Source organism: Lynx rufus, unplaced genomic scaffold (assembly GCF_022079265.1).
Source record: "Lynx rufus isolate CCGP_SWC_20201006 ecotype Redwood Valley unplaced genomic scaffold, mLynRuf1.p SCAF_10, whole genome shotgun sequence".
Lineage (NCBI taxonomy): Eukaryota > Metazoa > Chordata > Mammalia > Carnivora > Felidae > Lynx > Lynx rufus.
Window position 1 is genome coordinate 81,390,936 of NW_025814824.1, and position 142,665 is coordinate 81,533,600.

The 142,665-nt window shown below is 46.4% G+C and overlaps 3 protein-coding genes across 5 annotated transcripts; 2 read left to right on the forward strand and 1 right to left on the reverse strand.

Annotated features, from left to right (window-relative positions):
* Positions 1-212: 212 nt before the first annotated feature.
* RBM18 (RNA binding motif protein 18) lies at positions 213-21,600 on the reverse strand. Its single transcript, XM_047069011.1, has 6 exons — positions 21,489-21,600; positions 18,493-18,621; positions 10,904-11,030; positions 7,595-7,681; positions 5,810-5,895; positions 213-2,253 (listed from the first exon to the last, which is right to left on the reverse strand). Exons 2-6 carry the CDS (start codon positions 18,603-18,605, stop codon positions 2,094-2,096), a joined length of 573 nt encoding a protein of 190 aa, XP_046924967.1. The 5' UTR covers positions 18,606-18,621; positions 21,489-21,600; the 3' UTR covers positions 213-2,093.
* Positions 21,601-24,934: 3,334 nt separating this feature from the next.
* On the forward strand, positions 24,935-74,548 carry MRRF (mitochondrial ribosome recycling factor). Of its 2 annotated transcripts, XM_047069025.1 has the most exons (7): positions 24,935-25,216; positions 26,367-26,586; positions 35,245-35,400; positions 38,940-39,058; positions 44,845-44,936; positions 65,776-65,935; positions 73,977-74,548. In XM_047069025.1, the coding sequence occupies exons 2-7, from the start codon at positions 26,379-26,381 to the stop codon at positions 74,052-74,054; spliced, it is 813 nt and encodes a 270-aa protein (XP_046924981.1). In that variant the 5' UTR covers positions 24,935-25,216; positions 26,367-26,378; the 3' UTR covers positions 74,055-74,548. The 2 variants fall into 2 exon arrangements, with proteins under 2 accessions (XP_046924981.1, XP_046924988.1); XM_047069032.1 differs by lacking the exon at positions 35,245-35,400.
* Positions 74,549-115,643: 41,095 nt separating this feature from the next.
* PTGS1 (prostaglandin-endoperoxide synthase 1) lies at positions 115,644-136,932 on the forward strand. 2 transcript variants are annotated; one of them, XM_047069055.1, is made up of 11 exons: positions 115,644-115,720; positions 115,814-115,875; positions 122,466-122,582; positions 122,966-123,106; positions 123,308-123,451; positions 125,780-125,961; positions 126,074-126,157; positions 127,901-128,147; positions 130,305-130,591; positions 134,319-134,466; positions 135,798-136,932. In XM_047069055.1, the coding sequence occupies exons 4-11, from the start codon at positions 123,082-123,084 to the stop codon at positions 136,151-136,153; spliced, it is 1,473 nt and encodes a 490-aa protein (XP_046925011.1). In that variant the 5' UTR covers positions 115,644-115,720; positions 115,814-115,875; positions 122,466-122,582; positions 122,966-123,081; the 3' UTR covers positions 136,154-136,932. The 2 variants fall into 2 exon arrangements, with proteins under 2 accessions (XP_046925011.1, XP_046925001.1); XM_047069045.1 differs by having other exon boundaries at positions 115,654-115,720; positions 115,814-115,909.
* The last annotated feature ends 5,733 nt before the right edge of the window (positions 136,933-142,665 follow it).

Below are 142,665 nucleotides of genomic sequence, written 5' to 3' on the forward strand. Positions count from 1 at the left end.
TCTCCTCATCTCTAACAACAGAAGTAAGGGAGGCATACGGGTGGAGAGAATGGTCTTTGAGGTTCACCTCTAGCCAGAACCTTCTGCTGGAGAGAAGGCACTTAGAAAACACACCCTACCTGGACACCCTGGCCCAAGGCTCGCAGGGAAACGAGCCTACCAGAAAACTGTAGTCTTTATGCTAGAAAATAAACAAGAGACACAGCCACGCAGACACTGTCTTGCATTTATTCACACAGAGGAATTAAGAATCCGTACAAATAATGAACATTGCTTTAAATACAAATAAATAGCTCTGGTTTCTAAAGGAAACAACTCTAGAATAATTCAAAGTTATGTATTTTCTAAGTTCCTATTAAAAATAGACTATTTTGCATTAAGTAAGTCCTACTCCACCATAACCCTTTGAGGACGTTAAGGATAAAATGGTGAATTCTGTAATCTAAGAAGTCACCAGAAAAATGGGAGATGATGGTCCCACCTCTCTGAACTATCCCCCAAATGGAAGGAGAGTTACTTGCATCGCAGACAGAGCTAATAAATGCAGAAAGTATTTAATATCTAAAGATATCTAAAAAGATTGACCTTGGGGAAGGCGATGAGAGTTTTCTCTGAACCAGTTCTATGAACTTTGAAACCTCACTATGCTCAAGATTTGGTTCAAGTGTCATAAACTCACCTATACTCACAGGAAGACTTGAATTCCTAGAATGAAAGCTTCCTCTTGCTAGGGCCGAGGATGGTAATGCATCTGTCATCACTAGGGATTAAGACCATTTACCTGGTAAAGATGCAAAGGTGCCGCCCAATGCAACAGTCCCATCAACCCGGCACCAAGAGGACCAAAACCGCTGACAGAAACACACTCCCAGATCCATTCGTTTATTTTTCTCTCTCCGTTGTTGCATTTAAAATACTCAAACTGGGAAAACCTACCCGAGCCAGAGAGTATGTTTTACAAAGGAAGAATCATTTTAAAGTCATGCGGTCTTTCCAGCCTTTAAGAACGACACAAATCATGAGCTCATTGCAATCTTGGTGCCAGAGCAGGGCCTGCTCTGCGGACTTCCTGCGTCCACCGCGTGTCCCCTCCTCACCCGGCACAAGACAGTTCAATTTCTCCTACTCAGACCCCTACATAATTATTAATAAATAGTATCCTTGACAGAGATCGATATAGCAATGTTTAGATTTTCAGAGAAAGTTTGCTTTCCTATTTAGACTGACCATGATACAATTCCAAATAGAACATACTCATGCTATAAAAAACAATCTCATGCAATATGCGCAATTGTAAAAGTCCCACGTTAATAACAACATTTGGCATGTAGAAGGCAGAATTATTTAGATTTTTAAAAAATGATCACTCAAGAGTCAAAGCTGGGTTTCCGAACAGAACTTCGTTGTGGTATCAAATGCTGGATCTGATTCTACGGTTTTGTTGACGCGAACAACTTAAAGATGCACACCGTGTTTTCCTAACAAGATTTTGAAACAAGAACCATAATTCTTAAACAGATTACCACAACTTTTGTTCAAAGAATCGGCTCCCTTTTGCCAAGAACTTTTTCTTTTTTAGTCTAGTTGGAGGGATGGATTTCCATAATAAATTCTGGAACAACGGTTCTCAACATGATTCAGAGTTTCTCACTTCCCTCCCTCTCTCTTACTTTTTCTTTATCTTGTAAGGACGTTTGAGCATAGAAAAATGCTCCACTTTTTTTTTCTTCAAAAAGATGGATGTTAATAGATTCAGTTTCCGGATTTAAATGGTATTTTTTATGTCTGCCTTTCTCCCTGGCATACTATATAATGTTTCTGGAGTTACAAATCCAAACACACCAGCCAACTAGAGCATCCCAATGTTCCAATCACAATTTTGGATACAATCCTATTTATTCTGGATGACGCTCAATTCCACACATACGTCAGGGAAGAAACATCCATGAGAACATCCAAAAATGTTACGCTACCAAACATTAACAGTGATTGTGCTCTGTTGGGTAGTACCATTCACATCTACAAAGTACAAAGGCAGAGGATTTCAGGTGTGAAGACCAATTGGCTTTTGCTGCTACAATAATTCATAACCATCATCTTCGAGATTTCCAAGCTGTTCTAGAATAAGGAGTAGTCCTTTTTTTATCTGGAGGCTTAAAGTAGGAATAAACAGGTGCTGCTGGATACTCTGCGTCAGGATTTTCTGCCATCATTTTCAGCTTGGCTTCAATGGCTTTTATCTTAGCAGTGACACTGGAAAAAGGACAGCAGAGGATCAGAGCGGGCCTGAGTGCATTCTGAAAATACTCGCGTACTTTATCTTCCTTGTGTCTTTTTTGGCGGATCAGAGAAGCAACAAGATACTCAAATATGAATATGCGAATATTTCACATAAAACACACACACAATAACATTTTAAGAAAAAGATCAGGGCTGCCTCGGTGGCTTAGTCAGTTGAGTGTCCAACGATTTTGGCTCAAGTCACGCGTGATCTCGTGGTTTGTGAGTTCAAGCTGTGCGATGGGGCTCTACGCTGACAGTGTGGAGCCTGCTTGGGATTCTCTCCCCAATCCCCACCCCTCCTTCCCTCACACGCACTGTCTCTCTCAAAATAAAGAAATAAACATTAAAAAACAAAAACAGAAACAGAAACGATCAAACCTGAACCATCTATTAAATTTTTACCAAAAACCTAGACACTGTTAGGAGTACATCACATATGGCTACATTTAATCTTCAGACACACACACTGTTTGACACTGTAGGGCCTGGCAGATAGTAGGCACTCAGATAATTCATAGAGAAATTGAAAGCAGGGTCTTGTATGAATGAATAAACAAAATGTGGTATTAGATCACATTTTGGAATATTATTCAGCTTTTAAAAGGAAGGGAATTCTGACATAATGCCACAACATGGATGAACCACGAGGACATTATGCTAAGTGAAATAAGCTTGTCATAAAAAGACAAATATGGGATGATTACACTTGTATAAGGTACTTAGACTAATCAAAATCAGAGGCAGAAAGTGGCACGGTGGTTTCCAGGAGCTTGGGGGAGGTGGGAATGGGAAGTTATTACTTGATGGATATAGGGTTTCAGTTCTACAAGATGAAAAGAATTATGGGGAATGATGGTGGTAATGGTTGTACAACACTACAAATGTATTTAGAATCACTGAATTGTACACTTCAAATGGTTTAGATGGTGGGGTGCCTGGGTGGTGCAGTCAGTTAAGTGTCTGACCCTTGGTTTCAGCTCAGGTTATGATCTCATGGTTTGTGAGTTCAAGCCCTGCAGCTCCGGCCTGGGATTCTCTTTCTCCCTTTCTCCCTCTCTCTCTGTCCCTCCTCTGCTGTCTCTCAAAATAAATAAACTTAAAAAAAAAAAAAAAAAAAGTAGACCAAGACTAGGTCAAATAGAGTTTAAAAAAAAAAATGGTTAAGATGGTAAATGCTATTTTATATGCCTTTCACCATGGTTAAAAAAAAAAAAAATGGAAAAAAAATTCGTGTAAGATCGAAAACATTATAAGGTGGGTTATACTCATTTTGCAGATGAAAAAACTGAGGCACAGAAAGGTTAACTTGCCCAATATTCTTTAGCTAGTAAGCAGTAGAGATTTGAACACAAGGATTCAAGAGCCCATGCTATTAACTACCACATTGTACCATTTTTTGAATCACTGAGTAATAATGGAAGAAACACCTTGGAACACCTTGGAAATCCTACAAAATCTCTTTTTACTAATAAATGTGTGTTTATAAATTCAATCATTTATGGAGTTACAATGAGCCAGGCACTGTGCCCAGAGTTTTACTGATATTGTTTCTAATCCTTGTGATAACATCCATGTTTTATAGATAAAGAAATGCAGGGAGGTAGTAACTTGCCCAGGGGTCACACAGCTAACAGACTGCACGGCCAGGATTCAAACCCAGTTTGTTATCACCCAAACCCCTGCTCCTTCCTCTCCATCAGGTTGGGAGCTGCACAGCCCTGTATCAGAGAGAAGGCGTTGAGGAGACACTGCCCACGTTGGGAGGAATTCTCTTTGATGGAGGTCATTGCCATCCCTGGACCAGAATGCAAAGCACTCAGGCAGTGGATATTCTATGACCCCTGGTTTCCTTTCCATTTGCAAAGCGGTCAGTGATCTATAGGCAGGGAGACAGAAACCTGGAAGGGGATGTATACAATGGTCTTTCAGAAATCCTCAAAAAGTGTACATCTGCTCCTATATACTCATAACTTTACATGGTCAATGTAAAATTAAAACCCTAGGTTACAATAAAAAAGAACACCAAGGTATTACCAAGATGCATTCCAGCACCTTCTCCTCTCCATTAGTGGGATAGCCAGCTGTTTGTTCAGTAGGAGTCACCAAAAAGCAACCTTCTCTAATTAGGTATAGATGTTAATAGAAAGATGTAAGCTGAGGTCCACTGGATAACAAAATAAATGGAAAACACTAGGCTGTTTAGTATAGACGCAAACACTGAAAATAAAATTAAAGACATGTTCATTGTAACAGAGGACAGCAGACATTAATGCAGTGGTCTCCTCCCAACAGGAGTTAGATTTATAAAAACCTCCATGAAAACTGAGTTGTGATCATGGAGATTCAAACTTTATGGGGAAAATGGCATAGTGGATAGGGTTCCCAGTGAACCTACAAGAGTCATCATACTTTTTCTTTTTTTTTTTTAATTTCTGGGAGCACAAAATAGTAAAAGAGGACAAAATTAAGAAATATCAATTATATTAACTATTATATTTAATATTTGTCATCGACATATTAAATATATTACATTAAATGTTATAATATAAAAAATATAATTTACCAAATATTAAGTATTAAATATCTTAAGTGTAGTAATATTGTAAATATATAAAGCAATGACATTAAATTAGTAACTATAAAATTAATTTACTGAATTTTGAAGTCCAGTAGACCTAGCTTTGACTCTGGAATCTGTTATTTGCTACCTGTGCCATCTTGACCAAGATATTTTACCTTGCTGAGTGTCAGTTTCCTCCGAAATAAAATGAGTGTTACAGTATTTTTACCGGCATTTTTATAATTAAGTGACATATGGCATGTGAAGTGTTCAGCACAGTGCCTGCTTTATAGTAAACTCAATAAATCCTGGCTATTGTTATTGTTAAAATTTCTCCCCAGGCTATAATGCAGGGGAAAAAAAACAACAAAAAAAACCCAAACAACAAAAACCCTCTACTTCTGCTCAACCATCCACTTAACTTCCCCTTTCTCCACCCAACTCTTCATTCCTTCTGTTTTGAATTAACTCCAAAGAAGTAACTGACAGTTTGTGCACACTAGAACCAACACAGCTACAGTCGCTGAAGTGGCCCAGAGAATGAACGAGCTGCACACTAACACTCTGCAGAAAGGAATTCACGGCTGGGGAGGAATTAGCATACGTATAATGACAAAGCCAGCAAGACTCAAGCCCTCATTAAAATGCTTGTTTTCAGCTTAAGGACTGTCTGACCGTGCCTGCGTATTCCTGCGCCAAGCACAATGGCTGGTACGCGGCAGGTATATGCAGCTGTTTTTGAGTGAATGAATTCTGTAAGTCCGTGATCTTGGGGGTAGGGAGGGAGAGGCTATTACGCGTTCTAGAGATTAACTGAACACGTCTCTCAAAATGTCAGAAGTTGACAGGTTCTATTACAAACTAAGAGTCTAAAGGTCCACTGAAGTACGAATGAAGGCTTGGAACGAAGCAGTGGCTCACGCTCTCGAATTCTCGTTTGTGTCCTTCTATTGCACCCCATCTTACCTCAGGTTAGACTGAGTGGGCTCAGTGCTGGAGGACGGCTCAAGACTGATAGGAAGGATCTTATCATTCTTGTTATGATCATATCTCTGAAAGAAAAAGGGAAATCACTTCACTTGAACAAAAACCAGCCCTTTACTATAGTGCATAAGTTCAAAAACTCCAACCCCATCAGTGTACCGTTGGAATATTTCTAGACAATCTTCGGACTGCTTTACATTTAGAACCTATGCAAAACTCCACACAGGTTTGGCCTAAAAGCTACAAATTTAGAAAAAGAAGTTTAAAAGAAGCTTCCTATCTAGCCACTAGTCTGCCTTTATTTGGTAGGGAAAGAACTTCAACTTTCAAATTCACAGATGGTACAAATACACAATAGGAGTCCCCTCTTACATCCTCTTACAGTATTTATTTTGCTTTATTCAAAACACTTTAAAATTTTGCTAGATTTCTGCCAAGTACCAAGCATAACATTCAACTCTCAACAGGTCTGAGTGGAGAAGAAAAGTAGCATTAAAAGCTTCCAGCCACGGATACAGAAAACATCCTATAGCAAAAGAACAGTTTAATTTGATGTCAGATAATTATACACCCTTGTAAAAAGTAAATTAAATATTAAAGAGCAATCAGGCCCTCTGGTCAAAGACTTATAGGAGAAGAGAACTGCAAGGCACAGAGATTCTTAAACGAAAGATGGGAACAGAGGATGATTTCTCTTGCGTGTCTTTTCAATGAGACACAGAATGAGAAAATGACAGCCAGTCTGGCAAATGAGACTTGATTTTCTTTTGAGTAAAAAAGCATTTGGTAATTCTCCCCGTTGTTTCTATGTTTAAGGCAATGTGTCCTAGAAATTGAGAAGGCTCTGTGATTACCTGAGATACTCAGAAGGATACAAAGTGTTGGAGCTCTGTTTTTCAGTCTGGACACCCAGCTCCAAAGTTTAATTTCTGTGACTCTTTACTGGGAAGCTTGATGGGTAGGGGGCCTCTGATCAAAAGCCGTGCTCCTATAGCTAAAGACTGGAGCGCTAATTTTAACCGCTACGGATCTTGTTGCAGGCAGGTCTGTAAACACCCCACCACAAAGGAAGCAACTCAACTCTTGGGATTGCTCTGGTCCACATCCTTCTCTACCTTTGTGGCAGGTAACACAGAATGCCATTCCTTTTTTTCTTTTCTTTTTTTTTTTTTAATGGTAATTATCTTTTCCAGTGCATTTTTCCAAGAGACCAACTATAAAGATGAACAAGGCCATTTGCCACTTCTAGGGCCTTGGAGACAATGCAGACCCTGCGAAGTCCCACAAATAACTCTCAAACTCTCTGGAGTGATGAGATGCCAGGAATTTAAGCACTCATACAAACTACCCATTTCTCAAGCATTTAGGATAAACATATTCAAACTCTCCACAGAATGGAGAGGCTGGGAACAGTCTAATAATGCCTAAAGCAACTAATTTTAAAAATAAATGCATTTTTTCCTCCAAAGAACAACCCCCACCAAAAACATGATAGAGGTCTGAGTATACACATCAGCCACATGGAAAAATCAATCAAAAACAGAATCTGTGGGTATGTGGAGAGAAACAATGAAGGAACTTAATCCCTCCTGAGATGTTTCTCAAAAGAAAAATCTGGCAACACACATGGTAAGTACAAGTAGGAGACCAAAGTATGCCTGCTCCAGATGTGAAGAGGCTGGGATGCAAACGGGTAAGTGGACAACGGTCTTTTGGAAAACTCCTTAGGGTGAGCTTGGTGTGGTCTTTCTAGCCCAGCAGGCTTACCTTGACTTGAGCATGTGCCCATCGCACCACCAGCTTCTTAGACAGAGCCAGCTTGCCATTGAGACACTGGATGGCTTGTTCCGCTTCCTGTGCAGGAAAGGGACAGATGTTAGTCAAAAATTCATGTGCCTCAAAGGGCCTCACCAGCTTTGAAGGCTGTGATTCCAACCGGACTGCTTCTGATAAACAACTGGCAAAGGATTTACAATTTAAATAAATTAAAAAAAAAAAAAAAGGCACGATAGCAGAAAGGGTGTGAGTTTTATAAAGTTGGTCAAACAGAAACGCCAATCCTGGCTCTGCCAATTACTGGCAGTGGGATAGCTGGCAGGTCCCTCCCTTAAGCTCTGTGAATATTAGCTTCTTCATCTCTAAAACATGGACACTACTACTTGTTCCTCACTGGTTGGAGGGAGGAGGAAGAGTGCATGTAAACAAAGCATGGAGCACGTGGTAAGCACTCAACCACTGTTAGCGCGTTGTTCTTATCAGGGGATACCTTTCTATACACTTCTGTCTGCGAGGACCCACTGTGCTAGAAAATCTACCGGAACTATACCCCAGACGAGGGCTTACACTCCCTGGATCCAAAGTGAGAAACAGTAATGGCTTCAAAGGATACGGGAGTGAAGGAAACTAGGCCGGAAAAAGCAGGAGTGAGTCAAAGAGCCTGTGAGCAAGGTATCTGTGTGAGCCAATCTATGCACCTGGTTTTGGGAGCCAAAAGTTCCCTGACCCTTTCCCCATCAGATACGGGAGGAACAAGGTTAAAAGGAATTCCTGAAGCTGGATTAAGAGTCACTCTAGGACATTCCCAGGAAGCCTGGTCGTACTTTTCCATCCTGCCAAACCTTCTCTGCCCCATTTGTATCCCTGAGGCATTCAGCCAAGTGTAACCCACATCTACCAGGGGGTGAAGAAGCTCTTAAGGAACCGGAGCAGGAACAAGAGTGGATCTGACACTGCAGTGTAATACCACCAGGCATTCCAGTCTGGTTTTACTGGTGATTCTCTTGTTCCTCCAGAGCTCGCCAGCATGACAGTCAACAAACACCTGAGTGTTCACTATGTGTCAGCCATTGGACAGTCACTGACATCCTTGCTTACCAGTTAGAGAGACAGATAAGAGACATTTTATTCTCCTTTTTAGTTTCATCTAGGGAATTAGAATTCACATGGCATTCTCTATTAATTCTGCAGCATCGGCAGTAGTAAGGAGATAAATGTTTTAAAAATGCCAGCAAGGAGATAAATGTTTTAAAAAATTTTTCCTATCTTTGTATGTCATTTCAAAGTTTGTGTATTCAACAATATTAAATGCCAACTGTATTTTCCTATGTACCCTCATCTATTCTCTCAACTTCCTGTAAGCAAAGGAGGGTATTTTTAATCCCCATTTTTAAATGAAAACTGAGCCAAAAGAGGTCAAGAGACTTGCCCAAAGTTCATAAATAAAAGAGCCAGCAATAGAAGCTAGGCTTTGTAATTTGTAGTCCAGTGTTTTAAAACCACCATCTATCCCCACCATGACCACTGATTTTAATTGTCTGTAAGAATGCTCACCACACTCTATCATTAAGGAAGAATAAAGTATTTAAAAATGCTAACCATACGCAGCATTTTTTTCACTTCCCTCATTTAGAATAGCAATGTATCTCTTAGTGTCTGTCTCATTTGCAAAAGTTAGAGGAGATGGAAAGCACCCCCAGCACCGATAAGGACAAATGACACTCTCATATAGTCTCAGAGCATACGGATACATCATTGCTTGAAGGCAACTGGCAGTCGTATCAAGAAAAAATATGCATGGCCTTTGTTGATAGCATTCAGTTTCCATGTATACAGTAAACGTGAAAATAACTAGAGGTATGAAGATATTCACTAGCATACTGTTTACACTTGTGAATCACTGGGGACAACCTAAACAGCTAATAACTGGGGATTAGTCAAATAACTTACCATACACTCCTACGATGAGATACTGTGTGGTCATCAAAAATGATGTTGAGTTACATACAACAAAATATATAAACATTAAAGATCTACATCAGTGAATTTTTTTTTTTAATTTTTTTTTAACGTTTATTTATTTTTGAGACAGAAAGAGACAGAGAGCATGAACGGGTGAGGGTCACAGAGAGAGGGAGACACAGAATCTGAAACAGGCTCCAGGCTCTGAGCTGTCAGCACAGAGTCCGATGCGGGGCTCGAACCCACGGACCGTGAGATCATGACCTGAGCCGAAGTCGGACGCTTAACCGACCGAGCCACCCAGGCACCCCTACATCAGTGAATTTTTACATATAAACAGCCACACTGGTGAAACCACAGTATCATGATACAGAATGTTTTCTGGATGTGTAGTAGAGGACAGAAAATTTTTAATAGACTTTGAGCGGTAAACAGGACGATATGACCTTATTTGAGTGCTCTAAGCTCTATATGTGTGTATGCATGTGTGAATGTAATGAAAGAAGAGACTAGAAAGATCTAAATAGTAACAAGAAAACTAAATATTAACCAGACTAAATATTAACAAGAATTATTTCTGGGTACTGGGCTGATAAGGGAAGTCACGTCATCTATATTTTCATCTGTAATTAATATGTACTACTTTTATAACAAGAAAAACATCCAAATACAGTATTATTGAAACAATAACCAGGCAATGTCCTTTCATATGGCTACTAAAGTTATAGAGAATACTAACCAGTATCTCTATATTTAATAACGTTCAAATTCTATTTCTTTATCAAGCCATGTCCACTTAAAGGATACAATTTTACTGCAAGAAGATACATGGTGTATATCATGGTTGAAGCTGAATGCTCTCTTCCTCCATATATATTCAAATCTGTACGCATTTGTTCTGAGACACTGAGAAGAAGGGTACATTTTTAAGAAATCAAAATAAAAGAGTTTGTGGGTGGCTCACCACACAGAGGGAGGGCTTCTGCACCACGGGGCAAAACTATTGAAAGAAAAGGAGGCTTTGTTGGCCTGCCACTAAAGGAACAAACAAACCAGAACAGGGAGGAGGATGTCCATGTGCTTAATGTGGGCACCCCAAAGCATCTGGTCAGAAAAGTAGGTCAGCCGCCTCAGACCGCGAGCCTGGGGAGGGTCGATTTTGAAAGCCGTTCACCCGTTCGTTTACCAAGGGTCTCCTTTAGGACTCAGGGCGAGGCACAGAGGGGTGAGTCCAACACGGCTCTTGCCCACAAGGCACCGTGACTTGTGCTCGGGGAGAGAGGACTAAGTAAGGAGGAGAGTATGGGAAGCACCGTGAAAGGGGAGAGGTTTCATTACCTGCTTAGTTTCGAAGTTGACAAAACAGTACCCTCGAGGCTGTCCCTCCAAAGCACCGGACTTGTGAAAGAGGAAGTCAAACTGCTTCACTGTGCCAAACTTCTGGAGGAGCTTGAGGAGGTGGTATCTGTAGAGAAAGGACAGCCCATGAGTACACTGGGAACTTGGATGGACACTCTGGCCGAAGTGGGAGATAAAAGCAGGAGATGATTTACCCCAGGATAAAATCTTGCCCCCCCCCCCCCGCCCCCCTGCCTTCTCCCAAACTGCTGCGTTAGTTTATTTGGCAAACAGACTTGTTTGCCTCTATTTGGAATGGGAACTAGAATTGTCATGGCTAAGTGTCTGTCCAGCACAAAAATACCAAACAAAAAACCACACCTAACAAACAGCTGTCTGGCCCAGAAGCACCATTTGTTTTTCTTTTGGAGAAAAGCTCAAAAATAGTGTCAATCTATTTATTTTTAATCTCTTGGCAATGAACTAGCATTTGTGAATAACTACAACTCCATCAGGACACATACCCACACTCCAAAAGCCAAAGCCTACCTTATCTCAAAAATAAATAAAGTAACACACATTCACACAAACAAAAAAACAACTTTGGAAGACTTCTGTAATAGATTCCATAATTAATCATTAGCCCTGAATTGCACTCGTGAGAAACTCTGCCAAAAACCAAACCACAGCTAGCGGCACTTCCATACATGCCTGTGAGTTTCAATCCCTGACGTGACTGAACGTTAGGGACAAGGTGGAACCACAGTGTGACCGAGGCTGGTCTCATACAGGGCAGGAGAACCTGGCCAGTTCTATAAATCACCCAGCTGTGGATAACTAATCAACCTCAGTTGTTTTCACACAGTTTATACCTTGGAGCACGGCCGATTAAAGAGTATTGATGGCCCAGGAAGACATTTTTTCCTGGTAGGAGGTTCACCCCAAGCTCTTGCTTGCCATTGTGCCCCTTATCCTCTTCTTAGATTCCTTTCTCTAACACTTATTTGGTTTCTATAGAGCTTTTAAGTTATTCAAACAGATGTGGCCTTAACAGGTTGCTGTAGCCAATCTCAATTCCGACTTCCTGTCATCTGATGTAAGGGTGAGACAAACCAACAGCTCTCCCGTTTCCTTTTCCTTTGGCCTTCCTCCTGGCATCCTCCACACTATTCAAATGGAGTCAAGGCTTTCTCTAAACAATGCTGTCCCTGTGATACTAAAAAGGTATCAGCCCACATGCTAAATCTGTTATTACTGGGAATTCTACCCCACAGGGAGTCAGTAGAGCTGTCGTTACAGCCACATTTATATTCACATTGTTTTCTAGGAGAAACTCATCAAGATTTTACTCTTGAGTAACAATCTCCTTTGGGAGGCAGAAAGATACGAAGGGGATCATAAGCTCTACATACTAAATTTGATACTAATGTACATCAACAAGCAAGCCCATTATCCTGGATCAGGTGCCTGACACAATGGAGCAAGAAAGACATAATACAGGTCTTGCACTGGGGCAGGATGCAAGGATCCCAAGGCATACTGTGAACATTAATCTGGTCTTTAGACCTGCTTTGAAAGGGAAAGCAATTGTAACTCCCTAGTTTCCAAATTCTCAGCTCCCATCAGGAGACCTCAACTGCTAGGGAGGATGTAGGCGTGGATTCTCCAGAGGAAAAGGGAGACACCTCAAGTACAGATTTCTGGTTTTACTTGATTTTTGAGTAGGGGTACAACAAGGGTGAGCCTCTCAAATGTGCAGACAGATATGGGCTGGAAGAGTCTCCCCTGGGTCTTTTTTTTTTTTTTTAACTTAGTTTTTATTTTTTTAAGTAATCTCTATGCCCAGTGTAGGGCTCAGACTCGCAACCCCAAGATCAAGAGTCTCATGCTCCACCGACTGAGCCAGCCAAGCACCCTTCCCCTGAGTCTTTAACTCACAGCTGCATCTTCCACTTAATATACTCATTCAAACCTCAACACTGTGCCAGTTGCCATGAATGGTGGGTCAAACCCGTTTTTCTAAAAAACAATCTAAGGGCTGCTGTGGGCCGGTCATCTTTTCATCAGCTCCATTCTGCTTAAAAGCAGGAAGGTAAGGCGATCGGCATTTCCTAGGAAATGAATTTTAATTTACTCAGAAAAAAAAAAAAAAGCCAACAGATTACTCTTTGAAAAGCTAACAAATACGTTCTGCCCGAGAAGTGCGACCTTAAGATTCCAGGAACATCTGCTTAGGTCTGTGTCTTTCAACTTCTCCAGGATTTCTTTCCTTGTTTGATAATTTCTTGAAATTATCGGAACACCGAAACAAAAGGAATGAAATGTTTACTATTTTGCTTCCTGGAGATGGGGACTGTGAGCTCTGATAGTGAAAAAAAGCCTGAAGAGTCTTGCTTTCACATCTGCAAGCACTTTCACGTGCTGCTGAAGTATGGGAGGGCTCACGACTCATCAGAGCCTTGCTTCACTTCATGAAATGTGGGGCCCTGCAACTTTCAGGAGCTAGTACACCAGTCCCAACATATTTCTGCAACTTAGTGTTTTCTGTAATGGTCTTGAAAATGGCCTTCCTGCCTAGTGGCACAGAAGTAATTAGTCTACACAAATGTTAAAATAGACACCTAGACACCTACTACTTGTCAAAGACCGTAGTAGGCACTTGAACCATCCAGATGAATACAACCAGGTCCTGGCCTTCAAGGACCTCACATTCTGGTTAGAAGACAGAGATATGCAATCAAAAAATTGCAAAATGCTATGATACTTGCACATAGACGTATGTACATGAGCACACAAAGAGGCCCAACTGTGCAGGAACATGGTGGTTACTGAATATTATGTGCAAAGAAATAAAGGCGAAAGGGAATCTGCTTCATTGGAAGAGAGTAAGAGTAGGGCAGTTAAGAGATGAGCTGAAAGGCAGGCAGGGGACAGACTGTGAAGGATGTTGGTGTTCTTAGTGAGGGAATTTTAATTTGATGCTGTAGGCAATGGGAAGCCAATGAAATGATATTTAAGACTGTTTTAAATGCATAATTTGTTTTAGAGAAAATTTTCTTTAAAACTTATAGAAATTACTATTTGCTGGGTCTTTATGTTCTATGCTATTAAATAGTATCACTGTGTTTCAAATTTAAGTAGCAAACAGTAAAGGCTGATTCGTGCAAACCAAGGCATTAAAAGAAAAGCATGAATCATGAAGGAAAAACAAGAATTAGCTGAGAAACACAGGTTTCTTTAGGGTTAAACACACATTCATGCGTGTACTCCCCTCTCGCATTCCAGTTCACCTCTGAAAGTCGGCCTCAGAAGGACACTTCCACCTGGATGGCTCTCCGCTGCTTTTAAGTTTACTTAGTATAACCCAGAATGACCTCCCCTCCAAACCTGATACCCTTTCCAGCTAGTCCACCAGTCAGTGTGGACATGATTCTCCATTTCTTAGGCAAGAAACATCAGGGTCATCTTGAACTCCTGTTCCCCTTCCATCCATCACGTTCTTCATCTCTCAGACTCACCTAGTGGCTTCCAAGTTCACGGTCTCTACCTGGGTGACAGATTGGCCTAGTTTCTGGCAGTCTTTCCTAGCTAATCTTCGGCATCAGTCTTTGCTCCTCCAACCCACTCTGCATACTGATGTCTCATTTCTCCACTAAAACATCACTTTCATGTTGTCAGCATCCTGCTTAACACCCCCAATAAGTCTCTTCTACAACAAATTCAAACTTCTTGTCTGAGTCAATTTTAAAGACCCTGTATGCATCTGATAGAACTCCATCTATCCCACTGCTGCTTTCACCCTCATTTAGTATTCAACCTTCCTTTAGTCAAAAAGGTCCTCCTGATAGTCTGCTCACACATTCTTTCTTATTTCCACTTACACCTTCCATTTAGAATGCTCCTTCTTGTACAATTTTTGCTGGCTTTGTTTCTTCTCATATTTGTCCTCATGAATTACGTAGTGGCTATTGATTTGACTTTCTATGCAAAACATTTAATATTTGAAAAAGAAAGCCTGGATTAATCCTTTCAGAGGAAACCACAGTGTGGAAAATAGATAATGTCTAAGGACATTATCTTTTTTGGCTTCTCTGTTGCAGGCACTAGCAACGATATTTGGAAGTACTGTTTTTACCCTATGGTTAGACTGGGTCCCACGACAATTTAAAAGAAGTCCTTATATTTTAAAATTTAGAACAGGACACTTTAGGTTATGCTTGTTCAGTTAAATGGACTATTAGAATATCTGAGCAAGGAGCACTAAATTAGGTGATGGGAAATTAGTCCATGGCTAACTATTTCAGTATACTGAGTCACCTCACTTAACTCTTCCTGTCCTATAAAACAGGGAAAATATTATCTTTCTCCTTGCCTCACAAGGTTGTCATGAGCTTAAATAAGAGGAACTAATACAATATTAGAGCCAGAAAAAATGTTCACCCCATTAGTTGAACATTCTCACTTTGTAGGTGAGAAATATGAGGTGTAATGAAGTTGGGAGGAATCAGAATAATGGAACCTGCTACCTCCACAAATCATACGTCATCATTCCCTTAAATCTAAATTCTACGACCTATTTAGTCATACAGATATTCTTGGCAGCTAGCATAGCCAAGAATGCTATGGGGAGTACTGCAACCACAAAGTACTGAACACAAACCAATGTGAAGCAGGATATCAGAGTGCTAGACAGTCAGTTAGCAGTACACATTCCTGAGAGGAGACTGATGGGTGTCCCATGTAACTTGATCAGGACTCAGATTAGTAATAAACACATACACATAAGATGACTCGAATTATCAAAAAAACTGAAAAATTGAGTGGAAAAGTCTTTTTTTTTTTTTAAACTGTCTCTGTTACCATTCATCACAGTAAATATACACTATAAATTGTCTTCTAACAAGAGGTGAGAGGCCATCTGTATAAGAGGGGCATTCAAATCAGTTTATAAGAGATCAGGAAGAGGGATGGTAAAGAGCAGGGGTATGTACAGGAAAGAGATAAGAGTGTGTTGAAAGGGGAAACAGCAGGAACTAGCAGCAATTTGTGGGTGGGGTTTAATTATGAAAACTGGAGGACGCTCTGCAAACTTCTCTCAAGAATCATTAGTTTATTTTTTTTCCTTGTTTAATTTTTTATTAAAGTTTAGTTATTTTGAGAGAGGAGAGAGCGAGCGAGCACATGTGCAAGTTGTGGGGTTTGGGGGGGCAGGGAGAGAGAGAATCCTAAGCAGGCTCCCACTGTCAGTGCAGAGCCTGGCGTGGGGCTAAATCCCACTAACTGTGAGATCATGATCTGAGCCAAGATGGAGTTGGGACGCTCAGCTGACTGAGCCACCCAGTTGCCCCATGAGTCATTAGAAGTTTAAAGATCTAGATTCAAATCCCTTCTGAGATTGAACTATAAGCCAGGCACCCATATTCACGTAAGATACAACACGCAATCCTACAATGCCTGGAAATGACTGTATTTTGATAATTCATGTAGGCCCATCATTACCCACCTTGAGAGGAACAGGATCTAGAAGTTTATGTAACTCAAAAACTTGGAAGGAAATCACACATTTCCATAAGACCTACCTTACTAACATGCTAGGTTTCTTTGCTATAATTAAGTAAATTAAATGAGATAACGCTCAGCGTTTCATGCTAACCACAGCTACGACTGTCATATCTTTAAAAAGAAATTTATTATTATTTAATCAGTGTGTTTGGCAGAGAAAATGTTTTGAGATAAGGAATCCATAGAAGAAAAACAATAGCAGGTGACACAGAAGTGGGGAAGCCACAGGTAGGCCCCGCAAAGCCCTGATCTGAAGCTCAGTCCATGATGTCCACCTTTGGCCTGACATAAAAGGGGCAGAGATACCAGTGGGAAAGTTTTGATTCAATGTTTCTGTTAATGCTCTAACAGAAGAAAACATGGATATACTCTTAACTTCTGACATAAACTGAGGTGGTAGATGCCCATTTGAACTTTCCTATCAAGCAGCAGGACACAATCAGAACAAGAGTCTCGTTACGGTGAGTTGCAGCCAAAACAACGAACAGTGTTTCCGCGTTCCGATTTCCATTCAGAGAAGCAGAGGTGGGAATGGAAACCACTCTGGGGAGCAACCCCTCACAGCCTGGCTTTTAGATGATGGAAACAGCTTCTCTGATCGACACTCATAATTGAGAGGCTGGGCTGATTCACACATTCATTCATCCTCAAAGCCATAAGCCATAAAGGGAACCAAAATAAATGCACAGTCCACAGTCCAGGGCCCCAGTGACCAAAGTAACATAATATGGGGACAACATATGTTAAAGGGCATAATTCCTAGAGGAACCTAAAGTTAATTTCATTTAGCTGATCTGAACTTCAGCAGAATTAAGAACTAAACTTTCTGTTACCATCCTGACCCATTAGTTCACATCCCTTTCCTCTCTCCCAGTCCCAATCCTATATACACCTCCTCTTATCCTAGACTCAAGTAAGCAGGTTCTCTTGTCTCCTCTCACCTCGCCTTTAACACTATTCCACAGGGACTGCCTTTTAGGACTGATGACATATTCCACGCCTGCTTTAAGCACTGATCCCACACAGCTGGATCTATTCACTCCTTACCATCCTGCCACCAACTACAGCCCTGTACCTACTGAACAACTGGGGGAAGGAAACACCTCTTAATTCTCTCCTGCTAAGAAAGTACTTTCCACTATAATGGCCACAATGGAAAGAGTGGGGAGTCAGGACAATTTAATTAGTTGTGTTACCCCGGGCAAGGCACTTCTGTGTTTTGGATCTCAGTTTCCTCTACTGTAGGATAAGAGAACTGGATCCTATCAGAGGTTTTCAAGTGTGCTCCATGGAGTCCTGTAACATGGAGTCCTCTAACTGACTGCCAAAGAAAGGGTGGCAGTTGCCAAAAGGCTTTGGGGGGACCTCTTCCCCACTTTAATCAGCACAGCTCTGAGCTTGTATTTTATAAACAGGTTCTGATTACTTTAAGACAAGGTTCCTCAGATTTAAAAAGTTTGAAAACTGCTTAGTGTGGTACTTGGCACAAATAGGCACTTGGCACACATTAGGCACCATACCATTTAGTGAATGAATGAAAACCAAAGGGGCTGACGTGATTTCTAAGATGCCTTCCAGCTCTGACCTTCTATGGTTCCATGGTTGCTTAACATGAATTACAGCCAAGCGGTACCCTCTGCCTGTTGGTGAAGGTACTGAGACGTCTGCTGGTTCCCTCATTTTGAGAAATAAAAGTATGCTGTGGCTTGATTCTAGAAAATAATGTCCTGTAGTCACTGGGTACAAGGATTCAAATTGGTGAAAAAAAAAAGAACATCTTCGGCAAGTAAGAAAAATGAAGTATATGTTTTAAAGAATACCCACGTCTGTGTTCTTGCAGAACAGTCCAAATATAAGAAAAATGTCAACATAACAGGTTAATAACAAAAGTATGTACCCTTCAAAGGTAATTAAAACATAAATAAAAGGGCGAAAATATATCCTACATCTCTTGAAAATTCTTCTGAACACCACCACTACAAACATCCCAGTTTTGTAGGCAACAAATTAAGATGACTTAGACTCACTCTGTGATCTTGGGGTCCAGGTTGCCAATCCATAGCCGGTGCCCTTCCTGTAGGGAACCCTCTGAAAGGATGGATGCGTTCTCCAGGGGAAGAGTTCTGGTTTCTGCTTCCATCAATCTCTATGAAATACTAAAGAAAACGTGAACATTCAGGCAGGAGAGGAGCAGCAGTGTGTGAACAGGAGACTTCAAATTCAATTCAACAAACATTTATTCAAGGAGGGCAAGCCCTGGGCAGTTCTTCAAAGGCCTCAGTTATTCCACAACCAGGGCCCCAGCACCAGTTCCCTTGGGACAGCTCCTCTGGCAGCCAGAGTGCAAGGGCTTCCATTTAAGGTGAAAGGGGTGTGGTTCTGCGTGCAGACACTAAAGTTTTCCTCTTTTGAAGCCAGAGGCCGACTGGGCGGGAGGCCAAAGTCTTTATTACTACATGATACTCCAGTTCAAAAACTGTCACCCAAAATAAGTCTTGGAAACCACCAGAAAGAGAGTCTTAATGGCACTGAGGGAGATGGGTGGGAAAGTGCAGTTATACGTCTCTTCCTCATGGATGAGGCAATACAGGAAATTTAAAGCTATAGATTTAGGAATCAGAACTGGGTTTGAAAGCAGGCTGTGTGACTTGGTGAATTGCCAGAACATTCTAGGCCTCTGTTCCCTCATATACACTATGAATGGAAATAACAGTTTTTATCTTACAGGGCTGTCGGGAAGACTAAAGATAATGCATGAAAAATCATTAAACACTGCATCAACAACAGTAAGCAATCAATCAATGTTTGCTAGTATCATGTTTAATAGTTTGGAAGAGACTCAGAGAAGAGACTAACTTCCTCCTAAGTCATTCCAGTTGCACGCTTACTAGCTGCGTAACCTTGTGCAAGGTACTTAGCCACTTGTGCCTCAGTTTCCTCATCTGAAAAGAGAATGACCCTTCACAAAAGTTGTGCAGATTCACTGAGTTAACACACTCAAAGCATTAAGAACAATGTATGGCACCTGAGGAGTTTTCAATGAATGTTAGCTTAAATTATCACTAGTCTTCGATCTGGAAAGGACTCATCTCACAACCAAAAAAGGAGGCTGAGGGTTATGATGGAGACAGTAGTGGCAAGAGAAAAAACGCTGGTGTCAGAAGACCTGGTTTCCAATTTTGGCATTTCCATTGGAAGTCACTTCTTTCTAAGCTTGTTTCCTCATCTCTACATATGAAACCTTGCCCTGCTTGTAACTTAAGGGTGCTGAGAAGGCCAAAAATGAGATGACAGATGTAAAGCAAAGCTTTAACAAATATATCATGTGGTAGAGAAAGAAAAAAAGGGCTGGGAAGATGGCAGGCTGTGCCAGACTTTACAACTCCTTGCTCTAGGAAACAGATACTATGTAACCCGAAGTGCCTCAGAGGGTAGTGCTTGTAGGAACGGTCTTAAAAACAGCAAATGATATATACTGATCACTGCCATTACCTCTTATTCATCTCAGCATAGCCCATGAAGTCTGGTACACAGTGGGCGCTAAGTTATTGCTAATAACATGTTTATCCAGCCCCTCACGTGAGGGTATTATTCTACCTTTCCCACTCACGTCTTCAATGTGTTCAACAAAGTGTGACAAGCAACTGCTAACTGCTAAGCCCATGGCTATGTGCTGAAAAAAGAGAAATGAATAAGCTTGTAGTTCTTGCTCTTACCTCCTGAGAGAAAGGTGAAACACACAGAAACAGAATCCTAGGAGTGGAAACAGACCAGGAGAAGCATTCTGTATTCTCTGTGCTTTCCTATCCTCCTATTTTCCTACAGATCATTCATTCATTCCAAAAAGAAAAACTGAGCTTCTATTTCTAGGCATTGTCTAGGACAAAGCAGTGACCAAATAAGCTCTCTGTGCTTGGAATGCTCATGGTTTGGAGGAGGGGCGGGACAACACAAACACAAGATAAATAAACAAGGTATAATTAGCGACAGAGCTGCAAACACAATTTAGCAAGGTGATCTGACATGGAGACTGGGGTTGGACTACTTCAGCATCAGTGGAGAGGGAAGGCCTCTCTAAAAGAGACAACATTTGCGGTGACACTTCAATCACAGGACCTTCTCGGATTATCTCATGTCTGAAAACAGGAATACCCACTACTACTTAATATGACAAAAGGGTAGCATGTTTTAGTGGCAAGAGTGCGGGATATGGGGCCGAAAGATCTGTATTCAAATCCTGGCCTTGGCACCCAGTTATTGTGTGACTTTAGCTAAGTGTCTTTCCAGAAAAGCTTTTCCTAAGAGTAGAGCCATAGCCACCTTTTCTTTCTGTATACTGCTCGTTCAACGTTATTTACTATTCTATTTTCTGTTTCCCTCACCAGAATGTAAGCTCCTGGAGGACCTTCCTATCCTGGACATAGTTCCATTCACAGCATTTAGTACACTGCCTGGTGCTCAATATTAACTGAATGAATGAACGGGGCTCCACTTGGAACCTCATTTTCTTCTTCCTTTCTAGAATGGGCACGATTATCCCTAACTCATGGGTCGTTGAGGGGTTTAAATAAGAGTATCTGTGACAGTTTAGCACTGGGCCTTTTGTAAAAGTGTAGTAAGATCAAGATGTCATGCGACCATTAAAATCTTTTAGGTTTGCAATGGCGACAATCCCCTAGATTAACAGAGTTCACAAAAAACGCTTGTTACATCTATCCTCGCAGTCAAACTGCAGCCGCCTGGAAGGCAAGAATAATCCTACAGGGAATAAAGTCCAGAGAAGCAAAGCCACTTGTCCCTAAAGCTAAGGGTAATGGCAGGGTCAAGCCTGGAACCCCGGCTTCCCGATTCCTGGCCGCGAATTCCCAGATGCAATGGGTCATTTCTCGGATTGTTATTTCCGGGCTAGCGGCGGGACAATCCGGGGCGGGGCCTGAGAAGCCGTCTTGCTAGGGCAGCCTCCTCTACGAGCCCCTCGCGGGGCCGGCGCTCAGGTGCAGGGGCGCCTCGCGGCGGGACTCACCTCGTGGCCTCGGCGTCGTCCCCTCGGCTCATGCCCCAGAAACAGGTTCCGACCCCGCAGCCCGACGGCCCTCCAGGCGCGTCCACCTCAACGTCGCCCGCTGCCAGGCCGTCGGTGACGCGCTACGCCTGCGCCGCCGCGCCGCCCCGTGACGTCATGGCGCCCGCGCCGCCGCCGTCTGCGCGGTCGCGTGTGTCTTTTCCTAGTAGCCTGGGCGATAGCTGGTGAGTGGCCTCTGCACGGCCTCGAGGCGCGCGCTGGATCCGGGTGCCAGAGACCTCTACTCAAGCATCTCTGGGGAACCTGAGGGAGTCTGATCACCGTACCCTGACCGGTTCCATTTGAATCCGGCTTGACCTTTAAGACTGGGGGCGGGACCTGTCGCTTCCGCGAGATTTTCGTGGGGTGGGGGCGGGGCTCGTCCCCTCAGCTACGAACTTCGAGGATGCGGAGGGGAGGGTGCTTATTCAATAGCATCCCCTCCTTTGTAGCCCACTATCTGGCAGGAACATTTAGTGTTCAGAACTATCCCACGGGGGTAGGTATTATTACCCCCCATGATGAGGAAATGGAAGCTCAGAGAAATAACTTTATCAGGGTCATGCGGCTGGTGAGGGATGGAGCTTAAATTACAAAGCCTTAACTTTTAACCATTACTCTGTGCCTTCCCTCAGCAAACAGTTGTCATTTCAGTAGCCGTTGTCTAGTTACAAAGTGTTTCTGCAGCCCTTACCTCATTCGATCGTCCTGGTAACCCTGACAAATAGTACTGTCACCTACATTTTACCTAGGAGATTGAGGTCCAGGGAGTGTGATCTCTCTGAGGTCACATATCTAGGAAGTGCTAGAACCAGGACTCTTTCCCAGGTCTTCTCTAAGTTTGGTGCCTTTTTTCCTTTCACCGCACTCTACTGCATTTTCCAGAATCTTGGAGAGCTTTATAGTTCGAAAGAATGAAAACCTGAACTGACCCTTCATTTTGCAGTTGGCGAAACACAATCTAGGTAGGAGAAGTGGTTTGGTACAAGTCACATGTCACTGGAGAGCTGCCACAAATGCTTTTTGTAATACAGGTGGTTATGAATCTAAAGAGGATTGTTGGCAGGGAGTGATGAGATAGGAATATTGGGATCTGTACCTTCTAGCTCTTAGGCAAAAGTTCTTTCTCTACCTGTTAAAGTGTGTCATCCTCCTTTGGTTACATCAGGAACATGATTCTATACTATAGTCATGATGCTGTGAATAGTCAGATACTATGTAGTCAGTTGCTGCAAATACCTGTGTGTGGCACTGAATTTAGAGAGCATACCCTACTATCTCTATGTGAAAAATCTGGGAGACTAAGAGATGATCGAAGCACTGTTGGGAAGTAGAGCCCAGGACCTTCAATCTGAGGCTTAGAGTCCAGATCTTGCACCGTAATTGTGACCTTGGGCAAGGACTTAATCTTTCTGGACTTTCATTCATGTATGTATTCATCACTCATATTCAGTGTCTTCTGTATTCAGGGACTGTGCTATGCTGGAGGTACAGCAGTGAACAAGAGAACCAGAGATCAGTCTTTGTGGTGGTTATAGTCTCAGGGAGGGATGTAGGCAGTGATCAAATAACTACACAGATATTAGCTGATACTGTTTAAGTGCTATGAAAAAAAGTATAGGGTGTTGATGAAAGTGGGCTACAGGACAATTTGACCGAGTTGGACTGGAGGAGACAGCCAAGAAAGGCATCCTCTCAGAAAGTGATGCTTAAGCTGAAATCTGAAAGAAAAATGAGAGGTAGTTCATTAAAGAGGTGGGGGAAGATCATTCCAAGCAGATTCAACTTCAGCATTATGTTTGAAGACCCAGGAGCAGGAGGAATATTCAAGGAAATGAAAAATCATTTTGCTTATTTGTAAAATGTGGGTGGTAATTATGAATTTGGTTATCAGATAATACATGTGAAAGTACTTTATATACAATGAGGACCCACATCCGTGTTTATAAAAATGTACATATTATAAGCTAATATACAGCTAGATTGTGAGAAGTTGCTGGGACAATAGATAAGCTAGGGCTTTGTGTCCCTCATCTAGTTCTTTACAAAATTAAAATGCACCTTCTATAGAAAACACAAAGTCAAGTTTTGAGAACCTTAACTTTGGAAAAACAGTATGTGCCTCAAATAGATTTAAAATATACTCCCAACAGTTTCAATAATAATGTCAATAATTACTGAGTGTTTCATATATGTAATAGTATACAGTACACTGGATAAGAGCACAGACTCTGGAGCTAGATTGCCTGAAATCTAATCTTGGGCAGGTTATCTGTGCCTTTGTTTCTTCATCCATAGAATGGGTATACTAATAGTCCTTTTTTCATAGTGATATCATGAGGCTCAAATGAGTTAATGTATGCAATACAGCGTTTAGAATAGTTTCTGGCACATAGTTGTAACTCTGTAAATGTTAGCAATTGTTTCATTATTATTGTTACAATTATCTTTTTGAAGGCTCAGTAATATCACGGCAGTAAAAATGGGGTGGAAACTGTAGCTCAGAGAGGCTAAATGATCTATGCAAGGTCACACAGCTCCTAAGTGTGGGATTCCATTTCAAGACTGTGTCCAAAGCCCAAATACTTTCTCACATTTTTTTCTGAGTTTAGGTTAATTTTGTCGGATAATACCTGGGCTCCTGTGACAGTTCCTTTCCTTGACTAACTCTTCTGTGCTGAACTGTTAATATGCATGTCCTTAAGGTAAAGGGTCCAAGGGACTGCCTTTATTGAACCTCTACTTTGAAATTTCCTGACTTCTGTGCAATTAAAATCTACGCCTAAAACATTTCAGCAATGTGGTTTATTTATAGAGTTGTCTTCCGGTTCACATGTACTGGGTCTGCTTTTGGGTGCTGCGCTTTCTGTCAAAGGTTGTTTATTTCTAACCCATTTTGATTTCCTGTTGCTTTGTGGACTGGTATTATGACCTGCAACAGGAACACCAGGAAACCTGTCTTAAATGGAGCAGCCAGATTGAAACCCTGTAGATTAAAAAAAAAACCAACAAAACACATTATTATACAGCCATATTTGGATATAAGTGTGGGTAAGGCATTGGCTATATTAGAAAAACCTAGATATAGAAACGTCACTTAGAGCCAAATTTATGAACAGTTTTGGCAAAATAGGGCAGAGCTAATAGTTCCGTGCCCTTGGACAGCGATGGTCTCTTTGAGCATCAATTTCTACATCTGTAAAATGGAGATTATTATACTTTCTCTGTGGCATTATTGGGAGGATTAGACATGGTAAAGCAAGCAGCCCAGGCCTGACTTCAATTAATAGTAGCTATTGAAAATAATTAAAGAAGAGGAAAGATACTTTTTAAAATATAGATTTGCTTTTACTGATTTCATGCAGTCAATCACTGACATCTAGCATCCCTTGCTATTAAAAATTCCAGCAGGAGAGAAAAAAAAAAAAAAACTCCATCAGGAGAAATTATTTGCCTTTGATTTACTCGCTTTTAAGAAATAATAATAATGGTAGCTAGCATTTATTAAGTAGGTACTATATCCCGGGCACTGTGCTAGGTGTTTTACATGCATTTACTATCTCATTTTAAGATCAGGATTATTTTTCTCATTTTGCAGATGAAGAAAGTGATGCCCAGATAGGTGCAGTGAATTGCCCAAAGTTGGAATTTACATCCAGATCTGACTGACTAGACTATCTTATACATTGGTAAAGACACGCGGGATTCTTTGTTGTGTCTGACCGTTGTGTAGAAGTCTTTTTGAAAGGAAAGGTGATAGCTGTCAACAGATACTCTTTGGAGGGGGTGGGGGGGGGGTCCTGCTATTAGCTGGGCACTGTGCCAATTATCTTACCTGCATAAACTCATTTATTCTTCCCGAGCCTAAGAAATAACTATAATTATCCCCATTTCACAGCTGAGGAAATGAAGGTGCAGAGATGTTCAGGGGCATTTAGTCAGTGGTGGAGCTGGGATTAGATTCCAAGTCTTCCTGGCTGCAAAGTGCATGCTTTTATTCAGTTCTGCTGCATTAACATTTAAGGATGGGATTTTTTTTTTTTTTTCTAATGAGGTATAGGACTGATTTTCAAAGATAGTAACTTCCAGGTATTTGATGCTAATTGCTCTTGGTTTTAACTGAGTGATAGCCAGATTCCTGGCAGAAGCTGGCTATAGACTCCCGCATCTTTTCATGGTCAGAGACCTTAGAAGTATAATGTATAACTTGTGTTAACACAGAGGAGGGTGGCATTTTCCAGAGCTTTAGTTCTGTAACATGGAAGACCTCAAACCTCAACCGTGCTTCAGACTCACATTAAACTAAAGTGCATTCTAATTGGTAATCAGCGCATAAGGAACCAAAGAAAATTTTAATTAAATGCTGTCGTGTGAATTTTCCAGTCATTTTATGCCTGTTGAAATGAGTTTTTTAAATTTAGTTTAAAGTCCTCTTCCAGTGCTCTGCCCTCCCTTTTTAGAGTATAACTTTATCAAGATTTTTTTGCCTTTTCTCATGTAAGGGTTTAATTAGCATCATTAAAGATTTCAGCTGCTGCACATTTACTTAACTCTGTGTTTCCTGTGTACTATAAGGGGCATTTGGTACAGTGGAAAGAGCCTGGCGATTTGGAGTCCTACAGACTGTGGGCAAGTTACTTAAATCTCTGTGAGCTTCAGTATCTTTCTGTAATATGGGGCTAATCATATTTCCTTGTATGGCTGTTGGGAGGAGGTAATATATTTAAATTGCCTAGCACATAGCTTAGTTTGCAGTTGTTGCTTGATAATTGGTACAAATTATTTTCTGAAGTTGTAATACTGTTTTCCTTTTTTTTTTTTTTTTTTTTTTGGTCTTAGTCTTTATAGTGAATGTTCACAGGATTGTCTTCCGGCATGGCCTTGGGATTAAGATGCTTCCGCTTGGTCCCCCCTGTCTTTTGTAACTCCTTTGCAGCCTTGACCAGACCTGTTTCAGAAGTGACGCTGAAGACAGTGAGTGGCAGACAAAGTGACCATGGACAATACATGGCCTCACCAGCTGTACCAATCCGTTATTTCGCTACCAAGAAAGCCAAAGGTAGAGCTATATGACCTCTTCGCCCTTTTCTTGCATTTAGCCCTTGAACTATTGTAGCTGGAAGGGATCTCAGAAATGTACTGAATTTCTCCCCTTGAGGAAGAACGTGGGGATGGTGTCTCAGATAGTTCAGTCGATCAGCTTAAATACCACAGTGACAGAGACGGTGTTAGAACCAAGGGTCTCTTTGCTCATTACCGTGTGGCCTCCTATGTTACCATTGCTCAGAATATACCTCATTTCCTTCTTTTAGTTTTAGTTTTGGAATTAGAGATGTAAGTGCCAAGCCAACCAGAATATTTGTGGCAGAGATCAACATATTTTCTCCTTATAACAAGCAAGACCTCTGTTGGAAGTGAAATTAAAACCAGAAGTTTGTTGGGTGAGGAGGTATTAGAGCCATGGATTTAGATGGATGATCTTAATGGTTTGTGTCATCCAAGAATGAGACTTTGATATGCCGCAGGTCTCAGCTTAAATGTCGCTTCCTCAGGGAAGTCCTCTCTGACCCCTTAGACTGGGTCAGGTCCCTTGTTACGTGCACTCTTGTGCACTGTTATTTTACCTTTGACGTCCTTAGCACAGCACCCGTTAATTAATCAATTAATTGTGAGATTAATTATTGTTTGTTCTGTGTCTTCTCTGCTGGACCCTATGAGAATAGGGTCCGTGCCTTATTTAGTACCTAACAGGTCCTGACACGTAGTATGTATCAAAAAATGTTGTTGAATGAATAAGGAGTGCAGAAAGCACTCCTCAGCACACCTCAGAGCACACGTGCTATTTGCAGGGGTGGGTCAGGGAGTCCATTCCCAAGGATGGTGTTGGAAACGTGCTGCTGAATATTTTTTCCGCTGACTTTCCTTTTATGGTTTCATATGAACCCTCCCTTTGCTGTTAATAGGAAAATTAACAAATTGCTGAAAGAGCATTAATAGTTAGAAGATTTATATTGTTACTAGTGATAATGGTAACGACTTTTCATCTGTATGTTGCACTGATTTTTTTTAAATTTCACAAATTCACGTATTTAATAATTTGACCTTTATAATTATCTACTGAAAGAATTATTATTATCTAGTGAAGACATTTTTATAATTATCTGGTGAAGCCCAAATCTCACCATTTGCAAACGAGGAGACCGAGGTACCTATGTAAGATGTTTGTCCATGGTCACATCTAGATAGTGGCAGAACTGGGAATGGGGGGGGGGGGCCTCCTGATGCACACATTAGCTATAGCGTGTAAGCAGCTTTTCATATTTACTTGGCTGCTCAGTTTTTAGCTCTTCTGATTGCCTCTTTAAAAAGTCGGTTGTTTCACTTTTTCTTTGAAATTTGTTGGATTCCTTCTGTATTAGGAATGAGAGTCGTTTGTTGATTGTGCTATAGCTGTCTGCTTTGCCTTTTACTTAATGGTATCTTTTGTTGACCATAAGTTTTAATGTGGTCCTATTTTTTTCGTCCTTTCCTTTATCATTTGTACTTTTGGTGTCTTCTGTAACAAATCCTTACCTACCCAGAGTCATATTCTTCTATATTTTCTTCTAAATATTTTAAAGTTTTTTACTTTTCGTGGGTTTTGAGTCCATATGGAATTTATTTTTGAAGGTGTTGTGAGGCTCGGAATCTAGTTTTAAGTTTCTTTTTTGAAATGGGTCATATGTTGTGTCAACATCACTTATTGATTAGCCCCTTCTTTACTCCCAGATTTGTAATGCCTCCTCTGTCGCATGTCAAGTTTTTTGTTGATTTTAGTTGATTTTGTTGAATTACTTATCTCTTCCTGTTCTAAATTTCTTGCTACCTGAATCACTGTCATAAAGCCTTGAACCTAGTGGTAAAAATCTTTCCCCTTACTATACATACACACTTTTCTGGCCTTTCACTCCTGTATGTGAAATTTATAATCATATTGTTAGTTTTTCTCCATAAAGATTTTATACATTTCTTTGATCAGCTTTATTTCTGGGTATTGTCGTTTTGGTCACATACATATTTTTTATTAAATAAATTTTGGGGTTATAACATATATGCAGAATAGTACATACATTCATTGTAAGTGGTTACAGTTCAGAGAATTCTCACAAAGTGAACACAGCCTTGTAACCGTCACCCACGTCAAGATATAGAACATCACTCGTACTCTGGAAGCTTCCTGCCCGTCCCTTTCGGTTGTCACCCTTTAAAAGATAACCCATTTTGGGACTTTAGCACTATAGATTAGGTTTTCCCTTTTTGAGCTCACTGTAGCTTCTTTTGTGCCTGGCTTCCTCCGGTAACAATCTGTTTGTGAGATTTGTCTATGTTGTTGCATGTAGTAGTTGTCTGTGCGTTTTTATTTATGGTATCCTAGTGAATGCTTATGCCACAACTTTTGTATGCTTGTCCAGTTGATGGGCATTTGGGCTGCTTCCAGTTTTGAACTGGAAGTAAATAATGCTACTGTGAATGTGCATGTACATGGATTTTGGTGCCCATACATATATACCTTCCTGTTGGTGTACGTATACCAAGAGGTGGGATGGTCGAGTCTTCCGAGGATGTGTATGTTCCCTTTCAGTACATACAGTTTTCCAGAATGGTTGTGCCAGTTTACACTCCTACCAAAAAGGGTTTAGCTTTCTCTTTGTTCCACGTACTCACGAGTGCTCAGTACACAGTCTTTTTATTTCTAGCCATTCTGATGGGTGTGTGGTTTTATCTCATTGTGGTTTTAACTTGTCATTTTTTTTTTTTTAATTTTTTTTCAACGTTTATTTATTTTTGGGACAGAGAGAGACAGAGCATGAACGGGGGAGGAGCAGAGAGAGAGGGAGACACAGAATTGGAAACAGGCTCCAGGCTCTGAGCCATCAGCCCAGAGCCTGACGCGGGGCTCGAACTCCCGGACCGCGAGATCGTGACCTGGCTGAAGTAGGACGCTTAACCGACTGCGCCACCCAGGCGCCCCTTAACTTGTCATTTCTTGATGGGTGATGATGGCGAGCACCTTTACGTTTGTTTTTTGGCTCTTTGTATATCCTCTTTCCAGTCTTTTGCCCGTTAAAAAAAAGTCAATTGGTAGGAGTTTCAGTATATTCTAAAGATAAGACTTATGTCATATGTACGTATTGCTGATGTGCTTTCCATTTCAGTCTTTTAGTGGTGCTTTGTTTCAAGTTTTTATTTAAATTCGAGTTAGTTAACATAGTGTATTGTTGGTGTCAGGAGTAGAATTCAGTGATTCATCACTTACATTTAATTGTGTCTTTTGATGAATAGAAGTTCTTAATTTTCAGGTAGTCAATTTATTAATCTTTTCCTTTATGGATAATGCTTTTTTTTTTTTTTTCAGTTTAAGAAAAATGACCCTACCTTAAGGTCATGAGTGGATCTATTGTGTTATTTTATGGAAGATTTGTTTTTTTAAATTCATATCTTTTTTAAAGATCATTCGTGCTGTTTGGTTGCTGGTGAATAGGAACACTTTTGGTTATTATACACTCATGTGATATCTTGCAACTTTGAACTCTTTTATTAGATCTATTATTTGTATATTCTTTTGAATTTTCCAGGTAATTGTGATACCCGTAAATGATGGTAGCTGTTTTTCCCTTTCTAATCCATATACCTTTTCTTCCTCCCTCCCTTCTCTCTTTCTAACTGCATTGGCTAGGAACTCTAATATAATTTGAATAAATGTGACTGATGATAGTAGGCATCCTTGTTATATTTCTGACTTGTTAAGGAACACTTCTCATATGTTAACATCAAGAATTATGTTTGCTTTATTTTTCAGTAGTTTCTCTTTTAAGCAAATATCTTCCGTCCCTATTTTGTTAAGAATTTTTGTTTTGAATGGGTGTTAAGTTTTTATCAAATGCTCTTAGTGCATTTATTGAGATGATCGTCTTTTTTTTTTTTTTTTTTTACTTTTTTAATCTATGAATGGGGTGACTCAACATCAGTAGCTTTTTCTGATGTTAAACCACTTTTGCATTTTTGGTATGAGCCCTGCTTGCTCCTTTTGATATATAATTTGTATGTACACTGCTTGATACATAATTTGTATGTATGTTGTTGGATTTGGTTTGCTAATATTAATTTAGGATTTTTGAGTCTATACCTTTACGTGAGGTTAGCCTTAATGTAAGTCTCTGATATTGATGGGTATAACTTTCTAGCATTTCCTTGTCCGGTTTTGGTATCAAGACTATATTAGTCTCATGATGTGAGCTGGGAGTTCATCTTTGTCTTTCTGTCTCTCTCTCAGTGGGATGGTCTGTGTAAGACCAGGATTAATCAGTTCCTTACATGATTCTTAGAACATGCCTATGAAATCACCTGAACCTGGTATTGTGTGTGGGCAGGCTTTAAATCATAGATTCAGTTTCTTTAATGATTATGATGCTATTTAGATGTTCTCTTTTTTCTTCAGTTAATTTTAGTAAATTATGTATTTTTAGGAAATTTTTTATTATTTCTACGTTTTGAAAGTTGTTGGCATAAAGTTGTCCATAATAGTCTGTCAAAATTATTAAAATCTCTAATGTTTTGGTAACTGTCTTCTCCTTTTCTTTCTTAATATTAGTTGATTTGTCTGCTTCCTTTTTTCCTCAGTTATTCTTGAAAGAAGTTTTTTGGTTTCATAAGCCTTTTAAGAAAGAGATTTTAATTTTGTTGATTTGTCAATTTTGGTTTTATTGATTTCTGCCCTTTATTGTTTATTTTCTCCCCTGTCTTTCTTTTTCTATCCTTTGAACTGGAGAGTTCATTAATTTTCAACCTTTGTTCTTTTCCTATAAGTGTATAAAGCTATAAACTTCTATGTAAATATGTCAGGTGGCTCAAAGAAGTTTTAGATATACAGTATTATTATTATTTTAAAACACTTAAAATTTTCATTATGTGTTTTCCATTAGTTCATGACTTACTTTGAAGTGTTTGAAAATTTTCAAACATGTGTTTTGGAGAGTTAGCTTGATCCCACTGTGATCAGAGACTATGTCCTATATGATGAAGATTCTTTGATATTTATTGAGATTTGTTTTGAGAGATAGAACAAGATCATTTTGTATACAAGTCCAAATATGCTTGAGAAGAATGTGTATTCTCTTACTGCTGGATGCAAGATTGTGTATATGACCATTAGATTGAGTTGGCTAATTGTATTGATCAGATTTTCTATTTTTTTTTATTTGCTCAATTTATCAGTTATGAAGGAAGGTCTTTTGAATGTCTTTGTATGATTGTAGATTTATCAATTTCTCCTTTTAATTCCATTGATCTTGACCCTACATTATGTGGTGTATTTAAGTTCAGAAGGGGAGTATCTTTCTGGTGAATTGTTTCTATTGTCATTATGAAGTGGCCTTCATTTTTTCTAAAAATGCATTTTGTCTTAAAATCTATTTTTAGATGTTGATATAACTATCAGCCTTCTTTTGTTTAATATTTTCCAGGGTTATTTTTCCATTCATGTACATTAAACTTTCTGTAATCTTATGTTTTTGTAAGACCTCTTATGTGTTGTATATGACTAGATTTAAAAATATCTTACTGAGAATCTGTAACTTTTGTTTTTGAAATAGATGGAGTTTTTTAATGTTTATTTATTTTCGAGAGAGAGAGAGAAAGCACGTACAAGGTGGGGAGGAGCAGAGAGAGAAGAGGGAGAGCGAGAATCCCAAGCAGGCTCCACACTCAGTGAGAAGCCTGACATGGGAGCTCGATCTCATGACTGTGAGATCGTGACTTGAGCTGAAATCAGGAGTTGGATGCTTAACTGACTGAGCCACTCAGGCATCCTGAGAGTCTCAAACTTTTAAGTCAAATTCTTGGTCTGTGTATATTTATTGTGATTACTGAATATTTGTATATCTACCATTTTATTTTTTACTTTATCATAGTTTTCTTTGTTTTTCTCCTCCTTTTTATTGAATTAGCCAAATTTTTTTATTTCTGTTTTCTCATCTCTGCTGATTTGGAAGTTATACATTTTATTACTTATTGTTTTGGTAGTTACCCTTAATTTCTTTTTTTTTTTTTTTAACTTTTTATAGAAATTAAAAGGCACCTATAGAAAAGTGCAGTTATCATAAGAAACAGCTTGGTCATTTTCACAAACTGAAAACACTTGTGTAATCAGCACCTAGATCAAAAACCAGAAGTTCCCAGCATGTCAGAAGTCCCCTTTATGCTCCTTTCTAGTAATTTACCTCCTCCTACTCCTTGTAGGTAACTATATCCTGACTCCTTTTTTTTTTTTAATTTTTTTTAATTTTTTTTTTTTGAGAGAGGGACAGAGTGTGAGTGGGGGAGGAGCAGAGAGAGAAGGAGACACAGAATCCAAAGCAGGCTCCAGGCTCCGAGCTGTCAGCACAGAGCCCGACGTGGGGCTCGAACACACAGACTGCCAGATCATGACCTGAGCCGAAATTGGATGCTTACCGACTGAGCGCCCCTGTATTCTGACTTCTAATGGCAGGATTACGTTTGTCTCTATATTCTTGTATCTGGCTTCTGTGCTGCACACTCTGTATTCTAGTGTCTAGCCTCTTTGCTCAACGTTATGATTGTGAGATTTCTTCTGTGTAGTTGTAGATCTTTCTTTCTCATGACTGTATACTATTTCATTCATATTATCTATCCTCATATTGATGGGCATAACTTAAATTTTTTCTTTTTGTTTTGAGAGAGAGAGAGAGAGAGTGAGCAGGGGAAGGGCAGAGAGAGAGGAAGGCACAGAATCTGAAGTAGGCTCCAGGCTCTGAGCTGTCAGCACAGAGCCTGACTCGGGGCTCAAACTTAGGAACTATGAGATCATGCCCTGAGCCAAAATCAGACGCTTAACAGACTGAGCCACCCAGGCTCCCACTTAAAAATTTTAACATACATTCTTAGTTTAGAAAATCTAAAATTGAAGATACTGTTTCCATCATTTCTAGCTCCTGTTGTTGCTCTTGGAAAGTATGCTGTTACTGTAAATTTTGATCCTTTTTAGATAATTTTTCTTTTATCTTGGGCTCTTTTCAAGATCTCTTTGTCCTTAATTTTCTGCATTCACAGGATGTCTAGGTATGAATTTACTTTTAGTATCCTGTTTGGAACTTGTGTTTCTGAATCTGAAGATTGTCATCTTTCATTAGTTCCAAAAATACTAAGCCATTATTCTGTTAACTTAAGGGCAATAAGGTTTCAAGAACGGTGGTGACACAAGCCAATAAATATTTTTTTAAAAAACACTCTGCTGCTTACTGGTTGGTACTTTGGGGAACACATTTAAATGACTTGTGCTATAGATTTCTCATCTCATCTCATCTCCCTCTACAATGGGAACAGTAATAATATCTGTTCTTCCTACTTCCAAGAGCTGCTTTGATTATCTAATAGAAGAATGTACTTTAGGGGCGCCTGGGTGGCGCAGTCGGTTAAGCGTCCGACTTCAGCCAGGTCACGATCTCGCGGTCCGTGAGTTCGAGCCCCGCGTCGGGCTCTGGGCTGATGGCTCAGAGCCTGGAGCCTGTTTCCGATTCTGTGTCTCCCTCTCTCTCTGCCCCTCGCCCGTTCATGCTCTGTCTCTCTCCGTCCCAAAAATAAATAAACGTTGAAAAAAAAAATTAAAAAAAGAAGAATGTACTTTAAATTGCATTGCAAATTATAATATGCTATACAAATACCACAGGAGTTAGCTCTCTGTAGATGTTTAATAAAATTTGTTGTGAATGAATCTCAATAAATACTTGAATTGTTAGCAAATAAGTGTAGGATAGTAGTAGTACTTAATATTTTTATTCTTTTTTTCCCTTGACCCACCTCCCACGAAGAAATGCAGGAATATTTGTATACTTGTGGAAGTGATCTATATACATAGAATGTAAATGAAAAATCACCATGGTGGCTTAGGCATAAAATAGAATTTTATTCAGCTCCCATTGCTGTTGATTTTTCTGAAATATGAGTCATTATTATCACCACTGGTGGTATTTAATGTCTGTAACTACTGTTGTTCCTTTTGTCTCTACCAGCTATCAGATACTTTGCATATCCTTGTCTTAGCATTCGTTTTAAAATGAATTAATGTATTTCCTGTGTCTCCAATGAGATTGTATAGAGACAAACTAATGGAAAGTTTGTAGGTTAAAATTAGGCAGATCTGAGACCAAATCTTGGCTATACTATTTCATGATCTGGTGACATTAGGCAAGTCACTTTACCTTTCTCATCTTCTGTTTATTTTTCTAAAAAATAAGGAATTAACTTATTTATGGAGTGCATGCCATGTGGATAGTGCTCTTATAGGTGTTTGAATTACTTAATTTGTATCATAGCAACCTGGCAGTATAGATATTATCCCTGGTTTATAGGGAAGGAACCTGATACTCAGAAGAGCAGAGTAATTGCTCAAAGTCATAAAACTCGTATGCGTGATAGCCAGGATTTTCACCTGGGGTGTTTCATTATAAAGCCTGTACCTTCACTAGTGCCTCAGAAAATGATTAGCATTTTCTGGGAATCCAGTGGGTAATAAATGTAGGCTATTTTGTAGGACACTGATGATGTACAGTTTTTTAGCACTTGGCATTTTTCCCTGCATTTCGTAGGCACTTCTTCCCTAATTGTTTATTGTCTCTGTTTCTGCTGCTGTTCTTGTATTCACTGATTGTTGACTTTCTAGCCAAAGGGAAAGGACAGTTCCAAACCAGAGTGAATCTTAATGCTGCCTTGGTGGAGGATATAATCAGCTTGGAAGAGGTGGATGAAGAAATGAAGTCTGTGATAGAAGCACTCAAAGATAATTTCAATAAGACTGTCAATATAAGGACCTCACCAGGTTAGTGACTGAACCAATGTTTTGGAGAAGGGCATAGTGGAAAGATCATGGCTTTGGCAGGGCTGGGTTTCAGTCCTAGCTTTGTTACTTACTAACTGGTGACCATGGGCAGTTAACTTTACTTTTCTGGTCCTCAGTTTCCTTGTCTGATTCCCACCTTATAGCTTTGGGGTGAGTATTAAAGTCAGTGAGGTAACACATGTAATGGTTTGAGCACAGTGCCTGGCTCGTAGTTAATACTACGTTTATTTGTCCATTCAACGATGAACTAAGTATTGTGCTGGTCCACAAGTGGTGAACAAAAGTAGGCATGGTCTTTGCTCTCATGGAATTGCACTCTCAAAAAATGGGATTTTTATTATGATTATACTATATGAGCACTTCTAGGTATTTGGTCTTACAGTAACTGACATCTTTGGTCTGATGATTTTTCCAATTTGTCCTATTTGGCCATTCTTATCCCTTACTGGGAACCAAGTGGCTGCAGACCTATCCATCTGAGGCATTCCTGTACCTCTGAGCTTGACCAGGAAGATTCCGTTTGGGTTAATAACTTCCTGAAAGTGGCTTTTCTAAGTGGGAAATGTCAGAACTGTCTAAGAGAACTGTTTGCAGATGTGATGGAAGAAGTGAGTTGTCAGCTAATGGTGCAGGCAGGCAGGAAAAATCCAATTGCTGTTAAATTGGCCTTTTGGAAATTGTCATCATCCTAGAGTCAAGCCTGGGACCCCCTCTGAAGGTATCTCTAGGAGCTTGGGCTGCTCCCACTCACATCTTGGCTGGGATAGTTCCTAAGGAAACTAGGAAATACTTCATGAACTTGTTCTTAAGAAAACCAAATGAAAAATATACAGCTCCATTTATAAACACCAGCAGAAACATACTGAGTTTAGAGACGAGATCCTGTGTGAAATCAGAAGACCATTCCGTCATTTGTCAACCTTTGGACTGGGGCATTTCTGCCTTTGCTGACAGTAGAGCGTGCCATTCAATCTCTCCCAACTGTTTATTTTAAACTTGCTTATTATTTTAGGTATGAAACTGATAAAGTGCTTTGTCTCCCCTGTGCTTTCTGGCCTGTTAACATTCTGCAGCCGAAACCAGAGAGCAGTTTGAGAGGAGCTCAGGGAGAAATGTGATACTTAAAATTAGCCAGCAAGCTCCACTCTTGTTGAACTTAAAAAGATGATGGGCCTGGAAAGGGGTTGGGAGTGTAATTTGTTAAATGTTAACCTCTGCGAAAATGAGGGGCAGGAATGAGGCTGAGGGAGATTCTCGCTGGGGACAGATTGAGGGAAAAGGATTTGATGCATTATGTCGATATGGATTTAGGGAATGGGAACCACCACAATTGCATACTGAAAAGCCCGTGTTGCGACTTCTGTGGCAAAGGATCTTATGGCAAATCAGGAAGGCTGAGTTAAGATCCATTTTCAAAAGGCCTCCCGTTGGTATTTCCTCTTTGCCTCCTTCTCTTCAGGGTTATGTTTGTGTAACGTTCTCTCTAGAACTTGGGGCCGTGAAGAGACTGGGTGAACCTGAACTTAGCCAGTCTTTTCTGTGCCATATTCTTCCATATCCTCTTTCACTGCTATCTGAGCCAGCAGGCACTTTTCCTTTCACACCTCTGTCTGTCTACCAGTAATTTCTATCTCCAAGGTAGTTGATTGCTTTTTTTTTAAATTATTTTTTTAATATGAAATTTATTGTCAGATTGGTTTCCATACAACACCCAGTGCTCATCCCAACAGGTGCCCTCCTCAATACCCATCACCCACCCCCCCCTCCCTCCCACCCCCCACCAACCCTCAGTTTGTTCTCACTTTTTAAGAGTTTCTTATGGTTTGGCTCCCTCCCTCTCTTAATTTTTTTTTCCTTCCCCTCCCCCATGGTCTTCTGTTGATTGCTTTTATTTTTTAATTTTTTTTTTTCCAACGTTTATTTATTTTTGGGACAGAGAGAGACAGAGCATGAATGTGAGAGGGGCAGAGAGAGAGGGAGACACAGAATCGGAAACAGGCTCCAGGCTCTGAGCCATCAGCCCAGAGCCCGACGCGGGGCTCGAACTCACGGACCGTGAGATCGTGACCTGGCTGAAGTCGGACGCTTAACCGACTGCGCCACCCAGGCGCCCCTGATTGCTTTTAATAGTTGTCTAAGATACAAATTTATCCATGTATTTGTTCTTGCCCTCTTCCATTCATCCATCCATCTGTACACTGATGTATTCACCAGAACATTATTGAGCACTTATTCCGTGCTGATGAGTAGGTGCTGTAGATACAGAGAGAAAAGACGTTGTTCCCAGCTTCCAAGAGCCCAGAGCCTAATGTGAAGAGATCAACAAGTAAACCAACATGGATAAAACCAGATAGCAAAGCAGAGTGGTGAAGAACATGGCTGTAGAGTTGTCCAGACCTGGGTTTGAATTTAGGCTCCATTATTAAGAACTGTTGTGACCTTGGGCAAGTTACTGTCTGGTCCTCCGTTTCCTCATCTGTAAAATAGTGGAACTATTTCATAGAGTTGTGATAATGAAACAAAAGAAATATAGAGAGCATTTAGTATGGTGTCTTGCGCATAGGAAACGTTCAGCAAATACTGGTTATCATCATTATAGAAGGGTGCATGGGGTCCTAGGGAGCTCATAAGGGGGTTTGTTATCCAGCCTAGAAGGTCAGATTTCTGAGATTGGATGCTATTATAGCTGAGTGTTAAAGAATGAGCTGGAGTTATCTGAGCAGAGAAGGACATTCTCAATAGAAAGAACAATATATGCTCAGAATCCTGAGGCAAGAAAGAGCAGACTGTATTAGAGAAATTGTAAGTAGGTTAGCTTGGTTAAAATACAGGAGAAAGTCAAGAAGTAGTAATAGTTAACATTTACTGGGCACTCGTATATGCCAGTTACAAGTGCTTTCCAGAGACTTTCATAACAACCCGATGAGGTAGGTATAATTTGTATGCCCCATTTACAGAGATCAGGAAACAGGTGTCTAAAGGTTTAGGGGATCTGCCTAGGGTCACATAATCAGGAGGGGACAGAGTTGGTATTTGAACCCAGGTCATTGGTCTTCAGAATTGTGGAGATTTTTACCATTATACCTCCTGGACTTTTCCAGATTGAAGCCAGTGTTGTCAACAACCTCCTTTCCTGTGATGACATTGAATCTGGTTGAATACTTCACATCAGATCTTGGGGTCTTAATAAAGTACTGCACTGCATTATTCTTACAACGGTATGCTGGGACAATTCCCAGTTTGCCTAAGAGGACCCCTCCCCCACTTTTTCTTTGTGTCTCAGAATGAGCCATTTATGATTGGCCACCCTGGTTGACGGTAGGGAAGTCCTAGTTCTGACAACACTTCAGAGCTCTTTCCGGCATGTGACACTGCTGCTCCTGTGACAGCCCCTTGAACAGTCTTGCCACATTGATAAGGGATCACTGAATATTAGTTGAATCTGAATTAGGTAGGGACTTAGATGTGGGGCTGTTAAGGTCTTTCTGAGTTCTAAGACTCTGTGACTTTTCTTTTAGGATCCCTTGATCATATCACTGTGGTAACTGCTGATGGGAAGCTTGCTTTAAACCAGATTGGCCAGATCTCCATGAAGTCTCCACAGCTGATTTTGGTGAATATGGCCAGCTTCCCAGAGGTAAGGTGGCTTTTGCCAAAGGGACCTCTTCATGATCTCTTTTGGAATGGAGGAGGCTGGGTCAAGTCAGGAAGAAGTAGTCCCTCCAGCTTGGGATGGAACAAGGGAGAAGGCACAATAAAGGGAACTTAATGATAAGGAAAAACTCTCTTCTTGTTTCAAAATTCCTTTTTTGTTAAACTCAAGCACTAAAAGGCCAGGCAAGTAATTTGAATACTGAAACTGGCTCCATCTAAGGAACGTAATAGTGGCGATACAGTGATTGGCGCTTAGCCAAATGGAAGGGGCTGGGGTAAGCGGGAGAGCCTGCACCCTGTCTGAAGGGAGCAGCCTCTGCCCAGCTCCTGCTGATCATTGCCAGGCAGAAGTTAAACCTGGTAATCAGTGTTATCAGACGCTAAGGTTTTTATTTCTAGAATAAGCCAGTAACCCACATTTTTATATAAGATCTTTCCTAAATGTTGGTAACAAATTCACTTTTTTTTTTTTTAAAGACTGTGAGACAAAGTGTATTAATGGGCCAGATTTGGGCTATGGGCCCCCAGTTTGTGACCTTTGCATTAGCATTGGGAGCAGACCTTCAGGAATTCATATTCCTTTCAAACTGGTCCATTGCAGAATTGGACAGAGCACAGAGCCTCCAGGGCTGGAAGGTGGATTGCATTAGATCATCGCAACCTTGAGGCTATGATTTTAAGTCTAGTTGAGGAAGACAAATGGGCTTTTCCTTATTGTTCCAGTGGATTGCAAATTGACCTGGACTGGGAGTCCTGGAGAACCTGGGACCCGGTCCCATCTCTACTGTTTGACCTCCATTTTATCATCTGTTAACATGGGGTGGAGGAATCTGAAGTCTCTTGCTGTTCCGATGGTCTCTATCAATACTTCTCTCCCAAAGACCAAAGTGGAACCTGTTGGATTTGACAAACTGGGTTAGAGACATGAGGAGGGAAATCCCTTGCTGTGAACAAACTGTTTCAAATCAGAAGGCTGCTATAGCTAATGTGCCAGGCACACTTGTGTGGGGCTGTTCTGTTTTCCATACTGCAGCCAGAGTGGACTTTTAAAAATATATATTGGATTATATCATTCCCATGCTTTAAATTTATCAGTGGCTCCATAGTCTTTTGGAAAAAAGTTATTTTGGCCTAGAAGGCTTTGCCTTATGGGGGCACCTGGGCGGCTCAGTCGGTTAAGTGTCCAACTTCAGCTCAGGTCATGATCTCACAGTCCCTGAGGTCAAGCCCCACGTCGGGCTCTGGGCTGACAGCTCAGAGCCTGGAACGTGCTTCGGATTCTGTGTCTTCCTCTCTCTCTGCCCCTACCCCGCTCGTGCTCTGTCTCTTTCTCTCTCTCAAAAATAAATAACATTAAAAAAAAAAAAAAAGGCTTTGCCTTCTGATATGGCCCTAGTCTGCCTCTAATCTCTGCAGTCTAATGCCACTGTCATCCCTGTACACCGGTCTAGGCACACTGGCCTTTCAGTTCCTCAAATGCACCATACCTTTGCATCCCCAGGAGTTACGCATATGCTGTTGCCTTTGCTTGGAACACTTTTGCATGTCTAATTGTTACTCCTACTTTGGATCATAGCCTAAATGTCACTTTTTCAGGGACAGCTTCCCTAATCTGCTCAATCTCAATTATTCATCCACACTGGCCTCTCTTGCATAGCATATTCTTTTTCTTCATCACACTTATCATTAACAGTTACACATTTATTTCCATCTTTATTTTCCATCTCCTTTCCGTTAGATTGTAAGCTTGGAAGGTGGGAATCGTATCTAACTTGTTCCTTGCGTCCAGCACCCCTCACGCTGCCTGGCACACGGAAGCACTCAGTAGATTTTCCTCAAGTGGATGAATACTTGTCGTTAGATTGATGGAAGGAAGGCACTCTTTCCTGGTGTCACTGAGAAGCAGAGAAATGGATGAAAAGAGAATTGTCAACTCTTTCCCATGCTGGCTCCCTCTAAATGGCTGAGGCCTTCTGCCTTGTTCATCTGATCCCATAGGCACCGTGGGCCAATTTAGGGAATAGCCTCCTAATTACACAGCTTGAAGACCTCATCAGGCAGATTGCTTTTCAGAGCCAGCCACTTCTGTTATTAAATAGCAAATGGCATTCACAGAAGAAGCACCTGATTGGCCACCAGAGCATCTTATGAGGCAGGAGGAGGTATTAACAGCTTAATTTTTTCCTAGGAAGTTGGAGTATATCTTCATTTTTTAACCAAAGTATCTTTGCCATCTTCCTAAGTTGAAATTCTGTGAGTTTTGAAAAGAAAAATCTTCATAATCATCTCAGTAGAGAGGTTCTTTGCAAGGACAGAGTGAGGAAGTGTGACTTACGTTGTCTTTTGAATTCCTTTATCTCATCTGGTGCATATATTAAACAAATAGCTCTAACTAAACATTTCCTTCCTCTAGTTTAGAAACTGTCCATAGACTACCCAGGTTCATAGCTTCAAAATGCTGAGCTAATCCCCTCTGTGTTTATGTAATTCCTTTATGTCTCACATGCGGTTGGCTTTCTTTCCAAACCTGAGCATTTCTGTGTCGTGGCGTAGTGACACGATGCAGATTTACATGCATAATCTTTTCAAACGCACTGCAGACAGAACACTGTGTTGCATTTGTTTAACACGTGTCCTGCTTGATGAATGATACACACAGTTGCTGCCTTCCATAAACTTGCCTGCAGCTAGAGTTAATGATGGGAAAGAAAAGAAGGGAGTAAAAAACCACAGCTTGATTTGAACAAGGCAAATGAAGAAAAAAAAAATTCCACAGCCTCCACGATTGCTCTTGTGGAAGGAAGAAAGCTAATGTGTACTGAGTGTCTGCTGTGTTGCCAGGCTTTGCTTTCTCATATTTTGTTTAGTGATCAACACAGGTACTTTCTAAAATGAAGCAGTATTTATTCCATTTTATAGATGAGGCTCAGAGAAGTATCTTCCCCAGGTTCACACTGTTAGGATAGAGTCAAGATTTGAGCACAGGTCTGACACTAAAGCCCGTGCTTTTGCCATTCCTTCATTAATTCAACAAATTAGGAAACAAAAATAAAACCCCCCACAAATATTTATTGAGTTTCTGTGAGTTATTAGGTTCTCTTTGAGGTGTTGGGAATTTGTCGATGATTAAGACAGACAGGGTTCCTGCCTTCATAGACCTTACATTCTAGGGACTCATTGGGATATAAAGAAAATGCAGGGCCACTAATTAAAATGGCCCCAGCAAAGTTGACTTGAACCCAGATTGTCAAAGTGCTTGTTCACCTGTCCAAGATTTTTGTCATTTTTATCCTTTAACATAGATTAGCTTAAGAATCACAATAGCAGACATTGCTAATTGGTTATGGCACTCTTTCTTGCCTGACCCTAGATGGAGTCTATGAGCTTTCTTGACACAGTACTCCAAGCAGCTCCAACTAGTTGGTCAGTGTTGCTGTTTGAGAATAGCCTATTTGTCCTGAGGTGCTGATTAGCATCCCTTCAGTAAGGGGATACAGCCTGAGATGGAAATGCAATAGAAATATGTGCCTTTTTGTCTGAACAATGAGTTTCAGAAGTCGTTTTGGGAAAATAACTGTAATTCCTTGAGTTTCTGTATCCTACCATATCAAATGAAAATATACGTGTTTAGAATATTTTAGAAGAACTGACCTAGAAGCCAGTTCATTAATCCACTCATTCAACATGCATTTACTGAGCACTTTCCATGTACCCACACTGTAATTCTACTGGGAAGGATATACATATTGAGGGATAGTTCTGCCCAGCTTGGAAGCCGCAGTGGGTGTTCCCATGCCTCTGGGGGAAAGTTGTCTGGAAAGACTGGGGCAGACGGTGAATGGAGTTGGTGGCGGTGAGATGCTACAGTTGAGTTCTCTGTCATTCAGAAGCTTCAGGAGAGGAGGATTTAGAGACTTGAGATCAGGCCACTTCTTCAAAGTAGAGGTTCTCCCCTTATTGCTAACTTTAGAAATGATTCATTTTATTAAGGAAAATGGCAGCCCTCTTGGCGGAGGAAAATTTCATTTCTTTATCCATCTCTTTTACTTACCTTCACCATTCCCTTTATATACCAGACCAATTCCACATTATTTTTGTCTATTTAAAAAAATTAAATTCCACATGCTATGATTACTGAATACATTGGAAGGAAATACAAGGTAACGTCATTGGATGGAGGGTTGAGGCACCTGAGATCTCCTCCCGACTTTGCCAGTAACCAGAAGTATGGTGGGCAAGATCCTCATTCCACCGCCCTTGGCTCTCAGGGAAGACCGGATATGTGTGTAGGGTCCCTGTGTACATAGGAAGGGACTGAACTACATTATGTCAGAGATCCCCGCTAGCTCCAACAGTCTGTGGTGGTCAGGAGTACTGTTTGAAGAATTTACTGTTTGAAGCAATGGTCACACTGTGTTCCATTCTGTGACAGCCTCCCAAAGGGATGATTCTTCTGCATGTGGACTTGCAGTTTGTCTTTTTTGACCTTATGGCAGTACCTTAGGTCCTTGAAGAATTAAGGTCATGTCAAGATGAAATGGATAAGCTTTTTAGGCACTCCCTCAAAAACCAAAACAAAACAGGAGTGCAACAAACCCTATTCATTAAACCACAAAGTCTAGGGAGGAACTCAGGGCCAAGAATTGTCCCTGTGAATCCAAGTGAAGTACACCAGCTGTGGCCAAACCTAAACGTCTTTGAAAATGTCGGAGGCCTTCTTTTCTTGAATTCCACATTGCCATGCCAATGAAAGTGTCTTCCATCCACACTGCTTTATCGTGTCCTTTAGGATTTCATAGCAGGTATAGTTACATTGCTTGAGGTGAAGTGAAGCACGTTGGGAAATCCATATACCTTGTGCCGCCTGGCACAGTAGAGAGCAAGGCCGTATCAGAGAAGACCCTGAAGGATGTCACGCGGGACAACAGTGCGTCAGCTGACTGATGACATCAGCTCAGCCTTGTTTGCAGGATTTGCGCATTCTTACCTTTATAGAATAAGTTTAGATGATAACGCCCCTTGCCTGGGTGTTACTGTGTGCCAGGCACAGAACAAGATGCATCGTTCGTGTTACCTCATTTAATCCTCCGGGAGATACAGGTACCGTGTGCTCTCAGATTACAACTTGGAGACCTCAGGTCGAGATTGTTGCCCAGGGTCACGTGGTTAGCAGAGTAAGGATTTGGGCTGAGATCTTTCTGACTCCAAAGCCCAGGCTTTTGACTGGTGTACCATACTGCCTTTCCTGGAGCACAGACCAGCAGAGACTCAATGCTCAAGCCAAAACACGAGTGAGGTCGGTGTGAGTGTAGATGCGAAGGAGTTAAATGTATTTACTCATTCCACATCGGCACTGGTATATTTTGAGTGTAAAATGTCAACTGGAATTTTTAATGTATAAAATCTTTCATCTGTCCTTACACCAATCTTTGTACAGACCAGCCCCCCTCCCTTGAGGATTTATTGTGGTTTTGATCTGTGTTGCCTCAAACCGTTGAAATCTTTTCAAAGAAGCAGAGCTGTTTTCTTTTTATTTTTTCCTCCTCTTTGCTTTTCTTCCCTCCCGCAGTACACTGGTACCAGGAGTGGACGTAGTTTGCTATTCAGCTTGATCAAAGCACTCTACACCAATGTAACTTCCTGATCTTACTGGTAACAGAACTAAATGTTTCCATGTTCTGCCAAGATGGGTTGCCAGTTATCGACAGAGGGCTTGCATCTGGTAATAATTATTTACTAATTCTGTTTACCTTTTGATCTGGTTTTCAGTGTACAGCTGCAGCTATCAAGGCTATAAGAGAAAGTGGAATGAATCTGAACCCAGAAGTGGAAGGGACGCTAATTCGGGTGCCCATTCCTAAGTAAGTTTGGTTAAAATTCACATCTTCTGATGCAGTGGGGCAGTTGTCCTCGGAAGGAAACCAACAGGCCAAGACACTGTTAGGCCTGTAGCGTATTTTACCTGTACTCTTACCCTGGCAAACTCCAGCATCCTTTGGGATCCAGTTTACCGATTCAGAAATATTTACTGCGTGCCTACTACATGCTAGGGGCCGAAGATGCAGCAGTGAACCTGGCAAAGTCCTTGTCTCCGTTCCAGGCTGGGAACATTCCAGGCTGGGAAGGTGGGACACATAAATAGTAAAGTCATCCCAGATAGTGAAATGCTGTGGGGAAAGTAATGGTGGTGGGACCCCATAGAGCGACTTGATGAAGGTGATGGTAGAGGGACAACTTAGCCTGGGAGAGCTCCTTAAGGAGGTAACGTTTTTGCTGAACCGAATGGGGAGGAAGAGCCAGGCTGGGGGAGGGGCTTTCCAGGCAGACTGAGCAGCCAGCACAAAAGACCTCGACACTCGTGTCCATTGAAGAGTTATTTTTTTTTTTTTTTTAATTTTTTTTTTTTTCAACGTTTATTTATTTTTGGGACAGAGAGAGACAGAGCATGAACGGGGGAGGGGCAGAGAGAGAGGGAGACACAGAATCGGAAACAGGCTCCAGGCTCTGAGCCATCAGCCCAGAGCCCGACGCGGGGCTCGAACTCACGGACCGCGAGATCGTGACCTGGCTGAAGTCGGACGCTTAACCGACTGCGCCACCCAGGCGCCCCGTGAAGAGTTATTTTTTACATTAGTCCTTGCTTGTTGAAAAATTTAGGCATTAGAACAGAATATTGTTAATTATATAAATAGAACTTAGAGTTTTGAATGAACAAAAATGTATGTTTATTTTTAAATTAAAAAAGAAATCACAAGACTTTGGCATGTTTGAGAGGCAGAAAGCCAGTGTGCCTGAAAGTCAAGGAGGGAGGGAGAGGGAATGGAAGGTAGGCTTTTCAGGCCATGGTAAGGAGTTTGGGCTTTACTCTAATTGGAATGGGAAGCCACTAGAGGGGCTTAAGCAGAGAAATCTGATCCAATGTTGACTTTTTGGGGGTCTTTTTGGCTGCTGATTAACAAATGGAATATAGGGGGGCAGAGTAGACACAAAGAATAGTCAGGAGGCAACTGTGAGGGTCCAGGTGAGTTCGAAATCTTTGCAGATTCCAGAGCAGGCACGGTAGTTTCTCCTATAATCTCATTTCTTACTTATCTGTAAGTCCTTCTTCCTACGTGATGCCTCTTGGACAGCAGGTCCCAAGGGAGTGTTGAATTAATTCATTTAGTCATTCAACAGATATTTATTAAACACTAACTGCATGTCAGGCACTTTACTGGTGGTTGAGATACAGCAGTAAACAAAATAAACAAGAAAAAGCTGCTGTCCTCCTGGGCTTACCTTATAGTCGAGTAGGTACAGTAAACAGAAAGGCTGACAAACCCATGATGTAATATCAAGTGAGGATGAGGACTGTGAAAAAGAATAGCAGGGTAAGGGGATAGAGGATTGAGGTTTTTATTGTAGATAGGAAGGTTCAGAAGGAAGTGACGTTTGAGCAGAGACCTCAAACGTCAGAGGTGAAGTGAATGAATGAAGCCTCCAAGTAACTAGAAGGGAAATAGAGTCTTTTTGTGGCACACATCACGTTGTATTTCTTCACATATATTGCCTCACTTCTCACACAGTCCTGTGAAGTACGTTTATTCCGGGTATGGAAATTTAGGCTCAGAGAGGTAAAGTAATATGTCTGAGATCACTCAGCTTATGCTAAAGCTGGGACCCAAGCCTAGCTGTAATTGATTCTAAAGCCTCATGATGTGCGCACACTAGCAATAAGAACCAATCCCAACTCTGAGAGTCCAGGAACTTTCCCCACTGAACTTTTTTTCTGCTTTAGGACCAGAAAATGGCTGTTTTATTTCATTGTGTTCTCGTATTCTGTAAGTCAGAATTAACACTGTGCTTTGAAATCATGTGAATTGGGAGCAATATAACCTAGTGTTTAAGAACCAAGTAGACCTGGGTTCAAGTCCAGAACCTGTTTGCTTGGTTAGTTCATTAATTTTGCTCAGCCAGTTTTTACAAATGTAAAGGCTCTGTGCTGGAGGCTAGGGATGTACAAACCTGATATTTGTCTTCATGGAGCTCACAGGCTGTGGCCAGGCCCCTTCTTTATATCATCTGCAGCTTATCCATGGAATATACTATTACCCACAGTTTATGGATGAAAAATTGAAATTCAAAGAAATTAAGGGACTTGCCAAGATCATATGGTCAGTAAGTGGCAGTCAGGATTCGAATCCTATTTCTCTGTTACTAGAGTACGTGCTCTTTATCCTGCACTGTCTTTATAGGTGGGTTATTCTGGAAAGTGCTATGTGTACTCACGGATAGCAGATGTAAGTAAGACTTGCAAGTGGAATAGATAATAGTCAGCAGGTTTATTTTTTAGTTCTTTAAAAAAATTTTTTTTAATGTTTATTTATTTTTGAGACCGAAAAAGAGACAGAGTGCAAGCAGGGGAGGGGCAGAGAGAGAGGGAGACACAGAATCTAAGGCTCCAGGGTCTGGGCTCTGGGCACAGAGCCCCACATGGGGCTTGAACCCACAAACCACGAGATCATGACCTGAGCTGAAGTCGGACGCTTAACCGACTGAGCCACCCAGGTGCCTCTATTTTTTAGTTCTTGTTCTTTTGTCTGCAAAATCTTGGAAAAGCCACTTAACCTCCATAAGCCTCAGTTTCCTCATGTACCAGATGAAGAGATTGTTCTCAGTGGCCTGCCACGTCCCTCTGAACTTTAAAATTCTGTGATACTGTGAATTTCTGCTGCTGAATGCTCATTGCTCACTTAGATTCTCCTTAGAGTGGCCTGGTTGTGTATCATGTTCTTCTTTCAAAGACCTAGTTTACATAATGTGCACCTCTGCAGCCCCTCAGGAGTTAACGGTTACCCTTGTGCATTGTATGTAAGTTTGAAGGATCAGTGAGTTTTACTTAAATTTCCAAAGACTTGGGGATCTGTTACATTATATTTTACATTATTTTATGTTGGTTAATGGGAGTAATCTAAGAGAAAGTTGACGGACCAAAACCGTCTGCTCCTGCAAACCTCATTTTTTATACACTTACTTCCCTTTGACAAGGTGGTAAGGTCATGAGGCCCCTTACTGAATTATACGTTTGGTAGTTTTCCAGATAAAAAATGAATGATCTGTTCTTCATTATGGAGCCTGTGTCACATGAGAGGATAAAGGTTGATTTAGACGTAAAGAGGACCAAGGTTTTTATTTGGTTTTGGCAGTGACTTCCACATGACTGTGGGCACGTCACCCTAGCAGCTTGCTGCCTGCTAGTTCCTTACTTGGAAAATAAGTGAAATAATACATAATGATAGGTAGAGATTTGGTGGGATTAGTAGAGAAAATAGATTAGGTCGTATGATCTCCTTAGAGGAAAGAAACTGTAAATATAAGATACTGATATTATTTCAGTAAACTTAATTTTCTAGATATATATAATTCTAGTTGAGAAGGGAAGAAATGAGGAAGGGAACTAATATATTGAGTACCTACTATGTCCCAGGGCCTGTTAGGTGCTTGACATAGATGGAGAAAGTGGGAGAATCTGCTTTTTAAGTGGGAGAGACACTTTTTAAAGTCTGCCTTGGTATCACAGAAGCATGCAGTTGAGTTCATCCACTTTTGTAGCTGTGTGACAATGGCACCTGTCCCCACCTCTCTGAATCTCTGGGAGATTACTTGTAAAGTATTTACAGGGCTTGCGTGTGGTTATTGGGAGATTTCAGTGAGTTAACGTACACAAAGATTTTGCTGTTTGGCTGGCACCCAGTGAATGAATGCTAGCAAATGTTCCTCTACTCCCTTTCATAGATAGGTCAGAACATAATTCCCTTTTAAGGACGAGGAAACAGATTCAGAGAAGTGAGGCATCGGTTCCGGGTCAGATAGCTGGTAATTGGCAAAGCTGTGAGGAGGAAAATAGTACACTAAGCTTACATGAGGTGATTGGGAGGTGAGATTGAACCAGAGGCATACATCCCTAGGATCAGTTTCTGTCTGATTACAAAATTTCAAGTTTAGTTCTAGGAAAATGTGCCCTTCCTGATGATCTTGACTCTTCCTCTGCCTAATGATCCGTCTGCAAGTTTTCTGGTCTTAACTCTGGCTGCCCACCGCTAAGTTTTATTTGCAGTTGCAGCAGATCTCAGCTAGTACCTCGCCTTCATTATATTTCTCTGATTCTTTTATTCTTATTTAAATGAGTCTACTGAGTATGTTGACTCTTACTGGAATCTGCCTCTGATCCTTTTGGGAATTAGGGGGAAGATAAATCCTAAATCGACAACAGGTCAGACCTGGAGCCGTCTTTCACAGCCTCTGGGAACCCAGCCTCGTGTGGTTGCGTGCGGTTCTTCTCAGTTCAGTACCGCGGAGCCTGAGGCTGGGCTGTGTCTGCCCCCACTGGCAGCGCGTATAGTTTTTGTTTTCTTCTGTGGCCAGCATTCTTTGATTTAGAGAAGTCAGCCTACTGGATAGATTCTTTGACCATTCCTGTTAATCAGGTGTACTGAAATCATTTCTTCTACTTTCCTTTCCTATCTATGTAGTCAAATTTTGGGTGCTGTTTATCAACCACCTGCTCTGCAGGTGCAGCACCTGAGGGTGCCGTGCTGAATGCTTTGTAGTTTCGTCTTGTTCTCATTACACTCCCATGAGGCCAGGAGACTATTCTTAACGCCCATTTGACTGGGAAGACAACGGAAGCTCATGGAAGGTGAACATCTGCCGTCATCAAGCTAAGTGGCAGAAGCATGGTTAGAACTCGGGCCTCACTATTTTAACTGCCTGTTGCCTGTTCTCGTCTCCTGGTGGCACATCTCTCTGGAATATCACTCTTTCACTTCTTAATCAGGGACTCTGAAAAGTTTTGAGCAGGAGATCTTTTTGCATCAGGCCAGATTTCTGCCCCTACCCCATTCATATCTTTACTATGCCCCCACACAAACAAGCAAACAAACACACACTCCCTTGCTCATTGTTCTATCAAATCTCAGGGAGAAAACCACACACAGTAGAATGAAGCTGCTTGGTGGAGAGCACTGACTGCATGTCTGCCTTGAAAGAAACCTGTAAGGAATCATGAACTCACTGAAGAGACAAAAGCACGTGTGATTGACTCACTCCCTGCTGAGGCTGTGTTCTTCCTTGATTGTCCTCCTCTTTTGTTATTTTTCATCAATGTCCGCATCGATTTAATTTTAAGTAGAATTAAAGAAAAAATTAAAATACCTCCATCCTGTTCTCCATGGGGAACCACTCTTAGCACCTTGATTTTCTAGATTTTTTTTTTCCTGTGCAGATTCAAACACTTGTCTATATCTCCTCCTTTTTCTTGTAATGATAAGGGATTAAATTATACATACTGTTCTGCCCTTGTTTTTTTAACTTAACAATGTGTCATTACTCTCTGATGAGTAAGAGTGAGAATTCTTCCTCACTCTTTTTAAAGGATGCATAGTGGTTACATTTTACATACAGCATTAACTAGTTCCCAGTTGTTGAATGTCTTTGTTGTTGAAAGTTTTTCTCTTTGACTAACAGTGTCCTAATGATCTTCAGGGTGTACTTCCTGTTCTACTGGGAGTGGGAAGGGAGGGGCGCTGGAATTGGGAAACAAGTGAACAGAACGTGGGGGCCTTTAGTGTTGCTACTGCTGCTTGATTGCCTGAGTGCTTGTTTGCAACAGTGTGCTGCATATTGCTGAGATTCTTAGAGACGGGGACATTTCAGGGCCAGACAGCAGTCTGCAGCTCCCCCAAGTGACCCCTCCAGGGGTCCTCAGAACCAAACTGCTTTCCTCAGTCTATTGATTTAAATGTTAAACTCATCCCAAAACACCCTTGTAGAAACATCCAGAATAATGTGTGACCAAATATCTGGGCAGCCTGTGGCCTAGTTAAATTGACACATAAAATTAACCATTGTAGGGGCGCCTGGGTGGCACAGTCGGTTAAGCGTCCGACTTCAGCCAGGTCACGATCTCGCGGTCCGTGGGTTCGAGCCCCGCGTCGGGCTCTGGGCTGATGGCTCAGAGCCTGGAGCCTGTTTCCGATTCTGTGTCTCCCTCTCTCTCTGCCCCTCCCCCGTTCATGTCTCTCTCTGTCCCAAAAATAAATAAACGTTGAAAAAAAAATTAAAAAAAAAATTAACCATTGTAGTTTTATGGATCATTTCAAGGATTTTAGCTTTTGCTTGGAAGGGAACGGGAAGTCAGTCAATGGAGGGTTTTGAGCTAGGAGTGACATGATCTGAATTAGGTTTTCAAAGGATCGTAATGGTGGCTGTTTTGAGAATTCTGCTGTAGGAAGGCAAGGGTGAAGGCAGGGTTCATTTAGGGGCTATTGCAGTAATCCAGGCATGATGATGGCCTGGACTAGCTTAGTAATGTGGACTTGGTAAGAAGTGGTCTGCCTCTGGATACATTTTAAAGAAAAAGCTGCCAGGATTTGCTAACAGATTAGTTGTGGATTTAGAAAGAAAGGACTAAATATAAACATGCCTCCAAGAGTTTTGGCCTGAGTACCTGGAAGGATGGGATTACTCCTCACTGACAGGGCAGACTGTGGGAGGGCAAATTGGGTGCGAGGGAAGAGCAGGTTTTGTCTGTGTTTATCTTGGGATACTATTAGATACCTACATGGGGAGGTCAAGTAGGCTGTTTGATCTGTGAGTTTAGAGCTCAGAGGACAGGTGTGGACCAGGGAGAGAAATCTGGGAAGTATGACCCTGTAGAGGAGGCCGTGAAATTAGGTGACTTTTTTCTTTTTTAGGTTTATTTATTTATTTTGAGAAAGACAGAGAGTGCACCCAAGCACAGGAGGGGCACAGAGAGAAAGAGAGAGAGAGAGAAAGAGAGAATCCCAAGCAGGCTCTGTGCTATCAGAGCCTGATGCGGAGCTCGATCCACGAACCGTGACATTATGACCTGAGCTGAAATCAAGATTTGGACACTTAACTGACTGAGCTCCCCAGGTGCCCTGAGGTGGGATTATTTTAGACAGGAATGTAGATCATGAAGAGAAGGGGTTTGGTGGCTATGGCCTTGATGCTTGACTTTTAAGATTTATGGGTCAAGGCAGTGAGGAGAAACCAGCAAAGGAGACTGAGACTAAGTGGCCAGAAAACCAGGAGGGCGTGGAGTCCAGGAAACCAAGCAAAGTGTTTAAAAAAAATTTTTTTTAATGCTTACTTATTTTTGAGACAGAGAGAGACAGAGTGTGAACTGGGGAGGGGCAGAGAGAGAGGGAGATGCAGAATCTGAAGCAGGCTCCAGGCTCTGAGCTGTTAGCACAGAGCCCGACATGGGACTAGAACTCATGAACCAAGAGATCATGACCTGAGCTGAAGTCAGATGCTTAACCAACTGAGCACCCAGGCGCCCCAACAGAGCAAAGTATTTTAAAGAGGAGGGAGTCATTGGCTATGCTGAACATGGCTGGTAAGTCCAGGGAGAGAAGGTCTGAGAATATTCACTGCATTTAACGACCTGATTTATCCATCACTTAATGTCTTCGTAGAAAGGAAAGCACAAGGGCTTTGGGGTTCAAATCCCTGTTGCGTCACTCTAGCTTTGTCAGCTTGGGTCCTCTGAGAAGCAGATGCCAGGACAGAATCAGATGTGCAAGAGGTTTATGGGAGGAAATGCCTGTGAGAGACTGAGCACAGGTCTACCGCCAGTGAAGAAAGGAAGAGAGGAGGATTGGGTGGGAGAAGACTCACACAGCACCCCTGAGAAAGTCACCTAGGCTGAAGGGGCATTCCTGAGCAGGTTGCCTATTAAAGGAGTCCCTCTGTCACGTGGTCATTGCCTAGCAGCAGTCTGGAGAATGTGCGCATTGCTCAATTGTTGGAAGCTTCAGCCTCCTTATCTGTAAAATGGGAATGATTTTTATGGTTGTGGGGAGTAATGGGATATTATATGGGTTGCTCTTAGTGTGGGGCTTGGCATGTCATAGGTACTTAATCAGTTTTAATTGCTGTATCTTACACTATTTGACTTTATCTAATTCTCTTGGTTAAGAGTTCTTGGAAGCCGTCTTTTTCTGATTATTTGGAAGTAAAACCAGTGATACTTGACTTCTGTTTACTGACTGCTCTTTTAGTCCTTAACTCTCACCCTCTTCCTCACCAACTTCTACCCCCAATGCCATGTTCATTTTTTTCTGTCCTCCATTTTTAGGGATGGGAGGAGTGGAGTCATTATGTTGTAATTATCTTGGAATTTCAGTTACTCGGGAACACTGTAGTTTGATTGTTAACGAGCATTCAGTTTGTTCTTTGAATGTGAATTGTGGCGAATACAACCTCCTAGGACGTCTATCCCAAATAAGAAAGTCTGATGACCAGTCCTGCCTATGGTGTGGGATATGCTTTGTGTTTCTGGTGAGCAGAGGGACCTTGGCTCTTGTCACCCTCAGCCCACTGAGCTGCTCCACAGGGCCTCCCAACAGCCAGACAGTTGCCATTGTTGGCTTCCGCTTTTCCTTCGGGCATCGTCAGGGGTGATAGACCTTATGCCCAGGCTAGGCCCCTTCCCCCAGATTTGTTCTGAGGTGACAGCACGGAGGAGAAGTCTACTCAGGATCAGACCTGGCTATTTTACCAGATACTAGTAAAAAGCCCTGAGTTACAGTTCTCCTAGCCCGAATTTCCTTTCCCAGGTAGTTTTCCCCCACCATATCCTGACATATGGTTTCTCATGAACGATGGCCAGGTTTTTCCAGGGAAAGCAAGCCAGGTAAGGCAGGGTGGTCCCCAGGCTGAGTTAACCACGGGCGGGGAGCTGTAGTGCAGCCTGGGAGAGCCAGCAGTGAAAGCTGGGGGAACCAAGCTTATAGTCAGAAGAACTGTGAAAAGAAAACCAATAAAAAGAGTTCTGTGAGCTTACGCTAGTTATTTCAGTTCCCTGAGTCTCCGTGTCCTCATCTGTAGAATAGGATAATAGCCGTATTTACTTTTATGAAAATTTATTGGGAGAAACTGCTGAGATGGATAAAGGGGAGGGGGAGCAGCACTAGAGGGGAGAGCCTTTGGACCATGGATGCAGGCCTGACACCCGTGAAGAGAGGAAAGAAAGTCAGCGAGGGTGAATGTTAGTTTTTAAGTTGTCGCTATCAAGGTAGCTGCTGTTAAGGAACCTTCCGTGTTACCTGTTACAGGGAGCCCTATCATCACTGCCATTCCCCAGGTGAAGGAACATGTGCCACCTTCATTATGTTTTCCATCCAGGAGACAAGCCCTGTTCAGTGACAAGAACCAAGTAGGCACGTGACCTTGCTTAACTGCTTTATTGAGATATAATTCACCCATTTAAAGTGTACAATTCAGTGGTTTTTGGTATATTCAGAGAGTTGTACAACATTCACCACAATCAATTTTAGGACATTTTACATCAAAAAGAGACTTTGTACCCGCTAGCAGTCACTCCCAGCTTTACCCAATCCCCTCGCCCCACTTGGGATTGCTGTAGGCAACCATTAATCTGCTTTCTGTCTATAGATTTCCCTGTTCTGAGCATTTCATAAAAAAATGGAATTACACATTATGTGGTGTTTGGTGACTGGCTCTTTTCACTTAGCGTAATGTTTTCAGGGTTCATCCATGTTCTAGCATGTATAAGTACTTCATTCTTTTTAGTGCCAAATAATATTCCATTGTGTGGACATTTTATTTATCCATTCGTAAGTTGATGAACTTTTGAGCTGTTATGAATAATGTGCTGCCGTGAGCATCATTGCACAAACTTTTGTATAAACATACTTTCAGTTCTCTTGAGTGTATACGTAAGAGTGGAGTTGCTGGGTCATATGACAGCTCTGTTTAACTTTTTGAGGATCTGCCAAACTTCTCCACAGGGGCTGCACATGTTACATTCCCACCAGTAATGTGTGAGGGCTCCGGTTTCTCCATCTCCTTGCCAACACTTGTTGTTTTAGTTCATTTTTATTATTATTACCACCATCCCGATGGGTATGAAGTGGTATCTCGTTGTAGTTTTGATTTGTATTTCCGTAATGACTGCTGGTGTTGAGTGTCTTTTCATGTGCTTGTTTGGCATTTCTGTATCTTTAGAAAAATGTCTGCTGAAGTTCTCTACCTGTCTTTAAGTTGAGTGGTTTGTCCTTTTATTGGGTTGTAAGAGTTCTTTATATATTCTGGATACTAGACTTTTAGGTGTATGATTTTCATCTCCCTTTGTTTCTTTTTTTTTTTTAGAAAGAGAGTGAGTGTGAGTGGGGGAAAGGGTGAGAGGGAGAGAGAGAGAGTCATAAGCAGGCTCTACACTCAGCGTGGAGCCCAATGCGGGGCTCGATCCCACGATCCTGGCATCATGGCTTGAGCTGATATCAAGAGTTGGATGTTAAACCGACTGAGCCACCCAGGCACCCCTCATCTCTCTTAATCGCAAAAATGGTACCCATTTATTGTAAAAACTCATATCCTACAGAAAAATAAAACATTCTCTTGTGGTCCCCCAAATGTTCTTCCATAAAGTAACTATTGGTAAGTTTAATGTATATCCTTCCAAATTATAAAAGAGGTGTATACCCACCTACACACATACACACACACACACACACACACACACACACACACGTATTTAAGTTAACATAAATGAAATTGAGTATTTGCTTTTTTCACGGTGATCTCACTGTTGCAGAGAAATACCCTTTTGAGATGGGTGTGATACAGATGTAATCCTGGGGCATCAGAAAGTTTAATTCGTTCGGGATCACAGATTAGTAAGTGGAGGAGTCATTATTCAGATCGAATCTGTCTGCTTCCAAAGCCCATGTTCTCGCCACACTGTCGTCTTGCTTGTCAGGCTGCCGGCGTGGAACCTGTCTTCCTGCTCTGTGGCCTCCTTGTCTAGCTGCCATATCGCCTAGTGGCTCTTGTACCGGAGAAGTGTGTATGATGAGTACATTCCAGGAAATACCCTTTTCTTACACAACCCACACACGTACGGACCTTTAGCAGTCTTGAAAGGGAAAAAAAGGTGAGAGAAGAATGCCTAATGACCTCATTTGGGCTGGGGCGGCCACAGACTGCGTTTGAGCAGCTACAGCTGCTTTTCCTTCCCCTTTCTTCCCACCGCCTGCTTGCCATCGCTGCTTTCTCAGGGCCACTCATCGTGCTGGATGAGTTCCATCCGGCACATTGTTTCTCTGTGCCTTCCAGTCCTGCAGGGGCCTCCGTGCGGTGTTAGGGTGCCCGCCTTCTCCTCTGTGGTGTTGCTTCCTACCCGGCCTGCAGCTTGTTAGGCTCGTCTCCTGCTATTTCGGGATCCACGTGTGTGAAACGGGCCTCTCTCCCAGCACATAAGTTCTGGTTGAAACACATAAGAAAGTGCAATCCGGAATTGAGTGGAGCATGGACTGAGGAGAAAGTGCCACCAACACCTGTGTAAAAGCTGCACCCCAAAGGACAGGCTCCTCTTCTCCCTGCCCCTCCTCTGTCCTCTCCCCTTCATGTCCTGCCCCTGTTATAGAACATGGCAATTGACTGCTGAGGTCCGATCACTTTTCCATTGCAGTCCTCTCTGGATTCCCTTTCTCCTTTCTTCCCGCTGCACTTGGACTTATAGGGGAGCTGGAGCAATAGTAATGAACTGTATATGTAAGCAGGCCTTAACATAAGAGCAGTGCTGTTCCGATCACTTCCACCAGTAAGAATAGCTGCTTCGATTTGTCTGGCACCAACAAAGAATGCAAGGGCCATCTGCACTGGACTCGGATCCCAGGTCTACCAGGAACTTGCTGAGTGGCCTTGGGCAGGTTACTTGATCTGGCTGAGCCTCCCTTTTCTTATCTGTGAAATGCAGGTAGTAGTGCCAGTGTGTCATAAGAGCGTTGTGAGGATTTATGGAGCTAATGCGTGGAGAGTGTATCAGCTCAGAGGCTGGCACAGGGAAAGAGCTCTGCAAATGTTAGTTATCATTATTTTTACTGAAGGGGAGCAGGTACCATCCGAGTCATGTCTAGGCGAACGCAAGTGTGATAATAATAAGGTTCTTCCTTATCTCACTATCGTGCTTTATTTTCGTTATAGCTCTTCTGTTTCATTTTATGGATTTATTATTTCTCTCTCTCCTTCACTAGAATGTGGACAGGAAGAGCTCTGTCAGCTGTATCCCTAGCCCCGAAACAGGGCTTAGTGTGTAGTAAGTATGCAACAATGCCATCAGTGTTTATGGAATAATGGGATTAAATGAATATGAGCACTTGCTGTATGCCCACTGCTATTCCAGATGCTACTCATATCAGCTAATATATTCCTAACAGTCTTTTGAGGTAGGTATATTATTATGCCTCTTTTACAGATGAAGAACCTGAGTCATAGGGGAATGGAGCTCTTTGGGCCCAGTGTCACACAGTAAGTGGAAAAGCAGGCAGTCTTTCTCTGAGCCAGGGCTTGACCCCCTGTGCTGTGCACTCGCTCAGTAGGAGACATCACCATTATTTTTATCACTGATATTATCAATAGCTTTTAAGTAGTTAATACCTACACGGTCAGCATTCTTTAACCATCCTCTCTCATTTGCTCCTAACACTCACTGTGGAAGAAAGGTAACATTTTTATTACTCCCCCTTCATGTGACAGTTGAGGAAATAAGAACAGATAGTGTTTATTGAGCACATCGCCGTGTACCAGCATGTTTATGAGCTCTTCTAATCCTCACAACAATCTCATTAAGTTAATGGTATTACACACATTTGACAGATGGGAAAACTGAGGCAAAGAGGTAGAATGACTTGCCCAGGGCCGTGCAGCTAAGATGTGATGGATCTGAGCCTCAAACCCCAGCAGTCGGGCTTTAGGGACTGCTCTCCTGTGTGCCCACTGGGCATCTTCTCAATTCAGAGAGGACAAGTTATGTGTACACAGTTACCCAGCTTGTAAGTGGCGGGGCTGGGATTGGAAATCAAGTCTGCCTTTACCACCAGACCCGTGTTCTTTCTCTACCTGCGTGTAACTTGGGTTTCCATCCTGCTGGGGTGACAGGAAGAAGTCAGCGGACTTAATCACAGTCACTCTGCTGAGAATGTGGAGATGTGGCCCCCGACTTCACCTCCTTTCTCTTTCCATCCTGCTGGGCTGTATTTCAGCACAGTATGTCTGGGTCAGCCAGGCCTTTAAGAGGCTCGGGACGGTCGTCAGAAAGCAGGTGGCCAGTTGTGTCCCCAGAGAGAACTGAAGTTACCACTGGTGGTAGAAGTCCCTCCAAAGTGCGCGTACGATTTTCTTTGGGCTAAAAGGACACCTGATGTCCTTAGGAGACATCAGTGTATATGAAACAGGCTGGTGAGCTGGCAGTGGCGGGGGTGAGGCAAGAGGGGATGGGGAAGTTGTATACCTAGAAGCATAGGAAGTCTGGCTGGGCTACACAAACAAAAACATTTCCTTCAGGGCCAGTGGCCCCAAGGCATCGGGCAGCGCCCACCCGCAAACAATAAAGTCGGGCGTGTGTCCGCAGCTGATTGCGGGCTGATGCCCCTACTTGGGGGGAGGGGGCTCCCAGAAGCCGGTGAGCCGGTGGTGAGGTTTCTCTCGGTGGAGCTGTCAGAGATGTGTTTTGATGGGCTGTTCCTTGGATGTGCAGCTTCCTTCCCCCTCAGCCCGACCCCCACAGCTGCTGGAGCCCAACTCACACCTCCCACCGCCTGCTCTCCTCTGTTCCCATTCTTTCCCTCTCCGCTTAAGCTGCTAAATCCTTTTGACGGTTTTCTCCCTCACGATTCATGTCCTGTTAGTATCCCCAAGCCCTGGAGAGCCTGTGGTAAGATTAAGAATGCAGCCACCCCGCAGTGAGTGCCTATGGTGCACCCGCTGGCCGTGCGCCAGGCCCTTGCCACCACCATTTCATTTAATCCTTGCTTCTGCACCCGTAGTAACATTCTTCCTCCCGCTTCACACGCGGAGAGCCAGTTTGGAGATGTTGAACAGCATGCTGACAGTTCTGAGGCCGACAAGCAGCAGAGTGAGGATTCCAGTTCGAGGTCTTCTTGGCTTTAAAGCATGTTTTCCCCACCTTTTAAAGACCCCTGTAAGTAACCAGTGATCCTTGTGAAGTCTAGTGTCTGACATATCATAACTGGGTTTTACTGTAACTGCCCACGCTGAGCACAGCTTCCTCTAATACACACCTGGTGGATAGCTTTGTACATGTGTCCAGTTCTCGCTGAAACAATAGGAAGTATCATTTCAATCCGGGTGATTCTCTGCTGTGTGAGTTACCATCAGGGCATGCCCTGTGCTTATTGTTCATGCTCAAGGAATTTTGCAGGAAGGCCCCCATCCAGGATGTTACTGGAAGACCTGCCTGGTGGAGTATGTACAAACAAAGTGTGACCCTGCCAGCTCAGCCAAAACCCCTGCCTTATGTGGGGAGGCTCTCTGACCCTAGCGGAAAAGGCTGCTGTCTTCATCATCCAGCCAAGAAGCTGTTCCAGGGTGGGTCCACCGCTTTCCATCTGCCTGCCTACAGACTCCTGGGTAGACTTCTGCCATGTGCTTAGATCTTGTTTGTACATCACTATCTACACAAAATACAAATCTGGTCACGTTTCCTGGGCCTCACTCAGGCTCCTGGAACTCCACATTGTTCTTAGAATAATCTGCTAGGACTCTTTTAAACTTTTTTATTGTAGTAAGATATACATCCAAATTTACCATTTCTGGGGCACCTGGGTAGCTCAGTAGTCAAGTGTCCGACTTCGGCTCAGGCTGTGATCTCACCGTTTGTGAGTTTGAGCCCCGCGTCAGGCTCTGTGCTGACAGCTCGGAGCCTGGAGCCTGCTTCGGATTCTGTGTCTCCCTCCCTCTGCCCCTCCCCCTCTCACACTCTGTCTCTCTGTCTCTGTCTCTCTCTCTCTCTCTCTCAAAAATAAACATTAAAAAAATTATTTTTTTTTCTTTTTATTTTTTTTAATTTTTTTTTTTTAACGTTTATTTATTTTTGAGACAGAGAGAGACAGAGCATGAACGGGGGAGGGGCAGAGACAGAGGGAGACACAGAGTCGGAAGCAGGCTCCAGGCTCTGAGCCATCAGCCCAGAGCCCGACGCGGGGCTCGAACTCACAGACCGTGAGATCGTGACCTGAGCTGAAGTCGGACGCTTAACCGACTGAGCCACCCAGGCGCCCCTAAAAAAATTATTTTTAATTTACCATTATTTAAAAATGTATAGTTCAGTGGTATTAAGTACATTTACATTGTTGTACAGTCTCCAGAACTCTTTATCGTTTGGCAAAACTAAAAGTCTATACCCATTAAACAGTAACTTCCCATTTCCCGATCCCCCGGTTAGCCCCCGGTAACGGCTCTTCTCCTTTGTGTTTCTATAAATTTGACAATCTCGGTACCTCGTATTAAGTGGAATCATGCAGTATTTGTCCTTCTGAGTCTGGGTTATCTCACTCAGGGTAATGTTTTCAGGGTTTATGCACGCTATCCCATGTGTCAGAATTTCCTTTTTGAGGCTGAATGCAATTGCACCGTGTGCATGTACCATTTGTGTGTCTCTTTACTTGTTGGTGGACCTACCGGGCTTCCATGTGACATTGAAGGGCCTGCATGCATACCCTTGGGCTTGCCAGGCTTGCCAGCCTCCTTTGGAACAGTCTTCTCTTCTTTCTGTTCTCAGCCTCACGGCCGTTTTCAGCCCCTCAGAGAGCAGTACCCACCTTCCTACCTGTAAAGCTGCCTTAACTTTACACCGACCATTCCCTCTGGTGGGAACGATCTCCCCCAGCCCCTCCACTCTTGCACCTCTTAATTTAAATGTCACTCCTCTTGAATGTCCCCACATTTTGCTCCTGGAATCCCACAAGAGACCTTGGTCAGACTCCCTTCCCCCACTAATTATTTTCATAGAACTCTACATGTCTTTATTGTGCTTATTACAACTGTAACATATTGATTAATTGTGCGTGTATGCGTGTGTAATGACTGCCTTCCTTGCCAGACGGCAAACTCGTGTGTTTAATGCTGTATCCCTCGGGGCTGGCATTGGGGCTGGCACACAATACGTGCCCAGTAAATAGCTGTAGAATGAAACCGTAAACTAAATGAATTAGTACTGAAAAGAGAAAAGTTCAGGGCTACATGCTGGGAGCATGTGGATTTTAAAATGTATGTGAGACGTTAAATTACTAATAGAATCTCAAAAAGCCATCTTGCTGAAGCATAGATTGTTTGCCCTGTCATTTCTCCGTTGATAAAAACTTCCAAGAACAAACGCATCATTATTTGAAGATGCCTCAGTGAATGCCAACACATAAACCACAGCAGCAAAGGCAGCTGACATTCTCTGAGTGTTTATTCTCTACCAGGCTTTGTACTGTGTGCTTTCCACGTATTCTCTCATAGAATCCTCACAAGAACCCTGAAAGGTAGATGCTTGGGTTTTTTGTTTGCTTGATTTTAATTTCTATTTCCAAATGAGAAGACCAAGGTCCAGAGAGTTTAAATAACTTGCATGAGGTCCCTCAGCCAGTTAGTGGCAGGCCCAAAGTGGAGGGGAGGCAGGGCGGACTCAGTCCTGGGCCTGGCACAGAGCGCCACCCCTCCCCGACGGCCCTTCCCCTCATTAACTGGAATAGCTCTCTTGTTATCTGTTTTATAAATTTATAAGTGGAGCCTCTGCCTTGGTTTTCTCTGAAGCCAGAGTTTTGTGGCTAAAGAGGAATGTGAAAACTCTAGGCCTGCAGGACAGATTTGACCTTTGCAGCCTCCTGCCTTCCTGCCATTAGACTCCCACCATGCTTCTGCCTGAAATGCAGTGGACCGAAATGCTTCCAAGGCATTTTCCAAGTCTCGAGGCAGAGTTGTACTTTTTTGCCTGGTGCTCCTGCGGAAGGTCCACCCCTCTGTCCTAGTGCCACTCACGCCCTTTCTAAGTAGTGGCTGACGAGTTTGTCTCCGCCACTGGACTGAGCCTCTGGGGAAGTTGGACCAGGCCTGCCTTCTCTCTGGAGCTCCTCGGCCTGGCCCGGGAGCTGGCACAGGACTCAGGGGCCTCAGCCAGTGCTTGATGAATGAATGCACGCCAAGTGCAGAGCGGGTGCTCAGAACCAACCGGCTGAGTGCAGAAGCCTGGAGGACAAACCAGCGTGTGCCGGGAGAACCCCCTGAATGCGAGATGGAGATGATCAGATGTATTAATCACTGGTTTGGAAAGGAGTTAAAATATTTCCATAATATGGTATGTTTCTTTTCTAAAACAGATGTGCCCTCGTTGTTTCATGAGGAAGTAATTAAGTGTATTTGATTAAAACATTCATAAACGCTATCATTTATTCAAAGCTACTATGTGCTGCTGTCTTTATTGGTACTTTATATATGTATTATGTCTGGTTCTTCCCATCACCCTGTAAGGTGTTTTTACTATCTTCATTTTACAGGTGAGGAATCTGAGGCTCTGAGAGATTAAGTAGCTTGCCCAAGGATACTTAGCTTCTGAGTGATAGGCATGGGAATGAAACACATCTGGCTGACTTCAAAACCAGTGGGTTTCCATCACCCCAGCTGCTTCTGAACTTGTATTTGAGATACCTTTCGAGCCAACACCCCGAACCAGCATGCATATTCCCTTCTTCCTCTCCACCCTCCCTGTGCCCGCCACCACCCCCACTTCTTAACCCTCTCACAGCACCCCCTCTCCATTTCTTTAGATTATTGCCTCTGTGCTTGCATCCTGAAACTGAAACATTTTTGTCATTGTCAGTAATTGGGTACTATTATGTATGGAAACTGTTTGCTGTTAACAGTCTACTGTGGTCACATTTACATTAATACAAAATAATATGTTTGTATTAAGGCCAAATTACACTTAACTACAATTTTGTTTTCTTTATATAGCCTTTTACTCCTAAGACATCTTTGAGTCCCAATTTATATTTTTTAAAAATACATATGGTTTTTTTCTTCACATAAAATGTAAATGTAACAATGTGGTGAAAAGAAGTTGGTTAGATAAAAAATTTTTTATTAAAGATTGCCTAAGCAGTGGGATACTTATTTCAAATTATATATGAAATAGAAGATTGAAATACCTCTGCTCAGAGAAGTTTAAGAGGTTTCTTACAGACTCAGATTCATTTATTTTCTGCCCCTCCTAGTATTTCAGCGGGATTAAGTTTTTTGAATCACTGGATCAAGTTTTAATTTTCCTTTTCCTTCCTTATACTGACATATGCTTTGGCAGAACAAAAAAGAGACCTAAACATGTCAGCATGATTTTTGTTCAATGAATTAAAAACCATAAAAGTAACAAGATCTGATCCAAATCCCTAAACTCCTGACATGGTGGTTTTGTCCTTTTCAGTCCCAAGATTCGTATTACTGACTTTGAAAAGCTTTCTGCCTGGAAGCAGAAGTGATGGCAGCAATGCATAATTTATCTGAAATAGATTACAAGGGGTAGGCAGCACGGAGTAGTGGAAAGCACACAGGGCAGAGAGATCTGGATTTGAATCCCAGTCCCGTCACTCAGGCTCATGGGTGAGTCACTCCACACCTGTGCACCTCAATTTCCTCATTGGAAGATGGGGGGAGTCTAGCTGGAAGAGTTGTTGCGAGGGTCTTTGAGGTAATGTACTTAAAGTACTCACCTGGCATAGATGGGCTTAATAATGGCAGTAATCAGGATCATTTCTACTTTGAGAATACCTTCAAATAGCTGAATCCAGAAGAATTGATTTATAATGCATCTGTCCGCTTTGTCTTCAGAGCTCATCTTTTCTCAAAATTCTTTAATTTTTTTTTTCCCTCATCCCGTCAGGGAAAAAAAAATAGCAGGTAGATGCCACTAAATCTTTAACACCTGCTTGTCAGTGTTTCACATGGAACATAGACCCAGAACTTGGGATCGTCCTCACCAAGCAAGAACCACACTGATGGGAGGGTCAGGAACCGTATGCCAGTGATGTCCATTTCAGGACCCAGGGGGGCAGAGGAATTTTGTCATATTGAGACTATTGGCTTTTGAGACAGGTCAGCCTGGGTTTGGCCCAAACTTCTTGGGCCTCATTCTCTTCATCTGTAAAGTGGCGCTCATGATCTTTCAAGACCCTCCATGGTATGGGTTTCCAGCCTCTTGTCACTCTCTTGTTGTCTGTGTCCAGTAATTCCTCAAATGAAACCTGGTCTTTGCAGCTGAAAGCCTTTATATGTGCTCTTTTCTTCCTCCTGGAAATCCATCCCTTGCCACGCCAGCACGGACAACCGGCACTCATTCTTCAGAACCTAGTTGTGTATTAGTCAGGACAGGACGGGCTATGCTGTAGTAACAGACCATTTCCAAATCTCCATGGCTTTTCACAGAAATCTGTTTCTTGCTCATGCTGCCTGGTGGGTGCTGTTTATCACAGTCACTCTGGGACCCAAGCTGATGGAAGCTCCGTCTCCACTTGTATTGCAGCCAACAGACATAAATATGGTGGAGCACACACTGGCTCTGAAAGCTTCTGCCCTGAGGTGCGTCATTTCTGCTCATGTTTCATTGACCAGAGCAGTTGTGGAGCCGCACCAGACTTTAGAGATACAGGAAAAATGCTTTCCTACTGGAAGGAATAAGAAGCAGAACACTAGTGAGCAGACCCAAAGACTGCCGCACTTAGGTATTATTTCTTCAGGAGAGTCTTCCCTCGCTTGCTGCCTGCCCCAACTTGGACGGTTCCTGGCGAGTTAGCTGAGCTGCTTTTGTGCTCCTGTGGCACCTTGTACTTCTCCACTTCCCTTACCACAGCACTTCCCACACTCCCATGGTAAATGTCTGGCTGAGGTCCCTACTAAGAGAACAAAGGCCTGTTAGTGTTGACCACAAGTCTGTTACTGTTCACATGCCCGGCACTGCTTTTGTAGGTAAGTAGGCACTCAGCTGTATACGTGACCAAGAAACAAAGGCAGAGCAAACGTGTTGGGTTACTTTGCTGGGTTGTTGTGATGAGTCCATGTAACATAAGAATAATAATAAGTGCCTCATATAGTTGTAAGGTTCAGCCTTTCCCAGGGGTTTGTAGTAGGCCTTCAATGTGCTCATTGGCGTTGTTAGGAGGAGGAAGGGAATAGTGAAAATAAGTGGCATTGAGCGCTTACATGTGTCAGACACTCTCATGATGTCTCTGTGGAAGTTTCCTGGTGTGGTGGTTGGGACTCGTGTTCTGTCTTGGTCAGTTTTGCAGTGACGCACAAGTAATTTGCTAAAATAATAAGATTCTGAAGATTGCTACTTGTTTCGGGTGATTTAGAGATTTGACGATGGCACGTTTCTATAGCGTCATCACTCATTTGTGTTGCATCTTTAGTGGGTGAGAAAGGGGTAGAGGTAGGGCTAATAGTGACGTCCTTTTATTGAGTACTTAAAATGGGCCAGGGCCAGTGCTACACAGTTTATGTGCACCATCTCATATAATCTTCACAGCATCCCCATTATACAGGTGGGAACTCTGAGGAGAGGAAGTCAGTTATGCATGGTCAGGTGGCATGGTTAGGACACCCTGGCTTGAGCTTTTAAGCAGTACTCTTCGTAGCTCTCCTCACCTGACTCACCAGGAACTTTACTTGACCCTGAGCACACCCCTGGGCACGTTTCAGGAACGTAAAGGTCATCACCAAAGGAGAGCAAAGCTACAAACCGTGGAGCTACTGGACAGAGTCATGTTAAATTCTTGGCTAACAGATACTGTAGAGGATGATTTTGCTGAAATGTTCTTCTTTTTTTTTTTAAATCAGAGTGACCAGGGAGCACAGGGAAATGCTGGTGAAACTGGCGAAACAGAACACCAACAAGGCCAAGGATTCTTTACGGAAAGTTCGTACCAACGCAATGAATAAGCTAAAGAAATCAAAAGACAAGGTCTCTGAGGACACCATTAGGCTCATAGAGAAACAGGTAACTACCGCCAACAGATGTAGTAGTTACGTCTCTGATGCAGGGAACCACTTGTTTGTGTCTGAAGAGAGAAAAACTAAAACAATACCCCTGGTTCTTCCATTGCCGTGATCAGGACTGATGGAGTCTCTGTTCTGGGCTTAGCCCTGGGGATATGGAGGAAGGGAGGGTGCTGTTGATGCTTTGCTAGGTCCCAGGCTCCACGCCGAACCCTTCATTTCTCCCCGTTGCTACAGAGCTGTGAAGTGGGTCGTGGGGAAACTGAGGTTTGGAGAAGGTAAATAACTTGCTCAAAGCCACACTGCTGTTAAGTGGTCCCAGTGGATCCCGACACAGGCAGACTAACTTCAGAGCCTGTTTGCTAATACTGTCGTGTGGTTGGTTGGGTGCTGACACAGAAGGACTTAACGGTGTTCTTCCTATGCTGAGTAGCGGCACTTGAACAGACTGCAGTAAAACATTGAGAGACTGGAGGAAGGTAGAATAACAACGCAAAGGTATGCTGTGTAAAAGAACGTTGTGCGGGTGGGTGACTGGTGTGAACAGTGGCTGGGACTTCGGAATGGGTAGAAAGGACACAGTGGCCAGTTCATGGAAGGGCTTGGAGGCCACGCTGAGCAGGTTGAACTTTAGCATGTCCAGAGACTCCCACACGGGCTGTGCCACTTTATCAGTTGTCTGATAAATGCTGCCTAACAGACCACCTCAAAACTCGGCGATTTACAATATCGGGCATTATTTCTTAGTCTCGTATCTGCTCAGCTGGGGGGTCGTGGTTCTAGGCTGGGCTTAGTGGGCTTGGCTCCAGATGTTGGATTGGGTTCAACTCTGCTTTATGTGTCTCTCAGTCTTCTGGAGTCAACAGTCTTCTCAGGGCATCTTTGCAACAGCAGATGCCAAGAGCGTAAGCCCAACCACTCAAGTACATTTTAAGCACCTGTTCTTGGTCCATCCCATTGGCCAAGTGAATCACATGGGCCAAGCCCAGTATCACTGAGACAGGAAAATATGTATATTCATGGAACTGCAGGGGAGGGAGTGAATATTTATAGAATAGTAGTCTAATCCACCACACCATCACAACCACTTGAGGAGCTTATAAAAATACAGGTTTCTGGGGCCCTGCTCTCAGAGATTGAGTCAGTGAGTCTGGGGTGGGGCCTAGGGATCTGCATTAAAAAAAAATTTTTTTTAATGTTTATTTTTGAGACAGAGTGAGTGGGGGAGGGGCAGAGAGAGAGGGAGACACAGACTCCGAAGCAGCCTCCAGGCTCTGACCTGTCAGCACAGAGCCCGACGCAGGGCTCAAACTCACAGACTGTGAGATCATGACTTGAGCCGGAGTCAGATGCTTAACTGACTGAGCCACCCAGACGCCCCATGGGATCTGCATTTTTAAATGCTCCTCCAGTGATTGTGATATAGTAACTCCCTGGCAAGATTTTTTCTTTTCTGCAGACCGTGGGGAGGTCATATCTGTGCTTATGAAAGATGACTATGGTGGCTGTGTAGAAGACAGATTGTAGGGGGCACGACTGGAGGCAGGGAAGCCGGGGGGCTATTACAGAAATCCAGCCAGGAAATGGTGGTCTGAACCTGAACCGGAACCGGTGGAATTAAGATAGGAAGATGAATTTACTAGTATTTAGGAGATAGAATAATGTTTAGCATAGTATAATGGGCTTGCTTAAAGCCTCTGCATCCACCATAGAATCATTATTTTAGGATGATTGAATGTGAGTGTGGGCAGGATGGGGAGTAAGGAGAGAAGAGGTTAGAAGCAAGGAACGCTGTTAGGGGGCATCTGGAGGAGGCCATAAATTAACCAATTGCTCTCCTCCTGGACCAGCAGTTAGAATGCCAGTTGTAGGCCGGCCTTAACCACCACCAAAGAAAAAGCTGGGCCTGGGCTCTGCTCCTGCATTTTCTGATATTCAGTATGGTTACCTAGGAATGTATATTTTTAAAAAGCTGCCCAGGTAATTCTGCAAAAGCAGACACAGAAGGTAATTAATGACCTAGAAGCCTTACGGCGTACCCCTGTGATGATACCAGAGTTAGATCAAGGGAGTTCTGCACTTGATGTCCTGTGACCCTGGGGACATTTCTTGACTCCTTGTAGTCCGTTTGTTCTGTAAAAAGGGATTTGTAATTCCTGCCTTAAAGGGTTGCCCTGGAGATGTTAGAAGCACCTTTAGAATATCCAACTCCTGGACTCTCAGAGCTCTCTTCTCACCTTCTTTGTGCCCTCTTCTTCTCTTTTTTCCCTGTACCAGCTAAAAGAGGCTCCTGGGTTAAGCTAGCCTTTCTGAGCACCCATCCTGCCTTGCAGGAGTCTGTCCCTGGCCCCACCTGGGCCAGCTCCTTGTCCATCCCCAGGAGAGTCTGTCTCTACAGTCAACACTAGACCTGAAAAGACCTGCTTCTTAGTGGTAGGCCTGTGGACCTCGGGAGCCTGCCAGGCACTCCTCACTCAACAAGACTGGCCCTGTGCCTCAGGGACCAGAGCCTGTGTTCCCTGCAATGGGAAGAATGATCAGATAAGCAATACTCTTGATAAAACCCACTTGACAAAGTGGCTAGAAGCCTTCACACTAGCACCTGGCTTTTCACCTTCCTATTTAGACTAGATTTTTTTCTTCAATACTTACAACTGTTTACTATTCTTATTTTTCAAAATGAAGATAACTTTATTAGTTTTCTGATGCTAAGCTTATACATGTTTAATGTAATTTATTTTTTTAAAAATAAGAAGATAGTAATTGGAATCTCATCCCCCAGAGATGACCATTGTTAACATTCTAGTGCAGACCTTCAAGTTATCTCTGGAAAGGTATAACGTCATATTACAAGAGAAAGGATCACCGTGTATATACATAATATATCCAGTGCAAGAACCTTTATTATTTAAGATATTATCATTTAAATGTGAGTTCTTATCATTAGATTAATAGTTTATTGTCATATGGTTAAAAGTTTGAGTAAGAAAATCTTCAGGAGACAGGCTGGTGCACACTTTGTTTTATTCTTTTTCTCTGACAGAAGGCACTAATCTGGAGTTTTGGGTGTGTGTTTTTTGTTTTGGTTTTTTGAATAAGTGAGACAAGCTGATTGTTATTTTATCAAAGTTTGTAAAAATGTATTTGTTTACTTCGTTCTTGATTATTAAAGTGTAATGTATGCTCACTGTAGAAAATGTAGAGTTCAGAAGACTGTTTTAAAACATGGGGGAAAAATCCACACCATAAACCCACATTGCAGAGACAACTGCTCTTAACATTTTGGAGTATTTCTGCTTTCCCTCTTTTTTGTTTTTTTTTTTTTTTTAACTACACAGTTTTTAACACGGCTGAGAATGTAGTATTCATACAGTTTTGTACTCAGCTTTTTATATTTTCTGTTTAGCATTAAAACCATTAGCATTTTCTCGTGTCTTCAACAGCCATTTCTGATGGTTACGAAATAGTCTGTCTTGTGGTTTATACCATAATTCACTTTCATAAGCCTCTTGTTGGACATTTAGTTTGTTTAAACTTTTTTGTTATAAATAAGGTTGCAGTGAATATTTTTATACATAAATCTTTGTAGAGATGATTTCCCTAGGATAGAGTCCCAAGTTTGGAATTATTGCACAATGGGAATGCATATTTTTAAGATTCTTACTGCCTAAATCACTCGCAAGGTTTTTAGAATATGTATATTTTTAAAAATTTGTTGCCTTTTCTAATGCCTAACATCTGAACACAGAATTTTTAGTGTGAGCTTGAAATGCTGCTTATCTTGGAAGTATTGCTTTTGTTTCTACACTCCACAGAAAAGATTAAGTTATTCTTTGTATAAATCTATACAACCTTTCTAAAATAATATAGCAATATATACCAAAATCCATACATTTCTGATTCAGTGGCTTAGGAATTTATCCAAAATAAAATTGTTGAGAATCTTACCTACAGAGGTATCTGTTGGAAATTGGAAACTGTCTAAATTTCTGACAGTGGGAAAATAAATTGTGTTACATCCACTTACTGGAATCTCTGTATAGAGACAGTTATAAAAAATATTTTGCAGATATGGTAAGTTTCTTTTGGAATTTATTTATTTAATATTTATTTTTGAAAGAGAGAAAGAGAGAGAGTGTGTCAGGGTGCGAGCAGGGAGGGGCAGAGAGAGAGGGAGACACAGAATCCGGAGCAGGCTCCAGGCTCTGAGCTGTCAGCCCAGAACCCGACACGGGGCTCGAACTCACAAACTGCGAGATCATGACCTGAGCCAAAGTTGGGCGCTTAACCAATTGAGTCACCCAGGAGCCCTGGAATTTATTCTTTTAAGGTAGGCTACATAACAATATTATAATATGACTCCATTTTTATAACAGAACCTTTCACGTACATAAAAGGATTGGCAGCTTAGGGGTGCCTGGCTGGGTCAGTCGGTAGAGCATGTGGCTGTTGATCTTGGGCTTGTGAGTTTGAGCCCCACATTGGGTGTAGAGATCACTTAAAAATAAAATCTTAAAAAAGAGGGTGGCATCTTATCCACTAGAGAATGTTGTTCATCATTTCAGGCAATGGGATTATGAGCAATTTCAATATTATTCTTTGTGGGACATTTTTTTGTATGTTCCAAAATTCTTTTGAGGTCAGATTTTTAAAAACTATGTTATAAAACTCTTCCTTCTTTGGTGTATAAAAATGGAAGGATTTGGTTGTGGGTTCTATCCCTAGAGTCCCTTCTGACCCCCACCCCCACCCTCCCAGTCCTCAGCCCAGGCCAGCTCTGCTGAAGAAGGACAGGGGCCTGCCCTCCCGGGACTCTGACATCCGCCAGCCTGCTCTCTCACCTTTGCGTCAGTAAATGGGCCTGCCGAGCACGAAAGCACTTGGCAGAAACCACCAGTACATCTGGCCAAGATCTTTCACTGCCGTCTTTTTCTGAGGAGCTTGCTGCTCTGAGTGAGGCTGGGTGCTGGGGGCTGAAGGAGGGCAGGGCTCCTAGCGGACAGGACAGGCACCCAGGCAGGGGGCTGGACCAGGTGAGGCCCTGGGTGTTCCGACAGGCCTCGGGAAGGCTGACTTTACCCAGCCCGCCCCGGTGCGCCTTGTGCTCCCGCCATCCCCTTTCCTGTCTCTGCCTTCCCCTCTCCTGCACTAGAAGGGAGCAGATGTGGTGGCGGTAGGGTGATGGTGATGTGATCTCTATGAGGCAGTGTATTAAAACGGAAAGGACTCTTGCTCTGCCGGCAGTCAGGCCTGACTGACTCCCATCCCAGCTCTTTTACTTCTCAGCTGCTCAGGTTAGCGAACGGCTTCACCTTTCTGAGCTTCTATAAAGTGGGAGTAGTGGGTCTTATCTCCCAGGACTGGCGAGAAGACCAAAGGACATATATTAAACGCGGCTGGTGGGGTTGCTGGTCCTCGCTAAGCGTACGCTATATTTGCCCGTCCCTTTCCTTTCCCCACCCTTTGAATGTAGAACCGGGATCGGCTGTTGGAGTGACCCTCACCCAGTTCCACTGGTGCCGGAGGGGTGGGGGGACTCCCCAAGGGAGTCGCGGCACCAAACTGGCAGTTGGGGTGGGTGAGTTCCTCACTCAGTCTCACCACTGACTTTCTGATGTGACCTTGGGCAGGAGAGTTAACATTTTGTGCCTTGGTTTACCTCTGTACAGTGGGGATAATACCTGACCCACCTGCCTTACAGAGGTTATGTGTGGTTGTTGGATTTGAATGAAATAACAGAGGACAAAACCCCTTTGCATACTAAAGAACTGCTGTGCAACCGGCAGGTGAACTAATGAAATATTCACAATGTTTTAAAGGGAGATAATAACAGCATTTCATATGTTTTGAGGATCATGTGAAATAGTGCACAGGAAGTTTTTAGCCCAGTGTCTGACATGTAGTGATACTCAGTAAGAGGGAGCTGCTGGTGGCAGTGGGGTCATTGTTGGTGATCATTATCTTAAGAAGTCTGACGAAGACAGACAAGATGAACTTGCAGCCTGACTGTCCCCAGGGGCACTTTGTGCCTACAATTTGGTAGAAAGTTAGTAAATATTTCCATGAATCGATTAACTTGAAGTCAGGAAATGATAAACTCAGAGTAACACAAGCCGATTTGCATAGAAAATAAGCCGTTTACGCTGTGCCTGCATATCGATGAACGCGCTTAGCCCTTCACAACCACTCTGAGGAAGGGCCCAGCATCCCCATTTGAGAGATGAGGAAAGCGAGGCTCAGTGACTTGCACATTGTTATCCCACCGAGAATGTAATCCAGCACCCACATTATCGCACTGTTACCCTAGGTATTCTTCCTCCCCCTGGTCCCCACTCTTGAACCCAAACTGCCCTCCACGCCATTTTCCCAGAGGAGCGTTGTGATGCTGGCTCCTGCCTTCCCAGGCTGCCGGCCTCCAGGCGCTGGAGTGCTGCGGGCACCATGCCACGCGTCGTGCAAGGTGGCCGCCCCGGGGGCGGGGGGGGGGCAGCGGGCAGAGCATCTAAAGAGTATGTGGCTGAGTGAGGAGGGCCCAAGCGGCCGTTTGGAGCCCAGCCGCGTGCCCGGCAGCCCCTGAAGCGGTGCTTTCCCAGCTACAAACAAGCAGCTGTTGCTATGGTGAGAGCCTGGTTGTCTCCCTGCCCGGGGCCAGTTGCTCCAAATCCTTTTTAGTTTCTTCCCTTTCCACAGTGCATTTAGTTCCCAGTTCCTGGCCAAGGCCTGTGGTCTGCAAATAAAGATGTCAAACAGCTGCTATGCCACTGAGCACACACATCCTGGGCCCCGTGCTGCCCCCTTCAAGGCTTCCTGCCTCGGGTCCCTTTTAGACGTGGGAGGGAAGCTGCTGCACTTACTAAGTTGTTTTGTGTTTCTCGTACTTATACCCTCACCGCGAGAAATAGACAGTCTTTGCCATTTTTAATGGCTGTATGTACTCATATGCTTCCCTGTTCTATCACTTTAGATTTTCTGACTTTTCGTTATTAAAAATAAAGCCTATATATATATATATATGTATATATATATACATATATATATATATATGTATATATATATAATATGTATTTGCATATAGAACGTTAGAAATTTTTTTTCAGATTCCATTCATGTGGTAATTTCCCAGTGGAGAGATTTGGGGGGTGAAAAAATGTTACGGACATTTGCATCCACTTGAATTCTTTTCACTGATGTACGAGCTTATCCATTTTACCATAGCTTTCTGGAGTCGAATATTGTAATTAAAAACGACAACATCAGATTTTGTTAACTACGATAACTGAATTATATCTTGTTTCCATTTGCATTTCTTCCGTGTCTGATGAATTTCCCAGGTTTGTTAACCAGATTTACTTCATCTTTTCTCAGGACTTCTTTTTTCTGCTTAAACTATTGGGATCTTAATATTCTTGGGGCGCCTGGGTGGCGCAGTTGGTTAAGCGTCCGACTTCAGCCAGGTCACGATCTCGCGGTCCGTGAGTTCGAGCCCCGCGTCAGGCTCTGGGCGGATGGCTCGGAGCCTGGAGCCTGTTTCCGATTCTGTGTCTCCCTCTCTCTCTGCCCCTCCCCCGTTCATGCTCTGTCTCTCTCTGTCCCAAAAATAAATAAAAACGTTGAAAAAAAAATTAAAAAAAAATATTCTTATCAATTAGTATGGGATTTAGATAGCAGAGTGTCTGAGGTGTAGGAAATTCTAGAGGGTCATTAAGTGACAGAGAAAGCTGGCTTCTCTGTATTCTATAATAATATTTAAGAATTTTGGGCTGTGAAATCAGACTACTCAGGATTCAATTTTGTCATTGCTACCTGAGCTGTGTATCCTGAACAAGTGATTCACTGCCCCAGTTTCCTCATCTGTGAAATGGGGATAATAATTGTATCTATTTCATGGGGCTGCTGTTAGGAATCAGCATGGTGCCTGAATAGTGTGAGGCTTTTGTCACCGTTACCGTTTCCCAGATCACTTCCTCATAGCTTTGGAATGTCTGTCCCCCTCTCCTTCGCCAGCCTCAGTTATCGGGCTGTCTCATTTTGTGTCCCTGCAGATCAGCCAAATGGCCGATGATACGGCAGCAGAGCTGGACAGGCATCTGGCAGCGAAGACCAAAGAACTCCTCGGATGAAAGCCCACCAGGGGCAGCAGTACTCCAGAGCCTGGTTTCTGCTGGAGCCCGTGGGTGGCACATTGGCACCCCTCTTCCCCGTCTACACCGAAGGCTGCCGTCTTGCAGTTGTCAGTGTTTGTGAGGCTCAGCCTTCCAGGCCTTCTGGTGGGGCACCCAGACTTGTTCCTTCTCTTCTTCCTGCTCCCTGTCCACCCCATTCTGCCCTGGCCCTCTGCCATGGGTGGCCCTCAGAGAGTATCTGTTGCTGACAGATGGCCTCTACTTCAGGCATTTGCCCTGATCGTGACATTGCCAAGCAACTAGGACTATTGACAGGCTTAGCCCGTCTGTTTCTCATCTTGGGAGCCTCCTTCTCAATTAGTCAGGCCCTGTCCCCAACTTTGAACTCTGGGCTGGTGTGGGCCTTCACCTGTGACTGGATCCCTTCGCCAGAGGCCCGTTCTTACGTAACAATAAAATCAAAATAAATTGTAAAGAATAACAACCACAAAGGAACGGGTAGAGTCAATCCGGATTAATGTTCCCTAAGGACCTTTACGGAAAGCCACCAGAACAATACTTTTGCCTCTGAGTCATCTTCACACATGCTTTTTTCTCTGCCTCGACCGTTCCTCCGCTGCTGACCTACCTGGCCAGTCCTGTTCATCCTTCACGTCCCTGCTTGGGTACCACTTGCTCCGGGAAGTCCTCCTCATTCCCCCAACCTAGGGCTCCTATATTGGCTCTCAGGACTGTCTACTGCTTTGAATTGAACCTTTTTGATACTTAGTCTCTAGATCTTCATTTTCCTCAGATCTTGGCGTAATGTCTGGAACATAGTAGGCATCGAGATGTGTTGTGAATGAATTGCACAGAGTAGTCGCTCAACAAATACTGGCTTCTTTTCCCGTCCTTCCAATCATAACACCATCATTCTGTCATTTTCCACTCTTGCCTTGCCTTTGTCCTCAGCATTTACTTGGTGATGAGATACCTTTCCCCCAGAGCCCGCCTGTTGTTGACAGACAAGTGGTTTGTTGTGGCTCATCTTTGGGTGCTGGGTTGTTAGGTTTTTTCTCCAGTAAACAATCGATTGATTCTCCATAATAATTAATCTTCCTTCCTTCCTTCTTTTTCCCTTTCCCTTCCCTTCCTTTCCTTTCTTGCTTTCCTTTCTCTCATTCATAATATAGCCGTCATGAGTTAGATGCAGTTCTAGGCAATATCTTTAATCTTCATGGTACACTTGTGAGATGTGTATTCTCTCCACTTTACAAATAGAAAAACTGAGAATGGGGACTTGAGAGTATTGGGTAACTTGCCCAAAGTAATAAGCCTAGCAAGTGATAGAAGGTTCCATTCTTCACTGTCAGTCTCATTTTACCAAGAGGGAGGAGCTCAAAAGAGGTCAAGTTTCTTGCCGGGGGTTGTTACACAGCTAGCAAGTGGCAGAGCTGGGATTCAAACTGAGGCCTGATCTAAAGCTTGTGCTCTGCCCATGCATCCTGCAGCCTTCATAAACATTTATTGAGCACACTGTGTGTCAGGTGCTGTGCTACATGCTGGGAATGCAAAAATGGGTAAGGTGTGACCTCTGTCTTTGAGGGGTGCACGGCACACTGGACTGTCTCAGGTGGAAGGTAGGAAGTCCATTCGAGTTTTGTCTGCCTTTCGAGTGGCCCCCCTTGGGCAGCAGCCAGGCCTGGCCGCACTCCTTCGAAGCAGCACCCAGCTTCCCTTTGCTGTCTGACTCCTCTCATATTCTATCCCTTGCGGGAAGTCTGCTCTTCTCCCGCTGCTTGGACTAGTGGAGCACACTGTGCACAGCCAGTGGGGGTTCAAGGTCAGAATCAGGTCAAAAATGAAAGAAGCTAACACAGTCTCCTGCCCCGCTTACCTGTCCTCGGTCCAACCCCTCTCGCCAGCCCTGAGTGGCCATCACACGATCGGAAGTCAGCTGAGGGAAGAACAGGGATGGAAATAGCAATCGAGGAGCCTTTTTTGGGGTAAGCCACATGGCGGGGGCATTGCAGCAGCCTTTCGTGAGTGGCCGAAAGCCCCCACTCCTAGCAAATGTGCTTCTCAAAGATGCAGGATTTTTTAATAAACAGAGGAAATGATAAATTATGTTGTAACTCCACTCCAAAGGCATTTGGTTCTTAACAGCCAAATCCTCTGTAGTCTTTAAATAAACAAAAACTTATTTGGTGAACAGACAGGGTTGGGGGGGGGAGGTTGGAAAATGAAAGATTTTCTGTACTTGGGTCCCACATGTCAACAATTTCTCTCCTGTGTGTATGTTGGCCAAAGCTGTATATCATGATAAATGAATAAAGGAAAACCTCCAGCCCAGGGCAGTCAGACGGCTCAGCAAATGGCTTTCAGCTGATTGCTCTATTTTAGCTGACATTTATCAAAGAGTTTCTCTGTTCCTCTGTGTCAGGGCTGCAATGGTGGCAGGGACGAGAACGGGACTACCTGTTTGGATCCGCTGAGTAATGAGTAATGCTGGAGCAGTGCTTTCTCCCTCTCCCCTTCCTTGAGCCTCTTTCTCTCAAAAGGAAAAGCTGGGTATGGAAATCCCTTCCCTTGCCAGAAGAATTAACCACCTCCTCTGTTCAGTTAAACTGCTTCCCAAGCCCATGAAAATGACAGGCCAAAGAGAAATTGAGAACTTTTGTCCTATTTATTTATTTTTTTCTTTTTTACGTGTGTGTGTGTGTTGGAAATTACAAAAGAAACTGGGATGTAAAAAGTTAAAAGAGAAACTTCTTGTAAGTTCCTAATCTCACTCCCCTTTGACAATTAGATGTATATCCTTCCGGATCTTTCTCTATACGTACATAATTTTTTAACTTATTTTGAGAGAGACAGAGCGCATGCACAAGCTGGGGAGGGGCAGAGAGGGAGAGAGAGAGCATCCTAAGCAGGCATTGTGCTGTCAGCACAGCGTCCAACACAGGGCTCAATCCCATGAACCGTGAGACCATGACCTGAGCTGAAATGAAGAGTTGGACGCTTAAACAACTGAGCCACCCAGGCACCCCCATACATAATTTTTAAAAAAGCAGGAAAGGGAACTATTCTGTTCAGACTCTGAAGCTTGCCTTTTTTTTTTTTTTTAGACTCAACAACACATCATGGCCATCTTTTCATAGGTGAACATAGAGATAGAGTTCACTCCTTTTTCATTGCAATGCAGTATTCCATAATACAGGTATACCTGAACTGACTTCACTGTTACCCCCATGATATTTAAAAAAATCATTTCAAATGCATTGGAGGGTGTTTCTATTTAAAGGTGATTTGCCGGGGGGGAGGGGCCTGGGTGGCTCAGTCGGTAAAGCATCCAACTTCAGCTCAGCTCATGATCTCGCAGTCTGTGAGTTCGAGCCCCACGTCGGGCTCTGTGCTGATAGCTCAGAGCCTGGAGCCTGTTTCAGATTCTATGTCTCCCTCTCGCTCTGACCCTCCCCCGTTCATGCTCTGTCTCTCTCTGTCTCAAAAATAAATAAACGTTAAAAAAAATTTAAGATGATTTTTATTTGTTTTTTGAGGAAAAACAACCCCCATTCTAAGTTTATCTGTTTTGGTGAGTTTTACCTACCCTTCCTCAACCTCAGACTAACATTTATTGAATGCCTATTGTAGACGAGGTACCATGCTGGACACTTTACATGTGTTACTACATTTAAACTTCTGAACAATGCTAGCTGGTATATTATCTCTGTTTACGTAGGTGAAAACTAAGGTTCAGAATGGGCATTTAATTTGTCCAAGGTCACACAGCTCGCAAGTGCAAGAGTGAAGTCTGAAACTCAGATATGACTTTGAAGTAGGTCCTTAATCCATGCACTTCCGTTCATAAGTCTTCACCAAACACTTATTCGAAATTCACTCAGCACTGCTCTAGGCCCCAGAGGTGATAGAAGAGAAGCAGAAAACTCACTTTCATGAAAACAATTAGCTATTTCTAAGAAAGGCCCACGTTTAAAGCTGTACAGGACGTGGCACGTGGTAAACACTGAAGGGTTGGTAGCTCTAGAGGAGGCAGTAAAGATTTATATTTACATAATTCTACCTCACCTGTTTGGCAGAGTCCTCTAGAACTTGGAAGAGAAGCAGTGAATGAGCGGAAAGACCACCAGCTGTGAATAATGGTAATAATGACGGTCATAGTATTGGTGGCACCAGTAACTGATACTGGCTGATACTTTTAGTTCTTTTTTTTTTTTTTTTTATTAAAAAAATTTTTTTTTAGGGGCGCCTGGGTGGCGCAGTCGGTTAAGCGTCCGACTTCAGCCAGGTCATGATCTCGCGGTCCGTGAGTTCGAGCCCCGCGTCGGGCTCTGGGCTGATGGCTCAGAGCCTGGAGCCTGTTTCCGATTCTGTGTCTCCCTCTCTCTCTGCCCCTCCCCCGTTCATGCTCTGTCTCTCTCTGTCCCAAAAATAAATAAAAAATGTTGAAAAAAAATTTTTTTTTACATTTATTTATTTTAAAGAAACAGAGTGAGACAAAGCGTGAGCGGGGGAGGGGCAGAGAGAGAGGGAGACACAGAATCCAAAGCAGGCTCCAGGCTCTGAGCAAGTGGTCAGCACAGAGCCTGATGCGGGGCTCAAACCCACGAACTGTGAGACTGTGACCTGAGCCGAAGTCGGACGCTCAACTGACTGAGCCACCCAGGCGCCCCGATACTTTTAGTTTTCAAAGTGCTTCTATATCCTTTAATCCCACTGAAACCACTGAGTGAAGCTTTGCAGTTTCTTTTGCTCTAATATGTGGTCAGTTTCCGCGATGTGCATTAAAAGGAAGTGTCTCTGTTTGGGGGGTACAAAGTTTGATACGGACACAAGAAATGCAGTTCATAGATTATACTGTTTAGGTTTTCTGTATTATTTTTTTGGCCTTTTGATGCGTCTGGGACTGAAAGTCGTGTGTTTCAGCCTCCCGTTGTTAGCATTTGTATTTCTTCTCGCAGTTCCCATAATTTCTGTGCTGTCTGAATGCCCAGATGGCCTGGCTCTTCTGTCATCTTCATGTATCATTCATTCAGTGCTTGGGAGTCTGAGTTCTGTCTTGTCCTCTATCAAGATCACAGCCCCTGCTTGCTTTTCGTTTATGTTTGCTTGCTGTGTCTTTCCTATTCCTTTATTTGTAGTCTTTCCAAATCACTGTTTTAGATTTAGATTTCTTAGAGTTGGGTTTTGTTCTATGAAGCATTCTGAAACTGCTTTTAAAAATTATCCTCATTTTTAATTGATAAGATACCCATAACATAAAATTTGCCACCTTAACCATTTTTGAGTATACAGTTCAGTAGTAGCATGTACATTCACATCGTTGTGCGGTGTGGAGATCTCCAGAACCCTCTTCAACTTGCAGGACTGAAGCTCTCTACCCATTAAACAACTCGCTCTCCAGCCCCTGACAACCACTGTTCTACTTTCTGTCTCTACGAATTTGACTACACTGAGTACCTGATAAAGTGAAATCCTACGGTATTTGACCTTTTGTGTCTGGCTTATTTCACTCAGCACAATGTCCTCAAGGTTCATCCACATTGTAGCAGCTGTCAGAATTTCCTTTCTTTTTCAGGCTGAATAGTGTTCCATTGTATATATAGTAAAAACCTAGGATTGTGAGCAACCTGTTCTGTGAGTGTTCCACAAGACGAGCAAACATTTCTAATAAATTTTAACTTGATAAACGAGCGATGTCTTGTAATACGAGTGGTACGCGATGCTGAATGTCACATGATCACAACTGAGCCAAGGGTTCTTGAAATTCGCTTTTCTCTACAAGTGCTTTGGAATATAAGCATGTTTCTGGAACAAATTATGCTTGCAGACCAAGGTTTTATATACAGTAAACCCTTGATCTACAAGCATAAAAGAAACTCCTTTTCTTTCAGTAGGGGACCTTAACTCATTCACACTTACTGATAATACTGAAATGTTCAGTAGAACCCTACACTTGCCCTTTGTTTGCATGCAGTATTAACACTGGGTGATTTAGTGTCTAAACCCTTGGCAGATTAGGGTCTGGGTATTAGGTTGGGGAGAAGGGTTGCTTCTGCAGAGAGGAGGCTCACTGCTTGTCAAATGAACAAATAAATGACGATCCCTGTCTCCTATATTCCTTTGTTCTGGTCTTTGTTTTAATTCATCACGTGCTGTTGGGTTAACTCACCCTGAGACGTAGCCTTCATTACACCACACCTCTGCTCCACACCCGTCAACGGCGCCCTGTTGCCTGCTGAGTTGTGTACAGACTTCACCCGGGCAAGCAGTAACTTCTGCCGTCTAAACCTCTGTATCTCTACAGTGGTGATGCACCTCTCACAGCCACCCTAAGGCAACTCGTGCTTAAGCTCAGTGGAATTATTACCTTTTCTTAATTTTTGTGCCACTTTCTTCCTCCGCCATGTCTTGTCTTAGGCTGTTTGCCTGCTATGCGCACCCTTAGGTCACTGCCCCACCCAACAGGCACATTTTGTCCAGCCTTCACAGCTCTTGGTCCCACATCCTTGCACCAACTCATTCATTTCTCTATCTTGATGTTTCTCCTGATCCCTAAATGTGTGTATGCCTGTTGACCTGCGTATGCCTCAAACACCACAGACTCAACCGGCCCCATCTGGAATACGTGTCCCCGCCAGACCCACTCATTGTCCTGTGTTGTCTCTCGGAAATGCCTTCGCTATCCCTCCAGGTGCCAAGCCAAGACATTGGGAGCCACCTGTGCCTCCTTCTCCCTCACACTCTCATCCAAGAAGTCACCAAGTCCCATCAGTTCTGTCTTCAAACTGCACATCGCCGAGTGGTGCGTACTGGGAACAGAAGTGTCAAATGTTTCAGGCTGGCCTCGCCTGTGTCTCTGGCCTTCCTCAGAGGCAGAACACCACCAGCCCTAGATAAGCCTTGTGTGAATCCCTGGGAAGAAAGTTCCTTGCTCTTTTAACTCTTTGCATTCCCTGACTAGCACAGAGCTTGGCTCGGAGCAGCTGTTAAGGAGATGTTTGTCCAATTGTAATGGGCCTGCCTGGCCTTGAATACAAATGAAGTCAATTTCCATCAGTAACCCAAAGTTTCTCTAATTACTCTCACCTGCTTGCTCAGACCTCCAACCTCATCTGCTGAGTCGGTCTCCAGAGTTTCTGGGCATCTAGAGGCTGCCTCCCATGGTGTCCACGGTCACTGGTGTCTACCCTGTGCCTCTCCTGCCCAGGCTCCCCCTCGCCGGCCTCTGCAGCCATCAAAGCCACTTGGAGCTTCGCCTTTGCTCCTGTTGGCAGTGTGGGTGTCTGGGACCAGAGTGCCGGTTCCTGGGCTTGGGGTGCCCGAGCCAGCTAGGTGGGGTCCTCTTCAGAGGCAGGGGAAGGTCTTCCCAGTCCCAGCCCCCCGTGGCCCCTGCAAAGCAGCCTTGCTGGGGTTCAAAGCCCTCAGGCCTCCCACCACTGTGGCTCCTTCTCAGGCCGGTAGAACCCCTGACGTGTGGCTCACAGCTGGTGGCTGGGTGCACGTGCCTTCTCTCCCTAACAGGCTCTAGCCTCAGCCCATGTTGCCCCCTCTTTGCAATAAGAATAATAGTGGCTAACAAGTCCTGGGCCTCTGCTATGTGTGAGGCGACCCTAGAAGGCTAGTTATTATTTTGCCCATTTTACAAATGAGGAAAGCGAAGCACAGAGGAGGTGAAATTGTTCAGAGGCCCCCAAGACCAAAGGAAGGCATGAAGTGCAGGGGGCCTGGTGTCTGACCCCCAGCCGGGCAGCTTCAGTAACTTATTTCAGGGAAGAGACCAGAGGGGCTAGAGTGGCCAAGGAGTCCTGTCCCAGCTTTCCCCTTTGTGCCCGCGGTAAGGGTGTCTCCACTTCCCCAGGGGGCGCAAGGAGGGGCTTGCTCAAGCAAGATCCGTGGTTTCCAACGGGTCTGGGCCCCCAAAATATCTTCACCCATTTGAGGCAGAATAAGTAAAATAAAGGCAATGTTGGGGCGCCTGGGTGGCGCAGTCAGTTAAGGGTCCGACTTCAGCTCAGGTCACGATCTCGCGGTCCGGGAGTTCGAGCCCCGCGTCGGGCTCTGGGCTGATGGCTCAGAGCCTGGAGCTTGCTTCCGATTCTGTGTCTCCCTCTCTGTCTGCTCCTCCCCCGTTCATGCTCTGTCTCTCTCTGTCTCAAAAATAAATAAACGTTAAAAAAAATTTAAAAAAAAAGGCAATGTTGCAAATGTTTACGTAAAATTAATTCCTTTGGACTATTGCATATTGTTAGATCTTGCTCTTCCTACTTCTGCTTTCGGTGTTAAAATGCTCTATTATGGAAGGATAAGAAGTTGGTGAGTCTTTAAAAAAAATTCCCATTTAGAAAGAATAACAGTCACCTTCTGCTGATCCCCTCCATTTTATTATTTTTAACTTTACAGATGCATGAATCCCAAAGTCTGGTAGCTGTGGGACCTCACGCCTACTGCCGCCACTGACCTCCTGAGGCTGTCATCCAAGGGAAGCTGGAGCTGTAACCAGGGAGCGAGGCAACAGAGGGAAGCGGTTTGACCTGTGTGGGTGTCAGGGACCCAGTGGGTGAGCAAGAGATGGGGCAGGGGTTAGAAACAGGACAATAGTCAATCAGGAGGGTTCAGAGACCCACAAGGAGGAGGGACGGATAGGGAGAGGTGAGTCAGAGAGAGGAGAGGGAGACAGAGACAGAGGCAATGAAGAGACAGAGACACGACATGAAGGCCAGAGGGAGGGAGAAAGAGGCAGAATCAGAGAGACAAAGACACACACACACACACACACACACACGCACGCGCGCACACACGTGCACATACACATACAGGCACAGAGTCCGCAGGTAGTGACAGAGAGATGGAGATAGTCAGAAAGAAACAGAGGGTGAGAGTGAGACTGTCATCCCAAAGAGATATTCTGAGACACCTAGAAGGAGAGACACTGAGATAGAGACAGAGACACAGAGGGAGATAAATACACGCGAAGAGAGAACACGACAGAAATCCAGGGGGAGAAACACAGAGGCAGTTAAGACAGGAAGAAAGGAAGGAAAAAGAGAGAAAAGAAAGAGAAAGAACAGAACAGAAAACCAGGAGGAGACACATGTAGCCAGAGCTGGAGACTGAGTGAGGCAGAGGGAGGCGTGGGGGGAGAGCGAGCTATTGAGCTGGTGGCCGCACAGCCCCCCAGACGGCCGGCCAGCCCCGTGTGTGCAGGGTGTGGGTGGAGGAAGAGACTGCACCAGCCCGGGCCAGGGCTGCAGGGACCAGATAAGGACGCCTGCCAAAGGAAAGCGGGGAAGGAAAGACGTTTACAAATCCCCCCCGGGGGGAGAAAGCCAGGGAGGCTGCCCCAGGCCTAGAGAACAATGGGTACTTGACTTCAGTGGGTCATTAATGAGACAATTAATGGAAAGAGTAACAGAGGCCTCCCCAGGGAGGACTCAGAGGGTGGATGAGTGGAATTACTGTGGAGGGCGGTTCTAAGGTCGGGGGGTGGGGGGTCTGTCCCCACACTCCCAGATGTCCAGCATGCCAGTGGCAGATTCCTGGTCTGGGGCTTGGGGCCTCCCTCAGCTCTCCACGCATGCCCTGTGCTCCCTCCACCCTGGACCCTTGCCAGCCCCCCTTTCCTATTCCCGTGCCTTTGCTGCTGCCGCTTCCTCTACCTGGAATGTCATCCCTTGATTATCTCCATCTATGGAAACCCTGCCCACTCCAGGGGTAAATAAGCGTGGCACATCCATAGATGCCCTGCTGAGGCAGAGCCACATGTTTGAATAAGAAGAGAGCCCCAGAAACATAATGGGCTGTGGAAAAAGCAGGCAGAGTCAGAGATTCGGTGTGACGCCCCTTACGTAAACTAGGAGGACACAAAATAATTTTTAAAAATTATTCCCGATTCCATTTTGCATTATACATTCATTTTTTAAAGGGAGGGTTGTGAAGAGATTCTTAACCAAATTCATAATGGTGATTGCCACTGGGGATTGGGGGAAAAGCTTACAGGTACCCGAAAGACATCTCATATATGTGGATAGAAATGAAAACTTGACCAAGTGTTAAAATTTGGGGTTGTGAAAATAGGAGTGGTTGTTCCTTTGTTCTCTGGTTTTGTTTTTAAATATTTTCCAGAGAGAGACATCTTAGCTCTCCCCTAGACCCAGCTGAAGGCCATTCCTGCAGGAAGCCTTCCAGGAATCCATCCACCAATCAGATGTGGTCTCCCTTTTCCCTGGCATCAGTCTCTGAAGGCTCAAAGCACTTTCCTTCTTGTGTTTCCCTTTGTGATGTTCATAGACTGTCTTCCCTACTGGACAGGAGCCCCTGGAGGACAGGGACTTCCAGCACCAGGCCGGCTCAGAGCCTGTGCCCAGGGGTGTCTGTGAGACTGAACCTAGCTCTCCCATCCACCACCGTGGGAGGCAAACCACCAAGGCTCTGATGACATCTTAGATCCAATACCCACAAATCAATTTTGGGGAGAGAGGGGTGGGCTCCTGAAATTCAAAGCATTCCTTCTAGAATGGGGATCTGGGGAGGGGGCAGCTGCTACGCAGAAATGTTTAGGAGGTCTTGTTTGCTGTGACCAGAAAATAACCTGGTCCTAGTTAACTAGTGTCTGTAGCACCGTGGCTAAGAAAACCCAACGTGGTCCCAGCTAGTTCCCCCTCCCTAGTGAGGTAGAGAGGCATTTAGCTCCTCCCACTCAAATCTACCTGTTAAAAGAATCCCTATTCCACTGGCCCCCAGTGAATGCCAGTTGCTGGTAAAATGGAGCCGTTGTAGAGGTGGAAGGAGGGAGAAGGACCAAGTGCTTGCCCACCCATCCAGGCAGGCGTGGCCCGACCCTAACAGCAGAGCCCATCTCCTGAGCACTTCGAACTCCAGGCTCTGCCCTGAGATACAGTATCTAATCTGATTCTCACAGAGCGCCTGCTCCTCCAAGTTGGACTCAGAAAGTCTAAAGGACTTTCTCGATGGCCCTTAAATGGTGAAACTGGGACTCTAGTCTGACCTGGTTGGTAGGTGGAGGGGATGTCTCTGGTGTGGGCGGTGGGGCTGCATAGCTCTCCTTACTTCTAGGCCACTCCCCCCGCCCCGCCCTTTCTGTTTGTTTTTGAAGGTAGTTTCCTGGAATCTGTTGTACAGGGGTCTAGGGTGGCCAGAAGCCCTGGAGGACACTAGTGTGCCAGTGCACTTACCCCCACAGGAAGGAGTCAATAGCTGGGAGGAGACTGAGGCACAGAGAGGGAAGAATGCATCTCTTAACCGCAGAACACATGAGTGGTAGCGCTGGGACTTGAACTCAGATTTCCTGACTGCCTCTGGCTCCCCTGGCTGTCCGTGTAGCAGGGCAGACCTCTCCACAGGATTTTCAGTCTGCTGGGCTTTGTGGTATCATAATGTCGTCGTGGGACATAAGACTACAGAGTTTGGGGAACAGGGAGAGAACTTAGAGATTGTCTCCTTCGGCTCCCTGTTTGCAGTGATGGGGAATTTAAGCCCCAAAGAAGGCAAATGACTCACAAGGCCTTTTTGATGTCAGGAAGTCCAGGCCAAAAAAAGCAGCCTCATGATCCACAGAATCCCTTGGATTCTCAGAAGCTATTGACTCCAACTTTAGAACGCATTTTCATAATAGGTGACTTGGGGGGCGCCTGGGTGGCTCAGTCAGTTAAGCGTCCGACTTCAGCTCAGGTCGTGATCTCACGGTTCGTGTGTTCAAGCCCCGCATCAGGCTCTGTACTGACAGCTCGAAGCCTGGAGCCTGCTTCGGATTCTGTGTCTCCCTCTCTCTCTGCCTCTCCCCTGCTCATGCGCTCTCTCTCTTTCAAAAATAAATAAACGTTAAAAAAAAAAGAAAAGGAAATAGTAGGTAACTTGGTAGGCAAACCCAGAGCAGATTGGAAATTATAAATTAGAATGTGGGGAAAGGCAGCTTACACTCAGATGTCTGCTGAATGCTGAATGCCTGCCTGCCTGCATGGATGAATGAAGGAATGAATGAATGAATGGCTGCCCTCACCTGGTTTCCCTTCCTCTGCTCCATCTCTTGCTGTCAGATGAATCGTCTTAAAATAGCCTTTGTCATGACTTGGACTTGCTCAAAAGCCCCTGAGATCTCTTCATTCCCTCCCTGAAGAGCATCCCAACCGGTCTCTATTCCTCCATAACGGCCCCTCTGACCCGTCCTCAATATGGTGACAAAATGCAAATCAGGCTGGTCCTCTTCAGAGGCTCCAGGTCACCTCCAGGAAAAAGCCCCACATTCTTACCACAAGGTCTTAACTGCAAGGTTTGACTTGGACCGTCCTTTCAACCGCATCTCACGCAAGGCTGTCCCTTGCTCTGGTTCCAGGAGGCTCTGGCTCTTTCTCAGGTCCCCATAGATGCGGTCATTTCAGGGACTGTACGTGCCATTCCCTCCTCCTGGGGCACTCCAGACCACCCCCCCCCCCCGCCTGGCTGGCTTCTATCCACCCTTTAGCTCTCGACCTAATCCCACTGCTTTTTGGCAGCGTTCCCTGACCTCCCCAGCTTGGGTCCATACCCTCCGCCTGCTGTTCCTGCAGTCACTTGACTGAATGGGATACCACAGTATCCCATTTGGTTATATGTAAACGTCTTCCGTGTCTGCCTCCTGCCCAGACTGTGAGCTCCGAGGGGGCAGGGGCTGTGTTGTTCATCAAGGTACTGTGCACCCAACAAGTATTTGCTGAATGATTGAGTCAATATGTTTGGCTGCCCACTGAAATGGATTTATTCATGCCACATTTATTGAGCATCTACTAAGTGTCAAGCCTGGTTCTCCACAATCCACAGTGGTAAACAAACTACCGTAGAGTCCCTGCCCTCATGGAGCTCACAGTCTGCTTGGAAGAGGCAGACATTAAAACGATGAAGAAATAACACAATGCCAGGCATAGCTAACTGCTATGAAGGAAAACAAAGCAGGGGTAAGGGTGGAGCACTGTGTGTGTGTGTGTGTGTGTGTGTGTGTGTGTGTGTGTGTGTGTGTGTTTGGTGGGAGTTGCCAGTGTAGACGGAGCAGTCAGGGAATGCCTCTTGGAGGAGGTGGCATTTCAGAGATGAACCAGGGCTCCTGAGAAATACAGCCTCTCTCCCCTACTTGGGCTGGCTGGACCCCAGGTGTGTCCAGGTGTGACAGTCCCAGATATGCAAACCCTCCGTGCCTCCCAGGGCAGGAGCCAGGAACCCAGATGGGGCCTTTGGTGAGGCTTCTGAAGCGGGTGTGAAAGCCCAAAGCCGCTCTCCACAACAGCCGTGATTGGGCTCTTTCTGCGTGGCGATTGCTTTGTGCACAGAGGACTCGGCTGATTGTGGCCGGTCGATTGGCACCCACAGACCACGGCCGCCAGGGTTTACCTCGCACCCCCAGCGCCGCGGCGGGCCGTGTGCAGCGCGCCAGCCCAATCTCGCCTCCTATATTCAGAGTTGATTAGACGCTATTTCTGCCTGGATTTTCAGAAGGCTCAAGAGCTTTTTTAATCACTACAGTGGCTCATTACGGTTTTGCAGTGACACTCATGTCCTTCAGTTCTCTTCTCAGATTAGATTCTATAGTCAGATGAATATTGGATGATTTCATTACATACAAATGCAATCAACAGTTTTGCATAAATTTCTTCTCTTTTCTTGAGTTTCAATTGACCCCAGCACCCGTGGTGGCAGGCACGATCCACATGCAAATGAGCTGGGTTTGCAGCCGGAGAGGGGCCGGGAGGAGGCGGGCACTTGCACCAGCCCGGGGAGGGAGCAGGCCTTGATTGCTCAGGCTTTGGGAGAGGGGCCCTGGCAGAGGGGGGTGCCGCCCAGGGGGCAGCTTCTATGGCTGAGGCAGGGCATCTCCGTTCAGGATGGTGTTCCTGCAGGTGAACTAGACGCAGGGATGCTCAGGGTCATGCAGGCTTTCTGGGCAGGGAGTGGAATGTGGAGTGACAACCCCCGCAGCTAGGCCCAGAGCAGTGTCTTGGGACCGTGGCTCCTTAACAACTGGTGTGGATGTATTTCAAGATTTCAACAACTGGTAGGGTTTTAGCAGAGCATTTGTGCTGAATGTTAGCTCAATAGCAAATGCTATTGTTTTATTGTTATTATTATTATTATTATTATTATTGCCCTCATAGTCATCATCGTGGGCTTGAACTATGTATGGCCAGCAGGACTCAAAAGCCAGCCAAGGCAGGTAGGAAAGTTGGGAGGCTGGGCAGCTGCCCTTCACCATTTTCTCGATTTCTTGCCTTCTTTTTTGGGTGGAGAGGCGGTATGTTATCAGAATTGGGCCTCAGAAAGCTCCTGATCCTTCCTTTATATGGTGACAGAATCCTTTCTACCACATTCCTGTGAACAGGTATAGAAGCTCTTGCTTGTTCTCCCCTGGGGATGAGGAGCTCCCTCCCTGAAGAGAGCCTCTTCCTGCTTTCTCAGCTCCTTGCTGACCAGGTGCTGTCCATGAGCATGAACCTTCCCATCCCTGACCCTGTGATCTGGGCCCAGAGCCCACCTCTGCTCCCTTGTGTCACTCCCTGAGGCCAGCATTTGGGACCGTGCTATGCTGAGTCACCTTTCCTAGGGCTGGTCTTCTCAATTCCTGCAGCTTTTCCCAGGAGGTAGCCTCCAGCCTCACATCTGGGTCTGTCTTCAATACCAGGCACGAGGCTGGAGGGTATGGGGGAAGTAAGCTGTGTGTGGTCACGGGACCCAGGGCTGACAGCTATGCACCTCACGGTGGGGGGCGGTGTGGGGGGGTGGAAAGGATCCCGATGGAGACATTAGACCTGAGGGGCTGTAGGACAGGGGTCTGTGCAGCCCAAACCTCGTTTCCTTCAAGCGGTTCTTTACTAAAGCTCCCCATGTAAACAGAGTGGAGATCAGGGACCCAGACAGAGACACATGGATGCACAAGTAGTCAGGGACCCATCGGGGATGTGACTCAAGCTCCAGTCATCATCATGGACACAGCCGAAGCCCGAGGTGAACAGCCACAGCCATGGGTATGAAGAGACACAGCTGTGCTGCCGCCACCCCGGGCTCAGGCCCCTGCCCATCACTGACCTCAGCTCTAGACTGGGGTCATAGACGTCCGGGAATCTGAACGGAAGCAGGGGTACCTGGTATTGCTCCCATGCTGCTGGTGGGACCACTGAGGTCCAGAGAGGGAAAGGTGGGACTGAGAGCCACGCAGCATGGATGCTGGGGCCTCCTGGTGCAGGCCCTGAGGACCATTCTGCTTTCTGCCTCCTCGCAGCCTCCCCAGGCTCCTCTCCCTGCTTACATCTCTGTGCTTTTCCGTCTCCCGTCTCTCCCGCCTCTATCCCTGAGTCTGTCTGTCTCTGTCCCTTCCTCTCCTTTCTCTCTCTCTCTCTCTCTCTCTCTGCACCTTGCTCTCCCCCTTCCCTCTCCCCATCTCTCCGTGACTGACTGCCAGTTCTCTCTGCCAGCTCACTTTTACCCCCAGCTGCCTGAGGTACCAGAGCTGGCCTCTGTCTGGGATTGGTAGATCTGAGACCACAGGGCTGCCTCACTTAGAGCTGTGGCCCCTGGAAGGAGGAGCTGGGGCTGGGGGTGGGCTTCTGAGCTTTCTGGAGCCTTCCTGCCGTGGCCATTCCTTTTCCTGTTCTGCTCAAGGAGAGCAGGAAAGCAGCCGCCACAGACCTATTCTCACACTGGCCTGGAAAAGCGGGGCTGGGAGGTGGGCGGGGTGGAAGAGGATGGATGATCCCCACAAGATCTGGTCGTGGGGCTGGGTCCAGACCTGCTGCCGTGTGTGGCAGGCTCCCCACACGGAAGCTCCCCCCCTGCTCATCTCCCTGTAGAAGCTGTTCCCTGAAACCCAGTCAAAATCTGGTCCCCACCCCCTTCCCACCTCCTCTGCTCTCCCTACTCAGCTCTCACTCACCCCAGCACATGCAGGCCAGAGAGGAAAGAGCTGGGCTTCAGAGGCTGGCAGGTCTTTGCCACATGCTAGCTGGGTCATCTCAGGAAAGTGACAGAACCTCTCTGAGCCCAGTTTCCTCCTCTGCAAAATGCAGTTAACACTCCTTCCCTTGCAAGGCTGGCATGGGCACCGAGTAAGTTACATGAAAGTACCCGGTGCAGACTGGGCATGAAGTAGACATCCAGTAAAGCATTTGTTGTGAATGAATGAATGCGTGAATAGCGAATGAACAGTAGAATTTAGACATGCACAAGTGGGGCACGGAGAAGGATCGCCTGGTGTCAGGAATGGCACAAGCAAGGGCATGGAGAGGAAAGAGGGAGCCATGAGTGCTTAGTACAAAGACGAGATTCAGAATCCCAAAGGGAAGTCTTAGCAGATGAGGTGAGAGAGCCTGGCAGGCTCAGGGCTGGGTATTTTGTTGTTGTTGTTGTTGTTTTGTTTTAATTGAATATCCCTTGTAGCAGGGAAAGTAGTGATCAAAGGACAGGAACTTACTGAGTGTCAACCATGCACAGGCAGCTAAGGAGTAGTTGTAGCAGCAGCTCCCAGGAGGAGAGGCCCCGGACTGAAGCATTTACAAGCGTGATCTCATTTCACCTTACAACGACCCTGTAAGAGAGGTGCCATTATTATTATTATTCCCACATTGCAGATGAGAAAATGGAGATCTGGAGAAGTGAAATGAGTGTCCGAAGTCAGATTCAGCCAAGACTTGAGCCCTGGTCTAGTCTGGCTCCAAAGCTGATTGTCAGTCCTCTTCCAAAGGGAGGACCCGTCCCCGCTCCCCCCATCTCTGGGCAGGTGAGTCCCTGTGAATAAATAACTTAAAATACTTGGTTAGTGAAGGAGAGTAGAGAGGGCATGGTCGGAAGACCCAAATATCAAGAATATAGAAGCTTTGCTCAGATGGATCAGGGAAGGCTTCCTGGAGGGGGCTGGACACAGAGGCAGAGAGCAGGAAGAGGAGGCAGAAGTGAGCCCTGCGGGGGATGGTGGTGGGGTGGGGGCTGCCACCCAGAATGACACTGGGGCGCCGTGGCTTTGCTGCCAGACAGCCTGGGCTAGGGCTCTTGACCTGGATCAGCTTTTTATTGGGGTCCCTCTCCTCGGTCCTACCTGGCCCACCTGTGCTTCCTTCTTGCCTTCTAAGAGTGGGAAGGACAGGTTTCTGGTGACTGCAGACCTGAGCCCCATTCCCACCTGTTATTCTTTTGCTGCGGGACTTTGACCAAGATGATTTCCTCTTCCCATCCTTACCTTCCCCACCTGCAAAATGGGACTGATAACGCTCACAAGCTGGCTGAGCGGAAAGTCAGAGGCCAGCAGAACTAGCACAGGGTGACGGTCAGAGCAAGTGCTGAGCAGTGTTGGCTCCCTCTCCCTTCCCGGGACCCCTTTATCTCTCAAGACAGGCTCAGACCCCTGTTTCAGAGCACAAACAGCCGACAAACAGGATGTTTGCTGCTGCGGTCAGACTGCAAAACCAGGCTGCCTGACTCCATCTTGCTGTGTGATCTCGAGCAAATCACTTAGCCTAACTCTACGGTTTTCTCACCTGCGAAATGAGGATTCGGAGTCCCTTATCTAAAAGCTGTGAAGTCAGATGGTTTCAGAGCTTGCCTGAGTTTAAAGTCTAATAGAGAACGTGGGGTCTGGGGCATGTCTTATAATCAGACTCGTTCATTTTTTTTTTTTTCCAACAAAACATGAATGTTCACACCAGGCAGTGAAATGAAGAACAAAAATAGCTTCTGCTTGGTTCAAGTCCCTTTTGGCACAAACCTACATGACACCTTCTGGCCACTGAAGCTTTGAGGATTCCAGTATTGTGGAGACGGGATGGTAGGCCTGGGGTATCTACCTCATCATGGGACTGCCATGTGGATAAAATGGGTTCCTACACACAGGTCACTCAGAACCACACAGCGAGTACTTAAAGCGTGTGCACGTGCTATTCGAGAGGTCCCTCTGAAGCCCTCCCACGGCTCCCACGGCTCCAGGGTGAAGCACCAGCAATTCCAAGCAAGACCCTTTATGACTGGAGCCCCGGTGACCTGCATCCTCGGTCTTACCTCTGCCCTGCACACCCGAAACTTGAACTTCATTGTCTTTTTCCAGTTTCTGAGACACGCCAGGTGCTCTCTCTGCAGGCTCTTACACTTGCTGTGCTTTCTGCTTGAAATGCCTCCATCCCTAACTACCTCCCTCCTTTTTTTTAAAGTTTATTTGTTTAAGTAATCTCTACACCCAACGTGGGGCATGAACCCATGACCCTCAGATCGAGAGTCTCGTGCTCTTTTGACTGAGCCAGCCAGCTCCCCCTAAACTTTTATTTAAGTTTTATTTATTTATCTTTTAGTAAATCTCTACACCCAACATGGGGCTCGAACTCATGACCCCAAGGTCGAGAGTCTCATGCTCCTCGCCCCAGCCCAACCCCCTTTCTTAACTCCCGTTTCCTCCTGTAGGTCTCCAGCCCTCTTCTGAGCATAAACCAAGCACTAGGAAAACTGCTGGGCTTCCCCTCTAGACTGTGATGTCTGGGAAAGCCGTGGCCACATGCACATTCTTTTCTGGCGTACTGTCATTATTGGAATGAATGAACATCCTCACCCGTCAATGGCTTTGCCATTAGCTCAGGGATTGAACACGTTTGTTGAATGAATAAGTGAAACAAGGAAGATCACTCTCCCATTTGCACCCCAGGAAAAGATTCTTAGACTGCCCTCCCCTCCCTCTTTCTTCAAATTCCTTAAGTGAGTTTTTGAAAAGGGACCTAGTCCAGGCAGGGAGCCAGTAGGGGGACTTCTGGGATTGGGATAGCAGGGCCTGGGGGAGGTGGCTTCAGTCTATTAGGCAGAAACTACTTGTCCTGGGTTGGTAGAGGCCTCTGGAGTCTGGGGAACAGAGGGTGGAGCGAAGGAGGCCTCCAGCACTCCGGAGCAATTGCTATAAAATAAACTCCATAATCAGGTAAATGCATTCGTGCGGGGGGATGGTTCCCGTGCAGCTGCGGACGTCCAGGCCGGAGGGGACCTGTCTAATCTCAAAGTAATGAAAACGTGGGTCCAATTACGATGGAGGGCCGAGGCTTGGGCCATGGCCGGAGTTTGGGAGCTGGGCCTCTGGCGGCGGAATTAGAACATTTAAGCTGTCAGGCTGAATCCGGGAGAGGCCTGATTACCTGGTCCGCGAAGGGGCCGCTTTGGTTTGGTGTCGACTATAATTTCCTGGCCGCCAGCCGTGAAGCCATGGGCCACCTTCTCTCCCCTGCTATGGGGGTCCAGGCCTTGTCTTTCTGACCTCCACCCACCCCCAGGCTGGCCCAGAGGGGTTGACCTGGGCCTCCCAAGCTGCGCACATGGGGCAGAAAGGGAAACAGGTACCTGAGTGACACAGTCTGGTTATGTGTAACACGGGTTAAGGAAAGTGTGTACAGCGGCCGTATGCGAATGACACATACATAGGTACACGTGGTACGGGTATACTGAGTGTCTGTAGATGATGTAAGACATGTCTACGTGGATTGTATGCAGCTGGTTTAGCGATGAGGTGTGCGAGTAAGTCGTGTACTTGGGCTGTATGTACAGGATATGGGCATGTGAGCGTGTACACAGGTTGTATGCGGTGTGTGTTCACAGTTGTGCGTGCCGGTCTGTAAGTGCCATGAGAGCAGGGAGCAAGTCTGTCATGCTAACTGCTATACCCCCAGCACCTAGATGGGTGCCTGGCTTGGTGGGCAGATATTGATTATATGAATGTTGAATCAAGTCATATCTATATAGTGGATGCATGTATTAAAGGAAGGAGCATGTGGAGTCTGCATGGGTATGTTGTGCGTGTGTGCGTGCGTGTGTGTGTGTGTGTGTTACCTGTCTCTCTTGTATAACATGGAAGCATGAGCAGTGGAATTGCGTCAAAGGCCTGAACTGTGTGGTCACACAGACCTGTGCTCGAGTCTTGCCTCCTCCACTTGTAGATTGTGTGACCTCGGGCAAGTCACTTAACTTCTCTCAGCCTGACTGTACTCATCTATAAGATGGATAATAGTAGTCACAGGTAACATTTGTTGAGCACTTACTATGTGCCTGGTATTGTGCTCTATATGCTTCTCAACAATTATTATCTTACTGACTTTTCACAGTAACCCTTGAAGTAAGGACGACTATTGCCTGCCCCCCATTTTCAGATGGGGAAACTGAAGCTCACAGAGGTTAGACAGTGGGGAAGCCAGGACTCAACCCAGGCATTCTGATCGCAGTGTGAGCTTTTAACTGCTAGGCTAAACGGATAGTACCTGTTGCAGAGAGTTGCCTGAAGGATTGAATAAGATAATCCGAGCGCCTATGCCTATGTCTGGCACATAGTAAGTACTCTGTAAATGTTATTGTTATTATTTGTACATGGTACATGTAGATGGGATGTATCAAGTAGGTACAAGGGAATATGCAGGAGGTGTGCACGTAGTATAGCTGTACGAGAGAGGCATGTGTAGGTGTGTTTGTGGGTGTGTAGAGTGTAGGAACACATCTACTCAAGATTTATGGTACATATACTTGGGTATATGCACATAATGAACACAAGACATGTAAATAAATGTATTATGATGCACGATATTGACAAGTGTTTTATGAAATTAGAAAAAACATACACTCGAGGTATGTGATATGTATGACCCGACATATGTGTGACCCTATGTATGACCCTACATAGGGCTCTTCACATTGGGGTGCTCTGTGAATTGAAAAATATATGTAAATGAGGGTGATGACAGGTATCCGAGGTGCAGGCCTGGCCATACATGGGCACATGTGCACACAGCATAGCACATTCGTGTCTGTATAGATGTGGTACATATACTAGATATAGATATGCATGCAGTGGATATATAATCGGTACGTACACAACACATTGCATGTGGTCTGGCAGGTGCACATGTATGTGAAGGGCTTATGCATGGGGTGTATACAGGCACATTGATGTAAACAGTGTATATGTTTGTGTAATGCATATATTTGTGTAATGCATATACATCCTTTTGAGATATATATGTTTGTGATTTATGTCCTGTGTGTCTTTGCTCAAATGTCACTTCAGTTAAAATATCCATAACCACTTTTATTTGAATTTTTATTTAAATTCTAGTTAACATACAGCGCAATGTTGGTTTCAAGAGTAGAATTCAGTGGTTCATCACTTACATACAAACCCCCAGCGCTTATCATCACTAGGGCCCTCCTTAGTACCTGTCATCTTTCTAGCCCATCCCCACCCACCTCCCTCCATCAACCCTCAGTTTGTTCTCTATTGTTAAGAGTCTCTTAAGGCTTGTTTCCCTCCCTCTCTTCTCCCCCTCCTGTATGTTCATCTGTTTTGTTCCTTAAATTCCACAGGTGAGTGGAATCATACGGTGTTTGTCTTTCTCTGACTTTTCTCGCTTAGCATAATACACTCTAGCTCCACCCACGTCATTGCAAATGGCCAGATTTCATTCTTTTTGATGGCTGAGTAATATTCCATTCCATATTCCATTCCATCTTTATTCATAATTCATTATTCATTTATTGTTTGATGGACATTTGGGCTCTTTCCACAGTTTGGCTGTTGTTGATAATGCTGCTGTAAACATTGGGGCACATATACCCCTTTGAATCTGTATTTTTGTATCCTTTGGGTAAATACCTAGTAGTGCAATTGCTACATCTACGGTAGTTCTTCTATTTTTAACTTTCTGAGGAATCTCCATACTGTTTTCCAGAGTGGCTGCACCAGTTTGCATTCCCACCAACAGTGCAGGACGGTTGCCCTTTCTCAGCATCCTCCCCAACGCAGTTGTTTCCTGTGTTGTTAATTTTAGCCATTCTGGCAGGTGTGAGGTGGTATCTCATCGTCATAACCGCCTTATTTAAAATAGACCTAATTTCCCATACCAGTCAGTACCTTCTTTATTTTGTCTAAAAAAGTATCGCTTTTAAATATAGTGTGTGATTCGGGAATTTATGGTGTTTTCTCCCTCACTAGACCATAAAGCGTCAGGAGACCAAGGGCTTTTTTTTCAGTTCTGTTGACTGCTGAATCCCCAGTGCCTCGCGCAGGGCGCGGCAGGTTGGAGATGTCCAACCACGAATGAATCAACAAGTGGACGTCTGCGCGCCTGCAGTGCGGCCGGGTGGGAGCCGGTGGGGCCGTGCGCGGGGTGGAGCTGAGACCTAGGCGCAGAGCACAGCCTGGCGATCGCGACCTAGGGGAGGGCCACCAACCTCAGGCCTGCGTGCGCACGCACACGCCGGCTGAAGCTGTGCGCTCGCGCTCGGTGCACGTGGTGCACGTGTAATTGACGGACGCACACCAGCTGCCGCTGGGCCAGCGCCCGCTCACCTCCGGCCCTGCCCGTGGCTCTGCCCGTCCCCTGCCGTCTCCTGGGGCGCGACCCCGTGTACCGGCGCGGTGGGCCCAGGCTCCGGCCCATTTCCCGGCGGCCGCAGGGCGGGGAGCGGGAGCTGGGCTGCGGCGGGGCCGGGCGGCAGGAAGCGGCGCATTGTTCGCGGGCCGCAGCCCCGGGCAGGGAGTTCCCGGCCCCGCACGGACATAAAAGGAGAGAGCAGCGCCCGCGGAACGGCCGGCCGGCCAGCGGCCCCGCGCTCCGCTGACCCCGGCATCCGCTCCGGGCCCTCAGCCCGGGAGAGAGGAACGCGCCCCGCCCTTGCGGCTGGCCAGCCCGGGTTCGAATCCCGGCTCGCCGCCTCCCGAGCCTGCCTTTCCTCCGGGTACATTAAACGGAGCCGCTGGAAGCCCACCTCCGTCCCCGCCTCATTCAGTTTGCTTGCCCCGCTAAAAACCCAACCTTGTGCCGCAGTCCCTCGAGAAGAAAAGGTACATTCGTGAAACCCAGGTTGCAGGGGGGAATGCTTTACCTAATAAAGGAAACTTGCCGGTGTAGCTTGGGCGACACCCCTTTGTGCACATGGGTCTGCCCAGGCTTGGAGCCCCAAGGAGACCCTCTTCCGGGTGGAACTTTGCAGGCACCAGTGTGGGTGGGGGAAACTGAGGGAAGAGGGAAGCCGTGCTCAGGGTCATCAACCACCAAACCCGTATCAAGCAGACTTTACAAATCCAGAGTCTTTCTCTCTGTGCTTAGAAGTATGGCCATTTTTGTGGTTGTTCACTATAAAAGTGATCCAGTGAACACCGCTCCTGGGTGTATCTTTTTGAACCGGCTTTATGCTTGTTATTCGTTTGACCCTCACATCCCCTCTGAAGGGGGGGCATGAGTTAACTGAGGCCCAGAGGTACAAGTACCTTGCCCAAGCAAGTTGGGGAAGGTTGGAGATGGGGGTGGGGTGCCCCTGGTCTGTTTTATCTGTTAATCCCAGCAACTCTGGCACCATAATTTTGGGTGGGGATGTATTTGCAGGAGGGTTAAGATCTAATCAGGGCAGGAAAAAGTAAGGGATTAGCAACCCCACCCCATTCCAGCCCACCCCAGCCCAGCCCACAGCCCTGAGCTTTGCCCTCCAGACTTGGACTGTGCTCTTGCCTCATTGGGAAGGAAAAGGTGGAATTGTCACCATTTCCATAGGAGCCCAGAGAGGTTAAGTGACTTGCACCAGGTCACACAGCAAATGGCTAGGAAGCCGAGGCCGTCCACCACAGCCGGACCTCTCCTTCCAGGGAGAACCCCCTCCCTGAATCCTGACATTTTGGGGACCTGTCTTGGGGTGCACCACTGGGCCAGGAGATTCTGATTACCGAGAAACGGCCTTCCCTCCACCCCTGCCCCCGCCCGGCCCTGGAACCCTACACCAGGGGTAATTGACATCAGATGCGGCTGTGACCCAAGGAATGCTCCCTAGGAACCTGGAAGCATTTATTGTCTGGAAGAGAATCCAGGGCCCTCTCTAGGCTGCCCTCCCTCCCTGGCTGTCTCCTCCCCAGGCGGCCAAAGGTGGATAGGGGCCCTGAGGAGCCTCTGGTGCTGCCCCGGGGTGAGTGCAGCCGGCCTTGATGAATACAACTGCTGAAAGCACCTTCCTGGCTTTCTCCTTCCTGGGGATACAGTTACAGGGGGCCAGACTTCCTGCCCAGCCCGCCCAGCTTCACCACGCGGATCTGCAGGCTCTCCGGGCAGGCAGCTCCGCCCCCCACCCCCAGCTGGGATGCTGGCGGGCCCCCTCTCATTCAGAGTGCAGCTCAAATGTCACCTCCTCAGGGAGGCCCTCCCTGACCACCCTATATGAGCCAGCCCACCTACTGGCAGATTCTCCCTCCCACTCTGTTTAATTTTCTTTGTATCATTTAATCTCTAGCTGGTTGCTTCATCTGTTTTCTTATAATAATGATTATGTCCTGCACACAGACCCCTGCCTCCCAGAATGTGAACTGTGTGAGGGCAGGGACTTTGTCTTGTCCACTGCTGTATCCCAGGGCCTGGAACCATGCTCGGCACATAGTAAATGTTCAGTAAATACCTACTAAATGAACAAAGCAAGAATAAACCCCTGCCTTAAGCCTCTGAATTTATAACTTGACCTTGAATCTCTGCTCTGAGCTGAGATTTATCATCCCTGATCTCCACCCTCTGGTTTGTCTGGGATTCTCCACACTGATTCCACTCTGGTATAAAACTCCAGTTTCTGGGGCACCTGGGTGGCTCAGTCAGTTAAGCGTCTGACTCTTGACTTCAGCTCAGGTCATGATCTCGCTGTTCGTGAGTTCAAGACCTGCATTGGGCTCTGCAATGACAGTGTGGAGCCTGCTTGGGATTCTGTCTTTCCCTCTCTCTCTGGCCCTGCCCTGGGCTCTCTTTCTCTCTCTCTCTCAAGATAAATAAACTTAAAACATTTTTTTTTTTTAACTCCAATTTCTGATGCTCACTCTCCTGCCTGGGTTTTATTGTTTCAGGCTCTCATCTGGGAGCTCAGGACTGACCTCTGAGCTCACTTCTTTGATCTTCTCCCCTGGCTCTGTGATGTGACTTTGGGCAGGTCCCTTGCCCTTCCTGAGCCAGCAAACGTCTTTAAACCGAAGCTTATATGGGAAGCCCAGTATATGAGACCGAGAAAAAGTTCACAAGGTAGGAAGGGGGCCTGAGCCCTGAGTACCTTGTCTTTCCATGTCCCCAACACACCTTTGCAGATCCCTAGAGCTTTGGAGAACATGGTTTGAAAACCCCAGATTCGATGATTTCTCAGTCTCTCTTGGGTCTGTGATTCTACAGTGCAATTACTTACATGTCTAGTCTTAAGCGCTCGCTTGGTCATTCATGTACTGGTCCATCAAACATTCATGGGCCACAGTTGTGTGCTAACCTGCCCTAATCCCTGTCCTCCAATGTCTTGTGTCCAGTTTCTGGTCTCCTTTCCTCATTCAGTAAGCAGTCCGGGAGCACAGCTCACGTGCCAGGGTCGTGAAATCTCAGAGAACTTGGGCAGGGCTGCCGCTGACTGGTATTACACCGTTGTGTGACTGAAGGAAAAGGCACCCCCTTTTGGGCAGATGCGGCCTTACTGGACGCAAGTTGACCAGCAGACAGTGCCCTTGAATGAAGAAAAAGGTGACTATGTTTCTGGCAGACGGAACCCCACATTTGGGTGCAGGCTGATTAGGTCCCAGGCCCCTTGCGTAGTGCATAAACTTCACTGGTGGCTCCACGGGTGTGCGATCTGTGTTTGGTTTAATGATCTAGTAACATCGTCTTTAAATTTTAAGTAATTTTTGAACGGGGTGGGGGCTGCACATTCTCATTTTGCAGCGGACCCCGCAAATTACGCAGCTAGTCCCGACTGGATACAAAGTCCTGGTTAGATAATAGCAGCCCCCATTACACCAGGGGGAAAGCAAAGCCCCAGTAAAGAGGAACTGCCTGCCAGTGTGGCCTGGTGGAGCTTGGCAGGGCTTGGGTGCCCAGAGGCTAGTCTGCCCGCTCCCAGCCGGGTGAGGCTGGACATACTCTGCGGTGGGGAAACCGGGCATGGTCCCCACCCAGAGGTGGTCAGGAGCAGGGGGAGAGATGTGCGTGAGCGTACTTAGAGCACGAGATCTTCAGAGCAAGAGGAAGTGCTCTTGGCTTGTTGGAAGTGCCTCGCCACAGCAAGGGCTTGGCGACTGAGGTGTGGGCAGTGTAGAGGATGGAGTGACTTTTTCCAGCGGGGGCTTTGGAGAAGCCTTCTCAGAGGAGGTGACAAGGGACCTGACAGTGAGGGATAAGAGGGCTTGAATTAGGAGGGGAGGGGAGGGGCATTCCCAAGGGCAAGTCCAGCCTGGGCTGAAAGAGTGGAAGGGTGTGGTCTGGGTGGGAGAAGACACAGGAGAGGTAGGGGGTGAAAGGCCTTGAACGTCAGGGTGAGGGTCTGGACTGCATCCTCTGTGTGGGCTTAGGAGGGTCCTGCACCCCAACTAGAGCAGATCAGTATGAATCTATTCTCTATGTCATACATGGGCACTTGGGATTTTGTAAAAAAAATAAAGATGTCGCCTGTAAGAATATGTTTGAAAGTCATAGTAATGGGGGGTGGAAAGCCAGAGAAGCAGTTCAAAGTCCCTCTGCCAGCTTCTGGCTCCCACGCAGGGCTGTACTCTTTGCAGGAGAGAAGCTGAGAGGGGCACTGATGGCTCTGGATCACAGGCAGTATGTAGAACCCAGGACTCCTGCCTCCTAGATTGGGGGTCTTTGGATGCTGCGCCTGCAGGAACTCACATTTACAGGCCCCTGGGTGAAGCCGTTGGTCCACTTTCCCAGCTCTCCCCTCTGTCTGCAGCTCCAGCGCAGAGATGCTCCTTTTTCTTCCTCCTTCAGGGACTTTTCTCGGAAAAGGAGGCCTATGCTGCCACCTGGTGGCAACTGTGAGGTAGGTGAGGTGCAGCTTCCCTGCTCTGAAGCTTGCGGACCGTCCTGGTCTAGACAAAGGGCCCTGTGCCCTGGGGTGGGGCAGCCCTGGCTTTCAGGACTCTGGGACCATTAATGGTGGTATAGCCCACCCTGTATCTGTTCTTTGTCTGTCTCACCCCATCTCAACGACTTGGCACCCTAACTGATCTTGAAGCCTGGGTGTTACCCTTGGCTCCGCCCACTGGCTTATTCCCTAAATCCAGTCTGTCTCCAAGTCCTGTCAAATCTGCCTTTGAGGGCACCTGGGTGGCTCAGTTGGGTTAAGCATCTGACTTCGACTTAGGTCATGATCTCGCTATTTGTGAGTTTGAGCCCTGGCTCGGGCTCTCTGCTGTGAGCATGGAGCCTGCTTCAGATCCTCTGTTCCCCTCTTTCTCTGTCCCTCCCCTGCTCATGTGTGCACGCTTTCTCTCTCTTTCTCTCTCTCTCTCTCTCAAAAATAAATAAACATTACCAAAAGTCTGCCTTTTAGGTAGACCTGGAACGTGTCCATTGCTCTCTATCCCTAAGACCAAGGCTCAGGTCCAGCCACCATTGTCCCTCCGCCCCACCCCACCCGGTCTGCTGCAGTAGCCACATTTGGTCTCCCCACCTGTTCTCTGTGCTGCATCCAGAGGGACCTTCCCGAAACCCGCAACCACTCATGTCACTCCCTGCTCAAAACCACCAATCGCTTCCCATTCGTCTCAGTACGAAACTCAGCTTCTCCACCGGGAAACCCATCTGGGAACCCTCCCCTGCAAACACCCCAGCCCCACGTCTCACGGGCAACCTTTGGCCTCTCCTAGTCGGACAGTACGGGACAGTGGTTGCAGGTTTAGACTCCGGTGCCTGACTGCCTGCTTTTGTCATTTGCCCACCGTGCACGCTCAGTCAGGTTACTTGCCTCAGTTTCCCAATCTGTAAACCAGGACTGATGGTAACGGTACCTACTTCAGGGTACTGAATGATCATGGGATCACGTGGGGCCAATGACAAGGTTGGAGAGCACAGTCTGTGCATGAGACTGCCCTCACTTCTGACACTACCTGTGAGTTTGGGGGGCCCCCCAACCCACCCTCAGGTCCAGCCACCTGCTAAAAGGCTCACAGAACCCCCTGAAAGCTCTTATACCTGTTGTGAAACGATACAGATTAGGATCTGCCCAAGGGGGAGATGCGGTAGGGCAGAGTCACGTAGGTCACATGGTCAGTGGTGGTGGCTGAGGCAAGACGACCCCGGAGAGACTCGCACTTGCAGCCATGTTGTCAGGGAATGTGTGCAGCCTGCCCAGCCCTGAGGGGACACCGGGCAGAGGAGGGTCCTGGAGGCAGCAGCAGAGACACCAGGGAGGCAGATTTCAGTTCCACGTGTCCAAGGACCTTCCAAGAATGAAGGCTGCCTGGTGGGGGCAGTGATCTGCTGCGGGGATGGGGACCCAGCCTGTTGGGAGGCCCAGGCAGGGCTGGAGGGGGGGAGCAGGGGCAGGTCCCCCTCCCTGCCTACCCCAGCTCTGCAGGGCCCAGACAGCAGTGGGGAGAGAGGGGCCGGGGAAGGAAAGCGGAAGGAAAAGCCAGACTAGGCGGAGTTCAAGCCTAGGAGGAGTGAAGGAGGGCCCTGCCTTCCAGAAGCCTCTGCAGGGAGCTTGGATTCAAGCCTAGCTGTGTGTTCTGAGGAACAGGGCAGTCCCAGGATTCACATGGGGAGCAAACTACTTGAATTTGCTCTCTTGGGCAGATGGGGCACACTCCAGGCCCAAAAAGAACCCCACCCTGAGAGCCTGCTGGGGAAGGTCTAAGGGCCAGGAGCCCTGGATTCTGGCTCCTTCTCCTGCTATCTGTCCTTGGACAGATCTCCTTCCCTCTCTGGACCATAGTCTCCTGATCTGTTCAGTGGAGGTTTGGGCCCAAGGATCGGAGTCCCCTTCTACAGAGAGACAGGCATCGGGGGCTTGGAGAGAGTGTGGGAGGGCACTGGAGGTCGGGCCAGGACTGGTCGTAGCAGTATCTGTCCACAGCCTAGGAACCAGTCCTGCCCACCCCCTCCCCAAGTTCTACTCTGCCCACCACACTGACCACAGTGTCCTCTTCTCCTTTTCTATTTTCAGACCTCCTAGGGTTCTGAGGAAGCCTGGCCGGCGCCAGTCCAGGAACTCTGAGCTGCTGAGGGAGGCAGCCCCAGAGCGGTTAGATGTGCAGGGAGTCACGGGCTTAGGAGGAGGTAGTGGGGGCCTCCCTTCTGGTCTGGACAAGGGGCCTTTCTCAGGCTTGGCTCTGGCCTGGACCCCCAGGATGCTCTGGTTCCTGCTGGAGCCTGGACTGGTCAGGAGGCTGATGCATGTGGGGCTGGGCGGAATGCATTCTTTCGGGCCCAGCCCAAAGGCTCACCTTGATCGAGACCCCGACAGTCTTGGGGCTGTACCTGGCTGGGCAGAGAGCCTGCAGCCAAGGTCTCGTGGCTGGAATCTGGCTTCAGTCTGGCTAAAACCCGAGCCCTGTCCCTCACTGCAACAGGCTATGTTGTAGGAGGGCCAAACCCCAGCTTCCTTCTTTCCCCAGGACCTTTGAGGGCCTCCCACTAATGCTCTCAGAATTGTCAGGAAGGCTTGGGGTCAGTGATGAATGATCCTCATCAAAAGGGCACCCAGAATGCTTCTTGTATCTTTTCTTCCCCACCCCCTTCCCCCCAGAGAATACATGTCACTATGAGACAGACAGACAGACAGACAGACAGACAGGAAGGCACTGCTCTGAGATGGTGTGGCAAGGCAGATAGTTCCCTTGTTTGTGGAGATGGCTTCTGGTCTTATTGTCATTCCATCTACCAGCCAGATGGTCTGGTACCCAGACCTTCCTACTCTGGGTGCAGAGTCTGGAGTCTCTGGCTGATAGGGTCTCTTTCTTGCCCCACTAACTCTACATGAGCTTTGGCAAGACCCTTGCAGTCTCTGGGGCTCAGTTTCCCCATCCATGAAACAAGAAGATTGACTGGAACTCCCTCCTAGTTCTGTGTGTACGATTGCGATTTTCTGACCAGGGAAGCAGTTTTAGCTCCGGGTTCAGCAGCTTCTGCCTGGGATGGCCTGCTATTGCCTTGGTAGGGAGCAGGTGGAGAGAACAAAGCCATCTGTGCTCAGGAGAAATAGCTTCCCAGCCAAAGCGTGGAACATGAAGCAGATTGTGCCAGAAATAGAGACAGAGATGAAGAGGGACAGAGTCAGCAAGAGGGAGTTAGCAGCAAGAGAGATACTGAAAGAGGAAGAGAGTGTTGGAGACAGAGATGAAGAGATAGGGCCACCCACAGAGGCAGAGATATCACAGGGGGACAGAGAGAGTGAGAAACAAAGATACACAGATGCAGAGACCAAGACTGAGAGGTACAGGCAGGAACAGGGCAGCCATAAAGGATTGGATGGGCAGGAAAGCCAGTGACAGAGTTTTCTGCTCCTTGAGGGGCATGTCTAGCCAGATCCTGTTGTTGCCCACACTGTGCCCAGGTCTGGTGGTCACTCTTCTGCCTGTGATATTTCCTCTGGGACTGGAACCCTGTGGTCTCCCAGTTTAAGTGTCCTCTAGACATCATGCCCCTGGAGGTAGTGTGTCTAAAGATGAGAGCCCACATGGGCTTAGGATGTCTGATGCTACATGGTCTCAGGGCTTCATTAAAGGGTAGGGACAAATGGCAGGGTATCAGAGATGGATGAAGGTTATTACCTGTAGGAGGATGTGGTTAGGGTTGGGAGAAGAGAGCAGGAAGATGGAAAGTCCAAAGAAAAATCTCCCCATCTTTCTTTAAATGAGGCATTAACTTTGTGTCTGACTAGTTAGGGACTGATAGGAAATCTGGTAGGTGGGGGGGGCAGTGGTGGTGAGGGTTGGAATGTAGGTATTAAGGGTTGGAAAGAAGGAGGAGATACAAAAGGAGAAAAACTGAGCTGGGCAGGATGGGTTTAGCTGAGTTGAATCATGTTTAGTTGGGTCAAGCATGGTTGGTTTGGTTTGGGTGGAGCGGAGTTGTGTTATGTCATGTGGGGGTAGGTGAGGTAAACAGAATTCAGTTTGGTTGGATTGAATGGAAGTTGGGTTTGGGTCTGAGTGGAGCAGAGTTGAGATGGTTTGCTTTGAACTGAACTTAGTAGATAGAGTTAAGCTGAGTTGGGTTGTGCTGAGTGGAGTTGAGTTTGACTGAATCGGGATAGGATGGATTTGGTGGGTTAAGTGGAAGTAAGTTGAGTTGGGTTGACTTGAGTTGAATTTAGGAGAATTGTAGTGGGTTGCGTTGAGTTGAGTTAGGTTGGGTTGGTCTGAATAAAAAAGTTAAAAGGCTCCAAGTAGTTTGGAGTAAGGAGGATGCAGTGTAATCCAAATCATGTTGCCAGGCAAGGAGGATGAAGTGAAATGCCAAGGACAGGTCTGGTGAGGGGAGATAAGCCAGGCTGAGATCTAAGCAGATCTGTGAGTTGGAGGTGGTTTGGCATATAAATGATCTCAGTGTCTCTCCATCCTTTACCTCTCTGTACCTCCACTGTGTAAAGAAAGGCTCACTAAGGCTGTGATTTGCATCCTGCCATCAGAAGAAGGGAATATCAAAATCTCATTGAATGTGTGCAGGTGTGCGTGTGTGTGTGTGTGTGTGTGTGTGTGTGTGTGTGTTGAGAACATTTAAGATCTCTGTTAGCAACTTTCAAGTATACAGTACAGTGTTATTAGCCATAGTTACCACAATGTACATTAGATCTTCAGAACTTATTCATCTTATGACTGGAAGTTTCTACACTTTGACCATCACCATTTCCTCCACTTGCCAGCCTCTGGCAACCACCAATCTACTTTCTGTTTCTGTGAGTTTGGTTTTTTTAGATTCTACATGTAAGTGAGATCAGACAGCATTTGTCTTTCTCTGCCTGACTTGACTTCACATAGCATAATGTCTTCAAGTTTGTTGTTGCAAATGGTGAGAGTTCCTTCCTTTTTTACAGCTGACTAATATTCCATTGTGTGTACATGCCCCAAAGAATATTAACTCCTGCAGAGAAGGAGTTCTTTTTGTGTGAAACCCTGGCAAGATTTTTTTAAAGGAGAATGAAGGGGGAGAGCAAAGGCCAGAAGGTTATCCCTGTTAGTCTCTCTTTTTTTAAATGTTTTTATTTATTTTTGAGAGGCAGAGAGAGAGAGGCAGAGAGAGAGGGAGGCAGAGGATTCAAAGTGGGCTCTGTGCTGATAGCAGGGAGCCCGATGTGAGGCTTGAACTCACGAAATGTGAGATCATGACCTGAGCCGAAACCAAGAGTCGGACGCTTAACTGACTGAGCCACCCAGGCATCTCCTTCCCTGTTAGTCTCTTAACCCAGCTCTTGGGTGGCAGCCTTTCAGGAAAAGGAAATGTAGCATTTATTGAACACCTACTATACACTAAGTATGTTTGCATCCATCAGCCTTTTAAATCATCACAAAATCCCTCTTTTTCTAGTGGAGAAATTGTGACCCAAGGAACTTAAGCAACATGGTCAATGTTGACCAAGGTCAAGAGCCAGTGTGATGCAGACCCAGGTGGGTGTGTGTCTAAAGTCCACATCTTTTCCTTTCTGCCAAGAGAGCAGGAGGACATCTAAAACGCATCAACAGGCAAAGGAGGTGAGAGGATGTGAGGAGCTAGAGTGGGTGGGGGTATTGGGAGGGTGAGGAGGAGGGAAGCTGAGGGACAGGGCACCCAGAGATGCCCTGTCAATCAGGGCCTGGTCATGGTACCTCAGCTAGGCAGCAGGGCCAGGTGCTGGTTTATGGACCTTAGCATTTGGGAATTGAGATCCTCCTAAGGATCTAGGCACGTGGGCCCTGCAAGGAGATTCTCATGGCTCCTTCCTTACCCTCTGTCTTCTGTTCCTCTGAGGCTCACCCCACCCCCTCCCCGTCTGAGAGCTCCGTGAGACCAGGAGGCTCCAGCAGCCCACCCGGAGGTTGGCCCAGATGTCATCTCGTGATTATTTGTAGGATGGGTGGTGTGGGACTGTAAGAAATCACAGAGCAGTGAGGCCACTCCTGTGCTCTGGCTGCGAGATGCCCCGAGGAAAGAGCCCATTCCTGTCCCCAAGGTGGCCTGGGGGAGGGGAGCAGGCCTGGGGACTCTGGGGCGCTCCTTTCTGGCTGTGGGCAGGCAGCTGACCAGTCCTCACTCACCACCCAGTTCTTTCATGTGGTCCTGTGGTCCTGGCCGCGTGGCTGGGCCTCTTCCCTCCCAAACCCTTGAGTCACACACACACACACACACACACACACACACACACACCACAGAGCACTGGACAGCCCAGTGAGAGCCTAGGTTGGATGGAAGGGAGATAGGTCCTTCATGGTTGTGGGGTCAGGACAACCGCTCCCTTTCCCGGTGTTCTGAGAGGTTGGAATCCCTGCAGCTCCTTCATTCACTCATTCATTTATTCCTGGCTTAAAAATGGGTATTTGCATGGGATGCAAAATGCAGAGAAGCCAGAGTCTGATATTTCGGAGTTGCAACTGAACAACCAGTAGACCTTAGCCGGGTCATCTCAACTCCATGAGCCTGGGCTTCCTCGTCTGTAAAATGTGCATAATGTTCCCTCCAGGGTACTGGAGGCGGTCCAAGGAGGTGACAAACTCATAGTGTTTGTTAACTGTAAACTCCTGAACGCATGTGTGTGTGTGCGCGTGTGTGTGTGTGCGCGTGCGCGTAAATGATAGTCATTCACTTATTAATTTTTTGGCTCATTTATTTAAGAAACATGGGGTGCCTGGGTGGCTCTGTCGGTTAGGCATCCAACTTCGGTTCAGGTCATGATCTTGCGGTTGGTGAGTTCAAGCCCCACATCGGGCTCTGCGCTGACAGGTCAGAGCCTGGAGCCTGCTTCTAATTCTGTGTCTGCCTCTCTCTCTGCCCCTCCCCTGCTCGTTCTCTCTCTCTCTCTCTCTCTCTCTCTCTCTCTCTCTCTCAAAAATAAACACTAAAAAAAAGAGAGAAACACTGATACACTGCTTAGTAAGCATCAAACAATGTGCCAAGCACTTTATAAGCATTAACTCATTCAATCCTCAACAACCGTATGACGATGGTACTAATATTTTCCCCATTTTGCAGAGGAGGGAATTGAGGCACAGAGGAGTTAAGTAATTTGCTCAATGCCATATAGCTAATAAGTGGTAGAGCTGGGATTCACACATAGTCCTGCTTGACTCCAGACTATTTGACTATTTCATTCATTCATTCATTCATTCATTCATTCGTCAAACATTTATTAAGTGCTTTCTCTGTGTCAGAGAAAGTCTAAGTCCACAGAAAGGAGCCAGACTTGGTCATTGTGGTATTGTGGTTCCCTTGCAGAGCCAGTGATAGCCTCCTAGAGGGGAAAGAGTTGGAAATGCATGGGCAATGTTTGGTTGTTGCCATTACTGGGCTTAATATTAGCCAGCTAAACTTCCTGCCCTTTGTGGGGCAATCCTACACAGAATGTCAATAGTGCCCCGCTAGAAAGCATTCAAGAAAACAGCACAGGTTTTGGATTCATTCCAGACCTGGATTGACTCCCAGCCCCGCCATTCCAATACTTGTGATTTGGACAAGGTTGCCTCACCTCTCTGAGCCTCAGCTTCTGCCTCTGAAAAGTATGATTGGAGAGATGATGTCTGTCAAGTGCCCAGCAATGTCTGGCATGCCTTGAAATTGTTCAGCAAACATGAGCATTCTTTCCTGCACAAGCAAATACCAGGAAGTATAGAGAAGCAGCAGCTTTGGACACCAGCATCCCTCCATACCCTTCTCCCTCTCTCTTGGGGAGGCCCTGAATCGCACAGGTAGGAGTACGCTCACCCATCCATGTAGCTCTTTCCTTTTCTCTCCATCCAGGCTCAAGCCAAAGGCAGGAAAGCCTCCCTTCCCACCAGCCCTGAGGCTTCAGGCAAAGGCCACTCACCTCTCTGAGCGCTGGTTTCCTTGTCGGTCAAATGGAGAAATAGAGCGCAGCTCCTTTTGCCCCCTTGCCCTGCACTCCTTCTCTCTTCTTTTGATAACAGCATCCAGTTTTCTTTGGGGGAACATCTCTCTCCCATTCTTCGTTCACATGGGTACACGGTCTGGGACTCTAGGACTGAGAATCAGGATGTTCCATCTTCCTGGTCAAAACATTTGGTTTAGGGATGGGTGCATGAGCTAAGCTAGAGCAATCAGAAGTGTCCAAAAAAGAAGCATTCTCCTTTCATGTGGGATTGGGGCACTAGGACAGTGTAAGTCTGGTTAGAGGAGCCTGAGTGCTTGGGGAGCACCTGCCAGGCAGTGATGCCAACAAGAGGGGAGAAAAGGATGAGCGAGACAGAGAGACAGAGACAGAGAGAACCTGACACCTGTATGCAGCCATACCTGGCCCCAAATTTTCAGCTTGGGAGCCAACACTTCCCTTCCTTTTGCCGAAAGCAGTTGGAATTGGGTATCTGGCATTTGTAATGAAACTAATCCTGACTTATTCAGGGCTAAAAACGTTTTTTGTCAAGAGACTGCTGTGTGGCTCAAAAGAGATGATGATGTCAGTGAAAATGTTTTCTTACACTGTGTGCGACTCCATGACGGTAAGTTATTAACGAGGTGCTAAAGCAGGAGCCCGCGTTCCCTGCCAGTGATGAGTCAGCCCACTTCTCGCTGAAAGGCTCAGGAAAATGCACTTTTAAGGCTCTTGCCTGAGAACTGAAGGCTTGTTTAGAAGTGCGCCTTCTTGCCCACTAAATGTTCAGTCTCATCAAAGGATGAGATGTCCTTGTGTTGGGGGCACAACTGTTACGAATGTGACTTGTTCCAAGGCTGGTCATTTTACAAGAGGCTATAGGGCACAGAGAAGAGGTACCTGGCCTGTTTGGGGCAAGTCCCTCTTTTGCTCTGGGTCTCTGAGTCTGTCACCTGAGGGGGGTGAGTGGTTTGGACCTTGTCTTAGGCAGCTCCTGGCTCTGACCTTCTGCAGACCTGCAATTCTCAGACCCTAGCCTGGGACAAAAAAGGCCTGTTCATTGCTGAATTCTGAAGCATGTACTTGTTAGATTCTCCAGAGAAGTCCACGTCAGAAACCATAGCCCATACCGGAAAGAGACCCTTCAGAGTCTGGCAGACATTGGAGGTTGACAGGACCGACCTCCATTTCCAACACCCAGTCCTTCCTGCCTAATCAAAAACTCAATTTCCCATTCTCCTTCGCAGCCAAGCGAGGTCATGTGACACAGTTGTGGGGAAAGATTAGTGGAACTCGGCTGGGGCTGCCTTTCCCCTTTCTACCCTCTTCCTGCCTGGAAGGAGGCCTGAGGACACAGCCCATTCTGGGATGACACAGCAGAGCTGAAAGATGGGGAGAGCCTGGAGCCTGATGGTGTTACAGAGCGGCCACCGAGGCCTGGCGTCTCACCTCTGGACTGCTGGTTGTTGAGAAGAATCCCCTCCTTTTCCCCTCCAGCTTCCATGTTTGTCATATTGTGGCCAGACGCACTCCAGGGGCACGAGGCTAGCTCTTGACTGCAGCCATTCTCTCTTAAATTCTTTTTGGCGTCTAGAGCAAGTGCTTTCACCTCTGGGGCCACGCCGACCGACTTGGATTGGTTATATAATTATTAATTACAATAATTACCAATAATGATCATTTTCTGAGTGCCTCCTGAGTGCCAGGAATTTTGCTAAGTCGTCCCATCCTCACAGGGGTCCCAGGAAATACATATTATTATTGTTCTTATTTTCAGATGAGGAAGCGGTCTCAGAGCCGAGATACGACAGGCCCCCAGGCATACGGCAAGAGTATCATAGCTGGGCTCCGAATCCAGGTCTGACTGACTTCAAAAGCTCTGCCCCCTCCGCCCCCTCCCTCCTCCCCTCTTCAGCACATGTAATTCAGTAGGCTTATTTAACAAGTCGGGAAACTGAGGTCCAAGAAGGTGAGTGAGTCCAAGGTCACATGGTGAGTCCAGGAGGTTGTGTCACTAGAAACCAGATCTTCTGGGTTTCCCTATCAGGGAAATTGAGTTTTTGATTAGGCAGGAAGGACTGGGTGTTGGAAATGGAGATCTTTCTAGGGCAGCTGCTGCCCGGTGAATGATAAATCTGAAGGCCAGGCTAAGGTCTGGGGCCGTGGGAGCTATTGAGTTTTTTAGGCAGAGTTAGGAGGGTGTTTCACATACCAAAGGAGGACTATGAAAACAGCTCCTTTTCCTTCAACCGGTGGAGGGGGAGAGGTATGCAGAAACCGACACTTTACAGCCCCAGCAACCTCCAGAGTAGCTGCTGTCTCTTTGCAAGACGATGGTTCCTTCCCCAGCCTGGTTCCTCCTGCTCTTCCTCCCCAGGCGGCTGGGCCCCCAGATCTCAGGAGCTGATGTCTGATGCTGTGCAGATTACGTTGTTGGTGGGGGCGGGCTGGGGAGGATGCCCGTGGTGTGACCACCGGGCCATCCTGTGCTGATCCGATGGCGTCAGCTGCCTAATGCTGAGGTCTGTAGGACCGGGGACCCTGCAGTGGAAACTCCCCAGATGAGCTTGGAGACTCTCCACTCACCACCAATCTCCTGCTTGTTTATCTGTCTTCTTGGCCTGCCTCCGCCAGGATCTGAGTGTTTGTTTTAAAGATTCAGGGTTCAGGATCCAAGAGAGCCAGGGATGGAGCAGACAGTTAGGCTTGCAGACGTCAACATCAAAGAGGCCAGAGCTCCAAGCCCAGCTCTACCACCTACCAGCCTGTGGCCTTTAGCAAGTCATTTTTACTGTTTACAAAAATGGAGAAAACCTGTCTCATGGAGCTGTTCTGAGTTACAGAATCGGTGGTGCACCTGAACCCTTGGCATAATGTCTGCCACACAGCAGGTGTTCCTGCGGGGGTTGTAACTCCTCCCCCCCCCCCATCCTCCTCTTTACTGCAAGATCTAGGGAATTCTTTTTTTTTTTAAATTTAATGTTTATTTTATTATTTTTGAGAGAGAGAACGCATGAGCAGGGGAGGGGCAGAGAGTGAGAAGGAGACACAGAATCTCAAGCAGGCTCCAGGCGCTGAGCTGTCACCCCGACGCGGGGCTCGAACTCGGGAATGGTGAGATCATGACCTGAGCTGAAGTCCGACACCCAAGCGACTGAGCCACCCAGGTGCTCCAAGATCTAGGGAATTCTTTGAGTCTCAGTTTCCTCTTTTCATAATGGAGCTGTTGTGAGGATTGCAGTGGGAAAGGGGTGTAAACAGCCGACCATCACCCATCGTGCATCTCCACTTTCTCTTCATGAACTCCAAACACCGGCTGGCTGTGCTGGGCCTTAGGTGTGCAGTACCTGGTATCCAGAACAAAGTCACTGGACCTTGAAATCTAACCTTTACTAGTTGTACAACCTTGTGTAAGTCATTTCAGCTCTCCAGGCCCCACTTTCTTTTCTCTGTAAAACAGAGGTGATAATATAAGGCTGTTGAGAAAATCACATGTGATAGTGCCTGCAAAACACATAGCACTCTGCCTGCCACGTAGTAGGTACTCAAGAAATAGCAGCGATTTTTATTATTGTCGCCAATGCCCAACGCTGGCCTGGCACTGGTAACGTAGGTTCAAAGGAGGAAGAGAAGTTTGCAGGAAACCCTCCCGCTCAGTTAAGGAACAGCAGGGAAAGCAAGCAAAGTATTTACATTGAGCTCCTCCTGGAGGCTGGACAAGTTCACACAGACCATCTTCTTTTGTCTCACGGTAACTCTTGCAAGAGTAGAATTATTAACCCCATTTTACAGATGGGGAAGCTGAGGCCCAAGAGGGGCAGTTGGTTGCCCAAGGTTGAGTTTAGAGCTGATGAGGAGTTTGGGTGAGGGTGGGGGAGATGGGATTTAAGGAGATGCTGGGTTGATTCCAGAGCTTTCCTGCCTGTCTGCAAAGCTGCCTCCAGAGGTGGGGCTGGGTGCGGCCGGGTCCCTGTGTGATTCAGGTAAGAGTCAACTCTGGATTTCCAAATAGTGGGTGGGGCCTAACAGGGATGAGACCTCTCCAGGGGCATTGAAATCTAGGCCCTGGTGTGGGTCTCTGGTAGGGTTGCCAGGAGCCAGAGGTAGGGGTGTGTGTGCAGAGAGGGAGAAATCCTGCCGCGGGTTGCCGGTGGGGTACAGGGTAGAGTGGAGTCCTTGCTGCTGCAGCCAGGAGGGGCTCAGGGCCCGGGGTGGACTTGTAAGTGTTGCAGTTGCTGGCCAATGGGCCCAGCGGGGGAAGACAGGGAAACTGAGGTAGGGCACTTACTCTTCTGGTGGTCGTCACAGCAGATAGATGGGTTGGCAGTCACCTGATGAAGCCGGCCTTGGACCCGCACTCACTTGTAGAAGGTCCATATTTTCTCATTCATTCAATCACTCCTACTTTATGCAATGAAACAACATTTGCAGGCATCTTTTATACGCCAGATCTCGTGCTCGGCCCTGGGGATATGACAGTGACCACAGTCTTCTGACACAACACGGTCCAGTGTGCTGGGAAGTCCGCAGTAAGCAGACAAGGCACAGGAATGTCCTCAAAGGGCAGAAAGAGGAGGAGGTGTGCCAGGGAACATTGGAGTTGGGCTTTGCCCAGGGAGTGGAAACTCACTCTCCTGAGGACTAGGAAAACTCCCTAGATGGGGAGGTCACAGGCTTTGGAGTAGAGGCACAGGGAAAGGTGACACTGTGCGGTGGCCTTTCTCAGGGCTGGCGCCAGGACTAGCCCGGACCTCTCCCCTGTATATCCAGCTGCGGGCTGGAACTTGCTGCCGAAATGGACTAAACACGATGAGTCCAAATTCAAGTGCCATCTCCCCCAGCTTGCCCCCCTCCCTGATTCCTTCCCTGGGTATTCTTGCCAGCATCAAGCCAGAAACCCTCCTCGGCACCTGTCTTTCCTTCAAGCCCCAGTGCCAACCGGTGAGCACACCCTGGCACTTCTGACACCACTGCTCTCACCTGCCCCTCCTCCAACTGGCCATCTCAGTGCGATCCTGTCCCCAGAGGACTGTCTACCATCTCACCTCTGTCATCTCCTTCATTGCATCCATCTTGGTATCTCCAGCCCTGGTCACAGAGTCTGGCCACAGTGAGGGCCCTGTCACTCCATGCCAGACCTGTTCTCAGAGACCATCTGATTTGACCTTTATATTGTTCAGATGGGGAACCGGCTGCCCAGAGAGGTGCAGAGATTTGTCTCAGTCAGTCCCCAGGAGAACTGAGACTTGAACTCAGTTCTCCTGACTCCTAGCCTGAGGCTCTTTCTCCCAAGGCCAAGGCCACCCAAGTGTTCATCCCTTTGAGCACGGTGGGTGGCGTCAGAGTAAGGAGTCAGCAGAAGGTCCAGGCGGTAACTTGCTGGGCCCACAGCCTCAAGGGAGGGTGGACCCTGCTAGTAGAAATGGGCCTCATTCAAGCTCTTCTCTGCTTTCTTCATCGCCAGAAAGTCCCCTTTTCTTTGGGTACCTGGACCCCCGATCTCTATGCTGAGCCCATTCCTTTTACTGATTATCCATGACTTATGCCTCCTCGCCCCTGTCTGAGTAGTCACCAGGGGGCCCTGGATCTGGGGTCGAGGATGGAGATGCGTGTGTGGGGGAGCTGCAGCCTGTCCCAGCACCCCAGGGCCCTCTATCTGCCCCACTCCCTCCTCGAGTCTGCCCTGGCTTGCTCTGTCTCCCTGGAGCAGCTGGCTCTTGTCCCAGTGGAGCATGGGAACAGCTCGGGTGGGGACATAGGAGGGGCTTCCCAGCAGGTCTCCCCTCCCCCACCTGGCATGGTTCCCACCCTGCACCTTGAGGATGCCTGGGCACCTCCTTCAGCTTCCCTGCTGTGGAGCCCACGGGATGGCTCAGCGTGCTGGGGAAACCAAAGGAGAAAATCTTTGGGTGCGGGGACCAGGAGACTCTGTGTGACCTAGTGCCCGTCCCTTCCCCCTGCTAGGATCTGTCGCCCCAGCTATAAAACCGAGGAGCTGGATCTTGGTGTTCCGGAAAGTCGGCAGGTAGATGTGAGTCTGGCTAGAGTGCCAGCCCTGGCCAGCCACGAAATTGGAGCTGGGAGATCTCCGAAAACCATGCCTCCTGATACCCGAGGCTTGCATCAACAGATTTGTGTGCCTCTCGAGGCATCTTACATCAGTCCTCCGGGAGGGTTCTTAGGATTATCCCCGTTTCATAGATGGGAATACTGAAGACCAGAAAGGGTAAATACTGGGTCCAAAGTGACACAGCTAGTAAGCTGTAGAGTCTGGATTTGAGCTCAGGTCTCCTGGACTTGGAGCCTGTGGTTTTCATTTCTGGCAGCAGAGGTTCAGGCCGACCCGGGGCCTCAGAGGGCAGAGCCTTCCTGTGCTCCCTGTTGGGTCTGAGGGTAGTGGGTTGCCCATCCAGGAAACCATGTGCAGCCCAGCCTGGACTGCTCCTTGGAGCCCCCTTTCCTCTCTGGGGGTCAAGGTGTGTGGTTCAGGCCGGCGCCTCTGGCCTGGCATTCTCCCGGCTCTGCCCCGAAGCCTCGGGTGACCTCAGCATTGCACATAATCTCTGGGCCTCAGTTTCCTATCTGCCAAACGGATACCGTTCTGGTGCCACGGGGCTTCAAAGGCTCACATGCCTCACGGGTCTCAGGTGAAAAGCTGCTTTGGTTGCAATCAGAATAATTAATAAAATGTTTTGGCTAGGGCGGGAGCAGAGGAAGTAAGTGGGCGGCGGCGCTGCCGAGGTGACAGCTGGCTGGAGAGGTGGAGCCAGGGAATGGGTGGGGAGGGGGCGGGCCGGGCTGGCCAGAGCTCGGGGCAGAGACGCACCCCAGGAGCTGGCCGTCTACATCCCGCAAGCACCAGCCGCGCTGCCGAACTATGAGCCGTGAGTCCGACCCCGGTGTCCCCAGGAATCCATGCCTTTGCCTTGGCGGAGCCTTGAATGCCAGACTCAGCCCTAATGTCTCTCACTCTGCAGGGAGGAGTCGTTTGCTCCGGTTCCCGCTGCTCCTGCTGCTGCTGCTGCTGCAGCCGCCCCAGGTCCTGCCCGCGGATTCCCGGGCCCCCGCGCCGGGTAGGCGCCCCCCCCCCCCCACCCCGGGGAGCCTCCAGTCCTGAGCCCCGGCCTGGCCCCTCCCCCTGCTCTCCCTTCGGGCAAGCCCAGCTTCCCCTTTCTGCTCTCGGTGCCTGGAATGGGGGAGGGCCCTGAGTCGGCGGGAGAGGGGTTCTCTGGAGACCCCCGGGGGTGTGTGGCCTTGGATAGGGCTCTACAGGGGTTTTCTTTGCGGGGGAGGGGGGTGGAGAGGACAGGCTGGGATCTCACGGCGGCTTTGGGAGAACGGACAGCCCCTCTCCAGCCCCCTCACCTTTTCTGGGCCCCCAGCTGTCCAGGCTGCCTTTTCCTCCAACAACCCCGTTGTTTCCTGGGGGGGGTGAGGCTGGGGGGTCTCTTTCTGAGGAAGCAGCAGGCACCTGTCCAGCCTCTTACTTTCTGGGAACCCATGGGGATTCTCAGCCCGGGGATAGAAGGTCTCCCTTGGTGAGGGTCCGGGTACAGCAGCCGTTCTGGGAAGACCCGGGGAGGGGGGCGGTGGAAACACATTTATGTACAGAGCTGGGTTGCCTCCCCGAGGTTTACATCCTCACCCAATGGGTAGGTGAGTTAGGCGCAGGTAGGTGCCGTAATTCTCTCTAGCTCGCTCAGCACATGGTGGTCTAAGGGTTTGAACTTGAATCTGTCTTGCCCTAGGCACTTTGCAAACTCTTTCCGCAGACAGTCCCCCTCCTCCCTCAACCCCCCACCACTGCCCTCCTTGGTTTTATCCCCCAGAAGATGATGGGGAAAGTCAGATCCTGTAAAATTCCACCACTCCTGCACCCCCCTCCCCATGAGTGTATCAGGTTCTAAGTGGAGGAATTCAGCTCCACCCTTAGCCAGCCTCTCTCCCCCAGCTTACTGCTCGTGTGTGTGTGTGTGTGTGTGTGTGTGTGTGTGTGTGCGCGCGCGCGCGCGCGTGTGCGCATGTGCGTGTGTGCAAGGCCTGGACGTAGCTTCCTTCACCATCTAGCTGTATGATCCATCCCTCTCTGGGTCTCCATTTCCCATCTGTAAAATGAGGGCAAGAGAGGATGCGGGTGGGGAAAGGGGCTGAGCTCTCTGTTGCGATGCTCTGGCGATTTGGTGCTCAGAGGAGAGAAGAAAGATGTCTATGTGGACTGCGAATCAGACCAGGTTTCCTAGAGAGAGAGAGGGTTTGAGTGGGTGGCATTTGGGGAACCCAGGAAGAGGATGGGGGGTGCTCCAGAGACTGGGTATGAGCAAAGGCCCAGTTAGTGGGAAGAAGAAGACTCATGTGGCCGGCACTTTACAGTTTCCAAGGCCCAGCTATGGGCTTCCATTTCTTGGTGCTCACAACAGCCCTGCCAGGGAGACTTGTCAGACCCATTTTGCAGAAGGGACCTCTGTGGCCCAGAGGGGAGAGCCCATCTGTCTGAGACCCCAGCAGCAGAGCCAGGGCCACCCAGGCCGCCCCAGTGACCCGACTCCTCAGCCCGTGGATCAGCACAGCACTTCCTCTGAGGCCCCATCCAAGGGGATGGGGATACGAAGGGCTGGTCTGCCCGTCTTCCTGTGTGTTCGCTAACACCCAGTGAACCATGGTCTGTGCCGTTTTGTTTTTGTCTTTTCTACTTATCTTTATATCAGAAGTGTTTAAATGGAATTATTCTTTTCACTCCACAAACATTCCCAAGGGCTCGCTTTAAGCTAGTTTTTGGCTGGAGCTGGAGGCACGGGGCCGGGAGGGGCCCGCCATCTCATACGGGACAGAAACGCCAACAGACTGTCATCCAAAGGGGTCAGGGCCATGGGTGAGGGCCACACAGGGGTGTGTGAGGCTCAGGGTGGGGAGAAGTTCCCTCTCAAGTGTGAGGAACCGAGGGAGACATCCTGGAGGTGGTGACGTTTGACCTGGACCCTGAAGGAGGTGGTGAGTGCTGGTAAGTGCTCTGAGGCTTTACTGTGAGACCCTGTAAGGTCTTTCTGATAGAAGCAATGGCAGAGATGGAGTCTAAAGGTCTGGACCTCGGGAGGCAGGCAGGAGCATAGGGAGCCGTAGGACAAGAGGCAGGTGCTGGCTGGCAATGTGGGTGAGGTGCCAAGACTCGGGCCTGAGGGTAATTGGGTTGCATAGGTGACTTGGGGTTGAGACTGGAGGCCAGGAAACCTTTAAGAGGCTGCTGCAAGGGTCAAGGACAGAACGATGACAAGCTGGGTGCAGCAGTACTTTGTGCTTCCAGTCTGTGAGTGAACTGAGGTCCACGATGTCTGGGCATCTGCTCCGGGAAGCCAGAGCCTGTGCCTCAGAGGTACAGCAAAGGCCGACCCCCGGCAGAGGAGGGCTGCAGACTCAGCTGAGGGCAGGTGACAGGGGACATTGTTGCTTTGGCTTCTCCGTGTGGGGGAGGAGATAGGCTTGGAGGGCAAGGCCATGCCACGGGAGTCTTAATGCTCAAACTTACCCCTCTAGCCCCTGGACTTGACTCAGTGCCTTCTCCTTGGCTAGGGACACGGCGTGACCTGGCAATCGGAGCTCTGTGCTAGGCAGAGGGGCCTGAGGCCAGTTAGCCCTGGCCCATGGGGAGGGGAACCCAGCCTGTGCCAAGGCCTCCCTGCTGCCTGCCGTCTCCTATCTGCAGCGCCAGCCGGGTCTGTGGGCCATGAGGGGGCTTCCTCTCCAGTTGGCTCTTCCAGCTGTGGGCCCAGCTGTTGGGGCCTGGTGTGGGGGTGCCCGGCCCCTGACTGTTGGCCTGGCTGAGTGTAGGGGCTGGGGCCCAGGTCTGGCTAGTCAGGGCCTTTTTTTTCCTCTTTGGTTGCCAAGCTCCTGGAGCTTCTCTAAATATTATTCTTAAGAGATTTCAGTTCAGTCCCATTAAGGGTCCCTCTTGCTGCCTGGTGTCTGTGCATCCTGGAGGACTTGGTGTTTCTTCATTGTGCCCGGGGCTCTGACTCCTGGGCTGGGGGACATTTCCTTGCCTTAATCCTCAGAAAGTTCTGGAGCCGAGCAGTTCTGGATACTTCTCATTTGTGGGAATGTGTGCGGTATGAGCATACTGATCAACCCCACCTCCGGGGTGGCTTGAAGATTCAGTGAGAGCAAGTTGCAAGGTTCTCTGCTCTGGGCCAGGGGATTCATACTGATGCAGATAATAAAGAAGGGGAGGCTGCAAAGGAGGCCTCCTCAGAGCCCGCCTGTCCCGTCCCCCTTCTGGGAGACACAGGAAAAATGAGGCCCAGAGAGTGGAAGGGACTTGCCCAAAGACACACGACCAGTAAAGAGCAGCCGCTTTCCCGCTCTCTTGATACATTTCCCCCAGCACCTACCTGGCACTTGGCCCTGTGCTGGGAACTTGGTAGATTCGGTGCCTGCACCTCTCCAGTTCTCTTTCTGGATGGCTTATTATGCAGGGTGTCCTCCACTGAGCACAGAACTGGGCCGGCATGAAAGCATGCCAGACTTCAGTTAGACTGAAGGGAGGCCTTTCTTTGTGAGTAGTTCCCAGAGTTCTTGTGGCAGGGGATGGTGATCCCTCTGAGGTCATTCCCAGCTTGTGGATCTAAGTGCCTCTCCTACCCCATCCTTTTCCCAGATCCAGGCCTGGAAACCTCCAGGGAGAGAAAGGGAGGGAAAGAGAGGGAATCCAAGTCTTAGCTCTGGAACTTCAAAGCAGTGGGGCTTGGGCCAGTCTCCTGATGCTGAGCCTGGAATTCTTCCTCTGTGCCCTGCAGGGCGTCTCCCCACCCTCCGGGGAGTGCCAGGCGGATAGAAAGAATGGGGGCACGCAAGGCTGTGGAGTGGTCAGTCGCTAGAGCCCCGGATTTCCCGGCGACTGTGACAGTCCAGCGTGGTCAGGCGCATCCCGGGGAGGAGACACTCAGACTCCGCTCTGCTCACCCGGACACCCTGGGGCCCCAGAGGCAGCTGTTTTCCTCACTGGGGAGAACTTTTCCTTCCAGGGGCAGCTGGTGTTTATGGAAAGATCGTGGAGGAGGAGGAGGGAGGGAAGGTTGGATGGTGGGTCTGGGAGGGAGGAGCCTCTGCGTGGACATAGCCTCTCTTGGCAGGAGAGGGGTGCGGGCAGGAGCTGGGGCAGAACTCTAGGGCAGGAAGCAGGAAGCCTCCAGGCTAGCCTTCTGAGCCAGCAGCCAGGGCTGGGAAGATGAGGGATATCTTTGGCCAAGCTCGGGGTAGCCATTCTCCTGGCTTCATTTTATTGACTCCGCAAACATCTGTTGAGTTCTGGCCACCACATCTGGATCCCTTGGGTGGCTGGATCTCTCCAGGACTTGGGTTGAGCCCCAGTGTGTGCATGGCCTGTGTTAGGGAGGAGAAAGTGGGGAAAGTATTGCCCCTTCCCCTGGGGGCTCATGGTGGAGAAGAGCAGGTTGAGTGGGAACACAGAGTGGAGTGAAGGACGTTCATGGGAGGTTTCCTGAGGAGGCAAGGCATGAGCTCTTTGGGAGGGTCAGATGGCCCTGGAGGGGATTGTTAGGGAAGAACAGTGGTCTGGGCAAAAGGAAGGAGAGCTTTTGACTTTGGGGCTAAGGGATGGGGCTGCCACAGAATGAGCTAGAAGGCCCTCTTGAGGTTCTTTTGAAAGCCCTACAGTGGTTAGGGTGGGGAAACTGAGCCAAGTGAAGGGCTGGGCCTTAGCTCCTATGCCTGCTTAGCAGTAGGACTGATGTCCATCTGGGTCAAAGGGCCCTGTGTGCCCAGGGTTGGGGGCTGGGCAGTGGGGAGCTACAGGGGGTCCTGGGCAGGTGTATTAAGCAGGTAGGTAGAGTGTCCTGAGCAGGAGGGATCAGTGAGGAGAGTTCCAGAGCCCTGAGCCCGCTGGGGTGAGTAATCCCAGTGGGAGTAATCCCACTCCCCCCCCTTGGCATTTCTGGGCACATGGTTGTGGGAAGGGAGGCTGCGTCCTGCCTGCTGGGTCTGCCTGTATCAGCTTGATAAGGCCATTTCATCCAGCCCTCTTCCTGTAGGCCCCTCCCTTCTGCACTCCCTACGGGGGCCACAGAGATGCCATTGTGGGGCTGTGGGGAGTTGCCAGGGCTTAAGCAAAACTATTTGCATGATTCCTGTGATTCTCTTTTTGCTTGCCTGAGTGTATGTGTGTAGGGGGGTGTGGGGGCACTGCTGCTGGGGCCCTCTCCTGGGTCAGGGCCATGAAGACCCTATTCTCTAGGCCCCATGCTGCCAAGTGAAGAGGCTAAGAGTGGAGGGGTTGGTCCTTGCCCAGGGCCATGCCCTCTAACCACAACACCCTTCAGCCACCTCTTGCTACCCTCTTGGCCCTCAATAATCCGTTGTACAAAGAATAGGAGTTCCCTATAACGTTGGCTCTGAGCCTAGATAAGGAAGTGTGTTTGCAGAAGGGAGTCTGGTGTTTTCTGTGTGAGGCTGGCGAAGCAGCCCCTGCCAGGATCCAGGAGACCTGGGTCTGCAGGAGGTCCTGCTCCGTTCTGTGTCCTTGGCCAAGCCTCCGCCTCCCCCTGGGCCTCAGTTTCCTTTGCTGAGCTGTGATGAACACTGAATGAGCTCTGAGAAGTCTACCTCTGCTGTTGAAGAATCACTAAAGCAGTGCAGATTCGAGCAAAGGGGCTGTGGTCAGCAAGACCTGGGTTAGACATAAGGAGAGATTCCTGGTGGGGACTTCTCCAAGAGGCAGGAGGGCTGATGCCAGAGCTCCACTCACCCCCTCAGGAGGGTTTTCCAACTATATCTCCCCTGTCCCTTGGTGCCTGACCATCCTCAAGATCCTTGAGCACAGAGTATGGTCCGACATAGGCCAAGGCTGGGCCTATCAGGAATGGGGGCTGAGATCCCCTCAAACCCACACTTTGTCCACAGGGTTCTGGGAAACTTCTTTCCTTGGACTTGAATGTCAAGTCTTGGGTGGGGGTGGTATGGTGTAAATGAAGGTTGGTTTTGTCTGGTGTGACTTGCTGGGTGACCTGTGTGGGGTTTGCCTTGTCTGGCCTCAGTTTCCCCATCTGCAAGTGGGCATTATGATTCCTGCTCTTCCCCCACTTCTACAAAAATAGGGGGATGGTGGACAATCTCATCTTCCCAGCGTCCAGGTACCTAGAGTTTGCGGGCTGGTCTGAGAGGACCCCCCCCATCCTTATCCCTTTCCTGAACTTCACAAACCCAGCCCTTGGTGCTGGGCTCTGACTGGGCAAGAAGTGAATGCCCTAGAAGCCTGTGGTTGTTGTGTCTTATCAGTTGTTTCCTAACCTTTGGGGTCACAATTTGGTGTTTGAACTCTCCCCCTGCCCTATTTTGATGGCATCAGGGAAGAGGTGGGGACTTCCCTTTGGGGCCCATGTGGACTAGGCTAGAGACCAAAGCAGGGTCTGAACAGGGCAGGGCCTGGGGCTTCCAGCCATAACTTTGGGAGCATAGAGGACCCTTAGGTGAACACTGAAGTCCAGAAAGGGCCACCAAGTGAGTTAGGACAGACCTGTGACTTGAGTCCATATGTCTGGCCCCATACTTCCCCATCGGGGACAGGACAAGGGTTGAGAGGTCATCCTCGAGTCACCTCTGATCTCTGCTTCTCCCCTGCAGTGAATCCATGCTGTTACTACCCATGCCAACACCAGGGGATCTGTGTCCGCTTCGGCCTTGACCGCTACCAGTGTGACTGCACCCGCACGGGATATTCTGGCCCCAACTGCACCATCCGTGAGCCGGGCCTCCTGACTCCACTCCTGTCCTGGGCTCCCTTGCTCCCTTGGGCTTGTCCTGAGACCCCCAGTTCCTGCCTTTGTCTCTGGCCTTAGCCCAGTTCTCCTTCCTTGCCTGACTTTGACCTTTGACACTCTCCCTGACCCGGCTGAAGCAGAGCTCTCCCTCCTGGCATACCTCATGCCCTCGCCCTGTCCCCTGCCCTCTCACATCTGCTTCTGGCTCTGTCATGTGTCATCTCTTCCAAGGTTCCATCCTTACTCTGCCCTGTACGTTCTGACCGGTTCTGTCCTGGCTTCATTCCCGGTTCCTGTCTTCCACTTGGGCCACTTCTGGTCCTACTAGGAGGCCCGACTGTGTGGCTCCCATTGTCCCTGCAGCCGAGCTATGGACCTGGCTCCGGAATTCACTGCGACCCAGCCCCGCTTTCCTCCACTTCCTGCTGACACATGGGCGCTGGTTCTGGGAGTTTGTCAATGCCAGTTTCATCCGAGACATGCTCATGCGCCTGGTACTCACAGGTGGGTGGAGGGTAGCATCCCCCCCACCCCCGTTCTGGGGAGCAGGAAGTCCTTCCAGCTCTTGGAATTCTTGGCATCTGATAAGGGCAGTGGGTTGGGAGACTATGATGCCGGGTTAAACAAGTCCAACCCAAGAGGAGGCAGGGAGGGGGGTGTAACTGGGGATGGGAACCCCCTTGTCACCATATTCTCCCTCTGCAGTGCGTTCCAACCTTATCCCCAGCCCTCCCACCTACAACATAGCATATGACTACATCAGCTGGGAGTCCTTCTCCAACGTGAGCTATTATACTCGTATTCTGCCCTCTGTGCCCCAAGACTGCCCCACGCCCATGGGAACCAAAGGTAATGGAGATGGGGTTGGAAGTCACAGGAGATGCCCTGTTCTCTTTGGGGAAAAACAGGTGAAAAAGCAATTATTGACCCATTTCCCAGATGGGTGGTCAAAGGCAAGACATACGACAAATCAGAACCATGGACAAGGACAGGGCTGGGGAATGAGGGTAGGAAGGGGTGGTGGAGACTCTTGCCTGTGGTCACCTAAGAAGTCAGTGGCAGAGTCAGACCAATGCTTCCATATTTCCAGGGTGCCTCTTTGCTTGAACCTTGTCTACTGAATTGGTGGGATCTTGCTGAAATGGGGGTGACTTAAGAGTTGAAATGTAGGAAGGAAGGAATACTGTGCTATTTGTTGGGTGCTGACTCCATGTTTGGTTCTTTTTTTTTTTTAACATTTATTTATTTTTGAGACAGCGAGAGACACAGCATGAATGGGGGAGGGGCAGAGAGAGAGAGGGAGACACGGAATCGGAAGCAGGCTCCAGGCTCTGAGCCATCAGCCCAGAGCCTGACGCGGGGCTCGAACTCGCGGACCGCGAGATCGTGACCTGGCTGAAGTCGGACGCTTAACCGACTGAGCCACCCAGGCGCCCCTCCATGTTTGGTTCTTAACTGATGTAAATAGTTTACCATGCTTCATCAGTGTAGGTTGCACGTAAAGTCAGAGTTTTTTCTTTAGTTTCCCAAGACCCCACTTGTTCGCATTGGCAGGGATCTTCCTCCTAAGTCCTTCTTTCCACTCCACTCCTGACTGCCTGAAAACCCAGGGGTTTACTCAGTTCAGAGCCATGAATTCTGCTTCAAATACAGAGGGGACATGAGAGGCATTGGTCCACTGCTGCCATCACTTCCATCCCTGTCCACATGGTGACACTGTTGAACGCTGGGTCCTGTGCAGCCCTGTGGTTGTGGGCTTTTGTGGGCTCAGCACCTTGCATAGGTATTGATGTCCTAATTTGGGTCTCAGGGCACTACTCTGATGGTTTGCACTAACATGTTTAGCTCCTATGTCTAAAGCATGACTATTCTGCCAGATAGCTGGGTCTTACAGAGTCTCTGGATTCTGCCAGCACTTTGCTGGAACCAGCCCCTTTTCAATGTTAATCCAAGGGGTGAGTCCAGGTTATAGGGTGCAGACCACTCCTTCCAACTTCCCTTTTGGTGAGTTTCCTTTGGGGTGCTTGATCTCCTTGCCTGATAGAGGAAACCAATCGACCATCTCAATCCAGAGAGGTTCTCTTGATCTTGAACCTTCAACACTGAGCCTTGCTTGAGGTACTATGAAAGGGTGCCTTTACCAAAACACAAAAATTCAGTTACTCCTTTCTGTATGGGCATTGGGTACCAACGCATCTGACATTGACATAATTAAGGAAGGCTCTTAATACTTATTCTCATGATGACAGACACCTGCTTTGAGATGACCTGTTGTCTTTACCCCAGACAGAAAGACTGGCATATTTAAAATAGGTTGGCAAACTCCAGTCCACAGCCTAAATCCAGTCCACTTCCTGTTTTGGGAATAAAGTTTTATTAGAACTTCGTCACGCTGATTTGCTTAGGTACCATCTGTGACTGTTTTCCCCACTACAAGAGCAAAGCAGAGTGGATGGTGACAGAGCTTTTTCAGGCAAAACCTGAAAGAAAGATCGACTATCTGGCTTCTTACAGAAAAAGCTTGAAGTTCGCTGATCCTTGATTTACAAGATCCCATCTCACCGGTTCTCAGTCATGCTTACATTATCTCATGTACTCCTCAAACTACTGCATAAAATAGGTATTTTACAGATGCCCTATTTTACAGATGAAGGCATCGAGGCTCAGAGAGGTAAAATGACTTATCTATGTTCACACAGTCAGCAAATGGCGTACCCAGATTCAAACATAGGCTACCTTGCTCCAGGGCCAGGGAGTCCAAGATCTTTTTTGTTTTTTGTTTTTTCTTTATTTATGTTTTATTTACGTTTCTTTCTTCTTTCTTTTTGGTTAACTTTTTTCAGAGTTACAAACACACACAAAAGTTGGGAAGAAAGTATAATAAACTCTTATGTAGTCATTTCTCCGTTTCAATACATAGCCATAATTTGCCAATCTTATATCATCTATCCCCCTTGCCTTACTTTTAATGAAGTATTTTAGAGCAAATTCCAAATATCATGCCATTTCACCCATAGATACTTCTAGGGTAGAAAAGGTGCAAGGGGCCATCTGGTAGGAGGAAGGCTGATCTGGGCTTCCTGTGTGGACCAGTTTGGTCCAGTGAGCCCAGAAGGCTGTGGGGCAGGGAGATTGAGACATCAGACAGCTACTGCCCTGCCCTACCTCCCTAACCAGGGAAGAAGCAGTTGCCAGATGCCCAGATTCTGGGCCATCGCTTCCTGCTCAGGAGGAAGTTCATACCTGACCCCCAAGGAACCAACCTCATGTTCGCCTTCTTTGCACAACACTTCACCCACCAGTTCTTCAAAACTTCTGGCAAGATGGGTCCTGGCTTCACCAAGGCCTTGGGACACGGGGTGAGTACCTAGGAGGAGCTCAGGACTTGTCTGGGCCTAACTTAGCACATGTAGGTCACCATCGCTGAGGTGGCACCCCAGTCCGCTGACCGGACCCTCTTTCTGTCCTCAGGTAGATCTCGGCCACATTTATGGGGACAACCTGGAACGTCAGTATCAGCTGCGGCTCTTTAAGGATGGGAAACTCAAATACCAGGTAGCACTGTGGTTGCAGATGGGGCAGTGGGAAAGGCCTCCCGTGGCCTTCCCTGGCAGAGGCCACTGGGGGACCTGAGTGGCGTCTTACAAGGACCAGCTGCAGGAGCTGGAGATGTGTGTGAGGAGGAGAGACAATGAACCCTGGGGGAAGGTGCCGGGCAAGGGAAGCACACTAGGAGCAGACACAGCCTCTCATGTTCTCCTGGGGGGTGGACTTTGGGGTGTCCATCTCCTAGAAGATGAACATTTCCAGTCTGCATATGTACTTGTAATTTTTCCACCATATCATTTGAACACTATGGTGTGCCTGGCACAGACAGTGGAGCAGTGACCAGGATAGTTAATGGGCCCTGACCTTCAGGAACCCACAGCCCATCAGGGCTGCACCCACACACTAGGATGCCAGATCCACGACTTTCTGGTTGCACTAACACTGTCCACCAGAAATGCAATGTGACCAACACATGTCATTACAGTTTCTCTGGTGGCCACATTAAAAAAGGTAAAAAGAAACAGGTGAAATTGACTTTAATACAATATTTTATTTAACCCTCTATGTATAGCCAGAATATTATCATTTCAATGTGTAATTGATACAGAAATTATTTTTTATACAGAAATTATGAATAAGATAGCTCACATTCTTTTTTTTCATGTTAAATCTTTGAAACGTGATCTGTATTTTATATTCATCGCACATTTCACTTGGGATGCCAAATTTTCATTGGGGATAATCTGATCTGTACTTAGATTTCATAAAGTTACAGCTGAAAAGTAGGTTCACGTGCTCACGTTGTTCTGAGCATACTTAAAGGTTTTCCAATTGCTGAAGTGTCAGTAAATCTGAATTAAAGTTAAAGATTCAGTTCTTCATTCATGCCAGCCACATGTCTAGTGCTCAACAGCTACACGTGACTCATGGCTACCGTACTGGACCACACAAATCTAGACAAACCCAAACCCAAACCCAAAGTTCACTGCTGAATCTTTAAGGCTAAGAACAATATTTGGCATGTAGTAGGCCCTCGGTGTATATTTATTGAATGATTGAAAAGGCTGCCATATAATCAATTACACTTGTGATCACCCGCTAGGAAAAAGCTCTGTGAGTGTTCAGAGGGCGGGGCAGGCTTCCCTGGGAAGTTCAGATACACCAAGAGCTGCAGGGATGATGAGTTCAGGAAGCCAAGACGGGAAAAGGGCTTTCCAGCTAGCAGTGCCTGGACTTAGGAGAAGCAGCTGGTGTGGCTCGGAGGAGTGAGGGAAGGGAAGTGTGGCTGGCTGGACACCCAAATGATGGCAGGCGAGGGTGGAGTTGCCTGTGGGGCCGCGTTTAGGATCTCTGATTTCTGCCAAGAGCAGAGAGAGAACTTGGAAGGGTGTGAAGCCAGGGCATGATACTAGATTTGGGTTTTGTTTGTTTTTTAAAGGATTACTCTGGCTGTGGTACTGGGAATGGACTGTCTAGGACAAGTGTCAATGTAGGGAGACATTGATGAGAGGGGTCAGCATGGAGGATGAGAGTGGGTTAGAAGCAGGTGGTGGCAGTGGGGATAGAGAGAAAGGGACCCGTTCTAAGAAAGATTTAGGAACTAGCATCGGCTAGAACCATCAGCCTGGGTTACAGAAGATGGGCAGTTGCCCTGAGTGATATGGGCAGCTGTCAGAAGGGAGGGTGTCAGCTCTGGCAGGTGCAGGCACCTGCCCTGTCCCCAGGTTGCCAGGCGGCCCCATCCCGCAGGTGCTGCACGGAGAGATGTACCCGCCATCGGTGGAGGAGGCGCCGGTGTTGATGCACTACCCACGAAACATTCCACCCCAGAGCCAGATGGCTGTGGGTCAGGAGGTGTTTGGGCTGCTTCCCGGGCTCATGCTCTATGCCACGCTCTGGCTGCGTGAGCACAACCGCGTGTGTGACCTGCTGAAGGCTGAGCACCCCACCTGGGGTGATGAGCAACTCTTCCAGACGGCCCGCCTCATCCTTATCGGTGAGGACTCCAGACCAGCCCTGTCCTGGAAGGTCATGTCCTCCATCCTGAAAAGCAGGGTGTGTGTGGGGGGGAGGGGGGTTTGGGGAGAGAGAGTTGAGATTAGGACCCCACCTCCTCTGCTTACCAGCTATAATACCTGGAGCAGTCCCCTTCCCCTGTGTGAGCCTCAGTTTCCAAATCTGGACACTGGAGGTAATGATAGTTGTAAGGATTTGTAGAGATGATGAAAAGCACTTAGCACATAGTAGGCCTTTGGAAAATGGATGGCTGTGATGGTCAATTATGGTGACTTACAGCAGATTTGATTAACTACCCCCATCTGTCTCCCCAGTGTACCGCCCCAGAAGCACACAGTGACATCCCCAGCGTGTGCAGGTCAGATTCTAGCTTGCCCTGCCTTCAGGAGTCCTGTTTCTGCTCTGCATGCATCCGCCTTCCTGGAGTTTGGTAGCTTCTGGGTGACTCAGGGACAAGATATTTTTGTGTCCCTTACGGGGGCGAGTCTGCAGCCTAAAATGTCAGATGGTTTCCTGCCTGGGAGCTTGGTCCCTGACACCCCTGTCCAGACGGTGTTCACTCTGAGTCACCAGTAACCACTTTCCCTTGCCTCTGGGCATCACTGGGCATGGCTGGTTCCAATTATATTGCCTGATTCACTAGGGCCTGGAAGAGCCAGGCATCAGGGATAGCAACAGTCTAAAGAAGGAAAAGGGGCTTGTGCTGAAGTCCCAGCATTTTGGAGACTGACTAGAAAGGGCAAGTCTGTGGCTGGAAGCTGGTGTCGAAGCTGTGATCAAAGGTAATGAAGCTGTATGTCCAGTGCTTCGGTTAACCTTCCCCCAACAACGCTATTAACCAGATATGATTACCCTTGTGAAAATTAAGATTCAGAGAGGTTAAGTGAAATCTCCAAGGCCACTCAGTAGAGGTCTGGCTGCTGCGGGAGCTCCTGCTTCTTGCACCACATCGCAAGCGGAGCTCCTTCCTGGGTGGGGGGAGGGGGTTTCCCCGCATGCCCACACATAGCCATCCTCCTTCCCGCCTGCATGTGGTCATACTCCCAATTACACAGGGCCCTGGGCTGGGCTGCTTCTGTCTGCTATTCCCAATGGTCCCATCCATAGTATCACGATGCATATTTTACGGAGAAGGAAGGTGAGGTTCAGACAGATGAGGTGACACAGCTCAAGCTTGGAGAGGGGAGAGGGAGGCTAGGAATGGTGACGCCAGGCTCTGGACCTTACCGATGGCAAATCACATGGCTCCAGGTCAATTTGCTAGAAGCCAGTTTGTCTCATGGCTAATTGGCTAAAGTAATCAGTTCTTTTTCCTATCTTGATGACCAGTTTTCATTCTGTTATGGAACGTTCAGTTTGGTTCTTCCCTGCCTCTTTGACTTGAAGCTGGTTACTGAGGGGGCAGAGGAAAAGCTGTTCATGAGAGTTCTGATGTGTAAGAAAATGCAAGACATGTACATGGGACTAGATTCATCTTAAATCCTCAGCCTGCCTCTTTTGCTCCTGCGGCAGCTCTGAGGGGTCTCTCTGAAGCTGTCCTCACTCCTGGAGGCTCACTCTGAGAGCCCCCATGAAGTTAATCTCCCCTTTCTCATCATTTGTGACCACTCCCACATCTTGTGGGAGGGTGATCACCATAAGGCCACAAAACCAATTCTCGGGCACTTCCTTCCATGTCCTGCTTAGCTGGGCCTATGACATCCCTTTGGAATGTGGGAATAGCATTTGGCTCTTGTCTTGGGACATTGGTCCAACATGAGACAGGAAGCTCCTTTCTTGGGGCTCCTGGGCGGCTCAGTCAGTTAAATGCCTGACGACTGATTTTGGCTCAGGTCATGATCTCATGGTTGTGAGATTGAGCCCCTCATTGGGCTCCATGCCGAGTGTGGGACCTGCTTAAGATTCTCTCTCTCTCCCTCTGCCCCTCCCTCACTCATGCTTTCTCTCTCTTTCAAAAGAAAAAAACTCCATTTTCACACCCTGTTACAAAAAGACTAAGTGAAAGTGGCCCCCCAAATTCACCACCAACAACAATAAAGAAGCGAGAAGCAAGCACCATTCATGAGCTGGCCTGCCTCCTGAGCCAGGTGGCCAAGTCCCTGTGCTCCTCTGACTTTGCCCAACCCCCCACCCCCAGGGGAGACCATCAAGATTGTGATTGAGGAGTATGTGCAGCAGTTGAGCGGTTACTTCCTGCAGCTGAAGTTTGACCCGGAGCTGCTGTTCGGCGTCCAGTTCCAGTACCGAAACCGCATTGCCATGGAGTTCAACCAGCTGTACCACTGGCACCCGCTCATGCCTGACTCCTTCAAGGTGGGCTCCCGGGAGTACAGCTACGAGCAGTTCCTGTTCAACACCTCCATGCTGGTGGACTATGGGGTCGAGGCCCTGGTGGACGCCTTCTCTCGCCAGAGCGCTGGCCGGGTGAGCCTCGGGAGCGTGGGGGAGGGCAGATGGGCTCTGGGGTGCAACAGACCCAGACCCAAAGCCCAGTGTGCTTTTCTGTTCCATAGGGGTGGTGCCACTCCGACATTCCTTTACCCATTCCTTTATTCCTCCTCTTGTCTTTTGTTCATTCAGCAATAGCAGGCGTTACTCTGGGTGCTGGGGGATAGAGTGGTGAGCAAGGTCAGCGTGGTTCTTGGCTCCTTGTCCTCTTGCCACTGACACCCTAGTGAGGAACAATAGCCATAGAACAGCTAACATCATGTGAGCACTTACTATGTGCAAGGCACTGTGCCAGGTGCTCTTCTGACATTATCAGAATTATAAGAGCATGTTAAAAGCCACAATACAAAGAGCCCACAGTGCTTTGAGAACTTGGGGAGGAGCTTGTGACCCAGTGTGGAGAGCTATAGATAAGGAAATGATGTCTGCGCAGAGATCCAAAGGATGGCTAGAGCTCTCCCAGGGAGAGGGGTTGTGTTAATGGCAGGGGACGATCATGCTCCTGGTGGAGGGCACAGCATGGCAAAGGCCTGGAGGTCAGAGGGCATGGCAATTTGAAGACCGTGAGGACATTCAGGGCACGGTAATATATGCGAAGGTGTCTTCACATAGTTGGTCTTTATCAAATTACAGGCCTCCGTTACAGGCATAATTGTCCCCACCCCCCATTCATAGGTTGAAGTCCTAACCCTCTGTGCTCAGAATGTGGCCATATTAGGAGACAGGGCCTTTACAGATGTCATTAAGGTTAAATGAGCTCAAAGGATGGGCCGCACTGTGACTCGTGCCCTTATGCGGAGAGGAGATTAGGGTATAGACATGCACAGTGGGAAGACTTAGGGGGAAGATGACCATGGATGAACCAAGGACAGAGGCCTCAGAATGAAGCCCACCTTGCTGACACCTTGACCTTGGACTTCTGGCCTCCAGACTGATAAATTTCTGTTGTTTAAGCTCCCCAAGCTGTGATACTTTGCTATGGCCACCCTAGCAAATTAATACAGCACGTTCCCTGGAATTTCTAAGCAGCTCCCTCCTGAATCTCTCCTCCCCCATGCTTGGAAGCCCCTATCTCCTCTGTCCTAGCCCTGCTCCCCGCGCTTCTCTCTGATCCTTCTCCCTAAGCCCTATCATGATATTGTGGCACCCTGTGGATTTAGGTCTACCGCTGGTAATTTGATTGGAATAGCATGTGCTACCACCAATGGGCAGCTTCTGGCTGATTTATGGCCTCTCTTCTCTGTGGGGACACAGAGATGAACAGAGATAGCAGCTTTGTGTGGGGCTGTGTCATTTCCAAAGCATTTTCAAAGAGCGGCCATGGTGCTGTGGGAAAAGCCCCGGGGTTGTACTTGGCCCAAGGCAAGTCATAAGTGTGTCACTTCTCAGGATGTTCAAGAGAGCATGGGCAGTGATAAAACAGGGCTTCCCCTGATAATCGCCACATGTGGCTGTCGTCTGGGGGTGGGGGGGGTTACCATGTGACCAACACTGAGATAACTGCTTTGCATACTTTATCTTGCTAATGTCACCACAAGGGATCAGGTGAATGCTCTTGCCTTCCCCATTTTTTGCATATGAAGGAACTGAAATTTAAGTAATTTGCTCAAGGTCCCTGCATGAGTTTCCTAGGGCTGCTGTAACAAAGGACTACAAACTGAGTTTATTTTATTATTTCACATTTCTGGAGGGTAGAAGGTGTGGGCAGGGCTATGTGCTCTCTCTGAAAGCTCCTGGGGAAAATCTGTCCCATGCCTTTGTCTTAGTTTCTGCTGGCTACTGACAATCCTCTTAGACACCTCATGCCAATGCCAACATGGAGTCTCCCTGAGTCCCTGTTTTCTCTGAGGACGTCAGTGGTTGTCAGGATCCCCCTAAGGGAGTATGACCTCATCTTCACTTGATTACACCTATTTCCAAATGAGGTCACCTTCACAGGTGGTGGGGATTAAGATTTCAACATATCTCTTTGGGGGACACAAATCAACCCACAATGGTCCCACAGGTTGTAAATGGTGGAACCAACATTTGCACTGGCCTCTGCTAGCTTTGCTGTGCTCCAAGTTGCATGACTTCACCCAATTATGATTTTCCTCCTTCCCATCCAGTTATATTTGTTCTATTTAAACAGAACTCTTTCTCAAGTATTGACATTATCAATTCATCCCAAGCAATAGAGTTTTCTTTAGACCAATACTCCTTAACTGTTATGAATCAGAATTTTTCTCTGGAGCCTTTTGATCACACCAGGTTACCTGAACTCTATTTTCATTCCTTTCACAGGATATTACACCACCCCTTGGTCTTGGAGTTAAACTCCAAGTTTAGTTAAGCTAAAGTTGTAGATACACTATAGTTTTCATGGCAAGATTTTAGCTCCCTCCCTGCTAGCTTATGACTGCTCCCTGCCCAGGAGACCTGGGCAGAAGGAAGGAGAAACAACAGACTTAGTCACCTGCATTTCCGTGAGTGGCTTTATCTGGTGTGAATGCAGTGACATGATACTCTGTGTTCCTACCTTCTGGCTCTGAGTTTCCCTTTTCTAGTGGTGGTCGGTTAATAGTAGTTCACTTTTGAGGCATTTGGGTGGCTCAGTTGGTTCAGCGTCTGACTCTGGCTCAGGTTATGGTCTCATGGTTCATGAGCTCCTGGGGGGCTTGCAGTTAGTGTAGAGCCCGCTTCTGATTCCTCTGTCCCTCTCTGTCTGCCCCTACCCCACTCATGTTGGTGCACTCGAAAATAAATAAAATATAAAATAAATAAATAAATAAAACATTAAAGTGTTGTTAAAAATAAATAAACATTAAAAATGGTTCACTTTTTTTAAAGATAATTTTTTAAATATTTATTTTTGAGAGAGAGAGAGTGCACGTGAGAGCGTATGCGAGCCGGGGAGAGGCAGAGAGACAGGGACACAATCCCAAGCAGGCTCTGAGCTGCTGACAGCACAAGCCCAACATGGGGCTCAAACTCACAAACCGTGAGATCATGCATGACCTGAGCTGAAATCAAGAGTTGGATGCTTAACTGGCTGAGCCACCTGGGCATCCCAACAGTGCCTCACTTTTTAATCATTAGAATTTTGTTGAATCTCGATGCTATAATACAGGAATGAAAACCAATAGGAAAAAGCTCCTTAGCAGGACCCCCCCCCCCCAGCTGAATGATTAAGCATCTCTATTCTTTGATAAAAACAGATTTGAAGAATACCATAAAGTTTCGGCTCCCAAAACTAACATCTGTCCATCCATTTGTTTCTCATGTGCTGTCTCAGAACCCCCTCTGCCCATCCAGATTTCATTTCCAGAGCCACAATGCCCTTCCTTCTACTTGAGCTCCTGGCTAGTGCCATTCTGCCATTTCTTTTATGGAATCCTAGTTGCTGAATCTAAAACTTGCAGAACCTTTTGTAACAGGATGTTGGGATTCTCACTTAAATGCAAAGCATTGGGGAATAGTGTGGCTGGTAAGCCACTGGAGAGGTCCTGTTGGCCCACTGCCACTTTAACGATGAGGAAGCTGAGACACAGGGGTGTTCCTGAAAGAGCACGACAGTGGCAGACCTGGGGCTGAGTCCCCAGCATGGTGACTGCTGGATGCAGCCATGCTCTGTCTGGGCTTGGGAAGAGCTCCTAACCTGAAGATCTCCTCTAGAATACTGTGGCCTGGCTCTCAGACCACAGCTATGTTTATGTCTTGGCAGATTGGTGGGGGTAGGAACATGGACCACCATGTCTTGCATGTGGCTGTCGATGTCATCAAGGAATCCCGTGAGCTGCGGCTGCAGCCCTTCAATGAATACCGCAAGAGGTTCGGCCTGAGACCCTACACGTCCTTTCAGGAGCTCACAGGTGAGCAGCTGTTTCCTGGACATGGGTCCCTCGAGGGACTCGCAGTGAAGTGAGGGGGACATTGTGGAAACAGACTGTGGAGGTCATGAGGGGTGTGTGAGCACCGTGCTGGAGGGTCAGGGAGGTGAGGGGTGGGAAGGGAACAAATGACCCCTCTTGGGGAAAGAAAGTGGTTTCTCAGCTGTCTTTGAAGGAGATAAATAGGGATATTCTGGATGGAGACCAAGGGGGAAAGCATTCTAGGTAGAAGAACAGAAGGGACAAAGGCACAGAAGCCATTAAGAATGAACCTGTGGTGGGGGGGTGGGTGCACAGTGGTGGGTGTGGCTGGAGCAAGGTGCTTATGTGTGGGGAGGGGTGGGGTTAGGGGCCAAATTGTGTAGAACCTTGGATTCTATGTAAAAGAATTTGGGTTTTACTCTATCTAGTGGTTCCTAAATATCTACTTATGGACCAGTTGCCTCAGAATCACTTAGGAAACTGATTAAAAATATCAAATCCCAGATATCTCTCTCCAAGATTCTGATTCAGTAGGCCTGCATGGTGCCAAGAATCTATATGTATGTGTGTATAGTATATACACTTTTCTTTCTTTCTTTCTTTCTTTCTTTCTTTCTTTCTTTCTTTCTTTCTTCCTTTCTTTCTTCTTCCTTTCTTTCCTGCTGTGGACTGCCAAGAGTTTGGGAACTGTTGTCATAAACAGTGGGAGGGCTTGAGCAGGGTGTGACATAACTGTGTGCCTTATAGAGGGAAATGGGTAGGGAAGCTCAATGTCTGTCTCCCTTTCTCCACTATCTGTGAATATGTGGTCTTCATAGACTGGGGAGTGAGCTCCCCATAATTCTGGAACCACAATCTCTGTCACTCTTTAATTTCCTGTGACAGTCCAGAGGGGGAAGAGAACACTATAACTAAATCTCTATGTGAGCTCGGACAGGTTACATCACATCTCTGAGCTCCAGAAGAATGAAGGGACTTGAATTAGCATACGTCCTTGAAACCTGCCTGTGAAGGAAGCAAGACGGATAGTGTCTCCCTGTTGTCACCATTAGGCAGTTAGGGCACAGAGAAGAGACATGAGTTGTTCAAGGTCACATGCTGTCCGGTGGCCCATCCAGGCCCTTGATTCCTTCTTTAGTAGCATTCCTTCCCTAGATGCAGCCATGGAGAAGGGTCAGTCAGCCAGGCCAGATGTTAGGGCCTGTACTCAATTGTTCAGTTGCTCTTCTGAAGTCCCGTACTCTCTCCAGAAAAAGGTGGGCCTAGAAGTTTCCCTCCCCACATTAACCTTAATGGTGCCATGACTCTGACTCTAGCTTCCCCCCTTGCAGGAGAGAAGGAGATGGCAGCTGAGTTGGAGGAGCTGTATGGAGACATCGATGCCTTGGAGTTCTTCCCAGGGCTGCTTCTGGAGAAGTGCCATCCAAATTCCATCTTTGGGGAGAGTATGATAGAAATTGGGGCCCCCTTTTCTCTCAAGGGCCTCCTAGGGAATCCCATCTGTTCTCCAGAGTATTGGAAGCCAAGCACATTTGGTGGTGAGATGGGCTTCAATATGGTCAAGACAGCCACGCTGAAGAAGTTGGTCTGCCTCAACACCAAGACTTGTCCCTATGTTTCCTTCCATGTGCCCGACCCCCGCCAGGATGATGGGCCTGGTGTGGAGCGGCCATCTACAGAGCTCTGAGGGGGGAGAGCAGCAGCACTCTTGGGGGGTGGACTTTGTGCTGGTCATCCCAGAAAGTTGAGGCCAGGGTTGTTGAAAGTCTTAAATGTTGGGTATCTGGTTTGGCATTGAGAGTATCAAGGTCAACATTTAGAACTTTGTGTCTCTCACCCATTATCTGGAATATTGTGGTCTTGTTTGTTATTCTAAATGCTGAATTATTGATTGACCATCCAGAATGTTAGGAGCGATTCTTATTTGGCATCCCAGAACACCGGGTTCCTGGTTGATGACCTAGAATGTCAGATTTCTGGTTGAATTGGAACATAGGCATTCTGAAATGTGGAGCTCCTGATGAAATCATCTAGCAAGTTAGGGATTCTCATTTTGCATTCTAGAATTCTGGGTGGCCCTCCAGAATGTTGATTTTCCAAATGGCAATTCAGAATGTTGTGCTCCTGGTTCCTGATCCAGAATAGTGACTGGTGTGCCAGATCAGTCTTGATCTGAATATCTAGAATGGTGATTTGATTCATTTTCCTGTTCGGTAAGATATCCACAGAGCAGGAGAATCTATGGTCTAAGGTCTAACAAGAATGCATTTCCCAACTCTGTGCCTGCACTGAGGGGGCAAGGAAGTAGGGTGTTCTTAGGACCCCAACTTAGACCCTGGTCCAAGGAGGGAGAACAGGTGGGCTCTTTCCAGGCCATTGGTTGGAAGCCACCAGAGTTCTATCGCCATCCATGTCTTGATTCATGGAAGCTGTTTCTCATGAAGCTAATAAAATTCTTTTTCCAAATTGCCTGCTATGTATCACTTTTCATCCCATTTCCAGAAGCAGAGGTGATACTGGTGTGGCCTTTCTCGTAGTTGCAAGCTTGATGGGCAGGTCTTGAGACCTTCCACTAGGGCCCCTAGCTCATCACCTAGCTTTTCCACCACTGATCTCCATTTCCCACTGTGGGTCAGGCATTGTCCCTTCCAGGCTGCTCTCCTGAAATCCACAACTCCCCAGCCCCAGGAGACAGAGCATTCAGTACCCACCATCTGATTAGAATAATTTCCTTCCTTACAAAGAATACAAGGGCAGAGACGAGGGCATCTGGGGAGGACAGCACTTACTGTGTGCCAATTTCCCACATTTACTTCTCATTTATTCTTACCCAAGAGTATGAAGTACGTGGCATAATCCTCGTTTCAAAAATGAGGAAACCGAGACTCAGGATGGTCAAGTGGCATGCCTCACAGGTGCCAGAGCCAGACCAGGACCCAGGTCTGGCTGGATCTGGAGTTGGGCTCTTCCCCCATCCAAATTCCTCTTTCTTCCTGATTTAACTCAGTTCCAGGCCTGATCTTGCCTCTCTGGCTCAGGGTCAGAGGCAGAAGGTGGGGTGTAGCTACTGCATGCTATGCTTTCAGTCACATTGATTTTGCTAAGTGCTTACTACACATCAGTCACTGCTATAGGCTTGGGGCTATTAGCAGTGATTGAGACAGACAAGGCTTTTGTCGGTGTGGAGCTCACATTCCACTGGGGCTAGAGCAGATGATAAAAAAATAATGAAATAAGACAAAGGCAAGGTGAGTATGCTTTCCCTTCTAACCCATACTACTCTGCCTTCCCTTGCTTGGCTCCTAAGACTTGAGACCCTTTCCCAGCCACATAGACCACCCACTCCGCATAGCTAGCTAGGAGAGGACAGGGCAGAGGGGAAAGGTAAGAGGTTAGGAAAGTTCCTTCATTCTCCTCACTTTGGGCTTAGAGTTCTTTAGGAAAAACAATGGCCCAGAAACAAAGGGGGAAAATGGGATCCCTGGGGCTGGGCTTTCTGTCTTACAGTCCAGAAAGCCCTTGTTTCTCCTTAGTTGGCTGGGGACTGCTTAAGCCATTCCTTCCTGGTCCTGTTGAATGCAAAGAATGCAATCAGCTCCCCCTAGTTGCTCTGATGATCAGGGATCCTTCGGCTGCTAGAAGTGTGCGTGAAATGGCTGTCTTGTCTTTGCTTACCTGGTATTTATTTCCCCTCTTTGCTAATAACCTTACTTTGCCTGAGAATCTTCACCCTGTCTTTAATTCCACTTTTGGTGGTTCTATCATGGCCAGGGTTTGGGTCTGTGAATCAGTCCTGGCCAGACACCCTCTCCTTATAAACTGGCCCCTGAATGGAGTTACATAGAGATTGAAACAACCCACTGATTCATTCCCCACAGCTGGGCTCAGAAAGATTGTCCCTTAGTTCTTGCTTCCAAGGTCACTAGGGAAGCCTGAGTTCATGCCCTTCTCAAGACCTTAGCTTTTCCTTCCATCCGGGGGGCTGCTCCATGAATTCCTCTTTCACTTAAGTTGGTCAGAGTTCATGTCTATTGCTTGCAGCCAAACCTTAATGGCTGTTGGCCTGAAATGGTAGAAGCACTATGATGTTCTGAAAGGAATTTTAATTGAGGGAGACACAATCAGTCTAGTGTTTTAGAAAGAGCACTGTGGTGCCAGGTGGGCAAGAGAGTAGAGCAGGAAGGACCGAAGGCTGGAAGAATGGGGAGGAGGCTGTGGCCATGGTCCAGCTGAGAGATGACAGCAGTTGGAGCCAGGTGGAGGGATGTGCAGTTGGGAGGGTGGGATGGCTTCTGGGGATAGACTTCTCTTGAATGCAGGTACCTAACTTAGGTGGACTTTGTTCTGTACAGACAACTGTGTGTGAAATTTTTGCATGTAGAAACATATGTCAAATACATCAAGGAAACTCCTTCAGAGTGAAGCCTCTTAATGCTCATAAAATGAATGTTCATTCCTGGAATCTTGATCTGGTGGGTATGATGGTTAGTTTTATGTGTCAACTTGGCTGGGCTACAAGACTCATTTAATCAGACACTAATCAAGGTGTGGCCGTGAAGGTATTTTGCAGCCATGGTTAACATCTACAATCAGTTGACTTTAAGCAAAGATTACCCTGATAACATGGCTGGGCCTCATCTACTTAGCTGAAAGGTATTAAGAGTAAAAAGTGAGGTTCTCCAAGAGAAGAGAAAATTCTGCTTCAAGAATAGAGCCTCAATTCCTGCTTGAGTTTGCAGCCAGACATATGGATTTCAGACTTGATGAAGTGTGAACCAATTCCTAAAGACAAAGCCATCTATATCTATCTATCTATCATTGGCATCATCAATCTATCACCTCCTATTGCTTCTGTTTCTCTAGAGAACCTAGTGGGTAATTCACTCAGGGCTCTCAGTGCAAACAAAAGAACTCCCTCCTGCCTGTTTTTAGCAGGAAGGAATTTATTATGGGTCACTGCACAGCTCATGGAACCATTGGCAGGACCAGAGAATTAGGCTCAGAGGCTTTTTGCCCAGGAACAGTGGCTCCTGGTCCAGTAAAGATGCCTCTGCTCCTGCCACTGGACACAGGCATCTCAGACTGCACCTCTGTTGCCAAAACTCTACTGTTGCTGCCCCTGAAACCTGGCAGCTTCTACAGCCACCTCCGCCAGAAAGTGGATTCGTTCTGCATGGTGCCTGCTTCCCCACTTCCCTCTGCTTAGAATTAAAGTCATTTGTGTTTCGTGTCTGATTAGTGGGGCCTAGCACCCATGCCTGCACTCCAGCTCCAAGAAAGGGTGGGAAGGTGAGTTTTCTGGCTTGCACTTTGGGGAGGAGGGACATATGGGAAATATAGGAAGGGTGTTCCATGGGGGACATGGAAGTTCTACCTCAGTGGATCTGAGTATTCTTAGGTCTGTTTTGCCTCTGTGGACCCTAGCCCTAGAACACTACAAAGAAAAACACAGTGGCACCACTGTCGACCTGGCAGCAGCTCAATGTAATTGCAAGCAAAGCACGCAAGAAGTGAAATTCCAGAAGTACCGAACAGTAGAGGTGCAAAGACACCTGGTGCACCTAGGTGCAAAGAATACGTGCAGTCTACTTGTTCTAATACCACTTGAGTAAAAGGTGTCGAAAATGTCAGATATGCCCACAACCCACTTTCCTGCTTAATCATGCTTTTCCTATAAAAATGGACTTTAAACTAAAATAGTTTTGTGTGAATGACAGTAAAGAATATTAAAACTTCAATGATGCTTTTATAGAGCACTCTTACGGGAACTACAATAAAACACTTTCCTCACAATCTTGATCTTAGCTGTTATTTTTGTTTCACTTATTTAAAATTGGCTGGGGCGCCTGGGTGGCGCAGTCGGTTAGGCGTCCGACTTCAGCCAGGTCACGATCTCGCGGTCCGTGGGTTTGAGCCCCGCGTCAGGCTCTGGGCTGATGGCTCGGAGCCTGGAGCCTGTTTCCGATTCTGTGTCTCCGTCTCTCTCTGCCCCTCCCCGTTCATGCTCTGTCTCTCTCTGTCCCAAAAATAAATAAAAAACGTTGAAAATAGAATAAAATAAAATAAAATTGGTTTCCTCCAAGGCTAGGTAAAAAAAAAATTTTTTTTCTCTCAATCTTTATACTTTTGGTCAAAAGGACTTTTGAACCACTGGCACAAATTCAGGCTTGGTATTTTGGGTTTTAGGACCGTGTGGAGGTACATTCTTGCAGACTTCAGTGGGTTTCCCCCTGCCTTCCCATATAACATAGATACAACAGAGTGCTAATCTTAGTGCCTACCTCAGTGAGTTTTTATATAAACTCAAGCAACCACCAAAAATTCAAGATACAGAACAGTTCTAGCACTATAAGCTCTTTTGTACCCCTTCCTAGTCAAAAATCTATAAAATGTGGCTATTCTGCCTTCCATCCCACTGATTAATTTCATCTGCTTATTAATTTCACTTGAATCGAGTCATACAGTGTGTATTTTTGTGTGTGTATTTTGCTCAACATGTCTGTTGACATCCATGTTGCTATGTATATAAGCCATTCAATATTTTTTTTTATTGCTTCTAAGTAATGTATACCACAAAGGATTTATCTAGTCTCCCGTTGATGGACATTTGGGTTGTTTCCATTTTTTTGCCAATTATGAGTGAAGCTGCATCGGTGGCAAATTCTGACTTGTAACAAAGGACCTACTTAAAGTGTCATCTTTTATCACATTTACTATGGGAAATGGTTCCTGTTCTCTTTTCAAAATCCCCTGCTGTGTCTTCTGCTTTACAGCTTGATGGAAAGAGAAAATGGATTCATAAGTGTGATATGCACCATTAGATAAAGGGAAAGGAAATATATATTACGAGCCTGCTCTACAGCATGTACTTTACCTGCCTATTTCATGAACTCTTAGCCTCCTGAGTAGGTTTTCCTGTTTCACAGAGGAGGACATTGAGATGCAGAGAAATAAGGTGACTTATCCAGAGTCATACAGCTGTGAAGCAGTGGGAGGCAGCAATGAAATTCTGATGGGTGGCCCTATTTCTACCATGTGACCCATCAAGTCCTCCAGAACCAGAATCACAAAAGAAATGGGGGAATAGAGGTGTAGGGTGCAGTGATGTGGTGGGCACCGGTGATGTTAACACACTTCCAGATGATTCTGTTAATAACCTTGAGACGGAGACCTCTGCACCACACCGTGCAGGCTCTTGGTCACTCTTTTCCTCTTTAGATGAGTGACATTTTCTTTCATTTCCCCATGATTCACTTTTTCCAGGCTTGCTATCTCTTTTCAGATCTATGACTTGTACTCTGCATAGCACGATGATGATCACTGAAAACCGGCTCCCTGAAGTCTGAGAAGCTGTGCCCATTTATCTCCCCATCGCTGCTGACCATGTCCCCCCCCCCAACTGCCCCTTATAGCTACAGTTGTGAAGCTCCAACTCTGAGCGCTGTCCTTTCCCCACTACAGGATACTCAAGTGCCTGCTCTTGTCTTGTTCTCAGTTCTTGCCTCCATAGGAGGGACTTAACACAGATCTTAGTTTCTTCCTCCTCCTCCTCACCTACCCTATGGCATGGGGAAGGGGATCTGGCAGTTTTCTTTTTTTTTTTTATTGTGGTAAAATACATGTGACAAAGGTTGGCCACTTTAGACATTTTACAGTGTACTTTTGAGAGGCATTTAGTGCATTCGCAATGTTGTACAACCATCACTGATATCTAGTTACAGGACATTTTCATAATCCCAGAAGGAAACCCTGCACCCATTAAGCTGTTCCTGCCCGTTCCCTACCCCTCCCCCCCCACCTGACCACCGTTAATCTGCTGTCTCTCTGACAGTGTTTGAAGCACTTGCTACATGCCACCCACGGTGCTAATCCCGTTGCACAGATTTTATTAATTATCATGAAAGCAGCTCTGGAAACTGGGGTTCTCCCTTGCATTTCTGGGTGAGATGACTGGGGCTTAGGGAGGAGATTACTGTGAGATCACTGAGCCTGTAAATGGCAGAATCTGGACCAGAACCCCCAGCCTAGGGCTGCGTCCAACCCGATAATTGATGACTGAGACTTCCAAGCTTTTCCTATGACGAACAAAGCTTAGGTCTGGGTGACTCCATAAGCCCATATTCTTTCCATTCTGAATGTCAGAGGTAACAAAAAAATGTGGTTAGCACACATCTAAATGACTTAGGCTTTAGGAATTTT

Bases quoted from the DNA above. Each gene is read 5' to 3' on its own strand.
- RBM18 (XM_047069011.1), bottom strand. From the start codon at position 18,605: ATGGAAGCAGAAACCAGAACTCTTCCCCTGGAGAACGCATCCATCCTT. The intron at 11,031-18,492 runs GTGAGTCTAAGT...CTTTCTCTACAG, and splicing joins CTGGACCCCAAGATCACAGA to ATACCACCTCCTCAAGCTCC. The intron at 5,896-7,594 runs GTAAGCCTGCTG...TTTTTCTTTCAG, and splicing joins GGGCACATGCTCAAGTCAAG to AGATATGATCATAACAAGAA.
- MRRF (XM_047069025.1), top strand. From the start codon at position 26,379: ATGTTCACAGGATTGTCTTCCGGCATGGCCTTGGGATTAAGATGCTTC. The intron at 26,587-35,244 runs GTAGAGCTATAT...TTGACTTTCTAG, and splicing joins CGCTACCAAGAAAGCCAAAG to CCAAAGGGAAAGGACAGTTC. The intron at 39,059-44,844 runs GTAAGGTGGCTT...TCTGGTTTTCAG, and splicing joins ATATGGCCAGCTTCCCAGAG to TGTACAGCTGCAGCTATCAA.
- PTGS1 (XM_047069045.1), top strand. The intron at 123,452-125,779 runs GTAATGGAGATG...CTCCCTAACCAG, and splicing joins CACGCCCATGGGAACCAAAG to GGAAGAAGCAGTTGCCAGAT. The intron at 130,592-134,318 runs GTGAGCCTCGGG...ATGTCTTGGCAG, and splicing joins CTCGCCAGAGCGCTGGCCGG to ATTGGTGGGGGTAGGAACAT.